The sequence below is a fragment of the Motacilla alba genome, chromosome 1 (genome assembly GCF_015832195.1).
Source record: "Motacilla alba alba isolate MOTALB_02 chromosome 1, Motacilla_alba_V1.0_pri, whole genome shotgun sequence".
Classification (NCBI taxonomy): Eukaryota; Metazoa; Chordata; class Aves; order Passeriformes; family Motacillidae; genus Motacilla; species Motacilla alba.
Window position 1 is genome coordinate 50,264,917 of NC_052016.1, and position 144,179 is coordinate 50,409,095.

At 36.4% G+C, this 144,179-nt stretch overlaps 2 long non-coding RNA genes across 3 annotated transcripts; both read left to right on the forward strand.

Moving 5' to 3' along the window:
* Positions 1–6,655: 6,655 nt before the first annotated feature.
* On the forward strand, positions 6,656–71,902 carry LOC119706972. 2 transcript variants are annotated; one of them, XR_005258640.1, is made up of 6 exons: positions 6,656–6,794; positions 7,632–7,732; positions 18,467–18,556; positions 30,618–30,772; positions 61,097–61,171; positions 71,410–71,902. It is a non-coding gene; the product is annotated as an uncharacterized LOC119706972 (long non-coding RNA). The 2 variants fall into 2 exon arrangements; XR_005258639.1 differs by lacking the exons at positions 61,097–61,171; positions 71,410–71,902 and adding an exon at positions 31,591–34,710.
* Positions 71,903–98,750: 26,848 nt separating this feature from the next.
* Positions 98,751–114,177, forward strand: LOC119706978. The gene is made up of 4 exons (XR_005258641.1): positions 98,751–98,796; positions 107,705–107,806; positions 109,973–110,142; positions 113,318–114,177. It is a non-coding gene; the product is annotated as an uncharacterized LOC119706978 (long non-coding RNA).
* Positions 114,178–144,179: the final 30,002 nt, after the last annotated feature.

Genomic DNA, 144,179 nt, shown 5'->3' on the forward strand with positions numbered 1-144,179 from the left:
TTTTCCTTTTGGAACTCCTTTCTGATGAGTTAGAAAAAAAAAGCCTTATCTCTGCAGTATGTTTTACTTTCTGAAGTGCTTTTTCTCTGACAACCCCAGCTGTAGCACTCATACCACTTTTCTCCTTACTCAGTTTTTAAAAGAGAGAATTTTTTTTTTTGTGTGAAGTCAGCTTGGCAGCAGTGCTTATTTGCTCCTTCTTCATTTGCGGGCCATTTCTCATTACCTGCCCCTTTCTACACTTTGGTGAAAGCATACACAGTACCCTATTTTAGTCAAGACACTGCAGAACTAATAAAAAAATACATCACTAGGCTGGAAAAACTCTCATACTAGCTTTCATTAACAAGCAAATGAGACAAGTCACAGGATTCATGAATAAAAAGCAAGAGGCAATATAAAAAAAAATAACAAGCCAGAATCATTACCTATAGTCCCCCAACCTCATAAACAGGAATTTGCTTATTTCTGTTTGCAAACAGCCTGAGAATATAGCAAGAATATTAATTTTCATCCCTTTTTTTTTTCATGTTTCAATAACCATTGATATTGCATCTGTATGTTACCAGATAATTCAAAATACAAATTTTATCCAGACTGAGGACAGGGAAGGGCAGGTAGGAAGGCTTGCTGGCATTTCTTCAAATGAGCACTGAAGCATACAATACAGTGTTTAAGCTCTTTTATTTTCAGGTATGTAAGAAAAGAAATAATGCATTGAAACTTATTCCTGGAGAAAGCCTGAGACTTCAAAGTCAGCACAGCAACATCTTTTGAGCAAACTGACCATACAGAATGAGTTTAAATTGGCTTCTTTGCTTCATGGGATTTTCTTTTGATCTAATACCAGAAGACCTAAAGACAGATTTATTCTATGATCACACTGGAGCCTAAATCCATTGATTGAATGGTAAAGAGTTTGCAGGGATGCTCCCTGTTCCAAGTAAGCCCAAATCTCTTGAGAATAACATAAAGAATTAATTTTCTGGATTTTTTCTCAGGGGAGAACTCTTGCAAATTATCCCTGAGAGATTGCCTTCTGTGTGCGCTGAGATATTCCTCATACTAACAATTTAGTATTTTTTTTTTCTTCAGTATATCTTGCTTCCTTTTAGCCCCAACAAGTACCCAGGGACCAGCAGAATGTTCAGTAGAAACCTTTGTCTTGTTATTTTTTTTTTAATTTTATTTTACTTAATGAAAAGATTATTGACAAGTCACCTTCATTTGAAGAGAAATTTCTATAAAGTATTGAAAGCAGCCTGCTTGCCAGCAGAAGAATAGTAAACCGTGAAAGAGTTGCAGCATTGTTTTTGCTAAAGAATATTTTTTCCTCTGACTGTCAAAAAGAAAGGTTGCAAAGACAGCCTTTTCTTAGACACACAGATTTTGTTGATGTTAGCCAAAGAAATGTTTATGCCTTTCCAGGAAGGCTGCCTGATCACTGCTGAAGATACAGGGAGAAGTCAGGATGAAAATTGGAAACAAAAATGAACCTTTTTACACCAATCATTTTTTCCAGAAAAACAAGATTTTTTTCTCCCTGAGGTTGAACAAGTACATTTTAAAGTCTCGGAAATTGTCACAGGAGCTGTCATATTCCAGTAATTTCTAACAATAGCTCCATTTACTAGGTAATAATGCAGTTTAGGCTCAATATCAAAAACAGAGGCCAAAAGAAGATCCTGCTGTTGCAAATTGTCATGGGAACATTCAGTAGTGTCTTCAGCAAAACTCTAAGGGGCACATTTTTAGTGGAAGTCTGCAAATGACAGTCTGTTAGACAAAAAAAAAAAACAACTGTAGTCAAAGACAATAAGTTTGTAAGGAGATTACAGAGTTTAGCAAATTAATAAATGTATGATTTGATTTAGAGGTTTAAACCTTTAATTTTGATTTAGAGGTTTTAACCTTCAAATTTCCTTTTTAAAAAAGACATTTTTGGTATAGTATTCCAAAGGCTTAGTGAGAAAAAGGAAAAAAATCCTGGCTCAATTATAACAAAAAGGAAAAAAATACCAAATATTTTAATTTCTGTTAATTTAAAATTTTATTTTGCTGTTTGGGAAAGTAGCTCAGAGAAAGCTGATGAACAGAAGTACTCTTGAACTCTTATTGCTGTAAGCATCTTCCTGTTCTCAGTTTGGTCTTTAATATGTTTCAGGCACAAGAGATCATCTTTCTTGCAGAGGAGATCTTCAGGGAGAGTTTCTCAGCATGTTTTTATTTTTCACCTAAGAGTAGCCAGACACTGTTTAAGCAGTAAAGGACCATCAACCGGACAGTACATACTTTTGACATTACTCTGTGTATGAAGTGCAGAAATTGCATGCCTTATAAATGCCACACAGTTTTTGGTAAAGTGAAGGTAGGTTCTTTCCTTGAGTAGTAATTAATAAGGTCTTGAGGTTTTCCATCAGATTTTTTTTATCTTGAAAGCTGTTTTAGTTGGTAAAAGGTTGCTGTCTATTCCACCCAGAGAACCTCTCTTCTTTTGTCTTTCTTTGTTCAGCTTTTCTACTTCTACCACCTTTCCTTTTGAAAACCTTTATTTCTGACTGTAGTTTTTCTTACTCACGTGCTTTCTCGCTTTAGATTGAGCACCCATCTTTTCATTCCGGTGATGTTCCCGGCTGAAACAACTACAACTACAAAAGGAGGAGGGATTTTATTATGGGAACTTAAAATACTTCCATCATGTTCAGAATAGAGATTCCCACCTCATCTGTTAAAACATAATTACCTCATTGCAGACAATATGCCTCATTTTGTCTAGCTTGATATCTATGCCTTTTAAAATTTCATTAGAATGCCCCTGATTAGGTTATTTTATTATCTTGCACTTTTTTTTTTCTTTATTTATTCAAGCATCTCTGAGCATGTTATTTTTACTACCTTGCAGATTCTTTTTGCTTCATGGATTTTAAATTCTCATTTCAAGCACTAAGTTGTATCACAGTTCAGAAGCATACCTTGTCACAGGCATGCACAAGTTTGTTGACAGCAGCCAGTTCAGGATCAGTGTTGTTCTCATCTTGATTTGTCAGGGCAAGTTCCTTTTATTATATTAATGATATTACAAAAAATAATATTTTCTCAGCTTATTATGAAACTCACTCAATGGCTTAGAGACAAGAAAGGAGCTCAACAAAAACGTCCCTCAATACTCTAAGTCTCTGACCGCCAGTCTTTTTTGGGATACTTATTGGTGTCTCTGCTCTGATGAATTTGTGTGGCCTCACAATAGTGACGTCAGCAATCTCTAAGGTGAGGAATTTCGGTAATACCAAGGCACTTCAGAGAATTGAGGGAAAAAAGAAACAAAACAGTATCTGCAATGGTGTTGTTCACATAAAAATATGTGACATTCATTTGATAACTGATATTTTCTTTCTTTACTTCAGGCTGCATGGTGCACAGAAACAAATGAAGTACTTCTCCACGAGAGCTGGACGCAAATACCTGTAGCCTTTTACAAAAATTACCATGCTACAAGCCTACCCCAAGTACTTTTAGTCACAGTTGTGCAATGTCCTCTCCACAGAAGGTCAGCTCCAGCTCCTACTCCTAGGGGAGGTATTCTTGTCACATGAATGCTTATGCTGTGCTAACTTCTGTACTGACTGTTGAAAGGCAATTGCAGGCAATGCAAAACAAAGCTCTGATTAACATAGTTGTTATGATTCGAGCCAAGAAGCCCTGCTGGAAATTTTCCCCTTTCATTTTTGTTCACTCTTGGACAGTGTTCTTGGAAAAACAATCACCATTTCCAGTGAGTTTAGATGATACCTATATTTAACACTTCTGCCAAACTGCTATATTGAGATTTTGACTCACTGTAACTGCTTATGTAAGACAAATTATTGGACGCTAAGCTGCAAGATAATGGGTCCTTTAAACAGACTAAAGCAATGCCCTCTAATTTTACTAAATAAAAACTCTGTAAAGCAGTGTTAATTAACTAGCTCTAAATGTCTTGTGACTAATCTTGCCATGCACAACCACATCTGTAATATGCTTCATAAAAAATTATGAGGTTCAAAAGAAACTGATGAAAATTATTAAAAATCCAGTTAGTTTATTTATAAGAATTTTTCCTAAAAAAATGCCATTTATCTCCTTTCCAGAAATAGAAAGTCAAAATACTAGCCCCAGTCATCAGTAAGGTTATCAATCCAGCTCACTTGACACTTTCTCAATTTTGTATGTGGTGAAAAGAGAATATAGCAGAGTAACAAAGAATGATTTATTTCATGTGAATAGGCCCAAAATATTATATAGAAGTCTCAGTATCAATGCGTTATTGCTATCATGTAGAACACTGGACTAACAGGTTCAGTCTAAATAGACTGGGTCAGCAGTGTGCTTCCAAAGTGAGATTAATGTTCTTCTCTGGATTCTCAAGGAGTGGTCTTTGGAGATCTTGAACTGTACCACCTTAGAGGAAGCTACACTAGAAGAGGAGCTCCAGAAGAATGGCTGGTGCACTCTATCAACCAATGGTAACTCAATCTATCAGGCCAAAATAGAATTAGCCTGAAGTAAAGAAAGAAAAAACAACAAAAAGCCCAAACAAACAACAACAACAACAACAACAAAACCCTCCAGAACTTCATTGCCAATTATTTTCCTTGCAGATGGTGCATTCCAGCTGGTCTGTCACTGTGTGCTAACATAGGCATGGCCCTGTGCTTCTCCTCTTGGAGTAGCAAGGTGCAGTTCCTTCACAGGAGCCTGAAGGTACTTAGTACATCACTACATATCTACATGGCATACATTTTAATCCATACCTCAATATTACACAAACATTTTATTTCATCGTGCATGATGCCACAATTGAGTTCATAAAGAAATTAATAAAAATGGAAAACAGTTCTAAGCGTAAATAAAAAAGTTTGACTGCCCAAGATGACCATGAAACAATGAGACTTCTGCACACCCTCTGCCTGTACGTTATTCAGGTAAGCACTATGCCTGAGCATCAGAAAAAGGGGTTTGGGTTTTTGTGGGTTTTCTTAGCTTTGACCTGGTAAAATTTAGTCATTATAGTAAGAAATAAATGCATAAAAATAATCAGAAATGTTGTATAAAGCTGCATATATACTTGCCCACTGATGGCCAATAGTTGAAACATGTTCTATACCTCAGGAATAAAGAAGAAAATCCCCCTCAATATTTTATACCCCAGGCAGCTTTTATTTTCAACTTTTGAACTCCTTTTTCATTGATACCTCTGAGGAAAACCTTGCCTCATAGCAATGTAAGGTAAAAAGAGAATGGCAGCTTGAAACAGGAGATGATTGCTGCTTTTCATCATAAGTCTGCCAAGCTGACAGCCAGAAAACATTGCCACCTAGAAAAATTGTTCATGGAGAGGTGTTTTGGTCTCCTTCACCGTGAGCAAGCATGCACACTCTGTATTAAAATGTGTTTATTTATTTTGATTTTTAAATGTGTTGTATTTGTTTGAGTTCAAGTGATATCCATGGATTCAGCGTACATCTTAAGAAATATTATTTGTCTCTTCTGTCCTCCAGTCATTTTTATGAGTGACCTGCTCATGTCACAGACATTCTTAAAAAGCATGAAATTTTCCAGATTAAACCTCAAGTGAACTGTTCCCATTATGGTTCGGTAAATGCCTCCCAGATTCTTCTACACAGAAGAAACCTAATTTCCTCCATTGGAGTTTATTTCATAGTTTGTTTGCCAATGTTTTTTCCTTTACCTACCACTCAAATCTTATTCTGCAGGTATAATTCTCAAGCCAAGTAACTTCCTTAAAAATAATGAAAAAATACTTAAGGAAAATTTTCATTTTTTCAAGGGCATCTAGAGAAAAGTTGTGTCTTTATCACACCAACAGGAAAATTCTGCAGGCATGTACAGTACAGCAAAGGAATAAAAGCAGCCAAATGCAAAACCAAACAAAAATTAACAAAAACAAACAAACAAGTCAGAAGGTAAGCAGCATTTTGTCAGGAGTTTGATATAATTAGGTTCCTTGGAGGAACACGTGCCTGAATAGTTGTCTGAGTAAGGGGAACAGTCTCTCTCATACAGTCAGCATTTTCAGATTCCACAGTGACCTGACTCACATGAAGTTTTGGGCCTGGCAAATCAGACTCAAAGTTTTATGTTTCAAGGTTGTATAAAAAAATAATATTTCTCTATTATTTTCTCTTCTTGCGAAACTTGCCTCTTAATGAAATTCATGAATCAAGAGAAATTGTTGCCCCTTTCCTATAAAAAGTTAAACTTTGGCGGTTAAACTTTGGTGATAAATTTCGGTATATATTAGCCATATGCAATACTAATTCCTCCCACATCACTGTCCTTAATCTCAGCAAAGATAAAATCCTCAACACAGAGCTTTCTGTGGCATCACAGAAGATAAGCTATCTAGCAAATATTACAGAGGGCTTCATGCAATATACGCTTTGAGGAAGCACATTCAAAAAAAGAAAAAAAAGGCTGATTTTTCCTCTTAGTTTCATTTGAATAATCAAACTCTGAATTGGAACACTTAAATGGAAGTCAAGGAACTTGGAGTGTGATGGAGGAAGCAGCAATCAGTTTGAAAAGATGTTGAATCTGTGATGAGCGTTGAATATGTCAGATTAAGTTATGTCCTAGAAAGGGAGGTTCCCTGAACAACTGCTAGTCACTTTAAATTATTCTGCATTTCAAACAGGAAATCATCCAATTAGACTAACAGCTGCAGAGATTGGAATAAGCCTTGCATATTACAAAATTAAAGAAAATGCAGCTGAGTACTATGGAAAGGAGTTAAGGTAAGTAATTTTCCCTCTTCTTTTCTGTAATAAAACTTAATTTCAAGGACTTTTAGAATGAGGAAATTACTGCAAATTCATTACATGTGATTAAAACAGGAAAAAAAAAATTACCATTAATTATGCTGGATTTTTTTTCGTATGTATGTTCTGTTTGTATTGAAATATCTGCTGTTTCTTTCAAGGTGGATGAAGACTTGTGTATTTATTTCTTCTTGTCACTGGTCCCTTCCAATACCATCACAATTAAGTCCAAATGTTTTAAAGAAGATAAGCAAAAGTATTATATTTGAACTACTCTTTGGCTAAGAGTCATCTCCCTTTGAAACTTTGTTCACAAAGACAGTCCCAGATTACAAAGTATAAACTGTATGCGGAAAAAGGAAAACAGAGGTAAGGTTGGGAAAAACAGTAACACAGAAGATGGAAATGGAATTCTATTTAGTGAAAAAACTCAACGTCAGTAACAGACAGAATTCTGATACCAGGGGAAATAGCATGATGAAAGAAAATAATATTGAAAATACAGCATATTATTAAAACACCTTGAGCATTCTACTTTATCTGAGAAAATATATAAAACTAATATAATTTTACCTGTATGTCAAAATGATCTTTAATTTTTAATAGCTGGACTAATATTAGAAATCAGTCTAAAAAGCAAAATGGATAGAGTCACGAAGTGTCAGCTACAAATGATAAATTCTTTTTTGTTTGATTTTTCTCTGTGAAGATTTGTGTTTTAAGCAAATAAAAAAAAAAGAAAAAAATCATATTGTAAAGATTTTATTTCCATAAAAATTCCATAAAATTATTCTTTTTCCATGATCATCTCAGATGCCTACAGATACTCTACAGCAGCTTTTGGCAGTGTACATCCCATGTCCATGAAGAGACAGGACTCATTTCTGAAGAGGCTGTTCCTGCAGGAATGTCAGGTGAGATAAGGAAAAGGATTTTTTCAAACTGGCTGTGCACTGAATGTCAGGACACATACCCATGCTACATACACAATTCCTCCCCCAGGATTTCCACCAAAGTATTTTGCCTGGGGTCTCTGTCCCTTTGGTATGTTTGCAAGGTCTTCTAACTTACCACAAGAGTTCACTGAAATCACAACTAAATCTCTAACAGGCAGAAATACAGCCTTTAAATGCTGTAATTCCTCTCAGCCTATTTAAAATGCTTCATTCCCCTGATGCTTGTTAAATGAGCTTCAAACCATAATTAGGAAAAAAGTCTAATAATTTTCCTTTATATGTAATTTCAGATTGCTTTCTTCTGAAGATCTTTAACTAATGTTAAAGCTTGGAAAGTCTTAATAGGATCAAAGACAAATTCGTCAGGAAGAATATTGAGGAAAGTGACTAATTTTTTATACCAGTATACATTCACCTCACATCAAGATTTCACCAGCTCTGGAAAAATTAGATCTGAATTGGCACTGAAAGGATTGTTTTTAGTTAAAATGTATAATTTCAGTAAGGAATTGGAATTAAAGAAAAGCCAGGAGACACTCTCCTGCTTACAGATAGGCAGAGGATTCAAAGATACAGCTGCCCATAAGGAATGAATTTTCCTGTCTTGACAATGCAATCAGGGAAAAAAAAACCAACCTTTTAAGCCATAAATATGTTCAAAAAGTATCATTTAACTTTAAAAATGGATTAAAGAGTATGTTTAAATTGTTGGTGGAATCAAAGTTTCAGATTATTTGAGCAGAAAGCCTGTTGCTTTTCGGTTACACAGTACACAGAAGATGCTTGTTATTGGGAAAAATTAAATTTGCATTAAAATTATAGGTCTAATATTCACCAATGTAATAGAGCAATTGTCTAATTTATTGGGACCAAACAGTAGCACAGCACTGCATTGGAATGCATCAGATGGGCAAATGCATGAAAATCACTGAGCATTAGTGAAATGCAAAAGTATGTGGAAAAAAAACCTCTATGACTTTATCACTACAAAACCATTGTGGCCAAATGTTCCAGCCCCAAACATTGGAAAGTGTCATTGGAATACAGCTGCCAAAGCACAACTGGTCAGGACACACAAGTCCTTGCAGCTTGTGCCAGTCTGGTGCTTGCCTTGACTCACACTGATGAGTAAAACTGGCAGAGCCCAGAGCAGTCCAGCTGCCTGCAACACTGCTGCTCTCAACCAGAAATTAAAAAAATAGGTTTTCAATCACACCCTGAGAGTTGAATTTAGCCAGGAGATCTGTAAAAAGCTGTACTTACCTACTACCTTATTTTAAGCCTGTATTCAGCATATCCTGCAATTGGAAAATCTGAAGAAGGGGTTATGGCACATCACTTTTCACCTCCTCTCAAAGTTTCCTGTACTGCTTAACAAGCATCATTTAATTTTACTGTAACACATTTAATGTATGAAAACACATTTAATGTATGGTAAAATCATGATACAAGACCTATTGAAAATCAGCTAGGATTATTTTTTTTTAAAGCTTCTCTGTTACCTGAAAGAATCTTTTTCCTGTGATCACTGGCTATTGTTTTGAACAAGTAGTGGTAGTTTGTATGCTCAGTGTCTCCTGGTGTGGGGGCATTTTACTATCTACTCAGAAATTTTGAAACTATTTCATAGATTCTTCCATCTAAGCAGTTCTTTTAACCTGATTCTTTTAAGCCAATGGAAAGTAACTGCAATCATGTAATCTAACCTCACATATACCAGCAGCAAAGATTTCCAAACATGAACTCCCAACTGCTGTTTAGTCATTGAATTTGAAAATAGTAATGATCGTTCTGCTGCTTCAGAACTTGAGCATCTCTAGCTCTTAATAATATGTTAATAAAATGAATGTTACTTCCACCATAGTTTTGAGAAATAGGTATTTCAAAACACTTTCACTTCACTTTTATGTGAAAATAGTTTATCTGGCAGATGCACAAGTGATAATGCATTAGAATTTTGTAATACTTTTACATCACACCTTAGGGTTAAGAAACTTGAGCAACACAAAATTAGTGTGCTGCTTACCTTACAGTTTAAACACTAATTAAACAGCATATTAAAAAAGAATGGATCTGTATGCCAAAATATTTTTTAGCTGTTAATAACTCATCAATTAGGTGATTAGTGGAGAGTCTAGGAAGGAAAAAAGTAATCAGACTATAATTTAAAGATTTTGCCAGCTGTTGTTGAAAAAACAAAATTGTTGTCAGTTAAAAAAAGGGGATTTTGCCATCCACAAATAACATCAAAAAGGAATGTTTGGCTAGGAGGAATTCAGATTCAAATAACCAAAAAAAAAAAACCCTAATCAACTTAATGTACACATATACATATTTGTAGGCTTGAGTTTCAATGTGACCAAATATTGGAATATCTCTCAGAGCAGCACACAGAAGATTTTCATGGGAAAGCAGTGACACTTGAAAAGACATAAAATACTGGTGAATGATGTTCTGAAAGTTCTGTGTCCACTCTGGTGGCACAGCCTAAACATTTAATGTGATCCCTGCATGTATTAATTCTGCTGTTGATGATGGCTGAGAGAATGACATTTCTCAGAAACTGGTGGGACGGAGGACTCAGAGAAATGCAAGAAGGCTTATTGAAGGGTTGAACAAAGCCTTAAAAGGAAAAACCTGAGATCAGTTCATCAAGAACAACATAAATGGATAATTAGATCACATTCTCTATGGGAAGAGACCCATAACAGTGGGCTTTCCACTCTGGCAGAAAATGTGATGCTGGAAGTGTAAAAGCTGAAGATGGAAGAAATTAGATTGGAGTACAAGGATATTAGGAAAGTGAAAAATTGAGTGTTTTGATTGGAATATATGTACAGATGTTCATTCTCTGCAAATAATTGTAAATAATATACACGACTTTAGACAGCTGTGTATTTTAGGGAGCTGGTAAGTCTTCTTAAGTAGTTCCCAATAATTATTCACATTTTTCTATTTAGTTTCTATTTACCAGTTGACTAAGCCTATAATTATCTGTATGCCTGTGAAACTAGCTCCTGGTATGCACCAGAGAATGTGTTATTGGTTTCCACAGAAGCATAGTAAAATCACGAAGGCTCACAATAATCATCATTAATTTTAGACTTGAATCAGTTCTTCAGTACCTTTAAAACCCCCCAAAAACAAGAGAAGACTACTCTAGAATTTGCTCACGTGCAATGTTATATTTTAAAGTAAAGAAAACAGGTAATATTTTGGAGAAATTATCTTTCTGTTAATATTAAAAGAGAAAACAACTCCAATATGTTTACATTTGCAGCTCCAACGTATTTTTAATTTTAAGTTTCTAGACCTGCTGGACCATTTATCTCCTTTCTGTTCTTCTTTGACTTTCTTTGGCTGACATCAGACTACTCCATCTTCTCTTTTAATAGTTAGAAGACTAATTCCAAGGTCAGAAAGACCATTTACTTCCACCTTCGCCTGGATTCAGAAAAAAAGATAACAATGCATTGATGTTCTGGTATGTTTCACCCCTATTAAATGTATTTAAACCTAGTGATTTTAACACTCCAAGGAAATCCTCCAATCAGATTTCAGAAATCTCAGCCAAAGTTTCATACACACAGCAGCATTTCTAGCTTTTATCAATGATTCTGAAGCCAATATACAGGCAAATAAAATTTTTTTCTCCACGATTTTATTACTATAGATATTATTGTTCTGACATGTTAATTTTCTGCTGAATTAATGGTCTTCATCTGCTCCATTTTTCTCCATTTTCCATTTTTATGTGAACATATTTTTTTATAAAAACTAGATGATAAAATTAGTAAGATATAACCAATACAATTTATTTTTACATTGTTATCTGTTTACATGTATTTGTCTACTTTGTTCATTATTTTCCTCTGTTGCCAGCATTTTAGAGAAATGAAAACTTTTGCGTGTATTATACATTTCACTGTATTACAGTATTTCTTGGTGAGATAATATTTACGCATACTTTTGCTTGAGAGACATTCAGTGGAGCTTTATGCCACTATTAAAACTTTGTGTTGATTTCTTAAACAATTAAAAAAAATCAACTAATTTAATGTGAAGATTTATTTTTTTATAATCAGTTCTCACATTCTTAACCAGAACTGACAAAATCCTGAAATTAATTGTTAAAATGAAAAGCTGAAAAATGCTGTTTTAAAAAGATCAAGATCAAAATATGAGCTTTTCAAAACAATCTTTATTAAAAAGTCATTTCATGAAATAGTGACATTTCAATGACCTCAACACTGCACTTTTTAGTGAACTAACTATTCATTTCATTATTCATCTTTGTTTCCAGAGTCTATCCAGATAAATTGCTCATTCCTCTTGCATGGAAAAGAAATGACTTACTCATTTTTCCTGGCTGATGTTGCAATACATCTTTCCCTAAAAATGGTTGCAGGACTGACAGGAGCAAAAAAGGGAAAGATTAAGTGTTGTGAAGCTATACATTAATGCTTGGGATACATGAGAAGAAAAATTAATGTTTCCCTCTTCCCTGTGGGTCTTAAAGTGGTTAGTATTAAACAAGGTTGCTCATAACAGTAATAACTTTTCTTCCCTTGTTATAAATTATTTCTGTTTTGAAGAGGAACACACAAGGCACAGAACCTTGCTGTTTCATAAGGCATGGTCTTGCACAGAACAAATTTTCACTGGGTCAGCTAAGAGAAACCGCTGAAAATAGGATACTATCCTCCGGAATTGGAATTGTATTTTTTACCCTTCAACTTAGTAGTCATTGGTGTTCCTTTCCACAGTTAGTAATGTGAATTTAGTGGCTCTGTTTCTCAGTGGCTCTGTTTATCAAAGAATATTGTGTTCCATGTATTTTCTATCCAGATATAGTCTGAAGACCTTAATGTCGCTTGGTTGATTGGGTAACTGCAGTCCTTAAAGAAAGTATTACTTTGTGGAAGCCAAGAATATGATCAAGTAGATGCACACAAATCTAGTTGTATCCCACAGACTAGTTTGAAGGGACTCTCTAGTGGTCCAATATACCTGATAGAATGGTTAATTAGTAGAAAAGAGATGGGAAACTGGTCATAGGAAAAGGAACAGAGAGAATTTCACAGAGAAAAAGCATGATAAAAGACAAAAATAACTATAGAGACAAAAATAGTAATAGTTATTTTTAGCATCTCATACTCCTAATATTGTAACATTAACATTAAAATTAAAATTGATGGGGAAAATTTAATAATAAATATATTATGATCATATTCACTATCAAAAATCCCAATGAAAAATATCTGCTGCAAAACAGAATAATGTGGAAGAGACAGGGGTTGACCCTGGCTGGCTGCTGAGTGCACACCAACCTTCTCCATCACCCCTTTTCCTTAACAGGACAGGGGGAGAAAATACATTCAAAAGTTCATGGGGACAACTTAAGTATAGACAGGTCACTCAGCAGTTACAGTCACAAACTAAACAGACTTGAATAAGGAAAGTTAATTAAACATTGCCAGTAAATTAGATTTAGATAATGAGAAAAAATAGAACAAAATTTAAAACCCCTTTTCTCCACACTCCCATCTTCCCAAGCTCAACTTCCTTTATTGCTGACTGTTCTACCTCTTACCATAATCTGTGCAAGGAGATAGGGGATGGGGCTCACAGCCAGTTCATAACACTTTGTATCTGCTGCTGCTTCCACCTCACACTCTTCCTCTGCTCCAGCATAGGATCCTTCCCACATGAGACAGTCCTCCATGCATTTCTCCAGTGTGATTCCTTTCCACAGGCTGCAGTTCTTCACAAACTGCTTCAGCATGGGGACTCCCATGCAGCGCAGTCCCCCAGGAAAACCTTCTCTAGAATGGGTCCCCACCATGGGATCCCGGAATCTGCCAGAAAACCTGCTCCAGAATGCGCTCTTCTCTGCTTGGGTCCACCTGTCCTGCTCTGGCCTGCTTCAGTATGAGCTTCCCACAGGGCCACACCACCTGCTCCAGTGTGGAGTCCTCCAGAGTCTGCAGGTGGATCTGTGCTCCCTCATGAGCTGCAGGGGCACAGCTGCCTCTCCATGATCTGCACCCAGTGCTGCAGGAAAAACTCTGTTCCAGTGCCTGGAGCACCTACTCCCCCTCCCTCAGTGACACTGGTGTCTGCAGGGCTGTTTCTCTCATACATTCTCTCAGCTCTCTCCCACCTGCTGTTGTGCAGTATTTTTTCCTTTCTTAAATCTATTACCCCAGTGTCGCTCCCGCCATCGCCAATGGGCTCAGCCTTGGCCAGTGGAGGATCTGTCTTGGAGCCATCTGGCATTGGCTCTGTTGGACACAGGAACAGCTTCTCCCAGAAGGTACTTCTACTGATCCCCTGCTACAAGAACCTGTCCACACAAACCCAATACTACTATGCAGACATTTACAGTTATATTTAAATAGGTACATTTATTTTGAACTGAATCATGTATTATTATCATGTATTATTATTAATACAAGGTTGTCTAAAGCATTTCTCAAATGTTATTGAAGGTGAAGTTGAAAATTTCAGCTACAGGGCAAAAAGACATTCATTTCATGTCTCACAAAAAGATATTAGTGGAAGATGTAATTCCCATAGGTCTGGGGCTGTGAGAAGGGTTAATACAGGAGCAAATCAAGCATGTGGGAAGAATCACAAGTAGTGTGAGTCGATGCCTGTGTGACACTGTCTGATCATCTGGACCACACAGTTCATCAGGAGTTCTGAGGGCATATGGATGTATGAAAAAAAGCTTTCCACTAGCTAAGTCTTTATTAGCTACTCTGAGGCCTTCATTTCATTACCAATAAACAAGGCATTTGCCTTCCAAAAATGCACTTCAACTGATCAAATACATATTTTGATTATGAATGAGTTGCATGAAGATATGTTTGAAGATATATCTACAAGCATGCAGATATAATAGCTTAGTGGCACCTGGGTAATATTGAATATAAATTATTATTTACATAATTACAGCATCCATGATTGTAGTCCCTCATTACTGAAGAGAACTTGGTGCCAAAAGAAATTCATTTTCTTTTGGCACTGAAATGCTGGGTATGCAAATAACATGTTGTCAGTAGTGTGGATGTCATGCAGTTAATGCTGTGGGGGAAAAAACAAATTTCAGTTGTTGAAAACAAACTTTAACTGTCATTTTCTCCTTTGAGATGGAGGGAGACATGTGATTTAAAAAGTCATCAAACTCTACCTGACAGAATCACATGATTGAAAAATTTTTGTTTATTCATTCTCCAAGTCTTCTAAAAAACTAATTTTGAAGCTGAAACATTCAACTAATTTAAAATTAACAAAGATTTTTCACGGTCCTGTTCTTGGTTTTTGTACTCCTTTGTTCTTTCTTCTTTAGCTCATGTTTTGCATAGTAATATTATATCAATCTACTGAAAGTAAACAATGCAACTAGTACCATTAGCATTCAAGGTATCTGCAGTCTGGATCCCTTTGTACTCAGCTGAATTTTCTTCAAAGGATTTAAAAGCTGCAAGGAAAAGATGTTCCTTGCCTTTCACAGAGATGGGATATATTATTACAAAGATTAAGATCCAGAGGGAAGGCTTTAGCTCAGCAAATGGGATGAGCGTAAAATGTAGGACCTTAAATCCAGGGTAGTAATTGTTAAAATATCTCTACTTTGGATGCAGCTTTGTGACAATGATGTCTGCACTCTGTCCAGCTTCTTGATCAGGAGCTTATGGTGCCTCCTCACTGCATTCTTCTGGTTAGCAACAATTACAGTGGAAATATATAATAGAAATATTACAAATATTAGTGTGTGAAAAAAAAAACAAAAAAACAAAACAAAACACTATTGAGAGCAACTGAGAGCATGATCAAGGAGCTGTATCTGCCCTTTTACAGACCAGCAGCACATCTACTGGCCCATATAAACTTTCTCCCAATTCCTGTTTTTCTGATTCTGATTATGTGCTGCTGTCCCCATAGCAGCACAGCTACCACAGGGTGAATGATGCCATCACACATGGCACTCCACAGCCTGGTCCCACGATACTCTGTTGGTGTTAGGAATTAAACTTAAAATCAAAACATTCCTGTGTTGCTTTTCCTGTCAGAATTTAAAAGATTATGTATTGACACTTGCACCATTAGAAAAGCCTAAAAACATGGGATTGTGGCCCAAACAGAGACATCTGAACTTCACCTCATGGGAGGATTCTTGACAAACAGCCTCTCCACTGGCTTTGCCTTGGGAAGCATATTAAGTTGAAGAAATATAGACTTGTATACCTTTACTCATTGTTGCAAATGTATTATACTAGGAAGCCACTAGATTTTGCTAGATATTTTCCAAAAAACATGGGTTGATGTGTAAAAATTAAAATTAAAATATTATGTTTAATCATAGAAAAAAAAAAAGGGTGATTATTCTTTCCCCAACAGCTATAAATCTATTCTTGTAGTAGACATTGTGAGAATGCACAATAACAAGGGACTCAAAAAAAGTATTTTTGCCAGTAAGACTAGTCTCAATATTTTTTCTCCTCCCATACTAATTTTCTAATCTTTATTTATATTTTCCTTTTAAATTTTATTAGCACTGTTAATATTTTTTCTTGATTATTGAATAATAATTTTCAATGCTTTGGTGTATACAGAGAGGAACAATATTTTGTTCCCATTATTTCTGTACTAGTTTGCATAATAATAGTTTACACAATAAATATACAACTAAAGAGATGTAAAAATCAAAAGATGCTTCACTGGATGGTCCTGGAAAGATGGAATTTTTAGAAGTTTGTATTTAGCTTATTAGATAATGTTCCTATAAATTAAAAATTCTAGAGTGGATGCTTTAATAAGCTTCACTTTTCTTGACTTACACATACAAAAGAATTTGAATCTGTGAGAGATTTCAGAGGTTTTTGTACTAAATGTTAATTTATTTTAATTTCTTACTTATTTCAGTCATTATGATTTTGTTAAATTTAGTTAACAAGTTTTTCCTGTTTCTCTGGTGTAACCCAGATCCAAACCACAACAGAATACAGTGATGAAGTTTGATGGGGGGTACGTTGACAGAAGACATGGGATTTATCAAGATCTGTAAATCAATCCCTGTATTTGATCATGAAGTTCCTGTCTGACGGGAACTTTGTTGGAGAAAAGATAACACAAAATCCTGAATCCATTCAAGATATTATTTTATAATCATTATTTTAATCAATATCTTTGATTATGTGTCTTAATCAATCTTTCATCTTATTAATGGCAGTCAATCTCAAAGTCTTATCATTTTCTAACTATTTTTTTTAGATATTTTAAAATACCATTGCATATCAGATCTTGTTCTGCAAAAATGATCCACAGCTAAGTGCTACTGGCCTGCTAAATAATTTCATCACTGCTCCTCTATAAGAATTTATATTTATTATATGTCTTGCTTGAATAGACAGATGAGAGGAAGAAATTTATAAATTGTCAGACACTTGCATGATATTTAAATGCGTATGTAACTCAATACATCAATCTTGAACATTTTGGCTATTACTATTATGGAAAATGCTAGAAAATCTGAAGGGGGAAGGAAGATCAGAAAAGCTTACACAGGCCATATAAATGTGTGTTTCAGAATGGCAGCAATTTGACCTGATTGTACTGTTTATCAATGAAAAGCAAGACTAAAGACCTCTTTCCTCATTAATTTGTAATTTTAAACCTCAAAACACTTGAAGAGCTGTTGGCAAAAATGTGTAAGACTTTAACAAGAGCCAGAATTGCCATCACGAGGCATGAGGAGACAACAGGTTAATGTCCTTCTACATGTACATTACCACATGCTTGAGTGAAGTTTTGTAGAACTTTGTCTTTTTAGAGTCTTATGTTCAAATAATTTAGTTGGATGAACTTATGCCTGCTCACATTATGTAGCTGACTGACTCATAACTGCTGCTTATATTAGCTGATAGCAAAATGGGGAAATCATGGCCTAATTTCAATTAAAAGGCAGAGGATGTTCTTTGAGAAAATGCATTTTAGTCTCTTTTAAAAATGCATTATGCCTTCTGTCTCATTTATAGCTGAATGGTCATTTTATTACCAGACAGCTTTAGCACTGTATCACTGATATGTAAATAAGGAATTCAAGTCTGTGAGACTGGTGTTTCTTACAGGGAATTTTTGATTTTACTCTTTAGTAACAAGTTTATAACTTTATTTCTTAAATCCAGGTATTTCACCTTATAAAGACTGGAACTGCTTGAAAGCACTAGAAAGTAGTCATTCAAATGCCACAGTGTTATTTCAAATCACCAAGACCTTTAGTTGCCAATTCTCTGCAGAATGTGCAACTGCAATACTGCTCAAAGCAGAGATCAAACTCCTCTTTTTATTGAATTCAATGCTGAAAAGCCAGTTGATCTCAGCAGCAGGAGGTTAGGTATCATCTTTTCCCAGACAACTGGAGAAAGCTGCATAGCTGGAAAGTCAATATCATGCTCTCACATTTAAGAATTTTCTTATTACTTTAGTATTGCAACCAAAAAAATTTTGTATGTTAAGATGTCTATTAGCATATATACAATTACATCTTTAATCTAGTATGGCATGATTTCATTTCTGCTTCTTGGCTTCAAGATTTACTGCTTTGATGTAGCTGAAAGATGTACTTATTGCAGTACAGTGAAAACTGAAAAGCATGTCTTTTCACATTATGCTGTCTCATTTCAGGTTTGTCTCCTAGTTTGAACTGATGCACCTCTGCAAACAGGAGAGCATCAGTGCTCTTACCAAAAACATTTTTGTTCTGAGAGGTAAAAGGTAGGTACTGTAGGTATTCATAAGGAAGTATCTAATTCTGCTATAGTTTTACTTAGTTGTACCTAAAGGACCAAAATTTTACTGTCTAGGATTCTAGAAAATGAGACCATCAATGTCAATTGTATTAATCAAAGGTATTAAACATGACAGCTAAATACAATTAAAATTCTTTGTTCCCAAACAAACTTGATTTCCAAGAAACTGAAGATTAAAATATCTGCAATTAACTGAACATTCACATCAAACCCTGTTTTTATGAGTCCAGGATGTAAACTTTGAGCAACTAAATTATTTGCAGTTCACCTTATTAGAGAATGAATGCCACTAGTTATTCACACACGCTGTAAACAACTATGTCCCTTCATTAATCTATAAAAATCTCCAAACTGTGACACTTATATCTTCTTTTCTAAATTTCTTCTAGTTTTTTAGGTACATGTTTGCATTTCATCTGTATCATTGTGTTTTAAATTATATCTTTCACTTCCTGTCTTAAGCTCCAGTGGAGTCAGTCCTGAGGGATATGAGTCAGGTGTAGAATAAAGCAAGGACCCTGAATTTTAGGAAAGCAGAACTCCAGTTCTTTGCAAAGTTGGTCAAGAGGACCCTCTGGGAAGCTGCCCTCAGGGACAAGGGAGCAGAATAGAGTAGGAGATATTTAAGGTCATCTTCCAAACAGGCTAAGATCTTGTGACCTCCAGATCTCCTGATTGCTAGTAAATCAGGAAAGGAAGATAAGACTGGCACGATGAGGCAGTTTGAGCATCCTTCTGGTCAAACTAAAAGGAGACAAAGAAATGCACAGGCAGAGGAAACAGGGACAGGTATCTTAGGAAGAGTATAGGGACACAGTAGTTGTGTAGGAATGGGATCAGGAAGGTCAAGGTAAGACTGGAACTGACCTTGGCAAGGGACACAAGGAATAATATGAATGGCTTCTATACATATGTCAGGCAAGATTTGCCTTGTGGAACCATGTTGCCTTGAATTGCCTGCCTACCCTCCTTGTGCCTTAGCACATCTTCTAGGAGAAAACGTTCCATGATGTTTCCATGCACAAGGAGGGTAGTTCACAGCGTCCTCCTTCCTGTCCTTTGAGAAAATGGGTGCAGTGTGTCCTATTTTCCAGTTCCTGCTGATTTCACTTAATTGCTGTGATGTTTCACTCATTCAGTATAAGTGCACACTGTAAATTTGTAGATGACACCAAGCTGAATGATGTGGTTGACATGGCCAAAGGATGGGGTGCCATTCAAGAGAGACTTGCATAAACTCAAAAGGTGGGCTTATGAGGATCTCATGATGTTCAACAAATCCAAGTGCAAGGTCTTGCATGTAGGTTGGGGTGATCCCCGGTATTCATACAAAATGGGAGAGAGATAAAGGGATTGAGAGCAGCCCTGACAAGGAGGGCCTGGGGTTCTGGACATGAACTGGGGATGTGTATTGGTGCCAAGAAAGCCAGATGTACCCTGGACTGCACCAAAGGAAGAGTGGCCAGCTGGTCAAGAGAGCAGACTTCCTGGAGCAAGTCCTGAGAAGGTCCACAAAGATGACCAGGACACTGGGACACCCCTTCCAAGGCAAAAGGCTGGAAGAGCTGGGGCTGTTCAATCTGGAGAAGACAATTGGGGGGGAGCCCTTCCAACAACCTTTCAGTACCTAAATGGGGCTACAAGATAGGGACAGGATTTTAGGAGAGCCTGCTGTGACAGGACATGGGGTAATGGCTTCAAACCAAAAGAGGGTAGATTCAGACTAGATATAGCAAGATATTTTTTACAACAAAGTAGGTGAGACACTGGAAAACGTTACCCTGAGAAGTAATGGATACTCTGTCCCTGAAAATATTCAAGGTCAGATTGGATGGAGCTTTGTGATCAACCTGATCCCACTGATGGTGGAGGGGTAGGACTATATGATTTTAAAGATCCCTTCCAACCCAAACTATTCTATGATTTACTTGAAAACTTTGAAGTACTGCTGGGTTTTATTAATACTTAGACTCATATATTTTAAAACTTGCTACCCTCAGATATGACAGGGCCTCAATACCCTATCAAATCTTTTGAAAAAAGACTTTGTTGTAGTTCAAAGCATATTATCTATTAAGTATAAATGCAGTGAACTGAAAAGAAAGAACAAATATTTTCAATTAATTTAATATCATTATGTAGACGGGCTTAAAAAAATCTCATCCTACTGAAAGACTGGGTTTAAATTAAATCACTTCTGCATTTTTCCACCAGCATTACTATTCCTGTCTTGAAATGTCGTTATCATTGATGCCAAGTTATTACAGTTCAGGAGTTATGTTTCTACAGATATCACTCCATTCAGTTTTAATGCTATGAGAATTCTTGGTACTCTCATAACTCACATCAACATTAGGAAGGTTCAATCAGCTCTATAGAAATCTATTATTGAAGTATATTTGGCAAGCAAATAATCTGAAGTTCGGATCTTCATTGGTTGAGTTGCATTTTGTTTTTCCATAAATAATGCAGATTTGAATTCAGCTGTGATCAGCACTCAGTGTCTTGCAAGTTTTTATTTCAGATGGCTTACCATGTCCTACTAAATGAAAATATAAGCAAGCCAACATGGCCCTTTCTCACATCACTTTCTCTGTAAAATACTTTTTAGCTGAATATTCACACCAATAACTTTAACCTGTTCATTGTCTTTCATAAGCTCCTTTCCAAAAATGAAAAAAGGAGTAAGAAATAAAGAGAAAGATCAGAATGATTATGATGAATATCCAACAAAACTGTTGATTCCTGTAAACACATTTTCAGAGTTATTTGAATGTGTCATACCTGCTATTTGAACACATCAATCCACTGCACAAAGATTGGTCTAAGGGCACTTCAAATTCTTACTTCCCTGTAATATCAGAGGAAACACTTAAGGAATACTACTGGAAACCATCTGGCAGTAAATAACTAGGAAAAAATAAAAAGCCTATTTTTGGTCCTGAGTCCCCTTTTAATGTCTGCTCTCTGTTCATGTTGTTCACCCAGCTGCCAAGTGGAACAAAATGTACTGGTGCTATTCTGGGGTTCCAAACAGCATGTTTAGGAGGACTGAAAACATAATTCAAGATTCTGCAGCTGAAGGTTTTTGAAAATTTTAAGGCACATAACTTTATGTGCACATAACACTTTAACCTTGTAATAATCTCTCACAGTTTGGTCAAAAAAAAAATATTGTTGGGCAAGCCAACATTTTTCTGTTTCTGAACAGAGTTCTGAACAGTTTAAAGTGATTTCAAGGTTGAAAATGAAAGGTTTAATCAGGAAGTCCAAAAGAAAAGACCTTGATAACCCATTACAGCATTAGATAGGATTTAAATCAGCAATGAGATTTGTTACAGAATTGGCATCAGTTATTTTATAAGACATCAAGCTTACAGTGTGAGAATATTTAGGAAAAGTGTGTTTTAGGGAAAGAGGTATCTCAGAAGCAGCCAGTGTACTTCAATTTGAAATACTGCAAGTTTGGAAATACCCAGTCATCTTTTAGATAATGAGCTATTATGAGATGTATTTTGAGCTATACATCTTTGCAAGACTCAAACTTCTCTTGTTCACCATACATCTCTTGTACTAATCATCCCAAGAAATACCAAATGCCAGTAAAACTCAGCCCTTCTGTCTGCATTGCAAAATTCTCAGTGAAGAGAAACTAATGAGTGTGGATCTTGTTGAACGCTTCTGAGTTCTAAGTGAATTATATTAGAACTATATTTATGTTAGTAAAGAGAATGGGCTGGGACCATTCTGAAGGCAAGTAGAACAAGACAGAAGTTTTCATGATTAAAGTCTTTCCTGTCCTCTGAGTAAGTTGGCCTTGTACTTACTGCCCATCAGGAGCAGACTATGGCTAGCGTTATCCAAAGCGTTATCCTGGGCGGTGGCCCAGGCCAACGCCACACCAATGTGTTAAAACAACAGCGTCACTGTAGATAACTGCAGTGCTTCGTCTGGTTTAGTTTCCAAAGTATGGGCTGTGAGTTCACCTGGCTTCAAGACAATGGGAGAGCTCACAAAAGGGAAAAGCCTAACCATACAACAGCTGGCAAGAAGCCTGCCCAGATCTGTAACACTTGTCTGAACTGACTAAGCTGCTTTCAGATGCAAGTGCTACTTCAGTATAAGTCAAGTAAAAAGGCAAGGAAACATTACCATGTTCTGAAACTTGATCATTCACCTAGTGAAATCATTCACATGGCCCCTGGAAGGCTGTTTTTGACCTAGTCCGGTGTCTTCCACAGAATCATAGAGCAGTTCTCAAGCACAGCACAGAGCCTACAATGAGTAAGGTATCATTCTCAACTGGCAGATTAAGGGGATTTTAGGTGGTTACAGAGTGTTCTGTTCTGATTGACCTTGACATCCAAGAGCAAACCAGCATATGATTAGCTAGTTTAGATAGGACGAGGTTGTCACTAGAAATAATATTCATAGAATCTTAGAATGGTTAAAACTATAAAGGACTGCTATAGATCACCTAATCCAGTTTTGCTCAGAGTAGATCCAGTGCATCAGATTTCTTGTGGACTTATTTAGTGAAGGTTTTAATATCTCCAGAGAAATATACCTATACTGTTAAACAAAAAAGGGTCAGTGGCTGAATTGAAACAACAGATTCTCATCAGCCAGTTAAACTGCTAGGTCACTCTAGATTTGGATGATTAAGCTTTTACTGCTTCAAAACTAGGGTCTTATTTTTATGGACACAAGCCGGGCACCACACTTGGCCATTGCAGTCATCAGTCCCCAGCTGCCTTTCTTGAGCACCACAGGCGCAGTCAAGATGGGCACAACTGCACAGAGTATTTCTCAATCTAATCAGGACTCCCAGACCTGAACTACGTGGAGCCTCCTGCAGTGTGTGTGCACCTGTGGCGTTGCAAAGCTGTTACCTCAATAAATCACCGGTAAATTAGTAATGGTACTGATTATGTTTTTTATTCATTTCAGTTTAATATAATAAAGGCTTTATACAAGGCTCTAGGTGGTCTAATATTTAATTATACACTAAATATGACTACATTACACCTCATCATCATTTAAATCAGTTCCCAAATCAGACAAACACCTATTCTCTCTGTGTACCTCCTAACCATATTCAGTTTTCTCCAGAGTAAAAATGAGACTGTTGCAGAAAGAAATCTGAGCATGCAGGAAATGCTGCAGACAGTGTTCAGATGAGTGCATACTTTTCCTTTGTAAAAAGTGGAAAACAGGTAAAACATTGCTGCCACACACATCAGTGGTAGTGAGAAAGCGATAATCTCTCAAGTGGCTTGGTTCCAAGTCATGTAAAGTTTTATAGGCTATAGATAGTACCTTAAATTTCAGCAGGTCATCTAATGCATCAGATTTCCACAGATATCCTGCTGTATGAAAGTATCCAAATCCTGAATTTCAGTGTCTCTCATGCAAAGGATATTGTGCAATTCTGTTATGAAATCACTGAAGTAGGGCTAAAGGAAAATTGATTTTCCTCTGAAATTAAAATTCAGGAGAAAAAGCTATACAAAAGAAAAGGACTTAATAGCAATTCAACTAGTAAGGGATACAGAATATTTTAATGACATCTCAATTTAGATGGGGTCGGGTTCTCTAGCACTTGATTTTGTCCTCTAGAAAATTTCACCGTCAAAATGGAAGCATCAGACTAAATGATAGTACTTTTGCTTACAGATTAAATGACTTAGAGCATTACATAGTGTGTATATTTGATATTTTGGTTGTCTGATATTGGTTATAACTGATGCTGTCTTTAGATATCCAATGAGAATGAGATTATTCTCATTAATGTACAGTAAGTAGAAAAAATTTATAAAAAGTGAAAATTTCTAGAAAATATTGGGAGAAATTTTCTCAGAAGGAAAGTAGTCAAATACTGGAATAACCTGCCCAGAGAAACTACAAATTTTCTTTTAGAGCATTCCCATGAGGAACTTTGTCTCACATGGCCTTACTCTGGGAAAAGAAAAAGATCAAGTGGCCTCTGGAGGTCCATTCACACTTAAAGTGGTCTATGAATTCATAATTTAATTTTTTTAGATATTGCTATTATTTTCTATGTGATATGCTTTATTATTTGTATGACTTATGCAGAAATTAAATATAAGTGGAAAATCACAATAAATCAGTAGAGGAAGACTAGCTGTAGATACATATTTTTTACTTGTAAAACTTTCTAATGACTTTAAACTGTGTTGTAGTCACAGCTAGCTATGGGACTATGTTAGACTGACTGGATCATTTGGCAAAGTGGAATCATGAATTGTATGAAAGGACATGAATATAAAAGTAACAAATGTAACTCCCATAGGTTAATGAGGGTAGTGCTCTGGGATTCAGTTTTTCTGGAAAGGACCCATGATAGCTCCACATGTGGTAAATAATGAGGTAATAATGAATTGACAGGAAAATGATACTCAGACATATAAACAATGAATTACTGAATGTAAGCAGAGTTGCAGAAATGTAATTACTAATGAGATATTAATGCAATATAGAAGACATTTTTCAAGTAGGATTTGGACAAACTGTAGAGAACTTCAAGCATGATTAAAAGCATGAGTAAACGAAAAGTTTCAATGATTATTGTGGGAAAGCTGAAAAAAAAATTAATAATTTTCCTCCAAAGAATTATTTTAATCAGTTTTGCATCTAAAAATGGTTCTGCCTTACAGAACAACATGGTGGAGTCTTTTATGCTAGGATCTGTCATACTGCAATTGTCTGATTTTATACAGTTTAAAGGTACAGAAATTCCAGTCCTTATACACTTCTCTGCAAAGGAACAAGGTCTGATTTTTTACATGAAGATCTACCAAACTGCAGTAAGGACTTCTTTTTCATTTACATGACTCATTGTCTTCTACTTGGTCAAGTTTTAGATCAGTGTTCTGTGCTTTGGCAAAGTTCTTTACATTTTAAAGTACATGATCAATTTGAGCAAAACAGAACAAAGCAAACATTTCTGTAAGAGAAGACAATAATTTTGGTGTAACAATAACTTCTGTTTTCTCTGTTTATAGACACTGCTAAAATGGTTGCTCCTTATTCAGACACTGGGCTGCAGAATCTTTGAATTAAACATCTTTTAATGGGGGCAGCACATGTAAGAACAGCAATCAGGAGCAGAAAGTTTCTGTAAACACCTTCAGCACTTAGCTCACACCTGATTTTAACTTCACTGTAGGATGGCAGAGCTGCAATGGTTTCATTAGTCAGGACTTTGAAATCAGAGCCCATATTTATTTTATTTTCTCGGTTTTCTCCACCTTCAGTCAGCATGTCATAAGTACTTCATAAGCCCTCCTAGTTTGTGGCAATCCTTGAGACTCACATGACTGTCTCTATTACTATCCATAAATGCACTGTCTGCCTGGACTTGAATTCATTAAACGCACACTTGCAGCTAACCTGTGAGCCTTGCACTGATCTTATTGATATTTAAACAACACTACGTGCCTTTACTTTTTCCCCTGGTGCTAGTAGAAGGTTTTGATTTCAGGTACTATGGCAGGTAAAGTGAAAGCAGTAATTCCAGAGAATCTAAAGGTACTAGAAAATATTTCAATCCCTAATAGATTTCAAAGCAATATTTTTCTTAAGTTTCAGCAAATCACTGGAAATTCTCAATGGTGGGTAAATATATTTTAATCTCAATTGTTGTTATAAAAATAAGCATGTTTACTCAAATCATTGTACAGATATTCTTAAATGCCTTTTTAAGGCAAAAGTTCTTAGGCTCAGGGCATTTTGCTTTTTTGGTTGACAACCAGTACAAATCTCCCATAGCTGATTTTGCATAAAGTAAAAGAGCAAAAACTCTTGCCCTGTACTCCCTCTTCCCCACCCCAACTTCCCTTTCTTTTCCACGCTGAGGAGGTGATGGGCAGCACAGGTGTCTGAGTGCATGCAGTGGTTTTGGCTGTCCATACACAACAGTTTCCTGTTACTCTGTTTGTAACAGGGTTTGCTGCTTTATCCCTTTGTGTATAGTATATTTTTCTCTACTATATTGCACTATATTACACTGAATCTGCACAAGCACTCAACTCAACTTAATCTTGTGACTGTCTGCTGACTGACAGTCTGCACACGCGCTTGGCCCTGATAGGCCAAGGAAACAAAACACTATCACTTTTGGTAAACAATCTCCATATTGCATTCTACTTTTGCACAAACATAGGCGCAGCAAATGAGATAACAACTGTTTCTTCTTTCTCTGAGGTTCCTTCCTGCAATTTCCAGAAATATCTTTAAGAAATTGTGCCTTGATTTTCTTTGTGAAGAGAAAGGCGGCCACATTCGTGTCTTTAACACAGTGGGTCACCTATGGCCACAGTCCCTTGGGGGCTGTTCCCACCTCTTTCAGCATGAAGTGGTCCCCTAAAAGTGTGTCTCTAGTCACATGTGCTCTTCTGACCAACTAGGATTTTGGTTCCCAATGGTTCAGTTTCCTCCACTGTTGTTTCATTTGCTGCACAATGATGCCGATGTCCACCAAGAAACCGACAACCCACCTGCAGACAGTATCACTCCATCTTTACCTGAAAAGAGTGACCATGGGTTTTGAAACAAATGCGTCTGGCAAACCGACATCTGGCAACTGCTAGCAGGAAATAGAGATGAGCAATTTCCAGACAAGTCGTTGCCGTCCTCAAAGTTTTTTGGTGCTGAGGACATGGCAGTCCTAACTGTATTGGGAAAAGTATGGCAAGCCACAGCTACTCAGGTAGCTTCAGTTCATTAGTCCTGTTTCCAATGAAACATTTAATTGCTTCATATTGAAGTTAGGAAATTCTTGTTACTTTTAGCAATTTTCAAAACTATATATTTAGTTGTTATAACAACAGAAACCCTTTATGGAAAAATATGAATACACTATGCAAAGTTTTGAGCTTTTTCTTCATTGCCCAAGTTATGGATCCTTTAATTCTGCCATGGATTCCTCAGAAACCAATCCATTATGTTAATAATTTCATCCCTTTGTTGTTGACAGCTGTTAGCCAGATGCTGAGAAGCATCATCTGATGTAGGAGGATATTTCCTCCTACCAGTGTCATCATATAAGTGATATGTTTGTCAATGAAATGAAGTCAGATTCCTTATCCTTAAATCCCTTATAATGCATTTTCCATTAAAAAAAAAAATGTTCAGAATGGTGTCATTGACATGAAAGCCCAGAACAACAAAATCTATCCTGGTGTCCAGGTACATTTCATTTGGTCAGATTTCAGGCAGTGGACCATGTTATTTCTTAAATCTTGAGGAAGTTATGTTCAGAAGAATAAATCAGATAGAAAGCTGCTTCTTTATTATGAGTAGAAAAATGAGATGTACAGAATAAATGGTCCAAAAGACATCTAAGACAGGAATCTCATGTCCTGTAATACATCCGCCGAAAGATCTGTAAATGTCTCAACAAATCAAACCCGATTGTGTATATGAAAAGAAAGCCACTGATCAGCATTTTGAACAAACTGGAGGGATTTTTTTTCTCTAAAGGGGATAACTAAAAATGAACAGTGGGGACAGTCTTGACTCATGAAACCTGCTCTTTGGAAAGAGAATATGACTGAAATGATTAGAGATAAATCCAGTTATAAAACTGAAGATGTAATCTAGGTATTTATCTTCAGCTTTTAGACCTGATGACTGTTGCTTACACTCCCCTTTCCTTAGGCTCTGATACATCAGTGTTATGCCTAGGGATTGTTTTCACCATTTGGAAATGTGAAAACTTCCAGCAATTGAGAGGGTTACCTACCTTGCTCAGAAAATGGTAATACACAAAACCTAGTCACCTCTGCATCCTCACCAACTTTTACCATTTAGAACTTCTCATTTAAGAAGGATCCAAACAGTAATCCCAAATCTATTGTATTTATTGTGCCCATTTGGTATAAAAGATTTGTAGCCCATTATGATTGCATCCCATAAGGAAAGTAGGAGGCCTGTGTTGCATGGTCCTATGCTCTGTGTTGCACAGTTCTATGTTTGCACACAACAGCAGGAATTTGGGCTCTCCATCTTTCTTCTGGGATTAACCTTCAAATAGCCTTCCCTAATTGTATTATTCTTGTACCACAGATATTCAAACATAGGATTTTCTTTCCATAAATGTTCTCTAAAGTATATTCAGATGTCTTTGTTCTGCTAGTAATCAATAATCACACTAGTATTGTGAAAAGAGTTAAAAAAAGGTTGCAAATAGACATTATTAACCTGCTTATGTATGGAATATGGACTGTGGACTGGAACTTGAAGAGATCATACAGAATACATCTCCCATGGAAGTAAGGTTATCCATTTAAACAAGTCATCTAGTTTCCACTTCACTGAAATTCCTATTTCACCTGACTTTGCATGCCTATAATGTAGTTATCTCAACTGTGTAGAGCACCATAACCTTCCAGTGTGGAAAGAAAAATTCATTCACCTTACTTGCATCTCTACTTCAGTGTTTGATGAATCGCTTGAAGAAACACCCATTTATCCCTTTTGACTACACAGAAAGAATAACAGAAATGTAGACATGTATATATAACAGCAGGATTTGCATTAGGAGTGATGAATCCTGTTTCTAATCTCCCTCCAAGTTCAGTGAAGGGAATTACGTGCATCCGGAAGGCGATTAATATGGATACATTTTTTCCCATAATAGGGTGTATTCTCTTTACTCTCTGTCTTTCTCCATTGCCTTTAAAAAGGATGTGAAAGTGGAGACAAAAACATATGGTTAAAGTTAGATGAGATGAAAAACACTTATGCAGTTATTTTCTAGTTCTTCTGGAACATATACTCATCATATCCATGAGTGTGATGAACTTCAATCCATACGCTTCCATATCAATTTGAAATCCTTTTCTTAAAGTACCATCAGAAAGAGACTGAAGAAAATGCAATCCTTTTTCCAGACTGTGACTAAATGGGTGTAAACTAGGAAGGACTAGAGTTTGACTTGATTGTATGTACATGTCATCACTCCAAGTAGAGACTAGAGGTAAATTTGCACAGAAGAAGAATCCAGCACACCGTGTTATGTCTTAGAGGGTCATAATAGCTAGATTATAAGTTATACCTCTAAGTCATGGTGGATTTATCTATTTGGACACAGTGTTCATAGCTTTTTTTTTTTTCATTTTTTAGTAAAATTTCAGAGTGGTGACCACTGTAAAATTGACAAATCTTGAGAACAAGTCCATTTTCTTTCACTGCCATCACAACTAGTAAGAAAGATCATACAGGCCAATTTTAGTTCTTGATGACAGCTGTGAAATCTTACTGAATGCTCAGAAGTGTAACTATGGAAATCATTTGGCATGTAGGATCTTATTTTTTATTTTTAAACTTTTTTACACCTCCCTCTGAAATTGCCATCTCCAGGCTCCTGTTAGGCAGAGGATATGCAACTTTTCCAACCTATCATTTCATACCAGTAGTAATGATGATTGATATGAAAACAGCACAGCTTGTCTATCAGCACCAAAATGAACTTGCAAAGATGTCAGTAAGATTATATAGTTATGCATCCACATGTATTCAAGGGAATACATATATGTTCAAAATAACATCTCTAATATAAATCAGTGAACTTCAGGTTCCTGTGCAATGTCAGTAAAAGCTCAGGATCAGAGGAGTGAATTTTGAAGCAGAAGTATTTTTTTCTATAAAGATCTCTCCTAACACCAGGCAGCAGATTTATCATTATATCAAAATCACGGAATCATGGAATCATAGAACGCTCTGGGTTGGAAGGGACCTAAAAGAACATCCAGTTCCAATCCCCTACCGTGGACAGGAATATCTTCTACTAAACCAGGCTGCTCAAAGTCCCATCCAGCCTGGCTTTGAACACTCTCAGGGTTGGGGCATCCACAGGTTCTGTTCCAGTGCTTCATCACCCTTACAGAAAAGAATTTTTTCTGACTATCTAATCTAACCTACTCTCAGATTGAAACCATTTCCCTTTGTCCTGGCACTACATGCTTTTGTAAACAGTCTTGTCTTCCTTTTTCTTTTTGCAGGCAGTGGAAGGCTGCAATTAGTTCCCCTGAACAGACTTGCTAGCCCCTGTTAGCACTACTTGTCTGCAGCAAGCATGGACAAGAGCACAGAAGAGGCTATAACTCAGTGGTTCTTTCTACCTGGGACCATTTACAGTGGAAGCTTTGAGTCAGAGGTAAAATATTTTCTTAGTACTAGTATCTCAAAGACCTCAGCCTTGATACTGTGCAAAAAAATCAAAATGCAAATCGCTAAACTCAGGATTTTTTGACAACAATGTTAATTAAACAATTCAGGTTTGTGCTTACATTTCAGATTTATTTTACATTACAGATGCTGTCTTTGATCCCCAGAAAGACTAGAGGTATGTAGGAGTCCAGTGAAACAGACTTGGGAGACATTCATTCTAGTAAAGTTTTAATCTTAAAGGGGCTTAAATCATAGGGCTTAAATATGTATTTTTATTGAGGTTGGGGGGGAGGAAAGTGTTTAAGAGGGTGAATATTAAAAAGCAACATTTATAAACTGCTAAAATAACCACAGACTGTTGTCTTGCCGACCTCATTTTCTGCAATGGCAGAAGCTCTGTTGCTAAGTAATTAACAGAGCCAAAGAAAGAAAGAGGAAAAAAAAAAGAGAATCCTATTTCTAAATTCTCTTTAAGTAGCACTTATATGGATATTAGATGGCAGCAGAAACAGTTATAATTGCTCTAATATAATGTCACTCAGTCACACTGAAGGGAGCACCATGAAAGCATTCTATTGTGAATTTCAGTCCATATGGCTTTATCTCACAAGACACATCTCCATTTTCCCCAGACTTTGTCTAAGATTCACATTTTTCTAAAGGAGAAAATTACTTCCATGCTCCATGGTGACATGGTATTTAGACTTGACCTCTGGTTAGGCCTGCGAACTCCTGAGTACCAGATTTCCTGCTCAGGTCAGTGGAGGACCTCCTTTTAGCATCACCTCACTGCTTTCTCTACAGTTGCAGGGCAATTCAGTGATGAACTCTGGGATGAAATTCAGCCACTTCTTTCCCATTTGGATGCTCTGAGCAGTTTCTCCTAACAAACTGCTTTAATTTGTAAGCAGAGACAAAACAGAAGCAAATAGCCAGTCTTTGTGGCTGCCTGAATTCAGAGATATATATAAAAAATCCTACTAGGAAAACCAGCATTTACTATTGCAAAGGAATAAGATATACTCTTCAGCATACAAAGGATATTTTGCTTCCAGCCTTGTTCAAGTCCTGCATTGAAAGGCACCCATCCATCCTACTGTAAAATTGAATACATTATTTATTATTACTGTGATGAAACTGTGGGATCTTTAATTTAATCAGAATTACTAGATGGCAGATATCTGACTACTTAATGACCTTGTATTTACTAAGAAAAAAACTCTGTTGCATAAATGACAGAGATGTAATGGCAAGAATTCATTGTGGATAACAGAGCTATAGAAGAGCTTACCATATAATGTATGACTCAGATTTCACTGCTTTTTGGCATTCAACAGTAACATTGCTAAAATATCACTTAAATAAATGTCAGCAGTTAATCACAATGGATGTAATGTTATTAAGGGAGGGGGAAATCACCCTTTTCTGTATGTTTTCCTCCAAGCCTGCACAGGAAATAAGGAACAGAAAAGATGTCAGTTAAATTGTGTTTATCTGTTCCATCTAACTCAAAAGTAGAGAGATATTAGTCAATAATAAAGCATAATGGAGAAGAAGAAGGAGGAGGAGAAGAAGAAGAAGAAGAAGAAGAAGAAGAAGAAGAAGAAGAAGAAGAAGAAGAAGAAGAAGAAGGAGAAGGAGAAGAAGAAGAGGAGGAGGAGGAAGATCAAGAAGAAGAAGGAGGATGAGTGGAAATGAATTTGCAATCAGAGTACCTTACTTCTCCAGCCTCCCTTGACTCCCTTAAGTAGTTTACCTGGTGGCGTTATAATAATCAGTTATATTAATTTATTTTAAATATAAAATATTCATAAATTTTCTATTTTAGGAGCAGATGACCTCCAAAATATTGGCTGTGCCAAACCTTACAAATTCTGAAAATCTCTTTATGTCTAATAAAGACTATGCAACATCAAATCTGGAAAATCAGAGCTTTACTGATTAATCCTCTATTTTCTTTTGAGAGGAACAAAAGTCCCATGTTCATTTATGCTTGTACAGGTCTTCCCCTTGAAGAACAAAGCACATTAAAATTCAGTGCTGTAATGCTTCTTGTGCTCTAAGTAAATGTCCTTAAACATCCTGAGTGATGGGGAACAATGGGGTTTCAAAAGATGTTCAGAGGTGCCATGGAAATCTATGGGGAATCCAGGGAGGAAATTCAGATCTACCCACATTATATTTTGCTTGAAAGACATAATTTATGTCCATTCATACTTTCCTGCTCATCTAGTTTGCTCTTCCCTTCAGAAGCCACAAACAAAGAGTAAAAATTGAGGCAGTCCTGCTGTCTAATCTCTCAACCATCCTTCAGTAACTGACCATGAATGTCAACAGTTAAAGAAGCCTGTTCCAGGAGCAATTATTCATAAATCCCATTATCCTGAACAGAAATCTGACATAGAGAAATAAAAAAAAAAAAAAAAAATCTAGCTACTGAGTTTAGCACTAGCCCAGACAAGAAAGCTGCCCAGTACTTCCAGACAAGAAAGCTGTCCAGTATTTCCAGTTTTAAAGACAGTTTGTGGTACAGACAATACTTTTAAATACAGTTTTGTGTGAAAAAATTATGCTTGTATTTTATATGAGAAAAAGGATGAAGGAACCAAGGAGGAAGGATAAACTGTGAGACCCAAACAAGGGAATGAAGGAAATTTTAGGGGGGAAGGTGTAAGCAATATGCAAAGTTCAGGTTTTATACTTGATACTGAGAAAATAAACATCAGTAAAGAAAGGGACAGTTGTTTGGGGAACACATAGTATTTCTTTTTCGGTACAAAATCCAAAAATTTGACCTCATCAGCAATTATCAAAGGTACCAAATTCAAAGCTGGAAGATATAGAAACATTTTTTCTTTCCAACCCCAAACCAAAATTCATTGAAGTGAGTCCCTGCAAGCTGCTTCATCTGTGGGCAAATGTTACTTTTTTAATAGTAACACCTTCAGACAGAAAAAGAACAGATTTATAAACCATGCAATATATGGGTAGTATCCTACAGAAATAACTGAAGGACCAAATATGTTTTCTTTATATCATCTGGAGTGTTTTTATTTACAAATGCTTTTTGTTCAGTGTTGTTACAATAGATTCTCTTATACCACTGGTTCTTGGGCATTCAATCAGCTGCACTCTGTATGCTTTGAGCTTACTATCTTTCAATCTTGCAACCTGTTGAAAACATATTTAAGATCTATATTTTATTGTCTCAGAGAAAGATTGCCAGTACTCATTTGAAACCATCTCTGAGAACATTATCAAGTACTGCTTTTCTTGATACTGTGGGACGTATCTCTAGGTGTCAATCTGGCCCTGTCTGCTGCCTGTTGATAAGCCAGATACCACATACACCTTGTCACTATGCCAGTATTTGCCACAAGCAAACTGAAGCTCATCTTCTGGCTCTTACAGATTGCAGTGTGAAGTGCAGAGCAGAGATAATAGTGGAAGGCATTCTACAAAGTGTTTAGGTCATTGAGTCTGAATAAATATTAGCTCAGGCCCATTGGAATTTCATTTAATGTTTTTATAATTTCTTTCATTTCTTTTGGGATTTCAGATGTTCATAAACACGTGAAATATGAAATGTCAACTGAAAATAAAACTTACATTCTTACAGGTTACAGACACAGAAATATATGACAAACTGGAAATACAAGCAAGTATTTAAGGGTGTAAATTATCAGGTTTTATCAATTTATTTAAAGCACCATACTTGACATTACAGCTATGCTGATACAGAATGATATCTTGAACAACTTTGCCCTCTTTTGCTCTCCTATGGAGAACAGTATTTTCCAGCAGAAGGTCAGGAAGGAAAATGCATCCTTTAGCTTCCATCTGGTTTTCAATAAAGTGGAAATGGCATCTGTCCTAAATATGAAGTATATTCCAAAAGATATTCTTAACAAAGTAAAAGGCTGACTAGTTTCTTCTTCCTTTAGGTTAAGAGAGGGATCTGGTGATTAAAAGAAATGTTGCAGGCTGAAGATGGGAGAGAGAAACAAAAACTCAGAAACAAATGACAGTAGAAGCATGTATTTGATGTTTTGTTTTGGTATTGAAGTTTGATGCAAGAGACATTTCCTGCCCTTTACCCTACATTCCTCATCACAGAAACGTCTGGAACAAGTTGGAAAGAGATAAGAGATAAGAGATAAGTGTTTGGGCCTCTTAGGGACGTGGTTGTGATCATTACACACATTCCCTCTCCCCACTAATCTGTTTCCAACCTAGGCAGTCATCCTTAACTGCTTGATCCGTGAGAGGAAATGTCTGAGAGAGAGTTACAGACAGCTACACACAATTGATGCCAGTCAGCAGTGACTCCATTTCCCCCAGATATCTTTCTTTATTTCATAGCCTGTTATGCATTAACCAGCATGTGCTAACTGGGTTATCTCACCTCCACCAGGCCTGGAATTAACACCTTCCTGTCGAAATTTCCTCCTTTCTGTGCTTATCTCAAGTTCCTGCTGTGATGGCTTCTCTTACAGCAAATTCCTTCTGTTGCCTTGACACAGTTTGAGATGGGCAATGGGCTCTTTAAGTCCTTACAACAGCTGCAGCCATGAGAAGAAGCAAAGGTGATTCCAGGACATCATGCCTTTGTCACTGGCCCTCAAATGCACAGACAGGCAAACACATAACATCATGAAACAAATGGATATTTATGTGGAATAAAAGCTAGCCCAATAAAAAGTGCAGTGGATAAATCAGAGCACTATAACAACATACTAATTCTGAGGATGAAAGTTATGATAAGACACTGAGATCTATAGCAAAAAAAAGAAGACTAAAGAAACAGCTATAATTCCTTTAAAATTTAGTAGTGAACCCTTAACATTACTACCTGTCCTGCAATAATAAAAATGTTTTTAAATTAAATAGAAAATATATTTGTTTTTCCTCAGCCAGGAAAATGAAATATTTTTTAAAAAAATAGAAAAGTGTTCAATTGAGAAGAAAGTTGATGACCTCATAACCTCATTTGCTCCTCTAGGATTGCTGATTTGGAGTCTTCATTTAGAGTCAAAAGGAGCATGTCCAGACAATTGCATTTTCTATCTACCATTGCCTCTTTTCCCACCATTCTAAAAAAGTCCTATTCAAGGATGGAAAATGTTTTAGCCTTGGCCCTCATCCAAAATAAAATACTTCCTCTTTCTAGGAAAAATAAAAATCCTAAGCAGCAATCTGAACATTTTCACCTCCCCCCTACAAGACAAATTTCTACAAGTGTAATGCAGCTTGGGGCAGAAGATGTTCTAGCAGCTTGTCAGGATTTTCTAGTATGAGGCAGGGACAGTCTGTGCATCTGATGGGAACTGTGATAAATATATATGAGACTGAAGAAAGGGTAGAAGGGGGTAAGAAGATAAATCTCTTCCAGAGCACAAGACATTGAATTTTCAGGTTCTGTTGTACTTTTCACCTGCCACTGCTGATGGAGACAATCCCTCCTTTCCTGGCCAATTGAAGCTGATTTTCTACTCCTTAATCCAGTTTATTCAGATTTTTACATCATTTATATCCAGCTGTCTACAGCAGAGATAGACTTTATCATAACTTGCAAAGGATGGACACCAGAGCTTCCTTTTCTGGGTTCTATCTCCTTTTCAGTTTCTCTAAATCTACCTCTTGGCAACCACTGAAGCTTTCTCTAAATCTACCTCTTGGCAACCACAGAAGCTCTTCTCTACCCTACCTCACACCTCTTGCATGTACATAACCCAGGAACACTGACAGTCTTTACTTGCTCTGAAATGAGACAGCTCTTCAATTTCCCCCAGCTGGTCCTTCCTCCATCTGAACATGGAGACTCAGAGCAGACCCCTGCCAGGCACGCTGGTGCTGGGGCCTGAAACCCTCTTTCTCACTGTGGGAAGGAAATCTTCTGTCCTACCATCAATACATCTCCCAAGGCAGAACTTAGTCTGTAATGGCATGGATACATATAGTGTGTCTCCAGTGTGTGTCCAGAAATTCCCCTGCAATCAATAAAAGGAATCAATGAAATTATGGAATCAATAAAGGGAAGATTGGAAGCAGTTTGCCAGATCTGCACATTAGGTTTTAATAATCCTCAGATCTTATAGATTTTATTTAGTATTTTTTTATTTACAGCTATAAAACTTGTTTCTGGAGGCTGGCAAAATAAAGTGCTGTTCCACAGACTTCTCTGTCTCTCACATTAAGAGGACTGTGATCCAAACAAACATCTGCTGTGACAGGGCGACACATTTCTCTGTCTTAACCACAACCTTGTCTGTAACTATGGTGTCTCAAACATAAGCAGATTGAGGTAAAATTACTGCTCCAGAGTCCAAAAGAGAAAAATCTTTAAAGGTGAAGTTTTGCATGCAATTTTACTTATAACTTTATTTCTGCAGTCGTGTAGACATGTTAAAATGTAGATAGCACTGCCCAGCTTTGGGCAGATATTTTATGCCCAAAACCTTTTGGTTTGCAACTACATCAAATTTCAGTTTTTCACAGAAGATCATGCGTTATTTGGAAAAAAAAAGATTGAACTGGTGATAAGAAACTATTCACTTTATTTACAAATCCATAAATATGTGGTCTTTTCTTCCTTCTGACCATATTTCAACTGGCAAGATGGAATAACAGTGTACCCTTTGGAGCCTTTCTTCACTCAAGTACATATAATCATTACTGTCAGCCCATCAAGCTCCAGGTGAAAATAGATTCTATATAAACTCTTTTAAGTCACATTTGATTAGACCCTTTTCTGTATGAGTTTGACATGTTTTATTATTTCTTATCATGGCTTCTGTGGTGGACTTCCGCAGAATAACTCTTGTACCATAACTGACAAACGAAATCTGACTTACATTACAGAGAATGCAATGCTGAAAGTCTCCAAGTGTGAACAGTACAATTCTCTTATTTGAATAGAAGTTTTATTTTGAGCAACATCAGCCAAAACCAGGAACACTTGCCAGGCAGGAGGGGGTAGAAAGTAACCTGTATCCTGGGTGGAGGTGGGATAGAGAATCTATCTCAAGGTGGGTTAGAGAATCTATGACAAGACAGAGGAATGTGATAACAGAAAGGAACATAGTCAGTAATAGATAAGGAGAAATGTATATTGATTTCACCAGCTTTACAGTGCAGACTTTAATTAAAAGAAAAAATTAATTATAAAAAAATTAAACCAATTATAAAACCATGGCTGAAACTTGTAAATGTTTATTTAAGAATGTCAGTAATTGTAAAGCTTGTGAGACACAGCTGGAAGCTTTATAGGCCTTCTCTGTTGGAAATGGTTTTTGGAAAATTAATTGCATGACAGATTTTGCCTATTTCCATGGATTTCTTGCCATCTTTCCCTCTCCTCCCAAAATATATAAATATAGAGAGGTAAAAGATCTCTTGTAATGCATAATTAAAGCACTATTTTTGAGCAGCAAACTTATTTGTGACTTCTCTTTTACACTGTAAAATGACCAGAAAAAAGTGTCTTTTTTATTTCGTTTTCCTCCTTCAGTGGCCTGAATAATCTTACTATGTCTATCAACAGATAAGTCAAAGGCAGATTCTGCTGGCATGTGATCAAACACTGCTTCTTCTCATTGCCACACAGGGAGTTGTTCATAGGAAATTTTAGAAGTTTCTTCTGTTTCTGTTCATTTACCAAAATTTCAATAAAAAGCTATTTTAAACATATAAAACAACTTGAGTTGAAATGGGGAACAATACAAGGGAAATGAAGATTTTGCGCTCTTCTCTGAGCCATATGAAGGAGTCCAGAGCAGAAATTCAATGTCTAATTAGTCCAATAGCTCCCACACATTATGCACATCTCTTGCCCTTGGAAATGTTTCAAGCTCACCAGTTTGTACATAAGTGTAACAAACAGGTCTGTGCACTGCAAAACCTCTGCATTTGATGGGGTCCTTCAAAAATCTGTCATTCACAACACCACCCTTGTATATGCTGGCCTGGTCACACTACCAAAAGCTTACACAAAGGGCTGTCAACCAGACCAAAGGGGAGTTCTGTAGTATCCTCCTTCTCTGGAAGGATTACACGTGCAAGCATGAACATACCCAGATCTGAAAATACTAATTGCTAGGATGGACCGGCAGACATGTAAATGTGACTGGAAGCAGTAGGACATGATTGCTATTAAACACTTGTCTTGAAAAGTCGCATTTCAAAAACCCCTTTGCAGGGAGCTCATGTCTGATACTGGACTAGAAAATGATGTGTCTCCTCAGGGATCCTGAAAAACTCCTCACCCACCAGAAAGTGATCAGTCTTTCACCCACAAGGATCTGACTGATGAGCCTGGAAGAGCAGCAATGAGGCTTTATTTCAAACTATCAATAAGCCATTCCACTATTCATAAGCCAGACCTTTCTGAGACAATTTATGGGACTTCGAAACAAAAGAAACATTAGGTATGAAGAAAAAAACAGGATACAGAGAGGGCAGCTGCTTCCTAAGGGACAGGGAATCAGGAGCCAAGCACAACAGAAGCCATATCTGACAGGATAGGGGCTGGGAACTGGCAGCTGGAGACAGCCTGCAACCTAGATCATCAGCTAAGTCCTTGAAGGCAAGCTGGAAAGTCACAATCAGGATCAGGCCTGGTGATTTTAATTAGGATCAGACATAGCTCAGCAGTACCCAGGCAAATCCATGGTGACAAGGCAGATTTGAGCTGAAGTTGGCAAATTGATCTGTGGGTCAGGGTTAGGGTCTGCATCAGCAAGTGCATGTCCAGGAACCTGAATTCATCTCAGGCAGGAGCCTAGGGCTAGAGTCTTAGCTTAAAACCAGCTCCTGTGGGAAGGAGGATCATCCACACTAAGGCTTCTCTTTTTCTTCACAAACCAGTTTCGCATCCAGAACCAGCTGTTGTGCTTTCTGAGGCTATACATGAGCTCAAGTATTGTTCATTAAATTGTGAGAGGAAATATTTTTTACATACTCTGCAACTGCTGGTAATGGAATGCTTGCTTATAAAATTGCAAGAGAAAATTCCTGCATCAGTCATAAAAATCTTCAAAAGAAACTGAACATCATAGAATAAGGGGGAAAGAACAGACATGGAGGGGAACTGCCAAGAATAGGAAGGAGAATGTGCTCCTCAACCTTCTCTAACAAGCAGTGAAAGCCTTGCTGGAGACTTAAAATTGGGGGCAGGCTTAGCTGCAGGGACCACGAGATTGTGAAGTTCAATATTGTGTGAGGAGGAAGCATGGCAGCAAGATACAATCACAGGCTTCAGAAAAACTAACTTTAGCTTCTTCCAGGGTCTTCTTGGAAGAATCCCATGGGGAAAGGTTCTGCAGGGTAGAGGAGTCTGAGAGATGGTTGATAAGAATCACTTTATCCAAGTCTGAGAGCTGGTTAATAAGAATCACTTTATCCAATCTCAAAAAAAATTCTCTTGAGCAAGAAATAAACAAAGGGGGAAAGAGACTCACGTGGGTGAATAAAGAACTCCTATCAATACTCAAGAATAAGCAGGAAATATACAGGAAGCAGGATCAGGCCACTTGAAATGAATACAGAGAGAGAGGTAGTCAGAGTAAGTAGAAATGAGTCGAGGAAAGCCAAGGTCTATCTGTGATGAAATCTGGCCAAGGATGAGAAGGACAAGAAGAAGGGCTTTTTCAGATATGTCAACAGCAAAAGGAAGACAAAGGGTAATGTAGGCCCATTACTAAATGAAGGGGGATCCTGGTAACAGAGAGCACAGAGAAGTCAGATTTACTGAATGTCTTCTTTGTGTTGGTCTTCACTGACAAGACCAGGCCGCAGAGATCTCTTACCCAGGAGTGCAGGGTGAAGGAATGTGGGAAGGAAGACCTTCCCTTGAACAGTGAAAAAGAGGATGAGGGGTCTGGAGGATCTCTCTCATGAGTACAGGCTGAGGGAGCTGGGCCGGTTCAGTCTTGAGAAGACATGGCTGAGAGAGACCATATCTATGTAAACCCAAAGGGGTGGGTGCCAAGAGGCAAGAGCCAGGCTCTGCTTGGTGGTGTCAAGCAAAAGGACAAGATGAAATGGGCAACAGTGGTGTACAGGAAGATCCACCTGAATACGAGGGATATCACCCTCCTAGCAATAGCGTCTCATCCACAAAACTTAGGAGAGAAAATGGTAGCTGGTGAACTTTTGCACTTTAGCTCTATTGTTAGTCTTTTATTCCTGACTTCTCAACCTAGTCAATTGACCTATTTAGATATGCTATTTAGGGTTAGATAAACTTCTTTCCCCTTTATCAAAGAGGGCACTTAGGTGACTAGTTTAGTTGTCCACTCCACTGCCAATCAAAGGGCTAGACTGATTTTAACAAAGTTTCAGTATCCATATATTTTCTAAATATTTACTGTACATTTTTATCCATTTTAACCAAAACACCATAAACAACCAGCTTCACAGAAGGAGGTATGTAGTATTTCTTTACCTTGAATTGAGGTTATTTACCTTAGTAATTTAGGTACCTAAGTAATGAAATACTGCATCCCAGGTACATAATAGGTGTATCTTTGAATTATTTGCACTGCACTTTTTTTGCCCCTTGGAACTGTTATTTTTTTGTATAATTAAAGAAATTAATAATCATGACACAAAACAACTGAAAATGTTTGTGTACTTTCAGTCACACAGCAGATTGTGTGAACTGGATTAATTAGCCCAAGAATACTTGACAGAATGTGATAAGTCAGTATAGTCATGTCACATGATGTCACTGGCCTGAAGTGAAGAAATAGTAGACTACTATATTCGAACCAACTGACTGGAGATGGTTTAGTGCCAGATCATTATTCTAAACAAGACATATGATGCATACAGAATAGTGTAAAGGCTCAGCAGGAACACAATGCATTCAGATATTACCAGTCTCAAAAGGCATGAACTATGACTTTCAGTGCACAGGAAAGGGGAGTGAGGGATTAAAGAAATAACCTCTGTACCATGAGTACTGTGTTTTTACATCATTAGCAAAAGCAAAATGACTGTTCTATTTGTAGAAGCCTACAAAATAAATGTTCTATTTGTATAAGCCTACAAATATTGAAAGAAACAGTGATGATATCATATCTGTTTGACTTGAACTGAGTTGAATAATTTTATCTGATTTGAGAGCTGTCTACATTGGATTTTCTGTTGCTAAAGCAACAGCTAATGTAGCTGTGAAATGAATGGACAAAATAATCCACAGGCACTTCAAAGCATTATGTACATGTTCATTTATACTGTATGCCATACCCACAAACATATATTGAGTTGAGTATGCAAAAATATATGTGCATAAATATGTTGAGTATGCTTTGCCAAACTAACAGCAAGTGCTTATGCTGTGAATGCATATGTACAGTAATCATGACTCTGAAATATCTTTTTGCGAAATATATATTAAGTAATTAAATTTGTAGAATTAGAAGCTACTTTGAAACAATTGTGCTAACTGAATATAATTGTTAAAGATGTGATCCTGAGGAGTAACCAAGGATTGAGCAATCCCATATTGTATCAGGAGAATGTTTTTCAATCTAGACAATGCACAGGTGTTTTATCCTCACATAACAGTTCCATCTGAGATAACAGACAGGTTATGATAGATGTTGTACTTCAGGAGCAGGACTGTTCCTCCCCCAGATCCATGCAGTCCAACTGGATAAAACAGGTGAGATTTGAGAGGAAAGCTGGGAATGCCCATCCAGTAGAGTAACATGTCAACGACTGAAACAGAAAAGAATACTGAATTAGTGGATGCCAGAAGTGTTTTTTACTAGAACCAAACACTTGAAGCTCTTTCACAATATGGAAAAACAGCTATCTATCACTGTGAAGCAGTACAGTGCTGGGTATCAGGTCACCTTGTGGATTTAAGTAGATTTCCAGCCCTAAAGAAGGGAAGAGGTTAGACAGGCACTGCTTGTAAAGGGAGTGTGGCATCAGAGGGAGCAGAGATGGAAGTGAAAAAGGCTGACAAAGTAAAGGGAGCAAATTTCTTTGGAGGGCTAGAAACTACAACTTCCATAGTCTCCAGAAGTTCAGTTTTCTGTTGCTTTTTGGTTGGATGGAATTGTCTTGACCTTCTGTTGGACTGCAAATAAAGTCTGAGATTTTGCATGACAAGGACATTGTTACTGACTCTCTTAAATAGCAGGAGGAAAGAGCAATCAAATGCTAACTCTGGTGTTATCATATACTTCCCAGAACTTCATGTCTGGTCAGAGGAATTAATTTTCATTCTCAGTTTTCATTTACAGCTAATAAAGACAAGAAAACCTTTGCCTTACTACCGAAGAGTAGTAAGGTGTTAGGTAGCAATCGACTTTTTGATTTCCAGTACTTTTGGATGAGATCTAATTCTATTGCCTAATACTGACAAATTACTACCATTAGTGAGACAATTTCAGTGAAGATATATAAACAACCAATTATAATTTATAAGTTGCATACTACTTATATATATAAAATTTACAAACTGTGAAAAATAAAGCACATATGAAATACAATACATAATGAATCAAGCAGATAGAAGGTGATTTAAGCTAATTAAAAATTGCCCATGTTACCCTCATTATGGTCCATAATGTATGCATCTCTGTTAGAATCTTTCATCTCTCAGGTCTGCTGAAACAAAGGAAATAAAACTAATTAGGGTTATTTAATACTTTTTTGTTTATGTATGCAGGCTTTTTTCCTTTAAAAAATAGACCTTAATAGAAATAAACTAGGATACTTCACTTCTTGTCCACGAATTGTTACCTATGTTGCAACAGTAAATCTCTAGCATTTGTTGTTGTTTCATTTAAAAGACTATTCCAGCTGCAAGATCAGCCAGAATTTCATCAGTGAATGACAAAAACTCTTCTACATTCTTGAAATCCTTGGCATGTGCCTTAAGCAGGGCTCAAACTATTTCAATTTTTTGACTTAAATCGAATTAATTCATAACAGTGCCAGTTTCTTTCCACAGTCTGTAAAGACAGCTTAGATTGCCTGGCATAGGTGAATCCCTTCTTGATTCCTGTCTCCTGCCTATTGTCTCAATAGGTGGTTGGGATATGGAAACATTTTTTCCTAGTGTGATAATCACCAATGAGAAAAACAGGAAGAAGCATTATATGCTGAGAGTGGCAGAAACAGTTTATTTCAATTCTACTGAGTTTCCTGCTTCAGCACATAGTGATGGTATCCAGTGTAACTTTAGGCCATTCTCTTAGAATCCAAGTCTAGTCTTTTTGGATGTCCAGTTTTACAAAACTGTAGAATCATTTAGGTTGGAAAAGACTCCAAGATCATTGAGTCCAAATTTGATCCATCACCACCTTGGCAACTAAACCACAGCACTGAGAGCAGCCCCTCAATGTCTTCCTTGCAGTGGTGGACCCAAAACTGAACACAGCATTCGAAGTTTGGTCTCACCAGTGCCAAGTACAGGGGTATGGTCTCTGCACTGGTCCTGCTGGACACAGTATTCTTGATAAAATATTTTGATATTTTGGTATCCTACAAAATATTCCTAGAGAAACTTACACAGGAGAAACTAATTTTAAAAGTAATTTATAACTCCATCATAGAAAAAGAAGCAGAGTATTTCTTTACCCTGGCAGCTTTCTTCCTAGGGTCTCCTGTACACAGTGGAAGCTGAAATTTCCGTGACACACATGTATATCTCTATCAATTTAGTACTTATCATGTTTCTTAAGACAGGAATTTAAAGACTGTTAGACAAATTTGACTTTTTAAGAAAATTACCACAAAGGAATTATTATTGTTTTTTATATTTCTACATATTTGTGGAAAAACAAAACAAAATGAAAAAACACACACAAACATACACAACAAAAATCCCCCAGCAATGACTGGTGGCTTGATAAAAAATGTATCAACTTTCAGTCTTAAAGGTGAAATGATCATGGTGTTAATAAAAATTTTTTAAAGTCTCTTTAGAAAGAAGGGTACAAACTACATTCAGAATAAAACCGGTTTGATACTTTATAATCTAATGCAGTTATTTAACATTAACAGGATAAATTTGGAGTCAGAGATTTGTGCTACCTTGCCCTTACAAAAAAATACAAGTGGTCACTTAAAAGTGAATGTGGCATATAAGAAACCAAACTATCAATAGCAGTGGTATTATAATGGAGCCCAAAGCCCAGAAAAATCAATATTAAAGTCAGTAGTTGGAAGAGTTTTCATCCAGAACTGAAAGCCCAGACTCCTCTGTAGAAATGAACACATCTGAAATACAGCTGGAGTGTGGGAGAATCACAGCAATACAGAGCAGCTAAGCTGGGGATGTACCTCTGGGGATCGTTAGTCAAACTTGTGCTGCAGGCAGGATCACTAACAGCAGGTTCCCTAGGATCATCTCCAGTCAGACTTTCAATACCTCCAAAGTTTTTCTATACCAACCTCTAGTGTTTGACCATCCTCACAGGAAAAAAATATTTCTTATATTCAAATAGCATGTCTTGTACTTTATCTTGTGCCCGAAAAACAGCCTACAGATCTTCTCTAGCAGCTTCATTCCCTTTTCTAACTTGGTGGGGGAAGAAAGTGGGATTTTTGTTGGCAGTCAGTTCACTAAATTCACAAAAATACCAAAAGGAGGATGGTACTGTCATGAAGTTGTATTAAAAAGACATATGAAGTTGAATAATATGTCAGTGAGAGGTACTGTCTTTTACAACCTAAGTTAAAAGCTGGCAAGTGGCTGCTGTATGTGTACAGATGGGTCTCCCTCCCTTCTCTAGCCATTCCCAAGATAAAAGCAGAAGATTGCAATGACCATGAAAACCCCAGGAAAGACAGGGAGAAACCAGCTCTGCACAGTCTTGGTGCTGGAAAAGGAAAACAAGGAGCTAAATGAAGGCTATTCACCTGAATTTTTTGAGTACTGGACTTGTGGGAAGATCCAGAGATGGGGACATCCCTCCTTTGAATTACGGATGTACCTGATGGAGAAGTCTGTAGTGAGCTCTCAATCTGATCATTTCTCCAGCCATCAATCTATCATTTCATGTCTATATTTGCCTCTATCTATATTTGCAAAAGAAAATACGCCTCTGTTCTTATAAAATGTAAATGTCTCTGAAGAAAGTAAAATTGATATGGGAAAAAATTCTGAACATGTGGAAACAATTTTTTGCTGTGAGGGTGACCAAGTGACATGGGTTGCTGGAGAGATGGCGGACTCTTCATCCTTGTAGATATTCAAAAGGCATCTGACATGGTCCTGAAAAGCCTGCTTTAGATGGCACTGCTTGAACAGGGGAGGTGGACCAAATGACATCCAGAGGTTACTGCCAACCTCAAACATCTTGTGGTTCTAAATTTTTGTGAAAATAGTTAGTTATTCTCTCTATTCTAGAGAAGAATACTGTACTGACCCTCTTTCAAGGTTCCACACCTTACTTAGGAATGAGTTTCAGGCAATTCGGAGTTTGAAGTCAACATTTTGAGAAGAAAAGACTCAATTCATGACTTGAAAGTTAACTCTTTTTGAAAGCCTGCAGGCCTTTTTTTGCTGCGTCCAACAGCCCACGGTTTTAATAGGACCATGCTCAAGGGCTGCACCAGGCCCAGTGTTTTGCCTGTGTCCCCAGTAAACTTGTATCTTTCCCAAGGTGCTTGAAAACATGTGCTGGCTGAGGGGAGTGGATATATCTCTGGGATTTTTTTTTTTTTTCTCTGCACAGAAAGTTTCAAACTTCTCCTCTTTAAGTACTGCTGCTTTAACTCATATTTTTGCTTCTTGGTGGATTTGCACATCTGAGGGTTGGTTGCTTTGTGAAGACTCACATACCATATGCGAGCTGTGGCAGGGGAGAGAAGAAGGCATTTAGTGATGTTTGCTGCTTTCAGAGATTGTACAGTAGAACATCTCTAATTTCAAGGACCCCCGTTCTCTGTCTCTGTACAACAGTGCCTGGCTATGGTTATGGAGAAGTGCTTTGCAGCAGAAACACAATAAATATGGTAATGAGTCAGATTGAGCTCAAATGACCATAGTGGCATAACAAATTGGGAGAAGATATCAAGACAGAACTGAGGAAACCCAAGAAAAATACTTATAAGAGGTTTTATGGTTGCATGTTTGCAACCACCCACTTCCAAAGACAAATGCCATCCATTTCAGGCAGTGGGGATAGTGCCACTCATTTGAACTGCTGTCACTGAGTGGCAGGAGCTGAAGATTTCCCCTACCACATTTGACTTATAGGCTGCAGACAGCAGAGGAAGAAGGGGAAGAAGAAAATTATAAAAGTCTAAAGAAGGACAGAACTTCTAAGCTACTGCTAGAATTTTAAGTAATTTAACACTAAAGGCAGCACTAATAATTTAAGATAGACCCTGTTCTCCCCAGTTTCCCAATGTTTTTTAATACAATAGAGGCACTGTTTAGATTGCCTCCCTATAATTATTAGTAAACATCTTATTTGCTATGTCTCTTATTAGAAGCAGAGCCTAAATACCTCGGTCTAATTATTACTTATTCATGAATGCCTGCTTTATTGTTCTAAATGAAAACATGCTCTTAGAGAGGTAATAAAATTATAACTAGAATATATTCAAAATTTAAGAGTGGATGCTCAAAGCAGTCAACACTGAAGTCATACAGAGCATGTGTGAGTATGAAAGAACTGTTATATACAGTTCTGTATATACTATTTAATTGTTAGAGTTTTATTTGACTTAGGAAAATGACTTCTTGATCTATATGGTTTTGAACTTGCAAGGCTCTTGCACCACTGCTTAAATTGCACAGATTCATAGACAGCAGAGAAGCAGCATTGTTCAGTGCCAGATCTGGATCACAAAATTCAGCTGTATTTCAGCTAAGTAGCACCACAAGAAACATAGCATTAAGACACAATCACCATGCTCAAGCACAGTCACTATCTATCATGCAGACAAACTCCATTTCTCACAGCAAAACATTTACTAACCTTCTGTCTGAGAAGAAAATTGTACTGTACATTTCAAAACAGTTTTCCTAAAGTGCATAAAATGAGTAATAGTCAAAACAGGTATAGTCATGTATGGTGTCAAAACAAGCAAAATCAATTACAACTCTTTTGAGTACTCTTTTCCCTTTATTCTAGTTATATCCCATATTGTAATGAACATGTATTTCTAACCTATTAGCTGGCAAAAGAATCCACATTGAACTTAACCAAGAAAGTGCTGTCCAAGATTCCAGACTTTGTCTGTAGGAAGCAATGTTTCATCACAAATGCAAGACAGACAGCTGGATATGAAAAAGCCAACCGAGCTGCTAAGACAGACAGATGCAAGTTCTGCTCTGCCTATTCAGCACTCCACAGGGAGCCACTGTAGTGAATGGAGGATGGACTGTGCTTACTGTTGTACGGAGATGTGTTTTTGAGGTCTCTCCTAACAGCAATTTGCTCATTCTTATGGATTCATACCCCTACAGAGTTCATTGCTCCAGTTCTCTGTGTGTTAAACAGGAATCCAAGTCCATGTTTCAAATGCAGAAAGCTCTAACAGTTTCAAGAGCATCTTGTCATCTGGGACACATGGCTCAATGGACACCAGGAAAAAAATCATCTGAGGTAAACCTAATCTTGCCAAAATCTTGTGTATAAATATTGAAAATATAAAAGTTTCATATAGACAAATGTCTATATGCAATACGAATACAACTTCTGATTAACAGTCACCTAACCTATGGCAGATGGAGTTTTTTCCACAGCAGGACTCTAATGATTCTGCTGTCATTAACAGTTGTATTTTGCTCGGGTTCTGGCTCAACAGGACTATTTCATTCTTCTGACACATTATGACTGACCTTATCAAAAAGCATAAGAATAGGATTTTTCTTCTGGTAGAAAACTAGACCACAGGAATGGGTCTGCATTATATAAACATGCCTGTGATTGATACAAAATAACCCCTGTTCAATGTGTGTAACCCCAAAATTACAGTAGAAGAACAGTCAATTTGATATCCTGCTTTTAATTCCCTGTGATAAGCCATTCCATTACTCCGCAGCCATACTTGACATACATAACATAATTCTGCTTAAAATTTCTACTATTAACACTATGGTAAGGAATACTAGCAAACTATAAACATATTTGGAACATAAAAGAAAGCTTTATGATTTACATAAGCTCTACAGTACAAATTTCATCTCAGATCATAATGATTATTTCAGCACTTACTGTGCTTGCTGAGGGTAATTTTAGGGTAGCTGATCTCTGCTGAAAGGATATATCCTTCAAATAAGAAAGGATAGATTAATGTCAGCAAAATAATATTGATTTAATGTGTGGAATACTTTTGTGTATCCTGGTAGATATAATCTCGTTTTTACAAGCATTTTAAAAGCTAGTCTGGTTTCTGTGTTGTAATGCACTAGCTTGTCTCCCACTGGAATGGAGGATTTGTTACAGACTACTGACCTGAAACTTAATTCACAGAAGGAAGGAGAGCACGCTAGCTGAATCCTACACTTCCTTAAGTATATATTTCCACTTTCAGCTGCATCTTCATTTTCTGTCCTGCATTCTGAGAAGATTAAAAAAAAAAAAAAAGTAAAAAGAGCAATAGTATTCTGGGGACATATCTTTAGTACTTCCAGGACATAATATCAATAGCGTAATGTAGCCATTTGCTTTCTACATTCCAGTACAGTAGAAGGCCCTAAGGCACGTCTTGACCTTTTCCACTGGTGACTACACAAAGGCTTCCAGTTTTGATTTGCCAATTGCTAATCTTAGTTGACTAAAAGCACAGCCAAATTCTCCTGAGAAACAGTTAGATTGCATTACTCAGTACATTACTCATAGTTTATCTGGCATTCACATACTATGCTGAACTGCAGCTAAGCATTGCACCTGATATATTTTAAGGGATTTAAATGATGCTGGTTGGCAGTCATGTAACTTCATCAGCTGTGACACAGCTGCTATACACCTTTATGACCTCTTGGTACTTTATAATTTTTAATGTGTTCAGAACTAGTCAACAGAAATGCAGTAATGTCATAATGCCATCTACAGGCCCTAAACAGTCCCAGTTTCTCTCGGTGACCCTGCCTTCCATATTCCACCACACAACTAAAAGAAAGGGTTGGTAGCAAAAGAAATCATGATAAACCCTTCCAATTGAGAGTCAAATCATAAGTAATTCAAACAAATTTCTACACTATGGTTATTAATAATGAGTTTTCTCACCATCCTAGTAATTTCTGCCAGGAACAATGCAGAGATAGCTTTTCATGTAGTATTTATTTACTCAAGCCTTGGCCCCAGTTAAGAAGTAAAACATTGTAAAAAAATTGAGCAGTCCTGAATGTTGCATTGAAGTTGCATTATTTTCAGTCCTTAAAATCACTGGGAAGCTATTGGTCTACGGTGGTTGGTATTCCTATAATATAGAGATATCCAGCCTTTCTGATGTCCAACACCAGCCAGCAGACCTTCAAACACCCAAGAGTCACAGGGTAGACATCACATATCCTAGAGAGCTGAGGGAGGAAGAGAGCTTCATCTGTGGTTCACAAAAGGTGACAGCAGCTCCCAAGGGGTCCCACTGCTTCACCAGGGTATTGCCAGCCTTAACACAGCCTACTGAATTGCTCCCTCGAGCTCGGAGATTCAGATTACTCACAAGTTCCCACGCTAGCTCAGCTTTCTTGTTAGTCGTGTGGCACAATCTCACATACGTCTTGAACTGCTGAAGGTCCGCACTCATCCTAAGACCCATCTTTGCCTTTCTGTTAGGTTTGCCAGCAGATATAATTTTGTGCAGCCAGAGACATCAATAAAGTTGACGGGTGTTTTTGTTCTGTCAGGTTAAATGGGAAATAAACAGAAAAAACCTCACCAAAACACATACACCAAACAAAAGAAAGAAAAGAAAAAAAAAAGGCTGAAGAACAGAAAACACAGGGTCAGAAACCGAAGGGATGGGTCATCTGGCATGGAGTAACCCAGATTACAAAGAAAACTTCTGCCCTTGCAAATGTTGCTTTTTTCATGTTTTGGAGGTGAAGAATCAGAAATGGAGAGAAAACCTCTGGCACTGTCTACATTTCAGCTACTTGTCTTTCTTTGAGAATCTGTGAGCAGAGAATTCAACATTGCTAATGAAATATACGCAAAGAAATTCAAGACTCAAACAGCTCATTCAGATATTGAACCCAACATGCTTTTCAGTGCCTTGCTTCTTCTGTCATGAGAATAATAAAAATCTGTTACACATTCTCCTGGTGAGCAGATGTCCATCTCAGTCTGTGGGTCCTTCCCACCAGCTTTTGTTTGTCTCCTCAAAATTTTTTTGGTGTTCCTAAGAGAGGCCAGGAGCCACTGAAATTACCTGAGTGCTATATTTACAGCATACATACACGTGACCACTTGTAGCAACAACTGAAAATGTTTCTTTCTTAGGTGAGTCTCAACATAGAAGTTGAAATACCTCTTCTATTATCTGTACAGAATCATCGCATTTAAGAGAGGTCTATGTACAAGTAGTAATTAACAATCACAATTGTTGACTCTCTTCTAATTCAAACCTGCAGACTACAGGAAGAAAGATGAGCTGCATCCATAAGAAAAACAGTGCCTGAAAATTTTATGAGGCATCATTTTTTCAGTTAATATTTTCAATTCCAGGGCTTTCTGTGCTGTTTAAATAAAAAAACACTTTTATTTTAAAATCATATTTTCAATGCTTTCATACAAAAAATTAGAATAATGTCTCAGAAGAAGAGTCAGACTATCAGCTACACAATAGACATCACAGTAGATTTAATTTTGCATGCATTCTTACTGCAGCCCTTGTCAGGCAGCAAAAAAAAGATGTGCTATCTGAAGCTCTTGTACTTCACATTTGTTGCATGCAGCTATTATTTTACTTGGCTTTGATGTTTCACACAACTTTTAGAAGCAAAGAATCTGCTTTGACAACATGACATTTCCCATATGTCCCCTTAGTTGTATGAATGAGAAAACCTTGGCTAACCTTAATTAGCATTGGCACTGTTGTTTGTAATCCTTGCACTGTTTTCTTTACAACATTGTTTTAGTAACTTAGAGTTATGAAAAGGTTCTGTTTATTGTGCAGAGGACCAAGAGCACCATGCTGCTGAGGACACTTGACTTTAAATTTTTGGGCAGAGGTAGTGGTTGAGTCCCACACCTTGGCTGCCTGTCCACCTTGTAACTAGGTGGAGGTTATGGCAGGTAATGGTTTGGTTGTAGGCAGATGGGCATCGCCTCCAGGTGAATTTCTCAATTCCACATGCTTTGCTTTATGTGCCGAAGGAGATTTTCAAAAAAGCTGCTCAATCAACAGATGGAGAAGAAGAGACTTACCTGAACTGGTTCACATTTTGCCTCTAGTCATAGAAGCTTCTTTTCTGTTTTGGCTTAAAAGTCACTGCCAGTGACTAAAAGGAACCAAGTCTCCTACAGATCAAATGCAGTTAGTCCTAGCTTTTGTAAGTATTACCTCTTCCCACTGAATGGCATATACCTAACCTCTGCATATAATCTAGCATGTCAGAGAGCATGTCTCACACATTGTGTGAGAATAATCTGCTTCAGAGCTAGCCACGGGAGAGTGTTGCACAGGGTGCTACCTGTCACCTCAGGTGCTTTCAGCTCCCTGAGATTCATAGTCTGGCAGGATGTCAGAATACAGCTCCCTGCTTTGGTTACTGGAGAAACAACACACCAGAGAGTTGTGCTGCCTCTCAGAGGGACCTGGTCAGGCCAGAGAAAAGAGCTGACAGAACCTCACGATGTCTAACAAAGGGAAGTGCAAAGTCCTGCACATGAAAAGGAACAACTCCCAACACCAAGATATGCTGGGGGCAGGATGCCATTTCCCTTCTTTACAGCAAGGACACATTGCTGGATCATGTTCAACTTGTCTACCATGACCCCTGGGTCCTTCACTGAAGAGCTAATTTCTAGCCAGCTGCCCCTAGCCTCTCCTGGAGCCTAAGTTTATTCCTCCCTAAGGGCAGGACTTGGCATCTCCCTGTATTGAATTTCATGGTGCTCCTGCCTGTCCATTTATCCAGCTTCTTCATGGTCCTTTGAATGGCAGCACACCCAAGTGGTGTATTAGCCAGACATATTCCCTTCTGATAATGCTTCTTTTTCCTTTTTTTTTACTTTCCAACCTATTTTCATTTTGTTTATTGAAAAAAAAAATCAGTCTCTCCTGCTTTAAGCATTTTGAAATCAAGTTACAACTTGCATGTTCTGGCATACACTTTCTTCTTTATTGTTTTAAACCATGGATAAGATATGCACTGCTTCCAAATACCTTAAGGTTTGAAATTCTCCAAGATTCTGGACAAGTACTGAGTAACTAAGCCTATTATTGCACATGTGGGGTTTGAGCCAAGTGCTTTATCATTAGAATTCAGAACTGCTTCAGTAATACAAAAACAGACCCACAAAATACATGGAGAAAAAGATAAAATGAGAACAGCAACAGAAAGAGCTCTTGCTGATATTTTTTTTCCCTCTGTTGTCTTTATTCTTCAAATTTAACTTTAAAAATAGCAAATGACAGAATGGCTAAAAGAAAAAATAATTTAATAATAATAAATAAAGGTCAAAAATTTAGGCAAAAGCATTTATTGATGGAATTGATAACTGTTATTTCCTGAATATCCAACCCTTTGTTCCTCTTTATCCACTTTTTGACTTCTGGTTCACACATCTCTCCTCAGTTGAACATACCTTTCTTTACTTTTTTTACTATATATTACCTTTCTAAAGATCATGTTAGCATGTTAAGCGATATCTTTTCCCTTATCTATAAGGAATGCAGTTGGAGCAAGGTCAGTGTTATAAATTTTTTCTTCCTTTCCCTGGATGTAAAGCTTGTTCATCAAAGATCTCCTTCTTCATCCCATATTTGCACAAAAGAAATATTTAACAGACCATTAGTTTCATAACATTTATTTCTAATCCGTGGTACAATTTTTTTATTAGAAATGGAGATTTGGAACATATCCTGTGAACATTCCTTTTTCAGTCAATTGGTCATTTGGTCATCAGTTCATTCTTTTATAGATTCTTGTTTCCCTGTGTAGAAGAAAATGCACTTCTCACTTCTCTGTTTAGAAACACAAGCATAACAACCACAGCAACTGCAGAAAGGTTTTTAAGGCCTTTTGTAACCATCTATTTTTAAAAGCAAAAATATAGAACAAGTTAATATCTCTGACATTAAGGCTGATAAACATCCTTTAGTTTATTACTCCTTATTCACTAAGAGTAGTACAGCAAGGCATCTCTGCTACTAGGGTCCATACATGTATTTCAAGAGATCTCAACAATCCTTCTGGCTGTGTCATTATTTTGACCAATTTGTGAATCAATTAATCCCCTCCAATTATTTTTCTCTTAAAGTCCTCCTCTAGAGTCTCTTTCAAATGATTGTTTGAAACTTCTATTTTCTTTTTTTTTTTTTCAAATTTATCTTCCATTCAGGATCAGTTAAGAAAATCTCCCTATTATTTCATGTGTATATGCTACATAGAGTATCTGAGGGAGTTTCAGGTGTGAAACGCCCTTCAGCCAAATTGAACTTAGTTGGTAAAGGCCTGAAATTGTAGTCATGCCTTCTAGCTCTAGATATAGAAGTAAAGTTAGTCTCCTTCAAGCAGTAATTCTTTGTTTTCTCCCATTTTCTATGTTCCTAAAAAAGGTTTGACTAGCATGAAGCAGCTGTGTTCCAATTAAAGGCAATAGAAGCCAATATATTTGCAATGAGAAATATGTCTTACTGAACAAGCAATCATTTTGGAGTCACATTCTTCTACCACTTTTGCTATTATACCTTGTGCTAACAATTCAAGACATGGTTCCATCCCACTATAACAGAGCTTAACATTTACTGCACATATATGGAGAAAAAAAAGAATCTGAAATTAAATATTCTTTGTTTCTGGAAACAGAAATTAAGGGTTGGCATTTTAAAAGGTTTCTACTTCCCAGATAGATTTAGGTTCCTTACACATGTTATATTCTGGTAACAGTGCGTCCTACTCTTTGTCTTCCTCCAAGTTTCCAACATACTTTTTTTCCATCCAGAGCAATACTCCCATTTTTCTATTTAGGCTTCCAGCTTCCATGCAGAAAGTTGTGTATCAACCCTTGAATTTCTTTCTAACCCTATTTGTATATGGAACTTCATTTATTCCATATATTGAACATTGCCTTTTAGCAATGACATCTGTCCTATTTTTTCCTTTGTGATTGTAGAATTTTAGTGATTTTATCCACAGTGGATGGGTTCTGGAAAACTCAGTATTATTTTACACCTGTTTGCTTTCCTCTTTCTTGAAAGGTGACTCTTGACCTTGACTTAGCAGCAGCTTGGTCCCCTTCTAGCAAAGCCACAAAGGTAGTGCTCGGGAGATTATTACAAACTGGATTCTCAGTCCCTCTTCCAGCACATGAACACATCAGATGCAATTAAAAAAAAAAAATTAAAAATACAAGAGTATGTAATGTACGTATGGTACATATGGTGAATGCCTTGTCACCAGATATTACTCCTGCTAAGAGTATACCTGTGCTCAGGAGGTGTTTGGACAAATTCATGAAATATTAACCTTCTGAGGTTTCCTATGCACATGGAAAACATGTCCAGCTCAGGAATTCCCTGAATTACAAATATCAGGGGCTAGTATCCTACATATTATGCTGGTAATAGTGTGATAGGAAGTAAACCTTTTTACAAGCAGTAGGAGAACTTTTTTTGAATGTGACAGAGTGCTTTATTTGCCACTTTTAACCTAGGAGACTAATCTGTATCACTCTCAGCATTTCATAGATAACTTCTGAAGTAGGGAAACAAGGAATGTCAAGGAGAATGAGCAAAAGGAATGAACTCTTTTGTTCAGTTGTGGTTGTGTGAGCAGAAGATAGGCACTCAAATTTGTAGAATCAATGGTAGCCCTTGCCCTTAGGGGAGATTATTTTCCAACAGTACACAGAGTGAGGGGATCCTCTTGACTTCTCTTCCCCTGTACTCACAATTCTTCAACTCCTTTGTACATCTTATACAGTAAGGGTTCAGGAGGAAACAATGTCTGTGGGTTAGTAGCTGTAACACCATACTTAAGGAAAAAAAAAAAACTAACAAAAAACTGCTATTGAGGTTTGTATCATGTCAGATACACGAAGTCATTCATTCTGTCTGGAGGCAGACCTCAGCTATATTTAATTCAAGATATTGCCCTCCAGTATGGTCGAGAGAAGAGAGATAAGTCAGAACACAGGGATACAGAATATGGTCTTATGTACAGCATGAACAAACTGAATCAGTCTAAGGAAAAAATAACAACCTTCAGCCATGACCTCCATGACCCGTCAGTCCTTCACTGCAGAACTGATTTCTAGCCAGCAGCCCCTAGCCTGTCCTGGAGAATGGGTTTCTTCCTTCCTAAGGGCAGGACTTGGCGTCTCCTTGTATTGAATTCCATGGTGCTTCAACTACATAAATGGTTGGCACAAAGAGGAACAAATGTTTCTTCTATAATCACAAGAGACAAGACATGAAAAAGTAAATTTGTATTGCCATCATCACTTTAGGAAGTAAGAAATAACTTTTAAATCTAAATGCAGTTAAAATGTTGAATCAATTGCATAGGAAGGATAAGGAAGATCCACCAGAAAGTTTTAATACAAACATGTCAGAAGTAACACATTCTTTGCAATAGAATACTTTAAATGACCTTTTAAGACCTCTTTTAAACCTTTACTTTTCCTTTTATTGTTCTACTATATGCTGAAGACAGTGAAGCATTCAGATACAATGATAGGAATGTTATGTAAAATAAGTGGAGACTGCTTTTGAGAATATCACAACAGTCTCACAATTATATCATGATCATTCTACCAAAAGACCTATGTACTGGAAACCAGTGGTTTGAATGAAAACCAATCAAAACACAGGATTAATTTTTGGCTACTCATATTCTGATTGTTTAAAAAAGGATAAATTATTCTGTCATTTATATTAAATGTCACAGGACTGTGGTATATAGAATTAAAGATGAAGTTTGGATGAGATTATGCTGATATTTTATTTTATAATGTGTCCACACTTCATAGTTGAACAAAGACTTCATCATACCTGTAGTCCAACTCATGCAATAGAAGCTCAGATACTTATCAGTTCATATTAAAGTGTAATCATCATCATCATTATAATCATCGTCATCATCAATGAGTTTTCTTTTTAAATTGCAGCAAACTCTGACAGAAATTACCATGCCTAAAAATGATTTTCAGTCCTGTTTTTGTGTTACTAAAATTGGTTCCTTAGTTACCGCAACACCATCCTACAGTATCTTTTGTGGTAAAATTCTTTACAGTTTTTGCCGTGAAGGAGATGTGCCTAGGCTTGAAGACCAATGCTTCCAGAAAGCACTACAATAATAATCCCCTGTAGTGATTTTTCAATAAGTGCAAAATTTGAAAATTTTAACTGTGCTTAATCCAGGTTTTTTCCTTTGTATGTTTCCCTTCTCTGATAAGGCTCTTCCCATAAGTAAACCCATGTAAGTTAAAAATTAATATTGAAATAAGAGTATAGCTGAAATAGAAAGAGTACCATTAAAACTAAAATATATGCTTTGTTCCAGGAAAATGCTAACACTTCTGATTTTATTGTATATGCCACTGGAGCTCTATTGACTCACAAAGCAAGTAGCTATGCATAAATAAACTTTATAATTTGCTGGTGTTCCATGTAGCAACAATTGCAACAGAAGCTTTTCAAATATGTATGCTGCATGCACTTGAATAATTTGTATCTCTTAATTCTGTCTGCGTGTATAAGCAACAAAGAGAGACAAAGAACAAAACAGGAATCTTAATTTTGCTCAACATAAAGATGCTGAGCAAACCAATGCAAGAGGTAGACAATTTTGACTATGTCAAGGAGAGGAACCAAGTTCTACTTAAACTTACACACTTTACTCACTTCTAAAAGTAAAGCACTTTTATGTAGAGGGAAAATAAGCTTCTTTGGTAGCTATTCAGTTCTCTTTAAAAAATATCCATCCTTCTTTAAGAAAGAATGATTCTATGTCAGTAGTATCAACAACAATACTATGGAAAAGGAAGTAAATGTTTTTTCAGTATCAGAGATAAAGAAAACATCTATGAAGCCTAAATTTTCTCAGTAAGTGTTATGTATAAAATGTTGTTTAGCACTAGGAAGTATTGAAGACATGGGACTGAGATTCAAATATACCATGCCTTGTCAGCCTCCACTGTGCCTCCCACATTCAGTGGAAGGGTACATGCTGATCATTCTTCAGTAAACTTAGCAGCTGCATGACTTTATTCTTCAAAATATTTACATTTTACAGGTGAAGGTAGTCTTTGGATCTGCCCCTTACTGGAATATCTTGTGATATTTTATTGTGTCTGAGCATGTTTTTGGAGGCTGAGTTTTACTGATTAACATTAATGATGATTGGCCAGATTGCCTTGCTCTGTGCCCCCCATTACTTACAATCAACTTGTTGGCTTAGCATGATTGAGGTTTACTTTATTTCATGTCTAGCGGTCATGATGACAAAACCAATGGTATTCAGACAGGTACCTGAGCCCAAACCATCTGCTGTCAGCTCTTTGAAGTGAGTTAGAGCTGTAATTGACTTGGGTATTATAGCAGATACAAGCTTTGGCTTTTAAAATCACTCCATTCTAGCTCTGTGCAAACCAGGAGCAAAGTCATTTACAAAAAGCCCTTATCACAAAAATCCACAGCGGGTATTTATTCCTGCTTGAACATATCTGCTGAGGCAGAGATTTTCAATTCCTCATCATTCTGGAGGCAGTCACTCACTTCATTTTGCTTGACTTTATCTTCCTGAGGTGTATGTCCTTGGCTCAGGACACAGGAGCACAGGTTGAGCTGCATGCCTTCACACTTCATCCATCTAATGATGACACTGTCTGGTCTTGTTCCACCCCACCTTATTGGTCACATGCAGGCACAGACTCAGCTTTCCACTTCAAACTGATAATAAGGTGTGGTCATAATTAGCATGGCAGCAAGTTTTTAAGTGTATGCATTAAGTGTAGCAAAACAGTTTATGATCTTCTCAGAATGCAAGCAGGTTGGGCATGTATTTGTCAGCCTAATGTTAGAGGGGTCGGCTGTAGATCTGTGCACCTGTATCTCATTATACTTCTTGAGAATTAAACTTATTTGAGAACTGTACATCTACCCTGGTAATCAAAGGGAGATGTTTATCTCTCGCCCTTTCCTGTGTGTGATGCAGTATTGCCTGTAATTGTATGCTCTCAAGAAAGTGGAGCAAACATACAGCAATTATTTTCTTTAATAAAGCAGGGATTGAAACCCAGGAGTGATTTTACATCTCTAAGCGCATTACTATAGCTCCTGTTTGCAACCTCAATGTGACGTTGTTGTCTCTCAGTTCAAGGGCAGTATGCTAGAAGGATTCTGGGCTTTTATTGATTGCTGTCATAACTAGCCACTGTAATGGAATTAAGTGGGACCGTGTCTTGTTTGGACTTGTACATAGGGAAAATATAAGGACAAAACCTAAACAAAAATATCACAGTCAAAGGTTGAATGAGGATTTTGGGTTGTTTTGAGCCCTTTGAGGGAAGGGAGGGAAACAAAGGTAGAAAAGATGCTATTGCAATGTTGAGTTGGGGTCCTTGGACATTTGTGAAAAGTGCATTGCTGGGGGTGGATTTGGATATGAGTGTTTATGATTGGTGTCTCAAGAGACTGCATCTATATTATGAAAAAGATACATTTTAAATAATTTAATTTATATGGCTGGATCAGTCAGTAACACAAGCATCAAAAATAATGTTAAAAGTTCAGTTTCATGAAAATGTGCTCTCATAAGTCTTATGCATCTTTTTGAGACTTTCACCAGGGGACTTCCAGTAATTTGAAAGCTGTGTGCATTTCTAGCCAAGTACCCTTCTGCTGACAGGAAGAGTATGGAATATTTAGTGTGGTCATTACGAATATTCTTGATATGAACCTCAAAGCAAACTAGAGATTAATTCACTGGGATTATCCACTTAGTTTTCATAATTAGCAATTTTTAAGACAGTGTATGATGAAGGAGTTCCATCATAACTCCTGATATTTCATTATGAGGAGTTGAAGAAAGTAAAGAAAGTTACTGATCACAAGTACTAGCTTCAAAGATACACAGAGATTTTTTCTGACTATTCATGTAAAATTTGTTTCCTTTAAAATTATTAGTAGTCTGACAGGTCCCATTATAATTATCTGCCCTATTTTTGTTTAGGTTTTTTTTTAGGTTAGTCTTCCTTTGCATATTAAGAGCATCTTTAAAGCATTTATAGCTTAAAGCATGCTGAACTTCAATTACATGGACTCATGTGGTGAAATTTTTGTTTAAAATAGCAAGATCCTTTTTCTCGTGGGAATATACTGCTCTTTCTTTCTTTCTTTCTTTCTTTCTTTCTTTCTTTCTTTCTTTCTCAAGAACTGGGTGTTATAAACTTAAACAATGCACTTTAAAGGAATTCAAGTAAAAATGAACTGTTGACATGGATCTTGTTTACAGCAAGGTCTGACTGGTTGAATGTAAAGCTGTAAAGCTGTATTTTATTGACATACATATTGACATATATTTATAATATGTCCACCAATATTACATATATTTATAATATTACACCAATATTGACATATTGGTGTAAGGAGAACAGCAGGTACATCCATTGATTTTATACCTATAAAATAAATTGGGCATTATTGTATGTATTGTAACTTTTTGTCTTAAATCTAGCAATGTAACCTTTTCTTACCAAGAAAAGTTATTATGTAAAGAACCTAAATGGTTAATGTTTGAAATATATCCATTTGAACTCTGTGAAATCAGCCCAAACCTCCTTCAAGAGTTTGAAGGAGCAATAAAATGTTATCTACATAGAGAATGCTTTTCCACATTTCTAGCCTTGGCAAATATTACAAGCAAAAGTGGCATACATGTGTGGGAATGTGTGTGTTTGAAGACTAGGAGGTTTTTGTGGGCTGCTCTGTCCCTCTAATTTTAAGAAGCTGGCAAAAAATAAGAATAAAATGTCACAAAGTCAGTTTTATAAGGCTTTTTATGATTCACTGCATCTACTCCACATACAGTGGGCTGGAACCTGAGCAAAGGAAAAACATAAAGAATATTATTTTGCAGGTGTTGTATCTGTATGCTTAGATATATTAGAATGATCCTTTCTTGTTTTTCTTCTCTCTTTTTTTTTTTTTTTTTTCCTAGTGGCTACCTAGCTACTCTGAGAGAGGACATGTCATTCAGAGAAAATGAGTAAACAACTGCAGAAATGCCAAGCAGGTATCTTTTGTAAAAATCAGTAGTGGGCCAAGAAAACAAGCAGTGGAGATATTATGACAAAATTATGATTTTTTCCCCTCACCCACCACATCACCACATGCTGTGGAAGACAAGCACTAGTTTTGCGTCTTAATGTTAGCGCTCTGTCTGGAGGCACACACAGAGCAACATTTTTGCAATCACTTCTGGATGCATGTTACCTTAGTCACTCACTTCTAAACCTACTCATTACTTTTAATGTTGCTGAATCTTTTCTCTAAAGCAGTGTGACATGCGCAGTTGAATAAAGGCCATAATTTCTCTTGAAAACTCACTGGCATGAATGAAGCTAATGATTTTAGTCTGGCACTTAAGCTGCAAGGTAAATGAAAATGAAGTTTTTTATCCAATATTTGATGGCTTTGCATTTCAGATATTAATCTATTTTATGCTAATGAATTGGACAGTTTTTTGGTGTAATGGAAAATTTCAAGGGTCATCTAAAAATTTCTAAAATAACTATGCACAGTTTGTTTAAATCTCATATATAATCATACTGACTGTGCAACTCACATAACTGGCATCACATCACACCAGCTCCTGGGTCTGGATCTTCCAGCCTTAGGAATCAGAAAACTTAGAAACTTTCTTATTTCTCATAAAAGTTGTAATATGTGTCAGTTTTAAAAGTTATGCCCAAAAATATTCTCTTCTTCAGAGGAGGCATAAAGAGTATGGTGTTCCAGTTCTTCTCTTCCCCTGGATCCTTGGGTCATGACATCTCTATTTCACTAGTATCTCTATTAAAGTTGCTTTAGTTTGCCTCCTGCAGTATTGTTAGTAGACCTTGACATTATCACAATGAGTATCATCCCCCAGTCTCCTTCCATGGGCTTCACTCCTGAGGTGAGCAACTTTTCCCTTCATGTTTCAGCTGTGTTTATATAAGTCATTGTCTTGTTGTCAACCTTGGGTTTTGGTCAGGCTTTGAAGATGTGTGTGAAATACAAACCAGGAGAAAGCATCAGTGAAGGAACAGCTACAATAAGAGCAAGGATGTCTATTGAGGCATGAAGGGAGAGTCTTTGCCAAAAATAATTCTTTTCACCAGGTGTAAGGGCCCAAAAAAGTAACTTCTTCCTACTGTGTTACTCAGACAGCTGCTATTTGGAAGTTGATTCTCCAGATCTAGAAATTCCTTGGAAGAAGCAGAAAGCAGGCTGAGGAGCAGCACTGAGGAGTCAGGAGCTGTGGCCAAATCAACATACAGAAAAAAATAAACTTCTGAGATTAATCTGGAATGAGGAGCGTATCCTCACTGTACTAATCCTGGTCTTGATGATGAATCTCCTCAGCAGAAAGCTGAGAAGCATATTAAGAACACTTATCCCTTTGTCCTCCTTTTTTTCCCCACCTGGCCATAAGGTATTTCTAAGATGGCCTGCTCCCTTCCAAGCTTATCCCTCTCTGAAAGAAGATTGAAGAAATCCTGACTGGTTTTTGGGAACAGCCTTTGGCATCATCAGTTAGAAGACAGTACAACTCAGCCAATTTTACAGTCAGAAGGTGTTGAAAAATGGGTAGAATGAAAGAACTGGCAGCTTTCATGAAATTCTTCTGAAAACACAAATCAGTCCCTTCTGTTCACTGTGAGCAGTTAAATCCATTGCACTATACAAAGAAAGATGAAGCCATGCTCTGGTGGGCAAAGAAAAATCTGTTGTGTAGACACTTTGCCTCCACCTCCTTTTATTCAGAAGCAGATGCGTTCCAGAGTGGTCTCTCCTCCCCTGAGCTAGCACTGTATTCACCTATGCTCTTGAAGCATCCCAAAACAATCTCGTTCCTGCTCCCACAGTTTGAGCAAGGGTGTAAGTCCCAGACCACCACTGTAAGAGCAAACTGAAGGCAGTGAGCTGAAGCCTATTTGAAGGGGACCTGCCCCTGCTGCTCACATGTATGTCAGGCAGCAAAGGGTGCAGGTGAACTTTTCCCCTGCTGGGACAACTTTCCTGACAACCATCAGAGTAGGAACATCAGCGAATCTGGATCTCAAACCATACGTAATGGTTGTACAGACAAAACAGCCCAACAGGCAGATCTATAGAGAACCCCCATGCAATTCTTCTACCCAGGAAGTCACATAATTTGGTACAAAACTGCAGCCCTGAGATAGGGTTCTTTCACTCATAGAACCATAGAATCATTCAGGTTGGAAAGCATCTTCAAGATCAAGTCCAACTATTAACCCAGCACTGCCAAGTCTGATACTAAAACATGTCCCTGAATGCGGTATCCACATGCCTTTTAAATACCTCTACTGATAATGAGTCCATCACTTCCCTGTACAGCCTGCTCCAATGCCTGATCACTGTTTCTGTGAAAAAATTTTTCCTAATATCCAATCTAAACATTCCCTGGCACAACTTGAGGCCATTTCCGCTTCTATCGCTTGCTGCTTGGGAGAAGAGACCTATGCTAAGTCAAAGCTAGTTAGGCTCAAAACAGTTCAACTCTTTTCAAACTTTTTTTTTTTTTTTTTTTTTTTAATATAAGGTGGTAGATCAAAGCAGACTTAAGAACTTAGCCAAAAAAAATCATTTTTGGGTGCAAAAACCCCAGACAAATACATATGACCAAAGACTGGATGGAAGGCTGTAAGTCTTAAATGGGTTTCCACAACAAAATGGAAGCATGAAAATATTGCAACCCTCTAGAAAAAGTTATAGTTTTTGACTTTTCATAATTCAGGATCAGAATTTAGTCTGGTGAAGACAGAACTGTCTTGCAAAAGGTCTTCTTTCTTCAAACCATTTTTGTGAGTTACATAATGTCAAACAGAAGGAGAAAAAAAGGCCCACTTTTTAATGGATTAATGCTTAATTTATGCTGTTACCTTAACACATATCATCCAGGTGAAACACTGTCAGCTGCAATGATGTGTCCATATAAAATAACAGTCTGAACCTTTCGTGAGTGAGTCAGTTGCTCTGCTTGGCTACAATGTGGGGGGGAAAATGCAGATCATTAAATCATTATTTTCAAAAGGCTCTTAATTACATTTAGTGCTGCAGAGAGGACAGTTTTTTTTTTAAATGGATAGTAAGGCTGCATGGTAAGACAAAGAAAAAAAGGTGACTCTCAGCTCTCTGTTCTGAGGCAGGAACTTCTGAATGTCCCACATTTACTGTGAAGATCATATATAATTTAATAATTCATTCATTTTGCTCATCTCTATAATTTTTATGGCATGAGAGGTAGTGGCATGTTTCCAGCATCTTCCTAAACAAATCCTCAAAATATAGGTCTGCAAATGAATATGCCAAGTAGAGATTTTAGAGGCACAAACACAGCAGATGTTAAATTCTCAATAGTTTTTTCTTTTATATTTCACAATTAGTTCCTTTAGCAGTGTTAGAATTTACAAGTAGATAATTTTATTTTTATGGAAGTTTGCTAAGCAGATTTAATTGCAATAATTGCAAAAGAGATGAAACTGGAACAGGTTACCCAAAGAGGTTGTAGATGCCTCATCCCTGGAAGCATTCAAGGCCGTGTTGGATGGGGCCCTAAGCAACGGGATCTAGTCAAAAATGTCCTTATGCATTGCAGGGACTGTTGGGGTAGATGTCCCTTAAAGTTCCCTTCCAACTCAAACTAGTCTATTATTTTATGATTCTATGAAATTTCTGAGGGTATAATTCTTGTCCCTGCTGTGGTGTGTTAAACATCAGTGGAAATACTTTTCTGATAGTCTGTACTGTAAAAACAGAATACAACCTTGCAAGCAGAAGGAAAGATATGCAAGCTGGTTTACACATTGTGCATATTAATATCATAGTTATCTTCAGGCAAGAATTTAGGTCTAGCACTATTGGAAGAGAGTGTTAAAAGTGGGAAGACATATATTGAGAACCACAGGAAAAATACCTGTAAAAGTTTTCAATCTTTCAAGCATGTAAACTTATTAAAGTAGGCAAATTCTTATTACCAAATTAGCTTATATCATGACAGCAGCATATGTCCTGACTTGTGATTTTTATTTATGTAATTTTAAAGATTTTTAATCAAAACATGCTTACCAATGTACTTATATTTATAGGCTGCAAAAAAATATATGTTTTTTCCAAAAATTCTTCCTGAGATACGGAACTATGTTCCACATAAAGCACTATGTCAGGTAGCCTGAAATATCTGTGTTGAAATGCAGCTTATATAAACCAAGATGAAAGCACATTAAGTGTTTTATATTTTGCGCATGACAGCACAGTTTTCAACTGCATTTTCCAGACAAAAAGGAGTCACAAGAGCCACATGCGCCAGTCTGCCGTTTCTGCTCACACAGTGGGTGGCGATCTCTCTGCTACATTACAGCATGGTGTCCAAATGAATATGAGCCTAATAGGAGCTGGTAATTAAACATGATTAATCAGGCACATGACTCTCCACTCTGGCCTCTGTGAAACTATAAACATACTGATGTTCTGTGTTATAGCTGGGCGCTTGTGAAAATTCTGCTGTTTGAGTTTTGTTGGCGTGGCAGTTCCAACAGCCAAAAACTGGCATTTGGCTTGTGCCTGTCGTTCTTTTCTCTGTGCTGCCCAGATATTGAAGCACCCCAAGGTGGATCCCCAAAAGAAGAAATCCCACAGATTTACAACAATTCACACTGTGGTCACACAGATGCTTGCAGTTCTTTAAGTACAATGTACACAGCACATCATATCTTTGACAAGGAAAAGATTCTTTCACTTGACATGTTACAGGATATAGATATATATGATGCAGATATCACCAGAATAATGGAAGGCAAAGTCAGGACTTAGATAGCCCAAGGAGCTAGAATGGAGAATGGGACGGGTCAAACCTCAGAGAGGTTTCAGCAGAATGAAGTAGTGAGTCACCAACAAGAGAAAAATGTTGTCACAGTGACTCCTAAAATGATTAGCGCTGCCACAGAAAAAAAGCTTCACTAGAATTAAGCCTCACAAAGAATGTTCTCTGCCGCTATACCGTATTGCTTTTATTATAGCAAATCACTTGTTACAATAGTTATTTTTCTGCATGGAACACCATTAGGCTACACTGCAAATATATATTTGTCTATATATACATGAAAATATAAAGAAATAAATTTTCTTTCCTTGAGAGGATTATTCTCTTGAAATCTGATGACTGAAGTCCTGTAAAACAGATACTCAAACCAGACTGCACACTGAACAGCAACTCTGAAAATTCCCATCGTGGTCAACCCTGTGCAACAACATGGAAGCCAGGGCTGCATCATGTTTCTGGGTGGGGGATTTTATTAAATATTTCAATAGTATTTCTCCTATATCTTTACCATTTTTAAGCTTACAGTCCTCAGCCCAACATGCATGTATCTGGAAAGGTTACACCTCAGTTTGTTGAGAACGAGATCTGAGTGTGCTTCAGGACCTAAAGAATGTACATTGGGATAATTTTGCCCTGAAGCTGACTTGGGGACTACTCTTGCACCCCAGTATTGATACAGCTAATGAAATGAGCCTTACTGAGCCACTGGCCTCTTATTCATCAAAACCTGAAAGGGCAAGTTTTGACAAATCTGCAAACAATATAATAATAAACAAAAGCAAGGAATGAGGAAAAAGAAATCCTGATCTGCAGGCCAAAGGATTATGGAAGTAAATTTGGCAAGGGAAATATGAGCAACATTAAGCTCTGTCACATATATTGCCTTATATTAATATTATATTAAGATTTTTTTTGCATTATATATTTTATATATATATCAAGCCAGACACAATTTTGTCTTCCTTGTTTTAATTATTTACTCTTAGAGAAGTGGAGGGATTTTGGTGTGTGGAGAGAAAGAAAGGTGCCAATTTTTACATAGCATAAAAAATTTTTTCAGAAACTTCGCATCTTGTATTATAGTCATATACATAAGGCTGTTGCAGACTTGGAGACAGTTTAAACTTTTTATATGTATAAGTATCTGTATCTATATGGATACAAATTTGTATATATATAAAGTTGTAAATGATATGTAAAGAAATATATCTCAATATTTAATTTTACATTTAAATATCATAATTTCCTTGCATACAGATCTATAGAGAGATAGATGATAGTTGAGAGAAAGAGAGAGATACAGAGATACATACTTCTCTTGTTTAAAATTCCATACTCATAGTCTTTAAAATACCTTGTAAAATTAAGGCAGGTTGCTTTTAAGATAGTTATAGGACCAGTGTACAGACAAAAGCAACACTTCCTTCCTAAAGCTTTTAAAAATTCGTCGTCAAAACATCTTGCATCAATCACACTTAGAAGAAAATCTTAACACATATCAAAACATAAAGTAACTAAAAGATTTTATGTTTATATTTTATATTTAAGGGTCTTGCTTTCTAGGTGCAGTGTGCTTTCAAGCCAAAAGAATATTTCCACTAGCATAAGCCAGAAGGCATTCTTTGATCCTTAGTCCAGGGTACTCTGCACTATCTATGGAACAGCATCTATATCTCACTGAAGGGATTACTAACATTAATATAATCCAGATGCTTCTATTTGCTTTCCTTGCAGTGTCATGAATTTTAACTGAATACCTTCAGCATATGTAGAACCAATTTATTTTGTCATTTTCCTTGAATACTATGCATTCTTATTTTTCAAAAGGGGAAAAAATCCTCAACAGGAAAAAACTGATGGTTTGTTTGACTACAGATATGAGTTTTCTACTTTTAGCTAGACATGGAGAGCAACACCTAATCATAGGGTTATTTTCATCTCTGTTTTCCCTTTATGCACATCTGCAAGACAGATTCAAGTCTTCTCAAAATTCCCGAGAGCACTATGAAAATTTGAACTAGAGAAGTAAAATAGGAAACACTCTTACTATTTCCTTTTTTTTTCCCCCTTAAATTCCAAGTTGTCCAGAAGTTATTCTTTATGATAAAACAGGATGTACGAAAGCACTATTTTGGGGTGGTGGGAAAGGGTTGTTAAGCAATGCCAGAAATATCTTTAAGGAGAAGCTTTTGGTAGATAATCAGACTGTTTATTTGTTTCATTTGTTGCGTTAGTACTGGGCAGCTTCTGGACAGTCTGATTTGAGTGAGTTTGCAAGTTAAAAAACAAACGTGTCAGCGTTTGATGTCCTTCTGTGTCTTCAGATTTTATAGGACTCCCAGTGGAGTCTGATCTTGAAGACATAATTTAATTAATTGGACATGCTTCTATCCTGCTTTGAAAGAAGGACGTAGGCCTGCTCATCAATTAGTTATGCATTATCTAAGAATAAAATTGTCTGTTGTGTCACATCAAGCTCAAGAAATTCCAGTCTGTTATTAACCACAGTTGCTTTGTAAAAGGGACCAATGTGAAAATAAAGATATGATGATGCAAAGAAGCCAGTGATGCAAACAGGAAGCTGCAAAGGTCCATAGCTTTTTGTAGTTTCATGCCTCCAGTGAATTTACCTCTCAGGGAAGGGCCTTCTTACCAGCAGGAAATTCTGTGAACTCTAGCATTGTCAAATTTTTTATTCCTATTCTCACCCTGTGTGTGCAAGTGCCCTTCTTACCTTTGCTCTCATAACATAACCTAAAGGACGTTTCTTTCATAATTGCCTATTCTGATAAAAGCTGGAGGAACACATCTCCTCAGTTTAGTGGAAACTTTCTAGGTTTTTCAAAAGGATAACACAATTATTGAGGCAGAGTGATCACGTACTAAAGGGTTAGTTAGAATTGTAGACTCACTAAATTTAGAACAAACTTCCAAGGTCACCAAGGTGATTCCACCTTTTCCCTGGGCAGTGTATTCCAATGCCTGACCCTCTCGTTGGTGAAGGAATTTTTCTTAATATATGATCTAAACCTCCTCTGGTGTAACTTGAGGCCATCCCTTCAACTTGAGGTTAACAACTCTGTGACAAATGTCAAAAGCAGCAGCCCCTGGGACAAGGAAATGCACTTTTCATGCATGCAGGACAGCACCCCATCAAAGGAGAGGCCCTAAATACAAACCAAGTGCGGTAAAAATCTGTGAGTGATGAAAGCATGAGCAGAGCTTCTGTAAGGAAGGAACAATCACTGTGCACAGTCTGTTGTCATCCAGCCCGTTGGGCAAAACACATTTCAATACTGTTGCAGCAGAGAATGCAGGTCCTGTCAGCTGGAAGGACTACTGTCTTATGAAAAATAATAACTTAAAAAAGGAGTTATTATGAGCAGCATAATGAAGTGGTAATATGGTTAAATGCAATCCTGGGATTTATAAATTCAAACACATTAAAGTGCTTTATAGAATGAGGGACAAAGAACAGCAGGAAACAATTGCTATAAATTAGAACAGAACTAGATAAAGTCAAAGCAGAAATTAGTAGTATATTTTTATAGTGAGGTTGATTAACAACTGGAATAAAGTAGTTGAGTCTTATGTTGACAAAATTTCTATAGCTGCAGGGAGATCTTTTTCTGGGATTAAGTTGTAATTCAATCAAGATTAATTATTAGATGGAATTGGTAATAAACGTCTTTGGCAATGGCTGCATTTCTGTGTGAGCTGTAAAGATGATTCTACTCTTGCTGCAGCTCATTTCAAGGTGTTTTCGTGATTTTTTGAGTAGGAATGCAATTTGTCTGCTTCTCTCCACAAAGTAAATCACTGAGATGAAGAATGCAGTGGCAGAGCTCTGGTCTTATTAAATAAACATGGAACTCAGAGGGTGTTTCCAAGAAAATGCCATAGAAAAATGGGATCTTTAATGAACTCAGTAATGTGCAGGGCTGTCATAAAGGAAAGAAATGCTGCTGAAAAAGGCAAAATGGCAGCAGACTACAGTGTGTGAAGTAAACCAAAGATTGGGTATGAGCCAGAGAGCTCCTGTTTCTCAAATATTATGAGGGTGTCCTCAGGATTAAGAGGGATGACAGGGCACCAACTTCGCACACTAAGAGGTACCATTTATTGAATTCCAGAGAATGGAAAGAAAATTACGCCATGATTTTGAGGAAGACTCTGCTAAAATACATCTAAGTACACTCAGAAAACCAAAACTGAGCAGACCTTAAACTAAAGAGCCTATATTCCTACAGGTCTAAATTCTCTTCGTCATGGCAAAGAGTCCACACTTAGGTATATGCGACTCAAAATGTCATTCTTTAATATCTCACTTGCAAATATTTTCATTTCTAGGAAACCCATAATTTTCCCTGCCTTAACTGGAAACTTCTGGGGTTTTAAAATTTTTCTTTTTCTTTTTTCTTCCCTTGGGAAAACATTGAAGTCTTAGAGTTGAATACCAATATACTTCAGACATTCCCTTATGGACTTTTTTCTTGACTTGTCCCATTATGCTTGATAAAGATATCACACAAATCAATAAATACACCTGAGAAATAAGTTTAATTAATGTAATAAAAGGGTAACCACAGAAAAGAAAGTAAAGCTGAAAAGAAAAGGGAGATCTAATAATGATGAAGGACTTCAGTACCTTGTATGATGGGCCTATAGTTTATGTACAAACTTAATGAACTTCATGCACTAACTTAATGAACATCTGAAAGCAGAGCTTTACTTAAGCCCCAGAATCTCTGAAATATGCACACATCAATATGTAGCTTTTGCAATCCAAGAGATTCTTCAGCTTGAGGTTTTTAGCAACATCTGACTAATCCAAACTTTTCTCTTCTCCTCTTGGGATTTCAAAAGAGTCATTAGGAGAAAATTGCAGTAGCTCTACATTGTAAGGGAATCATCTCATCAGTCCAGACTCTTCAAAACATCTTCTACTAAGCTCATTTGTTTGGGTAATAAACTGCAGAAAGAGGATATCTGACCACGTCAATAGAAATTAGTTTAAATTGAACTATCTCTTCAATCCCTTGGCTGTCCTTAGGAGAATTGCAAGAAATGATGGTACAACAATTATATTCTGTTACTTTTCTAGATGTCTCCATTTCTCTGAAATACTGTTTTGCTCAGTTTCATAACCTGTGGTTCACTAAATAAACCAGGAAGAACCAGTGTGGCTAGCCACTCTTATTTTTATTTTATTATTGAAAGAATTATTCCCATGTCACACTCTATATCAGCTACTGTACTTCTTGTGGCAAATTGTTTCTTTTATGCAGTAATGATAATAATTTTATTCAACTGGAAAAGATTTGACCGTAACTGCAAAAATATTATTTGGCACAGTACATATAAAGAAGCTTGAAAGCAGGTGATTTGCAGTAATATGCATGCTTTTTTTTGCTCCTACTTAGGGAGGCTGATGGAAGAGTACTGAGTATCTTTGAACTAAAGCCAGTATCAGGACTGCCGCTGTGACCCGGTCCATGTCATCACTTCAGTCATTTCCCATAGATCTTTAAGTGATACAAGCAGTGGAAACACACCTCCCATTACAGATCAGAGAATGGACACATTACTCACAAGTCAAAATCAGCGTTAGCAGATGAAATGACACCGGTGTAAAAACATCACACGGGAAAAACTATTTTGAACATTCTTAATGTGGCATAGTCTGACTTAGGCAAAGAAGCTTTGAAGTAATCAAGAAAGATGGGGGAAGAAAGGTAGTAAAGGGTCCTCTGATGTCTTCGTTTTCCTTTCCCCTGAATCAATGACAATTTTATGAGCTGATTTTGAGAGACTGTATGCCAAGAATATTCATCCTCATACAATAACATTTCAGAGTACACAATAAGGGAGAAGTGCTGCAGTGCACCCTCCTTTGGATCCCTTTTCTTTCTTCTAATAAATGAACCATGGCATAGTACTGGAAGTTGTGTGTGAGATTTTATTTCATGGGCTTGGGGGTTTTTTCCTCCCCTTCTTTTTCTTTTTCTTTTTCTTTTTCTTTTTCTTTTTCTTTTTCTTTTTCTTTTTCTTTTTCTTTTTCTTTTTCTTTTTCTTTTTCTTTTAGAAACTCTCTGTGCTTGCTTAGCAGAATTTTTGAAAGCAAGTTTTTTGCTTAAATAGCCAGTAATTAAATGGTCTCAGAGAAGCCTCAAAAATTCGTTTTGACAAACGAAAACTTCTGGGGGTAGAGGCCAGATGCTATCAAACTTTTCCATATTATGAGCCTAAAATCATTGTTTCCATGAAGACTTTAAACAGTGAAGAGATATCCAGCTTCTCGGATATCAGACATGAGCTCTTTCACAGATATGATGAAGTTAAGTCTGCTTTATTTTCTATGCTCAGGAAATAGAATCACTTCCCCAAAAATTCCTTCATTTCTGAATGGCTGAATTTGTTCAAACATGTAGCAATTAACCTACATGTTTATAAACCTAGGAACGTAAGAAAGAGCATAACAAAAATTATTTCTGCACTTACCTCTACCTATTAACCTTTTGAATATTGTTAGGAAAACAAACAGGCTGTTCCCAATAGTACATGGAACTTGCTGCTACTGTTAATACCTCCTGCTTGTATGCTTTGGTAAAAGATCAGTACAACCTACAATCTCCTACAATCAGTATGGAAGTGTAGGGGAATATTTATGTAATAAACTGCCAATGGCTTCCACATTTCACTGCAGCCACAGTGAAGTGTCATTTTCTATGGAGTTGAAATTAGTTGCCAGTAAAGTTAGTTTTTTACTATGCAATTTAAATTCTGGAAAATTATTTTGATTCTGAGATTGGTAACTTGAATAGTTATTTTCTACAAAATTCTTTACAATCAGAAGAAGTTGTGGTTATATAAAGTGTCTGACCATACAAAGATTGAACCATGCAGGAAGTTTTATGAACATCTCTATTTGAAGAATACAATGTGAAGACCTTGCCTTAAAAATCCCATTACTTTAATAGGTTAAGCAAAGGGGAGGGGAGGGGAGGGGAGGGGAGGGGAGGGGAGGGGAGGAAAGGAAAGGAAAGGGAAAGGGAAAGATAAAGAAAAGAAAAGAAAAGAAAAGAAAAGAAAAGAAAAGAAAAGAAAAGAAAAGAAAAGAAAAGAAAAGAAAAGAAAAGAAAAGAAAAGAAAAGAAAAGAAAAGAAAAGAAAAGAAAAGAAAAGAAAAGAAAAGAAAAGAAAAGAAAAGAAAAGAAAAGAAAAGAAAAGAAAAGAAAAGAAAAGAAAAGAAAAGAAAAGAAAAGGAGTCATGCCTTCAGTACAACTGGAAAGAGTAGCCTGACTGCTCTGGAGGCCATAATGAAAGACTAAATAGACTTTCACTGGCTAAAAAAGAAAGTATACAAGAGAAAGCATTTCATATATACAGTCAAAGTTTTCCAAAGACAAAGATCCTGGCCAGTAGAAAAAGATATTACCAGTTCTTTTTTGGTACTACCTACTTCGGCACCAGACCCTTGATGTGTGAGAAGGAGCTCGCAGCAGCCTTGGAGTCTGTTTTGTTAAATTCCACAAACAAAGTAAAAGGTAGTCTGGAGAGCCACAGCATTCTTTGATAGATATTTATGTGCTCAACAGATAGATGACGCTAAATCATCCTAGAGGGGTGACTTATCTCTGCAGCTTTAAACCTTGACATTTAACAGGACTGAACAAATGGCACATGTACCTCAAGTACACAGGATTTATTGTTTTCATCTACCTAGGTGACTGTTTTATGTGAGTCCTTATTAAAATATTACTGCAAACATCTAAAGCTTCAGTCCAAATTCCAGTGATATCATCTAAGGGTTTGAATATTTTCTAGCTAGAGTTATCTTTTCTCTAGAGTTTTGCAATTCTAACTTGTCTTTTATTTGTCTTGTGATGCACTTACCTTCTGTCTCCAGAAAGGTAATGCCACATAGAAGAGTAAGTCATTATTTCTATTTCAAAGGCAAAGCCATGTATTTATAACATATTCAGACTCACCAGGGATACCTGAGGAGACTGCAAAAGCCTGTTGATTGCTTCTGAAATATGGACCGGTGGTATATTTCCCCAATAAAAAGATTGAGTACCAAGTGCATCATCATTGTGGAGCAGAAAGACAGAAGGATGTCTTTTCCAGGTTAAGCCAAAGGTCTGATCATCTAACAGGGGCTCTACTTTCCAGAGATAGCAAGTGAGCAGTGACCAGCAGCTCTTTGGTCTTGAGTTGAGCACTTAGACTCTATTTTTTCTGAATTCATTTAGAAATATTATTCACACTTCATGATTTTTTAATTAGTTTTCCCCATTCTCTTTGGTTCTCAGCTTTTTCTTTAAGGCATTCCTTTTCATGATGGGCTTGTCCTTTCCATGACATTGAGTAGGGATCAAGGAGGTTTGACGAAAAATGATGACTGGATATGGCACCCAGTGTTGTGGTCTAGGTGACTGGGTGGTTATCAAAGATTGGACCTGACTTTAGAGGTTTTATTCAATGATTCTGTGAATCTGTGACATGGGAGATCAAAGCAACAGTGGTACTACTACCTCTGAATGTTCTCCTCTATCCTCTAGCAGAAAAACTTCCTATCCCAGAGACAGTACCACTGCATTTAACCCAGGGCAAGATTTTGTCAACTGAGCATAGCCTGGGGAGAATCACCATCTATGGTGTCTGGGGAAAGGGTGGGAAAAGGTAATGAAAAAATTAGAAGTTGTCATGAAACTGGGACAGAGATTCAGATCTGTTGTTAGTCACTCCCAAACCAATATTTATGAATCTCATCCATACATTCTAATTACAATAATTACAATTAGAATTCTTACATTCTTACATTCCAATTACAATTTTTAGCTATAAACCTGAACTTCCAGAGTTTTGAAAGTGACAAGGCAAAGAAAATGTAATCAATTTTTCTTTCCAGTGACATATACCAATAAAATGGGATTGAATAGAAGCGCTCTGATAAAATTGTTCTCTTCATAATCCAGTGATACAAGGAGCCAAAACTGCTGGACTTAATTTGAAAAAAAAAAAAAAAAACCAAAAAAAAAAAAATAAACAACCAAAAAACAAAAAACAAAAACAAAAAAAAACAAAAAAAAAAAAAAACCAAAAAAAAACCCAAAAAAACAAAAAAAAAACCAAAAAAAAAACCAAGAAAAAAACATAAATTATTTGGTAATTAAACTCTCAAACATGAAGTTTTTGCACAAGAAAAATTCATTTAAATTCAAGAAAACATACTAGCACAATTTGTTGTACTTAAGCCAGTATGTTGCTTTTTAAGTCTAAAAAGAGGTGGAAAAATCACCAAGGCTTGTAATGACTGACTCTCTTTGTGTTACACCTGTAAATGAAATTAGGTCCTTCTTGCTGCAGTCAGTTGCCATTATGCCTTCCATTGCAGTAAAGTGAAAAGATCAGCAGAAAACACAAGAACTACATGTTTTTATGTGTTCTTCTCTTCCTGAGAAACAAGAACTTTTTCTTGTTGTAGAAGAATATAAAGTAGAAGTGGAGGAACTACTATCACTATTTGATTACTTTTGTACTGATGTTCATGTGAATGGCACACATGGGACCTGGTACACTGCATAGAATTGGCATTATTAAACTATAAATATCTACACTGCTCTTGGCTACATCTGAGCTTGTCACCCTAAACTTTATTACTAATATAAAGAACCAGAAACACTTGACCTATTTCAGATACCTACATTAGACTGAGCTGTATTAAGTTTCAGAGGGATTACAAATCTTCTCCAAACTGTGGAAAATGAATTTCTTAAGAGCTAACAGGCCATAAGAATTTCAGTGATGAATTTCCTATTCTTTGAAAGAATATAGGAAAGTGAAAAAACCAACAAAATCAAAAACCAGCATTTGTGAGAATAACTGGAAAATATTTTTTCAGAATCAGTATCTTTGTATATAGCAGGTAGGTTTCTGGAAAATATTTTTTTATTATTATTAAGAAATACTGGGTGAATTGAACAAAAAATATCTGTACATAGACACTAGCATATACATACATGCATAACCCCAGGACACCTCACTGATCCAGTGAAAAAAACTAGGTGTCTATTTTGATGGTTCTGAAAAAAATGATGTTAAACCAGAACCACCTTTTTTGCTCTATTGGACACAACGACCCACAACCTCCTATTTTAACTTCTTTGGAACCATTTCAGTTCCTTCCTTTAGGGTTTTGCTGGCACAGAAACACATCCCTGGCTTAATAATTGATCCTGAGGCTTGTCTTCAGTGTGGATTAAACCTAGTGAGGTAATTTCTGTGAAATAGGTTTGAAACATGATGTCTTTTTCATGTTCTGTTCATGTTTTGTCTCATTTGAAACTCACATTTCAAATCCAAAGTTATCCTGCCAGAAGGCCCTTTTCTGGAATCTCAGATACTTGAGACCATAAGCGTCCTTGTGCGATTTGCTTTTAAACACCCTCTTCTCAATATCAAATCACCAGTTTCCCTCTGGACCCTTCTCACAGTGCAATCTTCTTTGCAGGATCCTCTGTAAGGGGCTTGGTGGATTGTGTGGAAACAATGCAGGAAAACTGCTTCCATAGCTTTGCTTTTTCTTCAGGAAAACCGTCCCTAAGAAATACAGGATTTGGAATGTTTTCAGGAGTGACTACAGAAAATAAATGCTGTTTCAAGCCATGGGGGTAGAAAACTTGGGCAATTGAGTGTGTGAGGAATATGTGTCTACCCAGCCTCAGGCATCCAGGCACTTAGTGCTGTGAAAATGCCACACACCTCAGTGAAACAACCCCATATCTGTCATTTAATGAGTATTGCCACTGTTTTTTATACTTAAAAGGAGTTTGCTTACCTTCCCACTTATTCTGTCTTTGCTGAAATCAACAAGAACAGTGGAGGTATTCTAAAGAGTTAAAGCAAAATTGCCTAAGTTAGACAAAAAAATAAAAATTTAATGTTTTGAATTTCGTTTTTCATTTTTTCTTTAAATTGATGAAAAGGGACTCCTGAGACCACTTCTGAAATCAGAACTCTGAGTTTAAGTCTACCTGTTTGATGTCAGAACTGGTGTCGAGCCTGACATCAGTAGATTCTCATACAGTATAAGTTTAAATTTTACAGCATTCAGATGCAGGTTTCCCATCCCACTCTAAAATTTGCAATGAGTTCAGCATTTCAAGAATATCAGGCTGACAGCCTTGGAGGTTGCAGTCCAATTCATAGTGCAGCAATTGTTCTCAATGAAGTGATGGAAGATCCAGCCATTAAAACTTCTGCTTCCGCAGCCTCACAAGCTTTACCGCAGTCTGCCTTTGATGTAGCTCAGCCCTGTGTTGGAGGCAGGCATCGGCCCTTCTGCCAATCCCAATGTCCACACCGATGGTTCCGTGATGTGAACTCCTGTCCCTTTGCAAGCCAATATGCAATATCCAATTCATTTCACTGGATGACCTACAGGCACTACTAAACACAGCCGGATGCAAGCAGTGATCCAGAAATGAAAGGTTTGCTATCCTCTTACCAATAGCCTGAGGTGCCCTGCCCTTTCTGGTGATGTTTGTGTAAGTTAAGGTTGTGTATTCAGTATCACAGCTCTTTCACCCCCTACCTCAGACCAGCTCACTGTGCAAAGTACGTTGCAGAATTTTACCTGCCGCAATATGACATCACTTTTAAGAAGCTTGGTGTATCAAATCTACTGTGCACTCCAGTCACCCGAAAAGTAAAAGTTTCCTCTGAAAACCAAGCAGAGTATAGTCTTCTTCTGGTTCATTTTATAGTAAATTTAGTGTTGTGTTTTTGTTTCTAATAAAACCTTGAGAAGATATAAAAATCTAAATATAAAGTTTTATAGAACTTTCATACTGACCACTTACAGCTAAAACAGTGTATGGTTTATGGGTTTTTCTTTCTTGCATTCTGGATCACTGCAAATAGAAAAAGCAGAACACAAACCAGAAGAATTTTAATGGCAAAAAGTCTTAACTCTGAAATTTCCTTGGTAATTATTCACTGGTAAATTTATGTCTGTGAGGTGAACAATGATACTGAACCTTCATCTTCCAGAAAAGCATGCAGCAGAGGGATCAAGAGGGTCTTCCACTTCTGAAGGCACGAAAGTTCCTTCACGTGACACTTCAGGACTCCAAGAAGATACTGTGTAGCAGGGAATTCTAGGTGCAGAAAAGAGATTTTTTAAGATTGTATTTGGCATCTAACCCTAAAGGCTTTTTCACAGATTTCCTCCTTAATATTTCAGGATTATTTTGATAAAGCAAGTGCTGCACTGGTTTATGAGGAGATGCTGTAAGAATTCCTGAGGTCTGTTCCAGGAATGAATTATTTCAAATGAATTTTTCATTGACATTGATTTTCTAGATTAAGTATAGATAGACCATTTCATTCACAGCTTTCTCCGTGGCATATCACTCTTTATTCAGTGTAGAGAAACACAAAGAATCGGGATTCTGATTTCCTTTAAGCAGAAAGATTCCTCTAAGTGAAGCATTGTAGTCATACGACATTTAGAAATTGCTTTCATCTACACCTAGTATTTTACATTTAACAAAGATCCGTGCACGGAGTCTTCAAAACAGAAATAACTGAATTTGCTAATCATAATGATTAGGTGAATCACAGACACAAGCTGAGCTGAGTAGCAAAATAAACTAAAATTAGCAACAGCATGCCCCTGGCCTAGGGCAACATCCAGCTGATGAACAGAGACAGCAGGGACCTCATCCTTGCTCTACATTCTGCTACTAAACAAATTTGTTGTGTCACTCGTATAATAGCCAGGACAACATCCACCTTCTGGAGCACCTGCACAGCAATTTCTATGTGTTTTTGCTCCTTTGTTGCCACAGTCCACCTGCCTCGATGCATTTCTTGGGAGATAATACAAATATTGTGAGAAAGACAGTGGTGGAATAGCTGTTATTACATCTGTCTCTGATAATCCACCTAAAGCCCTTGCATTTGCTCTTCACAAGATCTATAAAGGCATTTCAAAAGATCTATATACCCATGTTTTGATTCATCAGTTCCACATCAGCTTTTCATGCTTTTCTTGCTTGCCACAGATTAACACTCTCCCCCACTTGGCTGTAAATGCTGCAACATAGCTTTTTATAAACTAATCAATATTTAATCATTGTAATACTTTGGAGGTTAAGAGAGGTTCAGACATGAAAATTATATTGCACTTCCCCAATATTGAAAAGATCTCACTTCGACTCTGTGGGATTAATAAATCATAATATTCCCATTATAACAAGGAGTCCAAATTATGCATAGGCTATGTGCATTACCCAAGATTATACAATGCATCAGTGGCAGAGCAAGGAATCAAACTAGTGAAAACCTCTCCCACAGTGAATTAGAACAGTTCTGTCTGTGTGCGTGTTTTAAGAGATATAATATCAGCTAGAAACTGTTACTGTGAGCTGGATATTCCTTTGCAGTCCACACTCACAACCATCTGCATTTTTCTCCATTCAATATGACCTAGTTCATCATATCAATTAAGATAAAGGACTGGAAGCACTCAGAGAAGTATGTTAATCTTGCTGTGTATGAACTAATCAAGTAATGCTGAGCAGCTGGTCAAATGACCAGAATTTGACTGACGCTACTGTCACCAAGTGTCTAATGATGAAGAAGCAGCATGGAGTCCTTAGAAGTAAAAATGAACATGTCAGTAGCAGAAAAACCCACCAGCCTGACCATTGGAAAATTCGTGCATTCCATGAAAATTATTGTCTTAGAGATTTTATGTGCAGGTCATCCCTTTGACCTTGGAATGGTAGTTATAAACTAAGACCTTTCAAGTATGTTGGCTACAAGGCACAGATGGAAATTTTACTTCTGCCTCGACTTTTCCTTGAGTCCATGAAGGACCTCTATGGCAGATGAAAAGTAGAAGCCTAAACAGATATTAAGTACCTTTCTTTGTGGATCTCAGCCAAACCCCTGAAAGCTGTTTAACTGATTCTTTCCGCGGCTTGGCTACAGCAGCATCAATCACCTGTTGACTTGAATTTCCAGAACAGAAAACCAAATGTCATTACAAACCCAAAAACTTTTTATTAAAGGCTAAGTGAGATCTCATGCGTTGCAGTTCATGGTTTTCAATAAATGAGGCACAGATTTAGCGTGCATCTGCTATTCCTCTTCTTTTGAGTTGTTCTAAGACTAGTTTTATCTTGTGAGCACCTTACAAAAGAGATATCAAGAGATTCCTTGAGTCTTTTAGAGACATATATTTCTTTTTCAAAGCTTGTCTGAAAACAAAAGTAAATAATTGCCAGATAAATGAGCAAATCTGTTTATATTTCTCCTTTTCATCTTGCCAAGAGTTCATGAAGAAATAGAAAAAAGAATTTCTAGGAAATGCTTAAATAATTGATTTTTAAAATTTATATGCAAAAGCTGTAGCTGAAGCAGCAGCAAAGTGGGAGCTATACAGCTGTGGAGGTTCATTCAGGAATAAACTCTTTGTGAAAGCTTTCCTGAACAGCTATGAAACATAAAATGCACATTCAGGAGGGAAAATACCCCAAAACATTAAGACACAAATTCTCTTCAAGAATTTATTTCAGTAGGTTTCTCTGCATCCTCCTCATTAGAAAATGTTGTACTATCTGAAATCTGCTGCTTCCCTCAAGCAACAGAATTTCAAAGTGATTATGCTGCAGGATGAAAGTATGTAACATGCTGGTTAGAGCACTCTGTTCCCAGCATTGATTTGAAATGGTGTATGAATGCTACTACAAAACAGATTACCTGGGGTTATTTAGGATTAAGGGTACACTGTCTCTGAGGACAATAATTAACTAACTAGGCAAAAAAACCCCACCACTTTTTTTGTCTTCTTTGCCAAGTCTCATCTTTTTTTAATGAGACCCCTTATCCTCTTTCTACTATCTGTGCACACAGTTTGCCATCACTGCATAGGTTTTCTAACACATTCAGCACTTTGCTCACTCTGTTTTCTCTCCAGCTTTTTTAACACTATGGAACCTATATTGAAGGTGGTGAGGAACCCTTTATGTCCATTATTTGGACTTTTACAAAAGCACCATCAGCAACTTTATTGATCTTTTATTTCTCACAGAAATGTGTTTAACAGCTCAAAAGCAATCCAAATGTCCTACCAACTCCCTTAGTTTCCAAACTAAGGGTAACTCCCTTAGTTTCCAAAAAATTCAGAAAGTTTATTGCATTTTTATTATACCTGCACAATGCAGAAACCTTCCTTGATAATTTTCTTTAAATCTTCCATGGGGGTTTCATTTGAGCATTTTAGAACAGTTTGTTCTATGTGAAAAGTTCACTGAGTAAGAATTAAGAGGAATATGAAATTCAGTGGAAGTAAAAACCATCACTGAAAATTAAATGAGATGAAGTATTGTTGATTTCTATTTTGCTCATGCCTTTGCAGCACAGTTGCAACCGTCCCACCATTTTACAGAATTATTTTGTCCAGGAAAAGGAAAGTGTTCAATGTACTGCATTTTGTGGATGCACCATCACTGAAAATGTTCAAACTCAATGTCAGTTTCGGCCCAACATTAGAAGCTGAACAGGTTGGATGGGGCTTTGAGCAACCTGACCTAGTGAAAAATATCCTGTCCACGGCAGGGGAGTTGGACTATCTGATCTTTAAAGGTGCCTTCCAACCCAAACCATTCAATGTTTCTATGATTTTATAGTCCAAAACAAGACCTACAATATTCACATAGTGATAATCCTGATCATTTTTTGTTGTCGCACCTTTTCCCAGCATGAACAAAAACAAGCTGAAGAGTAAAAAACCAAAAATACATCTACTAAAAAAAAAAAAAAATTTAATCTCCTAAATGCTTTTAATTACTTGGGCATTTATATTCCCTCTCCTTTGTGTCTTATTTTTCCTGAGGCAAGGGGTTGACTTTCCTCTGGTAACAGTGCCAATCTATTTTAAAATTGATAGGGTTGTTCTCAAATCACAGATGCTGAAAATAATCTCTATATAGTTCCCCATCTAGGAAGCAACAAAAAAAAAAAAAAAAAAAAAAAAAGAAAAAAAAAACACACAAAAAAAACCAAAAAACAACAAAAAAAAACCCCAAACAAACAAAAAACACCCTAACCAAAAAAAAAAACCAAAAAAAGAAACAAAAAACCAAAAAAAACCCCAGTTTTCTGAAAAGCTCCAGCATCTTCGCATCTCCCATGTAATGCTTTGCTATCCACATTGCTGTAGTCCACCACAGACAAAAGTTTTTTGAAAAATACTGAATTATATGGTTGCCTAGGCAGCAGGGACTGTATTGATTGATCTGGGAGGTCTTATTCAGTTTAATATCGCCCATTCCAATGAGAAAGGAATACTAGTAATTGAACGTTGAGGCTTCATTGTTTGAGATTCAGAAGTGCTATTGGATCTCAGAAAAGCAAGACAGCAAACAACTTACTGAAGCTTCCTGAGTTACAAAAAATACTGTAGCAGTTCATGCTTTTCCTTTAAACCTAAACTAGATGTTTATTAGGCTGAATGTCCTTGGGAAAAAAATGAAATGACCCTTGGGAAAATGTGGCAAACTGAACTAAACTGCTGACTTTCTATTTCCAACTGTTTAGGAGAAGTTAATTAGTTCATGTTATCTTAAGTTCAGCAAGCTCAAAAAGGAGGTTATTCATCCAGAGTAATAAATCCATGAGATTTGTCAAGATATTCAGTTTCAAGCAGATACATATTTTCCTCACAGGGAAGAATAGGTGAGAAGACAGGCAGGATAAACTGAAAACTCATCTACATGCACCATACAGACATACCAGCATTTTGTCTATTCAAAAAGTGTAGGCAGAAAACACGAGAAATATTTATAACGAGTCTCAAACATGAATATTCATTCCAGAGCAACTTCCTTTTTCGTTATAATTGCAACTTCCTTTACAGCTAATTATTCAAATCCCAGCTTTCCAGACTTTCATAGTATGAATGCAAGTTTTCATCATTCAGTTACATTCAGAAGAACGGTAAAAAAATTAATATAGCCAAAACGAAGTCATTTGTTTTGAACTAAATAATTTAGACCATGTTTACAGAGTAAAGTAACCAACACAAAAATTGTTCTGAAAGAGATGAGAGGATCATAGTTGATAGTCAAAAAATAGTGAGCCCTTTCACTGATGCACCAGCAAGAAAATCAATGAAATAAATCACTAAAAAAATTAAACAGGGTAGCGGTGAAAAGACATAGAGTGATAATTTCTTGTCTCCTCTCGTCAATACTGAGACCATGCTAGGATGTTATCTTAAGTCTTACTCTTTTCAAAATGAACAATTGGAGGGAATGTCTATGAAACTTATTTGAGGGCTAGTGGAAATTAATTCCTGAACAAGGTATCAAATTCAATTAATTCATCTTATAAATAACAAGATATTACTGGTTTGAATAATTAATATATTTGTGGAAATTTCACATTAGTACAGGATTCGTTACATCCTTCTCATCTGATCTGTATTGTTCATATGATGGTGCAGAACAGGTCAAGTCAGAATTATACAGATAGACAGGTTTATCATTTCACTGTTCTCTGAACATCAGTTTAAATTCTATATTTATTCCCCAGTACAAGTCATAGATTCATAGCACAAGCCTTTCCTTTTAACTTTTAATGGCATCAAAGATAAGTATGGTCATCTACTGATTTATTTTATATAATTTAATAAAGAAATATCTGGAGTTCTGACATCTGCTCCAGGGACTATTCATGTATTTTATATTGTAGATTGTCCCTGGAAAAAAACAGAGATAAACCTACAACAAGAATGAAAAAAATAAGAAATGTCTCTCACTGCTAAGGGGCCCTCTTTACACTCCTTAGTTCAGTCTTTCTCTCTCATCATACAGCTCATGCTTTTCCAGGTTTACAGCAGTCCAGCTTCAACAAGAATTGTTAAGTGCCCTCATAACACCTTGCAATTCATGGGAGGAAAAGGCTGATGTGTGAGAGCTGTCATAAGAGAGCCCTCCAGGCTAAAGGAGATTTTCCACTTCCTGAGTGAGTACTCTTCTAATCACTAAACCACCATGTATCCTAAAATAATGTTTCTCAGACACTTTTATTGTTGTTGATGATGTTGAACATAGCTGTGATTTGGCTTATAACAATCTTCAATTTGCTCCACTGTTTCTTGTTGCATTTAAAGACATTCCTTGTGGTACATAAAGGAAGGCAGCCGCCAACGGAAAAGTTTTGAACTCTCTTCAGTTGTATGCAAAAGCCAAAATAATGAAGCCAAACACAGATAAATGGTTGCTTGCATACAGCTATACTCTGCTGAATTCTATTCCTAAGAATAATTACATTGTTTTAGAATCGTTTTGCTCAAATTACAAAGTGTCTTTGTCTCACAACAAGAAGAAAAATACACAATATATGTTTGAAATAAGATTGGCTGCACTGACTCTGTGCACAGACCCCTCATCTGAAAGATGCTCTTCAAGTCTGCAAATTCTTAAGCTTGGTAGCAAAAAATTTCGAAATGCTCCAGATGCTGGAGTGTACTGCAGAGTGTACCAGCAATGTTATTGGCAAAATATGGAGTCCGAGTTACTTCAGTCATATTTGTCTCTGCCACCATTGATAGTAATCTAGTATCAGATATCACAATTTTTGTTCTTTTTTAAATTTTGAAGATAGTTCAAATCAAGAACCTGTCCTGGAAGAGGAAGGTTGATATACAGAGACAATTCCCAGACCAGGCCAATTCACAGAACTAATCATAACGTCTAGAGAATCCAGCCCTGACCAAAACTTTCATTACAGCAACTGTGAAATTGGTTCTGTCAGACATTTTAGGAGATTTTACAGAATTTTTAAAAAAATATTTTCAGCTTTGAAAGAGAAAATAACAACATTATTAATCCATTTTAATTTACATACACAGGTTGTGCATTATGTCCAGAACTCAGCTTTCCCGGTAGAACGTGGAAAGTTAGAAAGGAAAAATAATACAGCTGATACAACAGTTACCAAAAAAAGTTCCATCAAGCTGTCGAGGACAAGGTAACATCATTCTTGCCCTGGTGACATTGTTTTAGGCAAAAGCAGTTGTGTTTTATTTCAGAATTTTGCATAGAATTTTTACTTGTGGTAATACGAGGAAATTTTCCCAAATCCCTCCTTTGCAAAGATATTTAATGACTAAAATATAATTTAGATTTCTTTGAACAAAAATGAACATTACCATGAAGTTCAAGTCTAACTAAACTAGACTAAAATTACCATATGAGTTTCAGGATCTGGGACAATAGATTCTGAATCACTAGTAAGGGAAAAATTCTGATTTACTTAAATTTTGTTCTCCACAGACTGCTCTGTGCTTCACGTCTTTTCTCATAACCTTATGTTGCCAGGGGACTGACAGCACAGTAACTATAAATATTGCCTAGAGGAGTGTTCCAAGGAATAAAGTATTTAATACTTATCGCTCTTACATGTTTGGATTTTTTACAAAGCATTTCCTAATAAACTCGGATAATGCAATGTGTGTAGACCAGATTTTGGTGAAACATAAATGCCTACAGCATGTACATATACATCCCAGCTAAACCCTCATCTCTCTAGTGAGAGATGATGGAATTTTGGGGCACAGTTCACACTGTCTCAAAGCAGAAATTTGAAATAGGTCAGCTGTATATCAAGGAATACCTTGATATACAAGGTAATATCAAGTTTTCCTCTTTTGAAGAGTCTAAGGATGACCAATTTGAAGACAGACATGAACATTTTAGAGCTCTGAAATTAGATGAGACAAAGCCCACCCTTGGCACCTAATTTCTACAGGCTATACAAGTCTCTCCATTATATGTGTTATGTTCACATTAGCAGTTGCTATGTAATTACTATGGTGATACTATCATTAAAACTTCAGCATGAAGCTAGTATAACAAAACGCCCTGTATCAAAACAATTCCGGGTTCCCAACCTTCATGTTTCAGCTAAACAAGAAATGATGCCCCTGGTTACCTATGATTTTTTTGAGCAAGGATGTACTGATGAATTAGTCATTTTTGCCAAGAAGCAAATCTTATAATTAATTAGGCTCTTTGGGAGTTTAAATTTTCCTTTGTGGATTTCTGCCAAAATAAAAAAATCTATGTATGAGCCATTGACTAAGCTTCATCGGTGTATCTTAGTACAACCTGAGATAAATACTGGAATTCCTCAGGAGGAACAGAATTTCAGGTGTGCTTTAACTTTTATCACACCTATTCTTACTTAATATTCTGATTTATACCATAGCTTTGAATCCCATTTTCAATTCCTAAATCCTACTCATCTGCTGTATGGTGAGAAGTGTGTCCCTAAATTTTCCCTGACTTAGTTTTTTCTTGCTGTTTTGTTTTATGGTATTTAATTTTTGGGTTTGGTTTTTTTGTTTAAATTCTAAAGAACAGTGTTTAAATTTAGGTTATACAGTTGCCTATTGTGTGCTTTATGGTACTATTACTTCCACTTTCCTTTTGTTGTTTCTTTTTTTGAGATATTTTGATGTTAAACATAATGAAGACTCTAAAGTGGTAGGCCCAAACCGATACTTTACAAAATATAAAGTTGACTAGAAATAGATGCAGGCATGGCACAGATGTGTGCTGAGAGTTTACTCAGGGTGGAGAGTCTAAAACCTAGCCAAGAGGGAATGATGTCTGTTGTGTTTTGGACCAGTGAACAATCCTTTTTAATTGTGTTGCTCACAGTGTCAGTTTACCTTTGGCATTACCTACTGCTTTGTGCCTGGGCCATTCTTTTGCCACCCTTGAGGCACAGACATGGGCTGAAGTCTGCAACAGAGCAAGACAGTTTTTTCTCGTTGTTTGCGACAGCATCGTTCTGCGAGTAAAGGTGGGATCTAACTCATCCTGACAGTGCATTGCCAGACATGTCAGGCAATATTTCCAAAATCTATAATGACATGATGTTTGTTCCTGCACAGGCATTTGCTACATATCAAATTTTATATTCATGAATATACCGATGGTATTTCCTCCAATGTTGTCACAACAGAATCTCTTATATCAACACTAATAGCTGAGTTTATGTGTAATTTGCTGCACTTCATGGTTCTGAAACACAAGAATTTAAAGTAAAAATTATAGATAATGCATTCCTCTTTTTCCCATGCTGTCCTTTTGAAACATGCTTTCCTCTCTGCCCTTTCAATCCTACGCACCTCTAACTACACTGCAGCAGATGTGGTGTCATTTTTTTGTTAAACACCCTCTGAGATGCCTAAGCATGAAAGATGCTATATTAAATCAAGCATCACATCCAAAAATACTGAAAGAAATGAAGGTAAGGATATTCCATCCATCAGCCTAAGAAAAAAGAAAAATAAATAAGATTCCATATCTTTATTTGCTACATTTTTCATTGTAAATTTGGGACAATTAGTAAAAAACCAGAGTAGAATGTTATAAAAATTAGGTCAACAACAATGGGTAGATGTTTCACATTAACTTAGTATATAGTAAAAGAAGGTAACATTTAATTTCTTTCTGTTATTTTTAAGTGTGTTACAGAACCATCCCAGGAAAAGCCAGATCTGAGTTCTCCTGCTTTTGGGAAAACCTTTGCATATGCCTATCGAGAATTGGCACATTTGTGATGAATGGCTTTTTCACAAGCCTGAGCTCACAATGTATTGATGCTTAATGTGCTGCCTATAAAGTCAGTACAGTGACATTTCCCAATTCATCAGGGCATTACAGGGATAAAACCGTACAAGACTGCGATCCACAGTTAACAGCATGAAGTGCTCAAAATGAAAAATGCAAGTGAAGGTACAGGCATGGAAATGGTGAACATAGATGGATACCTTCTATCCATGAATAAAAAGAATTCTCCAGAGACAAATATTCTCTGCTATTGTCTACTAGAAAGAGCAGAAAGTAGAAGTTTCCATTCATGGGCACTTTTCTTTCCCCAACAGCAATCAAATTACACTCTGAGAGGTCTTTGGAGGATATATAAAATATAAACCAGCAGAGTGATGGGTAATGAAAAAAATAAAAACAAAACCAAAAAAAAAATCCAAGAAACAACAAAAAAATCCAACCAAAACAAAACCAAAACCAAAACCAAACAAAAACAAATATGACAACAAAACAAAAAACAACAACAAAACCAAAATCAAAAACAAAAACAAAAACAAGGACAGGAAAACTGTTCTGGTTATGGGAACAAGTGCATGATTAGCAAAGCCTCCTCAATGACCATCTCCACTGAGAACTTTGTAACCAACAGCACCACAAATGACCTTGTAGTATCATTTTCTTTACTGATATTGTAGAGCACTGGAAGAAAAGCGAGTGGCCCTAGGAAAAGAAATGTCCAAGAGAGCTGGAGTAATTGTAGTTGGGTGAAATGATGGAAACTTATGGCTGGGACTATCAATGTTTCACCTTAGAGCCTGAGATGACCCTGCCTTTGTATGTCCATATAAATTCAGGTGTTGCCTGCTGATGTGTACTGGGAGTAGAGCACAGTGGGAAGAAAATAGAAGTGTTAAGTGATGTTTATTGGGCAGAGACAGAGGAAGCTAGGGAACTGACTTAAAGATTGGTACCGAGCAAGCAGCATGAGCTGGAGGGGTTTATTAGTTGCTCATTTCTGTAGGCAATAGATGTGTTTTACAGATTTCCAGCAAAATTCTCCTGACTCACAGCATATTCCCTCCTTGTTTGGAGTGAAACCCTATTACAAATAATCTAGGAGGTTTTCTATTTAACTTGTGTCTTCAGGATACACATAGTTTTTACATATGCATAGATAGTGCCTCAGGCTGAAGCTTTTTGTTAATTTGCAGTAATTCATTTGATCTACACAACATGGAAAATGCGTATGATTTGTATTGCAGTAACATATCAGTGTTAAGATGGTCTATAAAGTATTTTTTAATTCATATTTACTTCTCAGCTTTATCATGCATTATTTGGGGGGGGCTTGGGGGAAGGCTTGCTCTGAACTTCCCTCTCTCTTTCCTCTTTCTGGATTTTTTTCTATCCCTTCTCATACATGATGCAATAAGCTTCTAGCATGCAGAGGATATATAGATGCTTCCTGGCTTTCACAGATGGTGTTTGTGTGCTAACTTTATTGCTGCCACCTTTCTTTCCTACCAGAAATTTCAAAGCATACACTCATCTCACAGGAAATATGGCAGAAACATCCACCTTCTTGTAATCATTGGGTGTGTCTCAGGTACCTTTAATTGCCAGATACTACTGGTAAGATCAGTACTCCTATGTGCATATCTGTCTCCTCTCTATTTGACATCCCTTTCCTATCCCAGCATGCCTACAACAGCCAGTGCTGCAGTGATATGGCAGAAGACAGCTGGTGTGGGAAGAGTCTTCCAAAAAGCAGACTTTTAGTGTACAGTGTAAAAGACAAAAATTGACTCAAATTTTTTGAGAAATCATGAAATCTGAGATCTGAAAGTTGCGTTACTGAAATAACTGGCTTCATCTCCTTGCTGTCAGAAATGAGATCTGCTTTGAAGTGACAATGGTTTTTGCAGTGTCTGTTTAGCACAACAGGTATATTTTGGGTCTGCAACACAGCACAAGCCACAATAAAAGACCTTGTGCAGCATATCTGCAAAGGCTGGCTCACACAAGAACTTAGCAGATCTTGACAGGATGTTGAAAGCATGTCATAACCTGAGTTTTACTCAGAGAGAGGAAGAGAAGTACCTAGTGCTGGTAGCACACACCTTTCACTGCAGCTTATGCTCTTTTGTAAACTTTGCATGTGTGCCTTTGTCTCTGATGAGGTAAAAGAGGATTGACTCTTCTTGGAGTTGCATGTGAAACTCAGCCAACCAGCTCTTCTTTGCTTTATCCTTTCACTTCGTGTAGTATGATAGTGCCACTGCAAAGCTGAAATAAAGGGTAATAAAGAAATCAGAGCTCACAGGTAAAGGACAGATGATTGCAGGTGTCCAGAAATCAAGCATTAGTCATGGACTTATGTAGCCAGGTAAATCATAATAATAAGATTTAGATTGCATGATGCTATTTACTTCAACTATTCTAAAACCAGCATTTTAAATTTTTCTCCAAGTAATAAATTAAATGAAAGTGAGAAACATGAACGTTGTATTTGAGTTATATACTGTATCCATTTTATTTCAATGTTAAATGTACCCTTCAGATGCTGTGCATCAGCAATTTGCAGCTTTGGTTTTTTGGGCACATTAATATTGGATCCCTCAGGCAAAAAACACTGTCTGTTTAGAGTTTAATAATGTATCTGTACTGTGCCCAAAATTTAATATTTACTTGGATATCTAGAACCTGTATTTTTATAAAAAATGTTTTTGGTTAAATATAAGATATAAAATAAAATCAAACAAAGATTATGGAAATGGGAGATATACTAGGATATAACTCCATCAATGTTGAAAGACAACGGAACAACCACTGAGATAATGCAGAAATTATTAGCGCCACCTATTGGTGGGCAATGCAAACTTTGCAAGCTATAAAGCAGGAAAATAATACAAAAATAATATGCTAATTGGTTTCCAAAAGTGAAACTGCTTTAAAAAAAAAAACAAAAAAAAAACCAAAAAAAACCAAACATTGCCTTTTTCTTTTTTTTCCTGGCATTCTCACATGTTTTATCTTCCTCCATGCAATTTGAAAAACATTTATAGGAGCACCGACTTTTAAGTAGATAATGAAGATGGAAATGAAAAACAACATTTCAAATTATGAATGCTACCAATTAAAGCGTTATTCTAAAGATTCTCACTTTATTCTGAAGATTTTTGCTTCTTCATTCAGGAAGGAAAATGAACAATATTTTTCACATATCTAGCCAAATAGTATGGAGTAGAAAAGATGAAAAATAGTCTATTCATAGTCTTTTTGAGTATAACACTGTTCATTATCAAAACCCACTGAAATATTAATACTTTTGTTACTTTTCAAAAATGTTCAAATTATTACAGCTTTTTAAATTTTTTTAATTAGGATCTAAGACAGTTTTTAAAGAGAACTTTTAAAACAAGACAAATTTTTAATGAAAAATACGATCAATATGAAAGTAACAAACATTTCACAGGAAACACAACATGGTTTTGTGACCCTGTGCATTTAACACAGCCAAAGTGTGAGTGTACCTGTTTCTATGCTTAATATATACAAGGAAACAGTTCTCTGAACTAGAGATAAATATATGAGTAGGAATACAAATGCCACAGATCTGGGAAGGTCAACCAATTTGTGGTACCCTATGATTTTTCCATCAGGTTCAGTATGTCAATTACTTCTCCCCAGTCTTGAAGGAAAATAAAAGAGCCCGAACCGTACACTACTTCACAGAATCATTCCAATTTGACAGTGAACCATTGGCAAGTGATTTATCAGGAAAGTGATTCAAGTCTTTCTCTGCATACTTTCTATAGTTTTGTTTGGAGCAGATTTACATGGCTTAATTATGAGAATATTACAAGGCAGTGTTAAAAGCTATGTGTGACATCTGCTGTTTCTTTTCTCTCCACTGTTAGTCTCTCACAGAAGGAAATTAGATTATTCTGATACAATTTTGTTTTGACAAATCCATAACGACAGTGACTAATTTCCTTGGGGCTTTTTTAGATGCTTACAAATAGTTTATTCTAGTATTCTTCCAGGAGCTAAAGTACATCTAAAATTGTTAAAGTATATCTAAAATTCCTAAAATTGTTTCACATTCCTTTCAAAGATCACAAATGCACTCATTTTTTTATCATTACCTCTTGTCTTTGACTTTTTAGAACTGCTTCTATATTCTTTGATATTTCATCAGCTTATTCTTCAAGTATCACAGCATCACAGCTAATTGAAGACATCTAACTTAGTAATAGGTATTTCACCTGTTCCTTGCCACTTAGAGCTTTGGTCTTAAATTTTCTCCATTGTTACTTATTGATGTAATATTGAAATATCTCTCGCCCTTATAAATAAGAGTAATTTGGAAAAAGTATTTAAAAACATGTCAATCATCTCTAGAGTTGTTTTCTTTTCTTTTTTAACTGCTATTTATTTTGGTTTTGTCCTTTTTTATGTGACAAAAGAAGGATTTTTATCATCATCATGGCCTTTGAGACTGGAATCTATTGTGTGCCTCCATAATTTTTATTTCTGTGACATCACATTTATGCAATGCTTCCCTACTCTAAGGAAGTGACCCAGCTTCACCTTTTCAGATGCTGCCTGAAAAGGTCAAAATTTAGCAAATCTTATACTATCTGTTCTGGGTTAGTTTGGGTTTATACCCTTAATATTGCTCCCTTAAGTAATTCCTAGGTTTCTTGAGTTCTTGAATTTTTTTACAGAACAGTTCTTGTTTTCTGAAGCCTACCTTCCTGAAATCTGACACCTTTCTTTAGCAGTTCTATTCTTTGCCTTTCATATGTCTCATGAACTAATATTGCATGGCTTTCTCACTCACTCATGCCTTTTACCTTTATGTTCTTGACCAATTCTTCCCTAGTCATAACAACAAAGAAAGAAGTCTCTCTTTCAGTTGAGCTGTTTGCCATCTACATTTGTGATTGTCACTAGGTCATTGCAAGGACTTTGTGGCCAGTTCACATCTTTTCCCAAAGGAAGTACACAAAGCTAAAATGCCTTCTTATCCTCAAATCCTGACATCAGTATAATTTTGCTATTTGATCACCAATTGTTTGAATATTTATGGTGATAGTCTGTGGTTTGCCTGTCTCTTTTGACAATGCTCGTTTTAAAGTGTTTTCTAAAATTACTTTAAAGAGTCATATAAGTGTAGCAAAAATTCAGATAAGAATTCATAACACAGACTACATCTCCCAGCAATCAGACTAGGCCCAGCCAGCACTGGAATAACTTGCTGAGAGCATTGAAAATAGACACATCTCTCTAAACTCTGAGTCAGAAACACTTGCCAAAAGATTCTTCCCAAGCACTGCCCATTGCAACATTCTAGGTAGGATTTTTCTGTTTGCTGCTGTGAAAGTTGAGTTACTTACCTGGTTATTTGCAAGAAGATTATATTTTTGTTTTTAAAAGCAACTTTTCCACGGTACAATTAAAAAAAATCATAGGTAGTTATTGCCAGAAAATAAAAAAAGGACTCTCAAAGACTTCATATCAGTAAATACAAGAAATTAAGTAAAAATCAATAGAATCTCTTCTCTAGTTATGTTTGTGGGAGAGATATAGATTTCCATTTAATAAAAAATAATTCCTTACCTTTTAGCTGTTCTTCAGCTTAATAACTGTCGTTAAATGGTTTTATTTCTTGCTGTCTGCAGTCAGAGGGAATTTTGCTGCTAACTTCAATGGAGAAAGATTTCACCTGAAGTAGTTCAGTCTAATGATTTCTTAATAAAATACTGGAGATTAGTTTGAGCTTTATTACGTCAGACATCTGCATTCACATCTCTCTATTCCAAGGATATTCTATTTATAAATGGATACTACTGAAGGGCTGCTGATTATCATGGTGATGAAATCTATACTAGAGCAGACCTTTTCCTTTTAAAGTATTTATGACTAGAGTTCCACGGGCTTTGTGGTTTTGTGACGGGGAATTTTCAGCTGTACATCTTTCACTGCTGCTGGCAGATGTAATGTAGGGGACTGAAGTTCAGCAATCAGCTAATTGATTACAGCCTCTGGCTCAGTGCTTGCCACAATCTCCCTTTTTGCCTCTCTGATTTTCACAGTATCACTAGCTTCTTTATTCTTTCCCTTCAGCTACTTTGTGTTAGAACTAAACAAATACTATAAACTACAAAATGCAGGTCCTTCACTTCTTTGTTTTCTCTTTCAGCATTTCAATAGAAAAGGAGACCCTTAGGTGCTGTTGAGTAGTAGCATTATTTTGTTAGGGAACTAACAGTCAGCCTAGGGGGACTTTTCAGAAGTCATTGCAATGTCATATGGCTCCCCAGTGACACTGGACTGCATCACTTACCTCACATACAGCCGTCTAAAGCTGAGAAGCAACCATAAACATTGCAGTTATGGTGACCATTATCTTTCTCCTGAGGGATTTCACTCTTCCTTGAGAATCTCCAGAGTGATAGCACACCAACACTGCAGCACACCAGATAATGATCTCAGACACAGAGGTAGACAGGTAGGATGGGGGAGGATAAAAATAATTTCCAGCTGCTTTTATGTGGCATGGCATTTATTTGGGTTGATAGAAGCACAATTCTCTGTGCTCATCTGGTAAGTGCAAACTAAAGAGTCTTCTTTGATAAAAAAAAACAACAACTACAAGTCCCCCGGCAAGTGGAACACCCCTGTGTTTTGGGCCAAACCAAGACACCTCAGGACTCAACACCTTAAAGAATAAATGTATCCTTCTACTGTCTTTGTCTCTCTTATGATTTTGGTTCTCTTTAAAAGACAATATAAAAAAATAACTTTCTTGGTTCCAAAACTGGTAAAGCTCTTGACTACTGCAAGCTGGAGAAAATGTCATTGAGCTTGCCTTCTTCATATAAACTTTGCTTTCATTTCCTGTGTGGAATGGTTTTACACAGCAGACTGGATTTGAACTGACCTGGTGTGGAAGATCATACATTTTTATCTTGCTGCCAAGTTATTGACCAAAATATTGAATTTTGTTCTGCATGACATGCAGTGAGGCAGATTTCGCCCAATTTTTTTTAAAGATAACTCCATTGGGTAAACATTTTTGCTGAAAACCTTGAGCAGTTTGCTGAAACTGTAGATTAAAGTATTATCAGGATTTTCTCAGACTACTGCAAGGAAGTGTCATTTCATTTTTGAGGAATGACACATTAATGAATTAATCAGAAAATGTGGTAAAGTAATAGCCATAGCAAACCCAACTCTCTCCCACTTTAGTACATATTGCTCTTTCTAAATGCTGAAATAACTTCTGCTTACATCTATAGAAGAAATCTCTAAGAGCACTCAATAAACTGTCAGTTTAGCCACATATCTTAGCATTAAGACTGAATGTGTGGAATTTTATTTAAGAATATATTTTTCAGGTTGATACAAGAATAATTTCTTTTTCATTGCAACACACAAAAGCCTTGTAAACATGCAAATCCATGCATCTATTCCTACTGCCCAAACAAGAAAAAAATTCCACATATTTGTTTTCTTAAACAGGATGTCCATGGTAGTGATATAAATGCTACTTGTAAGCAGAAGGGTGTGCATGACAGTTTCTTTATAGGTTAAACACTGCTCACAGAAATAAAATATAAGTTTCATGAAAAGCCACTTATCCAAGGACCTTTATTTTAGTAATAATCAAAACACCCTTTTTAAGGTGAACATTGTATTATGAAAGAAAGTATTTAAGGAAAACTAAGAATAAGATTGACTTCATGACACAGAGAGATATGGTGGTATGAGGGCAAGTAACAACCCACAAAAGACTCATAAAGGACCTCTCAAGGGGTTCTTTGGAAGCTTTTCTCTATTTAATGGAAAGCAAATACTAAACCAGATTCACGACAGAAGGTCAGCTCTAGTATGCAATACCCAATTCAGTGCAGGTTACAAGTAAATCAATCTGCTGCCTCAGTTCCAGGAATTCTCTCAAAAAATAAAAAGGTTTTATTGCTTAAAGGAGCATTGTGTTATTAATTGAACTCCTCAGTGTGTTGAGAATTGTGTAGTACAGCTCTGGCATAGCACCCCTTAAAAGCTTCCTCTAAACAGAGCTTTGTTGAGCTTTGCATTTATTTTCTAAGGAAGAACTAGAGGGGGATTGGAGGAAAGACATTCTTCATTTTAACTCTGGGCCATAGAAGAGTCTGCTAATGCAGACTCCTGTGTGATGGAGGTCCAAGGGGAGCTTTGAGGAACCAGTAGGTAAGTGATGGTTTAGATCTCAGCAGCTCATGGCCCATAGAGTGCCTGAGCGCCACAGAGCTGGTGCTAAGCTGCTGCAGTGCTCAGCATCCCCATAGGAACAGAGTTAAGCAGCAGATTAACTCCAGCCTCACTCAGTTACAGAGCACCACAGGACTGGTTCCTGAAGATAAGCTCAGCAGTTGTGAAGCTTCCCTCATAGCAAATCTGGGACCTGTCACCAATGGGATGATGATAAAGGTGTAATGTTCATGAATATCAACAAAAGCCTGATCTTTGTTTTTTCGCCAATTGTCTGACACAGGACAGAGTTGTGAAAAGCTAATCAGAGAACTACTCAGGAAATTGGAATTTCACTCATGGACACTTTTGTGAAGAAACAGAAAAATCTTTTAAGTTTTCCCTGGTGGATAGTTCACACCATTAAATGTACAACAAATTACTTCCTCACATCCCTTGACTGCCTTCCAGCTTAACTGTGTTAAAACAGTAGAGTGCTAAAATTGTTCTTTGGAGATGAAGTAGCATGGTCATGCTTTGAAGTGAATAAACATGTAATAGCAAAAGTGCTGCTTACCAACAAGAAACAAATTACTTTTAAAAGGTAAGACGTTAGACCTTCTTTTCTTGTTTTTAAATTTAAATTTCCCAAAGGATAACAAAAAAGGAAGTGGAGAAGTTGTCTATTTTTCTATAATGTCCACTTCAAAACCTGAAATTACATTTCAGTGAAGTCTTCTTTCCTAAGATAATGTTAACTAGAAATTAGATTGTTTTGTACAAAAGTATAATTTCGAAAGAAGAACAAATTGTTGCTTGTTGTGTTTTGACTGGATGGACACTATCTGTAGTTAAGGGCATTGCTACCATTGACTGACTATAAAAACCAACCAAAAGAGAGAAAGCATAGAGGAGAAACCTTTTGAAGCTTTAGACCAGGAGTGTACTATACTTAAATTATAATGAGCAGAATAGAAGGGTAATGGTCAGATAGTACAACATGGAAAATCTAGCTTTTGTCTGCAAGCTACAGTCTTATGTTTTTTTAAAGCCTTGTCTTGATCTACAGAATGACCAGAGTATACTGGATTTATGAGAGCAGTTCCTCAGTACTTTTCTAGTTTTATAAAGATTAAGGGAAAACTACTAGTATTTGTGAAGGATACAATTTCATAGTCAGTCTTGTCTCTGGACTCACACATCAGTGACAAATCTTGGCAGAAAAGCAGCATTGCAAGTCCCCATTCAGAAAAATTAGAAAATTATTAAGGAAAAAAAATTCAGAAAAATTTTTGTCTGGTTAGTCAAAACTTGTCACTGTAATGGGTAAATTAAAAATCCACAAAAATGTGGTAGAATTTAAAATAGAACAAAATACTATTAATTTAGAGATATTTGGAAATGTTTGTGAGGTGTGTATGTAAGTCTTGATATTTTTCTCTATTTCATGGCTTACACTCAGAAAAGCATTTTTCTGAACTGTTTTCAGACCAATACAGCCAAAAGTTCAGTTGAATGACAAATTTTAATTTCCATCTGGTCACTGGTGCCTCACAAGAAATAACTGTGTGCTGCTAGTGTATTTTAGAATAATATTTGCTGAAAGCAAGGATCAAATTGGATGTATGAACATTTCCCTGAGTATACCTGTGGGATGGAGATTGCAATGGAATCACATTGATAAGACACGTGCAGGAGAGGAGATCACACTGCTGCTGCACACGCTCGTTCTCTCTGCCCCACAAGCATGCAGATCACTTCTAAGCACAGAAATGTTAGTTTCAGAAGGTCTGAAAAGCTTCAATTACCTTCATAAGCTCTGCAGGCAACATTTAGAAAAACAGAGGAATTTGTCATTTTTATAGCCCAGCTGACTCCCCAAAACAGGTTCTGCACTACCTGGTGGCCTTCTTATCTTCTGATCACTGGCATTTCTTTTAGCAGACAATGACAGAAGAGCACCTGAAAGGGCTGTAGTCCAAGACCTGAAACAGTGCTCTGAGAGGGAGCAGCAGTGGACACTGGATGCTTAAGGAAGTTACATAAGAACAAGACAAATTTGAATGCTATAAGTATCTGATAATAACTGGTTTAAGAATTTCTTAAATCAAGCATGACTTCAGATACTTGTATTTAACAGCCCCTGAGGGATTTTTTTAGTCTTCCTGTAAATTTGTCTGAATGCATTTCTACCTTTGTTCTTCGTAATATCCTGTGGCAATAAGTTCCATATTTTAATTGCAATCATATTAAAAAAGTTCTTCACTTGTTTTAAACCTGCTGCTTGAAAAGTATCACTTGACAACTTTTTGCTCTCTTTGAGAGCTAATGAATGATCATCACTCCTGATTTTAAGAACTTTTATCATATCACAGCTTTTCTAAATTGGAAGTCTTATTCTGTTTAATCTCCCTTAAAAACAGAGCTGTTCTGCGCTGTTGCTCATCCTTGTCACATTTGTTTCTGCTTTTCTATTTCTGCCTAACACTTTTCAGAGGAGACTATTAGAATGCACTGTATTACTAAAAAATATGAATGTCGTAGTGATTTATATGTTGCCTTAATGATGTTTTCTGTTTCATTCTACCTTCCTTCCCTAACAACTTCTAGTATCACATTTTGCCTTTCTGAGCTTACCTGGCATTAAGCTCTTTTCAAAGAACTATCATAGTAGTTTTGTGATTCCTTTGATCATAACAAATTTTGCAATCACATTTTTATCTGCATAGATATGATTACTTTTCCCATTGAGGTATTTCATTGACCATTTTATTGTCAGTCAATTACCAAGTGACGCTATCAATCCCAGAATTCCTCTGGTTCTCTTTACAGGCAGGCTCCACAGACTCTTTTACAAGGCAGTGAGGATTATTCCTTAATACCGCCATCCTGAAGATGCAATACCAATTATATGTAAGGGACAAACAGGTAAGGGACAAAGAGGCTAAAATTTCACGTCCTAAGATTGCCTAGAAAGCAGTGTCAGTAGTAGGCATGGGCAAACAGACAGCTGGCAATGGTAATAAACTGCACAGATATTTTTGCTGTTTCTTCCCACTTTTTTTCTCCCCTTTCCCACCAAGTTCCAACAGGAAGCACAGTTCAGTTTCATTCCTTCATCCTTAGAATGAAAAACATCTGTTTTGTTGACTGTGACAAGGAGCCATGGGTGTAAAATAGGTACATGGAGCTACTAGTTTACCATCAGTGACTGGAGCAACCTCTGTTTTTCCAAAGTCAGTCACAATAAATCCTCTGAGAATGCAGCCTTGAGCTTTCAAGGAAGAGAGGAGGCAACTCAATATTAGCTTGCTAGTTTACCATACCTCATAAATCAATATTTTGTACTCCCTTCACACCACTTCTTGCAAAACATTTAAGAGGTGTACAAGGTCAGAAACAGAGACCCAGCTGTAATCTACAGTTAGAGTGCAGTATGAATCCATATAGTTGGTGTAAAGAATTTGTGAGAAGTAGTTAGGGAAGTACCACACACAACAAAAGTATCCTGAAGGGGAACAAGCCCAGCAGATGACCTTACTGTTTTCTATGTCAAATTTCTATTTCCATAGCTTTTATAATTGGTTGATAGTCTATCTCAGAAGCCTACTTGGCATCTGAAAGTCTAATGTTTTTGAACCATGATCATATGCTGATTAATGATGAGGGAAATTTCAAAATGTGTTTATCTATATATTTCTCCGTGGTGAAACACAATGCTAATACATATATATATGTATATATATATAGCATCTCATGAAAGCCTTGATTTTTCTCTCTGTATATATAAATACATATATATATATATATATATACATATATATATATATATATATATATATATATATATATATATATATATATATATATAACAACAAATACTAATCTCCCTTATCCCAATTTTGTGACCCTAATTATTTGAACAAATACATGTGACTTCCATGTTATCACAGGACTCCTTCAGTGAAGGATCCCATGGGTTTCGGGCTGTAAATCCCCCCGGCTAGCTTGGGATTTATGCCCGCATGGATCCTACATGGACGAAGTAAAGGACAAGAAGCCCTCTTTCTCCACGTGGTTCTGATGTCCTGTTTATTAGCTGGAAGGGGACATCTGCATCGTAGGGTTTCCAGGTGAAGAAGGAGAGGACGAGCTCCAAACCCAAGGAACATTTATACCCACGGAATGGGAGGCGGGGACAGAAGGCCACAGCCAAGGGGACACAGTGAGGAGGGGCGAAGGGAGGGGCTTCACGGGACAAACCACCTGACCAGGGGGTACCATGGGAAAAGTTCACCCAGTGCAGAACATCTAAATACCTATATAGTGCATCACAACACTTCAGTATTGGTTAGAAAGATTTTTTTTGGCATATAGTTTATAGCTTAGATGGCATTTGCTTTACTCCTCCCTGTGGAATTATAAGTCTGTGAAAATAGAAGTTGTACTAAACGGTCCTGAAGGAAATCAAGCAGAAAATACTCACTTAAAATGAAAAGACCAGAGAAATTTGTGTAAATTCAAAAAAAAAAAAAAAAGGAGGCCAGGGGAAACACATATGCAAAATAGTTTTTAAAACAACAATAAGTCAATAGGTTCCTTTTATGATTATCAATTAAAAAGTGGCCTGGCTTCTGTATTTTTACAAATAAAGGAGTTTTAGTCTCAACAATGTCCTGCCTGAAGAAGATGCTGTCTTGGTTTGAAACCAAGTGCCGCCTCACTCACAAAGCATTTGCAAAGAAGCAGATTTCTCCAAAGTATGGCCAGTTGTATTGCACATTAGTGAAAAAAGAAAAAAAAAATGTATAAAATCAGTACTGTGGAAAATAATGGTCCAGAGATAGCAACAATCCATGCCTCTCCCCCTAAATGGTGTCAATTCAGGACAGAATTGACTATAGTGACATAGTGAAATAGGTTTCTTCACTGACTCTGTGTGTGTGTATTTGTAATACATTACAGGAGATGAATCCTGTGAAATTTAATTATGACAGCACTTCTGCAGTATGTCTAAAGGAAAGTCAACATTTTGCAGCTAACAGTGATACCCTATTTTGTAAGTTATTTATAAATTTCATTTTTACTTATTTTCAGTGCTAATTTGTTCCACTAAATGCTGTATTAATTATCCAGAAAAAAAGTGTATTCATCTCCATTGACAATACACAAGGCCTAGAGCCTAATTAGGTAGCCTAATTAGGGCTGCTACTTTTGCCCTCTAGCCAAAGCTAGTTTGAAAAAAAAAAAAGTTTTAAAAAATAAGCATATATTTCTCTATTATGAGTCTGCACAACTTTTGTTGTATTACAATGACACAAAGATCTGATTTTGGAATGAACATGATGAGGGATGGCTGTTTGATGGAGCCAGTAAAGTGACACAGAGGACTCCAGAAGTAGATTAGCTGCTGCAAGGTGGATTATAATCTTTCTCTCCACATAAGAGATATGCTTTGGGAGGATGCCAGCCCTTGATGCTCATTACCTTCTGGGCTAGAACCATCCTTCCCACAGCCACTCTAAACCTGCAACACCTCTGTGGGGCCACAGTCTGCGAGCAGAAACCTCCAGTTAGAGATCTGGGACATGTGGCTGTGCTGAGGATGGAAATGAAGTATGTCAGGGAGGTTGAAGGAGCTCCTCAAAACACTAATAAAAATACAAAAATTCAGATTATTTGGATGTTTTAAAGGGAGCAAACTGGAAATTATCTATTCAAAAGTGTATCTAAGTGATGGAAATAAATTCAAAGAAGCTTTATTATGAAAAAAAGCTCTGTGATGTTCCAGGCTCACTTCACAAAATATATACGGTTTTGATATCTTTGCACTAGAAATGTTGCTCTTTAACTTTAGCCAGCATGAATCAACGGAGTCTTCAGCACAGTCACACTGATTTACATGAGCTGCAGACATGACCCATTGTATTTAATTTTAGGCATCTTATTAGAAGGATATTCATATATTGGAGAAAGATCTGAAGAACGCTGCAAAAAATGATTAGACTTCTGAAATGATTGATGTATGAGGATTGATTGCAAGTGCTAAATATGCATAGTTTGTCTAAGAAATGACTAAAGGGGGACATGGTAACAATCTATAAATACTTGAAGAGTCTAAATGTCAAGGAGGGAAAGGCATTTTCAGGATACAGAAGAGATGCAGCAGGACAAAATTAGCAAAAGAAAACAGAGAATGAATTTCAAAAGAGCCCCCAGAGGAAAACCTTAGAGAGTGGAAAGGTGTTGTCTTTCCAAAATAAAAAAATAATATACATAGATACAGTTACAAATGCATGTGGGATTCCAGTTTATTCCAAATGGCATTGAAACAGAAGTTTTAAGGCCAGTTTTCTAAAAGTGATCAGACCACAATCTCTATTCACATTGAAGCGTGGACTAATTTTTTTAAAGGTTTAGAAAACTATGACTCTACAAGGAACCCCAAAATTTGAAAAAAAATGTGACTAAGTCCACTGTAACTGCAACTGATTTAAATTTAGAATACCAATTTCAGCCAAGCAGTACCGCATCCATTTTGATGAAAATAAGGAGAGACAGAAGATCTGTATTTTCCCTGGGTTTATTGTCTCTGGAGCCAATGGTATGATTTAGGAAACAACAAAGGAAAAGATTGCTTCTGGACATACCTTCCACATTTTTCTGTTCAACACAGAATATTTTCAGAAATTAGGGTGACTTTTGAAGCTCTCTGTATATAGCACTGATATGATCATTACAGTTATAGATTTATACCTGACTATTAATTTCATTAAGACCTAATTTCACAATTCCAAGAAGTGACAAAAATCAAATACCTTCAATACACCGACAACAAGAAAGGACATTCAGAGAAGTGGGCCTGAAACTCATAGAATAAATTATTGTTTATCAAGAAAAACTGTTATGCTCCCAATTCCCAATGTGAGCGTGATGATGAGAAGACCGATTTTGGGATTAGAAAGAGATGACAAAAGAACTGGACATAGGGAAGAACAGTTCCAAATTCAAAACAGGAATTCCTGAGACATTATTTGTCTAAAGTTGTAAATTATGTCCAAAAGTAAAAAAAAAAATAAAAAATTGATAGAATTCATAAGTAAAATACATGTGGTTATCTGATTGTATTTCATTACATCATAGATTTTACAGATACTAAAACCAAAAGAAATCCCAATATCACTCTTTTTTATGGCATAACACCTGGCATAACACTGATTAGAAAAAAAAAAAAAACATCAATTTTTGTCAAGTTGAACTAAAAAGTATCTTTTAGAAAGATTTCCAGCCTAGATTTAAAAGCTGTAAATGATGGAGAATTCATATCATCCTTTTGTAATTCACTGTAGTGTATGGCACTAGTCTATTAAAATAAATGTGTTTTATTTCTACCTTGCGAGTTACTGATTTCCTTTTCTAGCTACTGGCACCCTCTCTGAATAATTCTTACCATATTTATTTGTCAGAAATCCATTTATGACCCCAACAAATGCTATTTTCATCTTTGGTTGGAGTTTACCCAGAATTTTTCCTTGACATCACATTTCAGAGACTTAGAAAATATATATTTTAAAAATAGTTTTCCTATATGCATAATTTAATATCTTAATATAGAGTCACAATTATTTACTGAGATAAAATGTTTATCTATAATGGCCTAAGAGACCACAATGGCATAGAAAAGATTTTGCAGAAGCTTAACATAGACTGAATTGTTCTGACAGGAAAAAACCTCAGCTCACCACCACTCATCATTGCAAATTACATCTAGGTAAACATCAACATCTGCTTCCTGTGCAAACAGAGTCTGTCATCACAGGAGCCATTATATTATTATGAGGAGATGAGATGGTATAATATTCATTACAGATATACAAGGTGCAAAAAACTGTCTCATACACGTGCTAATGAGCAGTAAATGTATGAAATTAATTGTACAGTCTCCACAGGTAACTACAGCTTTGAAACTTTACCTCATCTAATGTGAAGAATTCCAGTAACATCAAAAACAGATTCAGCAGTAATATGTGTGCTTAGTGAAAATAGGTTGTAAAAATTCAGAATGACTGGCCCATAAGGAAAAACTAGCAAGTGTGCTCTAGAGACCAGCAATACCCAGGTTACTACTTTTTTCCATTTGATAATAGTTTGTGTTACATTTTTTGAAAAAATTAGAATTCAGCTATAAATACTAGCACAGTGAGATGGTTAAAGCCAAAATCCTACCTTGTGAAATTCCTAGGCACTTTTGCTGGATTTGTAGACTTGGGACATGGGAAAGAATAGTGGCATTATTGTTCTGCTAAGTTTACACTTTTTCTGCATGTATAAATTCATCAAGGAAGAGGCAGAACAGATAGTAAGTAGGGCTTTTTTGTCACTTTTTACCCATAGTACTCACTGACAGAGCTGCATCACCATGCAAATTTAGAAACAAAACCATAAAAATATAACATTTCCTTTAATTCTTACCTTGTGGAATTCACTGAATTTTGCTGTTCTCCTTTAGATTTGGCTTAGTTTCTTCCTGTCAAGAGAAGTCTAGTTCTGAACTATAGCCTTAGCTTGGATCAAGTGCTGCTTTTCCAATGGAAGTAATCTGTGACTGTCAAAATGTTTTCGTGACATTATAAGGGTGCCCATGTGGTGTAACAGCAGAAGTCTGCATTTCATTTGCTTGCTTTATACAGAAGGACTTTTGCTAGACAAAGCATATAATGGACCTATAAAGAAGAAAAAATTGTAGTTTTCTGATTCATATTCTTGTGAGCTTCTTAAATCCAGGTCTGAAGGATTAACGGGGGGGTCTGTAAAAATCATATTACAGTATTAGAGCTATTACTAGTCAAGAACAAACCGAAATAGAAATTTTGTCCCATCATGTCATAGGTTAACCTAAAGACTTTTAGAATTTATAAGAAAATATGAGTGGTTATGCCCAGTCAAATCAGAGTTTCACCTAGTCCAGAAGCCTGTGTGATGTGGGCTAAAAAAAAACCTTGATAAATAAAATAAGCATGAGGCAACCATAAGTCATAGTTCTCAGATAAACTCACAGTTTATGAATTAGGTCATTGCAGACTCAGAAGCACTTTCTTTAATAGGTTTTAATGGGATTTTATTTTCTGAATTTCTTTTATTATTTTTTGAACTAATCAATGCCTCTGACATTACTAGTACCACGTGGCAGTAGGTTGGACAACTTAATTGTGAATACCGCACAAAATTAACTTGTTTTGTTTGCTTGAAGCCTGCTACCCCATAATTTAATTTCGTGTCTGTTAGTTCCTGTGCTGTGAAAAAAAGTGAATAGTTGTTTCCTATTCTCCTTTACAGTGTCAGTCATGACACTGGTTCTCTGGATTTTCCAAAACTATATGTACTTGAAGAATCTCTCCCAAGACAGGATAACTACTGGCGGACTTTCTCTGAAAGGGAAAGATGTAAAAATCCTGACCTAGCGCTTGTATTTAAACACCAATTAACTATGCTCACTATTTCTACCACTACCCCTTACTCCAACTGTAGACTCATAGAACTGCTGAAGGCTATAATTTACTAATAAAAGGAGTTATTTTCCTTATCTTGCAATCTACTATTTTTGAGCAAGCTCTTATAAGCATCATATCTTAAATCATCTCAAATAATTGTGACTCTATAAACAGGAGCTGCATTTTTTAATATGCTACTTCTTATTTCTTTTTCTGCTCAGAATGGCACTAAATACATTCTACACATCACGCTAGTGCTTAGCAACCAACATCAAGATACTAAAATAGTATAGATTTCCTACCCCCTCACTTTTACCTGCTGCTCTCCACTGTTGTAACATTGCCATTGATTCATTATCTATACCATCAGAAGTGGCCAATTAAGCGACACTTCTGAAAGTTGGAATAAACCTGTATGAAACAAAATACTCTCATTTCAGCTCTGACCTTCACTATGCTTAGCAGCAATCTATTCTCCAGGCCTGAAGGCAAGTATAATAGTCTTATATCATCATGGGTATTTCTCATTCATAGCATATTAGAAAATGGTCTCACATATTTCAACCTATTCAAAAGAAAATACGTAATGTGAGGGTTTGGGAGACTCAGAAACCTTTGCAACTTCAATTTCTATAGTAAATATAGCATACACCATTTATAGAATTATTTTTAAAACATACACTCTCACACATACACAGATAAATACATACCAGCTATTTGGACAGAAAACACACCCTAAAGATACTCAGATGTTTCAGTCAAGCGTTGGAACAGCAAATTCCAAAGCCAGAGACCCTTCTTCAAGGAAACTAAATGCTTCTTTTTACAACTTTCACCCAGGTTGGTGGTTTCCCCACTTATCTAAAGCAAGGTGCTGCCTTGGAGTGAAAATGAGTTAAGTCTTCATCACTGAGAAAGCTCGAAGCTCAGAAGATCAGGCCCTGGTTATACCATGGACAGATTCTAATGCTCAGTGGGGCAACACCTACAATGTGCAGGGATTTCACTCTGAAGTTGACACTAATTCAACACAGAATACATAATGATGTCCCAGCACGTATAGTAACCCTAGAGGAGAAAAGCTGTGAATTTTCTGCATGTACAGAATTTAATAACTTTGAAATCTTGTAAAATGCTGAGGTTTTAGCAATTTTCATTGGAGGGTAAGGGGGCTGCAGCATTACAGCCTCTGTTTTTTGTGACTGAGAAATCCTGTAAGCACAGGTAGCACTTAGAAGGAGTAAAACATCCATGTGCCATGAAGAGCCTTTATTCTCAAAATGGGACAAAATGGGAGCTAATTTTCTGTGGAAGCAACCATTCAGAAGCTCTATCCATATCATGAAAAATAATATTTTGATACTCCAAAAGCAGGTTCTGGTCAGTCCTTCTTGTTAAAAATTACAAATAGCTAGTTTGTTACCACAAAGTTTTAAGCAGAGGATAAAGATGTCTGCTGATTCTTTCCAAGCCATTTAGCAGAACTGATTAATATCTACTAAAAAAAATCCAAACCATTCAAAATTTATAATGCACAACTTGTGAAGTACATGTGCAAATTTCAGAATAAACTGTTTACAAATAATATTAAACTATTAACAAATTCAAGTGTCTTGTTTTCATCTGAACATAAAAATTCCTCTTTTTAATTGAAATTGACTTGGCAGCAGTTTGATCGCACATTTCTGTAACATACTTTGATATGCTATTTTTAAATGGATGATTAAAGAACCTAAGGAAGATAGAAAACAGAAGAACACTATGCATTAAAAGAGAAATTGATACATAATTGCCTCTATCCTGTGTGCTTATAGGCAAAACAATTGCACATGTTGCCTTAAACACATTCATTACCATATGCTTGTTTCACTTGGCTACCATAAGACTACTTGATGGGATTGAGACCAGGCACATGTTTAAGTGCTTTGCTGGATCAAAGCCTAGAAAAGTGAGCAGAAGAAGACCCACAACAAATTTTAATTAAAAGACATATCCAATATTTTAAAAACCATTTGGCATGTCCTTCATATCTGTGTAGCTAACAGAAGACACACTTTAATAACAAACCAACTCTTTTATAACTTGGTCCTAATTCTGCTAACCTCATACAGACCAAACTTTCGAAATATAAATGGAATAGCTCTGTGAATATGAACAAGCTCAAGTTTCTTTCTGTGTTTTCCAAGAAACGGACTGATTTGTGTTTATAGTATATTGCACAAATGACTCACTCAGGCAGCATCTGTGCTATGTACTGAGTGGGACAACATTTTATATCAAGTAAGATGACACATTTTGCTCTTTTTTGTTTGCAAATTTTGACCAGATTTCTGATCTCCACCCAGGCTGAATATTTTTCTCGGACTTTGGATCAGCTTTGACCTAGCTGTCACTGAGGCAGAAGCTAATGAGTGTCTCCCAAGATAAAAGGAATAAAGTGACTAAAGGTGAGGATTCTTATCAAGTCTAGTGCGTTTGTGTCAGTGAAAAAACTTCAGCTGTAACAATTTGCCTTTTTTCTCTGAAGAAGCTGCTTGTAAAAGCACAGCAAATAACAGACCACAGAAAGGTTTTGTAATCTGCATTCTCATGAATACACATGGAAACAATCTCTAACTTTTTCTTTCTTTAGATCTGTCAGGGTTTTGTTGCACATCAGACAGTGGGCACTGTCAAAATAAAAACAAAAGCGCTCTGTAAAAGTGATATTCTTGTATGAAACCATCATGGTAAGAATAGTAAGCTCTGTTGGCTTTCACTAGTGAACAGTAATTTGGGCCAAAAATAGGGTTTTTCCCAATAACTCTTAATTAAATAATTCAAATAAGTATTTCCAACAGCCCAGTTCTGTCATGGCAAAGAGTAGGCTCCATTTTAAAAGTCAGTTTTTTATATGGAAATTATTGCTGAAACAGCTGGACTAACTATATCTCCCATAAATATAAATTCTTAAAATTCCTTCGTTCATAAATATTTTTTTCAAAGTATTTTCCAGTAGTAATATACAAAATTAAAATATGGAATTAGGTGTAATTCAGTGCAAAATTTAACAAAAAAGTCTGTTGCAAATGTTGGACACTGAAGGCATACTGAAAATATTAATTTTCCCCCAGTTTGTTGGCTACACCTTCCCAAGATCAGTTTAGTTTAGAATAGAGCTGGATATTTGTTGTGCCTAGCTGGTATCTCCTCATTCCAGTATGCTTTTAATGAATGCTGAAGTCCATCTCTTGCCTGTTGAGCAAGAAAATATTGAAAACTTTTATTTCAAATTACTGTTCTAAGTGCCATGATAGGCCTTATATTACCAAATCTAAGAAGGAAATGGGGCAAAATTACTTCACAATGGCCATTGTGACCAATTTTCCTATTAATTCAGTTTGGTAAGTCAAATAAGGAACTTGAAATTTTTCTGTGTTGTCAGGTGTAAACTCAGAGTACCGAAGCAAACAAATGTTTGGAGGCACTGTAGAGAGTTCTCTGACAAATTTTCATCACACAGGCTGAATTGAGATAAATTAAGCTGTTGCCATGACAAAACCCAGGAGGTTTGGAAAGTCTGTGGGAGACAACTAGAAATACAGAAGATGTATGAACAAATAAGTCTGTTAAATACTGGTATAACACATTGGAGACTGACTATATGACCAGGAATTTAATCATATAAGCATTTCTTGTTTGGATCCTTCCAGTAATACAGCAGCAGTATTTCCTGTCTGATCATAACTCACATAAAAGTCAATTTGACAAATCCGAAGTGCTTTTCTTTCTTCATGTTCATAAAGAATAATTTATAATATTAACCACTAACTGGTGGTTTATAAGCACAGAAACTGTGAAAGATATTCAAATACATGTCGCGTGTAGTATAAAAGCTCCTACCAGTTGTCAGTACTTGTCTTCTTTCTCTCTTTTTGCTTTCTTAATATGTCTAAAATATTTACTAAGGCCGTTTACACTGTTTGATCTTCTAGCATTTAAATATGAATCAACACCTCACTTCATATCTTAAATTTGTAAGCGACATTTAAAAATGGCAAAATATCTTGTGTAAACTAGTCAACAAGCTGCTACATGTGATTTTAAGAGAGTCATTTCAGGTTAACATAGAGCTTCAATGATAAATTAACACATCATGTATAGGACTCCAAAAAGCAAATCTTAGCTTTGGATTCCATATATTTTAGTGAACAGGACAGGGCTTTGTATGTTTCATGGTCAACATGGTATATGTGGGCATTACTAGTACACAATTCATTAGTGTGTAGTACTGGCATGAAAAAGCATGCAAACTGGATAACTAATTTTCAAGTGAGAAACATCTTGAAGTTGTGAATTGCTTCGAATGCAAATCACAGAATCAAGGAATCATGGAATAAATTAGTTTGGAAAATACCTGTTAGATCACTAAGACCAACTGTTAACCAATCACTGTCAAGCCCACTACTAAACCATGTCCCTGAGTCCATATCTACATGTATTTTAAGTACCTCCAGGAAGGGAGACTCTGCCGTTTCCATGGACAGCCTGTTTCAATGTGTGACAACCGTTTTGGGGAAGAAATATTTCCTAACATTCAATCTATTTTCCTAACATTCAATTCAATTTCATAGAATCAAAAGAAGCATGACCATCAGCAGTTCAAGGAAGGAGATTCTGCCTCTCTATTCTGCTCTCATGAGACTCTACCTTGAGTACTGGATCCAGTTCTGAGGTCCCCAACATGGGAAGGATACTTACCTGTTGAAGCAAATCCAAAGAAAGGCTACCAAGTTGATGAGAGGTATGGAGCACCTCTCCTATGAGGAAAGGCTGAGAGAATTGGAATTGTTCAGCCTGGAAAAGAGAAGGCTTCAGGGTGACTGAACTGTGGCCTTCATTGAAAGGCCCAAAACTGAACTCAGGATTTGAAGTGTGGCCTCACCAGTGCTGAGTACAGGGGGATGGTCACTGCCCTGGTCTTGCTGGCCACACCATTGCTGATCCGGGCCAGGATGCCATTGGCCTTCTTGGCCATCTGGGCACATGCTGGAACATGTTCAGCCACTATCAACCAGCACACCCAGGTCCTTTTCCACCAAGCAGGTTTCAGCCAATCTGCCCCCATCCTGTGGCTCTGCCTGGGGTTGTTGTGATCCCGGGGCAGGACTTGGCACTTGGCCTTGTGGAACCTCTTGCAGCTGGATTTGTCCCATCAATACAGCCTGTCCAGATTCCCCTGCAGAGCCTTCCTGCCCTGCAGCAGATTGACACTCCTAGTGTTGTCTGAACACTTGCTGAAGATGCATTTGATCCCAGTTATCAATAAAGGTATTAAACAGATCTGGACCCAAAACTGAGCCCTGGGGAGTCCCACTCGTTACCCAACTGGATGTAACTCCATTCAGCACCACTCTCTGGGCTCAGAAATCCTGCCAGTTTTTTTACCCAGCAAACAGTGCACCTGTCCAAGCCATGAGCAAGGAGTTTCTCCAGGAGACTGCTATAGGAAAACATGCCAAAGACTTCACTAAAGTTCAGGCAGACAATATCCACTGCCTTTTTCTTGTCTACCAAGTGGGTCAACTTGTCATAAAAAAAGATAAAGTTGCTTAAACAGGACCTGCCTTTCATCAGCCCATGCTGGCTGGGCCTGATCACCTGGTTGTCCTGCACATACCATGTGAAGTCAATTGGGATGATCTGCTCCATGACATTCCTCAGCCCCGAGGTCAGGCTGACAGGCCTGTAGCTCCCTGGATCAGCTCTCCAGCCCTACTAGTAGGTGGGCATTACGTTTCCTAACTTTCAGTTGCCTGGGGCCTCCCTGGTGAGCCAGGACTGCTGATAAATGAAGGAAAGTGTCAAATGAACACTTCTGCCATTCTCTCAGTACCCTTGGGTGGATCCAATATCATCAAATTACAGTGTGCAGCAAAACAACAAAAAGCATTGGGTTTTTGCATTGAGGAGAAAGGAAAGAATAGGAGTTCATTAATGTTGCCAAGGCACTTGCTCCAGCTACTTGGGAAACAGTGGGAGAAATGAGGGCACTATGAAGGCCTCCTATGAATGTGCACCAGGATAAGGCCTGGTGAGGGAAATCAACGTCAAACAGCCCTAGGATGTTCACCATGGGGATGGGATGTCAGCTTGTGGGTCAGCAGGGCTGTGGCCAGGCCTAGGCAGGGCTGCCTTGCAGCAGAACCATCACCACAGATATAGGTTGGACCTGGCCATAGCTTCCCGAAGTATAGTAATGAGCTCTTCTTTGGGACACAGACAGGGCCTCCTGGATGAGGGGGACCTTTCAGGAATGAAGAACCAGGGCTTGCCATATGTCTGTATAACTGGGAAAAGAGAATTTTCCTCAGAACAAGTGAGAAGTGTATATGCATACCTGTTAGCCCCTTCTGGGAGCTGTTGCAGCAGGTTGCAATAGTGGGTTGAAATCTGGTAATTGGCATTCGGGTTCCATGCCTCTCATCTGGGAAAGGGCTGACCACTCAGCTGCGTGCATGGGGGCTGTCAAATCCCACTTCCAGCTGCACAGCAGGCACAATTATCTTGTCCAGTGCCTAGCTGTACATAAAGCTCAGGGACTCGGAAACAGCTTGTGCACATCTGAGCCTGCTGCTCTTCACTTTGGACTTCATTACGCACACCGTCACACATCCCAGGCGGGTCCATTGATCTCCTGTTCACTTGGCTTGCCCCTGAACTTGTGCTGTTACAAACCATTGCGGCCTTGATAAAATTTCATGTGAAAATTCAACATCCAGCAGCAAAGTGCTTTCAAATATTATTTTAAGTGATTTTTTGGTTTATTATGGATTCACAGAAAAATCTGGTAATGATTTTTTTTTGTATTTATGCAGTTTCTTTTAATAATTTTTCCAAGAAAACTGTTTTCCTTTTAGGAAAAATATATATGGTCAGATCAACCAGAATGAGAAAAGTTAGGCATGTTTTGAAATTAATGGAATTATTTTATTTTGTAGTCTGCATTAACTTCAGCCTGGATTTGCTGCTGCAGGACCTCAAAGAGGTTATAACTCAAGCACATCCCTTCTTCACTCTCTCAAACAGAAATAGCTCTGTGAATGGATTACATTTCCCAGGACATGTCATCAATTTTTCATATTTGAAATTGCAACACATGATGAAAATCATATGATTATTATCTTGAAAACAGACAATATGCAACAAAACGTATCCAGGAATAGTCATATGTCATCAGAATGATATTACAGGGCCTTGGAGACATATATTAATCTCAGCCCAAGCTGCTCTAATATCCAAATATCCAAGTATTTTAGTATAATTGCAAACATCATGATTTTTCTGAATTTTCTGTTTTATCAAAATGTAAAAAAAAAAATCCCAACAAACTTCTGCAAAAAAAAAAGTGTCAAACTTGCTATCCCAATCAGAAAAAAAAACTCCACGTGTGAAAGGATTAGCAATTTTCACAAGAGAGATATTTCAATATTTAAACACTTTTCTCAGAGACAAAAAACTAGTTATACCCATAAACCTTAACCTGTCAGAATTTTTTCAATTGTTTTTGTAGTAACTATTTTGCTCAAGAGACCTGGGGACTACCATACTAAATTTGGAGCAGCTACAGATTAGAAGGAGATAGATACTTTTCATTTTCATAGATAGAATTACTAAATTGGAAAACATGCCAAGACATTATGACTTTTATATTATGTGTGTATATGTATATATGTGTATATGTATATATATGTCTCTTCATACACAAATGTTTATACATCTAAATATTGTCCCAGGAAATTCTACCAGAAGAAAGTATATTGTGAGTTGAAATTCAAGATGAAATAGTGGTTCTCATTTGGAATTCAGCAGCTCATTTGTGACTGTATTAGACAATTTGCAAAAATCATAGAAGTCATCAAGTCTGAATACATGTCCTAAACTGCACTAATACTGAATATTTCTATATGTTGTTTCAGGAAATGCAAGCTGATTTCACAGCAGTGGCAAAAGACACATTTCTTAATATCTGGAAAATACTTGGCAGTGTGATATGATCCGTGTTTTCAAGGACAGATCTTAAACTACACTTTCAAAAGGCAAAGACATAAATCAATGGAAAGATGTTCTTGTAAACTGGATACAGCAGGTTTTCTGTCTCTTCCTTCTCTTCTAATTTTATATGCTTTTCAAGTACCAAATGGAAATGCTGATGTGAGTAAAGTTTTCTAAAGCATAACTTTCAAGGCAATAGAAAGAATAATAGCACACCTGGCTGACTTTCTATTAACATATTGATGAAACTATAAACCATCAGAAATTTTTCTTCAACAAACTTTTATTTAATGCAAATATAGTTGTATTCCTATGAAAATATTCTTTCATAATCCAAATTCATTGCTAATGAGCTAATAAGGAAACACTACACGTTTTCATTTTGTCATTGCTGTTTTACTAATATAGAAAATGTTTATGTCATTCCAGGGAATTCTTATCTTTGTTTGTGAACACCAGATCTTCTGCCTGTATATGTGTATATGTGTTCATGAAATTGTCTGCAGGTTTGAAATGTTCTCACTGAAGAGGGCAAAGGAAAGTTTTGTTAGACAACACACTTGAACAAGTCAAAATTCTTTTTTTGAAATTATCCTCCCCTCCTTCTGCACTCCCCTAATCTTGTTTCCATTATATCATCCAGCATATGGGAAATTTTATGCAGATTATGCATATAGCTAATTTTCCGATAGTGTCATATTTTCATATAACTTCTGGAAAATCCTGAGATTAAAAACCCCCATATTTTGTTTTTTGAGCATCACCATATTAGGGCACTGTTTCTGGTATCACATCAGAAATTCAATTCAGCAGATAATACCCTATTAAAATAATACAGTAAAATATCCACCATTTTGCCATAACCATAGTTTTTAAAACTGATGTACAGTCTTGCAATTGCAAACTATCATCTAGCCCTGGGTTTGGGAGTAAATGCAGAAGATAGAGATGGATATTTAAGCATGATCTACCTTCTGTGTTCCTGTACAGAAATTTACAGATCCAACCTTAACAGGTTTTTACATCCTCAAGAATTTCTTATGCCATTTATCTCATCTGGATATGTAACTGCCCGATTACACTTAAAGGTAAATATTGAGTCTTTGCAATACCATGTTGCACTTACATAGTACTAGAATAATTCTCTGATGAATCAGTGAATCCATTACTCTACATAAATGGTCTCCAGAATTACTTGTTCTTATATTACTGCAGGTGTAAAATGGAAATTTAAATAAGGTCATCAGAGCTAGTGAGTTTTTAATCTATATACAAATCTTGACTTGGATTTTACAAGTCTGTATCTTCCCATTTCTAAAGACCAAAATATTACCATATATTCAAAACCTCTATTTTGTGAGATGATTTATTGTAGTTCGAGGGATTCTTTTGGGTATTTGGGTTTTTGTTTTGTTTTGATTGGATTTTTTAAATAACAAGATTCCTGGTATAGTTAAAGTTTCTAAATGACTTATGAAACCTTAACCTGGGAAAACAATTGGATATCAAAGACCTTGCAACTTATTTTAGCAATCAGGTCCATCAATCTAACAGAAATAGAATCAAACAAAATATGTCTGACCATTTGTAAGTATCTCTTTATTGGAACAATTTTGAGCTGTGTCATTTTATTTGTGCATATAGATGAGGAATTAAACAATTTCAAATTTGGTTCACAGCAATTGTAGCGGTATTATATATTTTACTATTGCAGTTTGCATACTTTAATTATATCCACTGTGAGATATGAGCACTGCTTTTGTAGTTTCAGAAAAGCACACTATAAAATAGTCATCAGCTATTAGTACTTTCTACTTCTTTCTTTAATACTTCTTGTTACATGATACCGTCATTTCAATCCGGGTCAGTTGGCTCAGTATCAAATCTTGGAGCAAGTATAAAAAGTCAGAAAGCATTACATGAGCTTTTCTCAGTAATATGTGAAGAGATTCAGATCAGGGAGGTCCTAATTCTCATGCCTGTCTTATGTCCAGTGAAAATAGTGAAGAGGTACCAGCTGCTGTTTCACTCTAATTCCATTTGGATCTCTGCAGTTTTACGCTACAGTGAGTGTTAAACTGAAGACAGAATTATCTAATGTAGGAAACATGACCTGAAGTTCATAGGAAACATGACCTGAAGTTCATAGAGGCCGGGTCCTCATTTCTGACAGTGGTTGATACCAGGTGCATGACAGGAAGCTATAAAAATCCTGTGGCAGTAAGGTAGATGACAACATGGATACCTGGGTTATCATGGATGCACACAACTGATTTGAAAGGACTTTCTGTGTCCATTGGTCTCTGTTTGCAGAGAAGTAATAACAGCTCATACTGCAGATTGGTTTAATGTAACTGGCAATTAATTAGGAGACATTATGTATGCTTATTTATTTTTAAGCTTTATAAATTCCATAATATTAAATTTTAATTTATTACACTCTAATGATTATTGTGTGCATCCCATTAATCATCAGAAATGTGCAGATTGTAATACAAAGCACAATATGAGACACATGGCTCTATATTGCTGAAGATAGGGCTTCCTGGGAGGGCAGTAGAGGAGCTAAAAAGTTCAGAGGAAGATTTGGCTTTGTATAAAGAAATGCAAATCAGGTTTTTGCAGCCATAATCAGAGTTACTTTGTTTTATTCTAATAGAGCACATTAACTCTGTGTTCATTTAAAATACAAAAAAATGTAGTCCATGAGATCATTCCATTCAAATCATGACTGTAGGTAGCATTTCAGACTGATGAAGGTTTTTCTTGTTAATGACATTTTAATTCTTTAGAAAAGGCACTGAAAGCATCAAAGCAGTAAAACAAAACCAGGGACTGAAAATTTCTCTGGGGATTTGATCAGAAAGGTTTTTCTTTCTCAAAGGCAAATACCAGGTTCATTTTTTAAGAAAAGATAATAGCTGCACTATCTTTAAAAATATTTTATACATACAAATGAATACATGCAACATCTTTGTGAAATGAGAAAATATTGCAGTCTTTATGGACCAGTAGGCTCACTAAAATATGAAATGGTAGTTATTTGCACAGAATTGTAGAGGTAAATCAATCTGAGAGAATGTTGAAGCATCTGACTTTAATTCTCATGCTTCAATGAAATGCGCTGCCTTTTCCCTCTCGCTGTTTCATTTCTCAAATGGCAAATACAGGAGTGTATATATTTGCAGTATGGAGCAGATAACAAAGCAATAGGAACTGGAAAATTCCATGAATATCAGCTTGTTCATATCTGAATTGCATTCTCTGAATGTTAAGGCATTACTGTCCTTTCCAGCTCCTTGTTGATTTTTGTAAACAAATGGAGCTCTGAAATGCTTACCAGTTTCCACAATTACTTCAGCATGTGCTATCTTTTGATTTTCTCTATTATTTTATGCTAAACTTTGCTCATTATTTTAATCTCATAATAAAACTGCGCATCATGTTCAGAGATCATCTCAGTTATTAATGAAAAGATAGCAGATTATCAATACAAATTTGTTTGGGATAGGTGATCAGTTCCTCTTCATTTCTATAACCTCACCTATCCCTAGTGCTCATTCCCACCACAATTGGCTTCCATTTTAGTAATTCATTATGAGAAAACTGTAGCATTTCATTGTCAGGGAGATCTGAAAAATACGTCTCTTGGAAGCATTGTCTGATAAAGCACAAGTTTCCCTGATACAAACCTAAAATCCTACAACCTCATTTACTCTGATTCATAATTTCTGCATAAATACTTAACAGTATTATAAGTGACATAAAACTGCATGTGATTTGGCATTAATATGTGTTGAGAATGAGAGTCTATTAAGAAATATGTTGTGAGCCTAGATCTATTTCTGTAAAACAAACTGTTCAAACAAAAAAAGGCAGACATGTTAGCAACAAGATGAAGCCTGTATGTTGCTAGCAGTGAGAGCTTCAAAGCATTAAAAAGAAATAATCACCACTTTGTACTCACTTTTTTCTTTCAGTGCCTACATGACAAACACCCACGTTTATAAGGAGCTTCTCTATCTATGGTAAAGACAGAGATGGATGATTTTTAAATCCTTTTCAAAATCATGTTTTGGTCTTTTCCTCTAAATTCTAAAATTGCATCAGACAAAAAGATGAATTTTAACAGGTCTATAATGTATTCAAGCATCCATGGAGGTATTTAATTAAAAAGGAGTGAAACAAACACTAACAATATTGGGACATTCCATATCAGAAGCAACTGACACCTTCTCTCATTTTGATCACTGTAAATAAGATTTTGGAATCAGTGAATTTTTTATAGATGTAAAAACTACAAAGAGTAACAGCAAGAAGAAGCCCAATTGAAGAGTTCTATTCCTGCTTTCTGCAGCAGCATAGCCTCTCTTCATTCTGCAGCAATACGCATTAAATAACTTAGGCCTTTTCCACTCAAACATAAAAGTACACATTGCACATTTCATTGAGCAGCCTTACCTGAGGCACTAGAAACCTGGAGGCCTAGATTCAGAATATAAGAGCATTTCTTAACTATAGAAGACCTATGTGCAAACTCTATATATGACCATGCATTATCTGCATGATATACATGCCAAACTATTCTGCTAAGGCATATGCACGGAAAGAGTGTCTTTAGAATGTCATACTTTTTAAATTTATTGGCCACCTTGATTCTCCCATTCTAACTCGTGACATTGCTCTGCACTGGAAAACAGTTAGGATTGTTCAGCCATGGGGTCATTCATCATCACTGAACCATGAATGTCCTGCAACAGGAAGAAATTATTATCAGCAGATATCCATCAGAACACTGCTTCGGCACTGAATGAAAATTGTCCATGCAAATTCTTTATAGATGCTCCTGAAAATATAAGGCTGGTTTATCTAAACTAAAGTTATTCAGAGGAGCACTGTGGTTTCAGATAGTTTTTGGTCAATTTGTTGTCAGCCACACTGCAATATTGTTGCTACATGCCATTTCAGTACTTTTGAAGGTTTTCTTTTCCTTAAAAAACACATTTTCATCCTGATGAGACCAAAATAACAAAAAACAAAAAGTTAAAAATCAAGGTCAAGGTTTAGAATAAAACAAGTCCTTTTATGGAAATCTCTGGTGGATTATTGTTTCCAGAGGGACTGTGAGAAAAGAATGACATCCCAAAAAGATTACAGAACAAGAAAAATACTAGGCTTTGACCAATGCCCTTAACAGCTGTTCATTTTCTTGCCTCGTTGTATATTGAAAATGGAGATATTCAAATCTCTTAATTTTGGTGCCTTGTGCCCTTGTACATGGGACATCCACATAGTGCTGGAAATTATGCCCCAAGACCACAAAAGTCCCGTTAGCTTTTCCTGGTATGGTTGGTGAGTGGTTAAGCTACATAAGCATAGGTGTCCTCTGACACTGTAGATACCCTAGGGTATTGTCCAGCCCTAAAATGGGTGTGCTGGCCAGCAGTAGCTGAATGTGACCCAGCAGTGTGTCTGTGTAGCCATCTGAGCTTATACCAGCAACGGTGTGGCCAGCAGGACCAGGGCAGTGACCATCCCCCTGTACCCAGCACTGGTGGGGCCACAGCTCCAATCCTGTGCTCAGTTCTGGGCCCCTCACTGCAAGAAAGACGTTGAGGGGCTGGAGCGTGTCCAGAGAAGGGCAACGGAGCTGGAGAAGGATCTGGAGCACAAGTCTGGTATTTAAAAGTGGTTTAGTGTGGACTTGGCAGTGCTGGCTTAGTGGTTGGACTTCTTGGTCTTAGATCTAAATAATTCTTGGACTATATGATGTTTAACAGCTTCCTGCTGTGAAGAACTGACTTAAAATCCCATGCTTTAATCTGAAAAAGGGATGTTTTTTATTTCCAGTTTTATGTTATTTATTATTGGCATACACAAATTGCCAATCTGTTTATACCTTCTCGTTACTGGCTGCATTTGTCTAAAATCCATATATTTACATATATAGATATATATATATATATATATATATATATATATATATATATATATATAGTCTGATCCTGCACTATTTTGAATGAACTCTGTCTTTTTGAAGTATTTGGAAACATACAGCTTTCCATTGAAGGCAAATAACTAAGGAGATCTGTTATCTGTCTCAGAGAGCTTGTGACCTCTTTTCACAAATGTTGGTTCTAAAGGAAATCACTGTTAATAGCATAAATGGAATACAGATCTATAGAAATAAATGCAGTGGATAATTTGGCAGCATCTAGAGGACAGCATCCCATTGAAAAAGAGAAGAACATGAACAAATACTCCATTTTACACCTACCTACCAGCTATCTAAGGATCTACAAACCAGTAGATAAAGATGTGGTTTAGAATCTGTTGGTTAACTGTAGAACAACTGGTGTAGGAAGGATGGGATAGGTTCCTTAAAATAAAAGATGTTCTTCCTCCTGGAAAGATAAACCCCATAGTGAAGTGCTGAGAATAAACAGAACTGAAGACCCTTCAATGCACTCTAATATTTAATAACACATTTTATCTGAAACACAAAAATATTGGGTTGGACTCTGCTTGCCTTTCATGAATTAACAGTTTACTTGCTCTTGCTTGATGATGGTAGAGTTTTGTCAATTAGTATCAATTACAAGGCTGGTGGAAGAAGTCAAACTATTCTTTTTGTAAAAAATTAAGAACTCTACAAAACATGTGCATGCCCTTCATTTGAGAGCTGTTTTCAACTTTATTGTTTTGAAGGGTGATATACTTTTTGCTGCAGATGATAATAACACAAATCTGTGTTAAAAATTTTTATTCCAGTTTTTTAATTTTTCCTTTTGCATTTTTTGAGAATCTATTTCTCTCCTTCTGTATAGGAGATGTGAATTTGGATTATCAGCTATTTTCTGAATATTGAAAATTTTAATTTGAACTTAATTTCAAAAAGAAATTAGTTCAGTGCCACAGAGGCAATGAAGGAAATCCAATACAAGAGATTTCTGACATGTTACTTTTGCCTCAGAGTTTTTAGGATCTCTTACTACACGGTTCTTGGATCATCTTCTAGCTGCCTAAAAACTCCTCTAAAATATTAAGGATATGAAAATAAAATTACCTATTCATAATGTATGCAAGTGGGTTTGGTCACTAACATGGAATATGTTAGTTTGTGTACTCAGCCATTGTTCTAAAAAGATATAAAGAACTGTTTGAAAGAAAGGCAATCCATTCTGTTGAGAAGCCTCTGATGGATGTACTAGTAGTAATAATTATTTGAGTGATTTAGTGCTTTCCATCATCCATATCTCATTAAGTCACTGTGGTGAAAGCTCTTCTGAGGTAAGTAAACATTTCAGCAAATGTAGTCACAAGATTAAACAAATTAACCACACGTGTTAAATTCCTTTAGAAATTGCAGGGTTTGCATCTACTCTTTGTCTTCCTTTGAAGACTGCTCTGGATCTATATTTCCTCATTTGTTAGCATGGGTAGGCTCACTGACTATTGGCATCAGTCATAATGTATGAGGACAAGGATATACAAAAAGAAAAGTGAGGAGTCATTAAGAAATATTTAATATAATGACTGCAAAAAAGCCATATGGATTTCACAATTATCAGCATCACAGACAACAATTATCTGCAAACTATAGCAATAATTTAAGTTTTGGTTACTTTGCATTGTTTATTCACTTTTAGTGAATACGACTGTCAACAAAGTAGATTATGAACCTGGTTTATTCATATTACAGCTGTATGTAGAAGTTCAACTGAGAAACAGGAGACTCCACAGAAGAAGAAAAGTACTGGGTACTGTAGCCTGTTCCACAGAAAGTATCTCAGTTTGAAAGACAGTTCATGAGCCAATGTGACATGCATGAGAAAGGATAAAGGAGACTACACAGTCAGTTATGGCTCTTTTGATTTTTGCCTTAGAAATCTCGCTACTCACACTCTTAAGGTTTAGTGTTGTTTTCTAGATTCTTTACCTTAGGAATCCTTGGATTTTTTTTTATTGCTTTCTAGGCTCCCAGTAAAGAAGCAACAACTCCTTTGCTCACTTCATAAGGCTTCAAATCACTAAAAGTGATACAAATTTGTTGTTTTGGTTTCTAATCATACATACACACAAAGACATGGTAAACTCTTTACCCTCCAGACACTGAGCAAGTCTGAGACTGGCAGCATATTTACTGGGTGCAACTACTGTTTCTTTCCCTGAATACCTCTGTATCTAATGCTTAGAAGTTTGTTGCTAACATGCTAGCCTTCCTTGCTGTATTCATGAATATCTTCTGGTAAAATGTGTTTTATAAGGTTGACTCAAAACATACTAAATGATACTTTCAAAATCCCTTCACTGGGCTTTGTTTCTGGGCTTATCTATGAGATTAGAAAGTCCACACTGAAAATTAGATATGAACATTTAAGAGAAAACCATCATCTAATTTTAAGATGGTCTGCTTTCATAGAAAGGTACTAACTTAGCTTCTCAGTAATATACTCTATTCAAGTGCTGCTGAGGGAGAAAAAACGGAATGTCTCATTATGTAAAAATGTCTAATTATGTTTGTTTTCTTTAAGTACATTCACCAGAGCTGAGGAAATTATCTGAGCATTAGGTCATTTCCCTCACATTCTGACACTGGAAAGAAAAAAGGCGTAAAAACCTTGCCAGAATGACTTTGTCAAGTGTGTAACAAGGGCAGAAGGACAGCTGAACTTCTGCAACTTTCTTTTCAGCAAGAGAAGTCTGTATTTCAAGTGTCACACATATTGAAGTTGCAAGGGCTGTGCCTTGCAAAATTAAAAGTGAAAACTGATCTAATGATCAGTTTCCCAAACACGCTCTGCTTTGCTCCACCAACCTTCACTGAAGTAAAGGACTACTGACACATGGTTTCCAGACTCTATACTACCAAGAGCATTGCTGACCTTTTAGACACATACTATGAGGTATTGTGGGCCTCTAGAGCTAGTTTCATAATACCAATAGAGAAGGGGAATCACCGTGGCAACACAGTCAGCAATTAGGTACCAATTTCTAGATGTGTGACTTGAACATTTTGTGAATCCCAAGGAACGTTTGAGTTGGAGTTCAGGACTCACAGCATTTTATTTGCATGAAGTAACTTTGTTTTCTCCCAGGGAACAACAACATGATACTATAAGAGGCTATTTTCAAATTATGCCTTTGTGGCATTGGCCTTCACCAAGACCAACCCTCAGGAATCTCTTACCCAGGAGATAGGTAAAGAGCATTGGAAGAAAGACTTTTGCTTGGCCATGGCACATTGGGTCAGAGACTAAACATCAGCAAGTCCATGGGCCCTGAAAAGATACATCCATGAGTGCTGAGAGAGTTTATAGATACCATAAACAGGGCACCCACAATCATCTTTGAAAGGCTGTGGTGATCTTGAGAGATACCTGAGGACTGGAAGAGAACAAAAATCATCCCAGCCTTCCAAAAGAGCAAGAATATACCCAGAGATAAATTCAGGAGGTGTGAACAGGATAGGCAGAAAGTGAGGTGGATTGAGAACTGGCTGAACAGCAGATCCCAGAGGCTCACAATCAGCGGCACAGGGTCTAACTGGAGCCCTTCTGCCAGTACTATCCCTCAAAGTTCAGTACTGTTTAACTGAAATAATTTTGCATCAGGCAGTGGTTTTCATTAGGGCAAACTCTAGTTCAATATAAAACAGGCAACGTGTTTGTCTGAACAATAGAAACACGACAGAATAACTGAAGATGGCATAAGTATCTGTGACATATGGTCCTTTATAAGATTTGCATCTCACTGAACTTCAGTCTTTCATGTTTATTGCTGAGCTGCACTCAAGACTCACTTCATATTAATTAGAAAAAAAAACCAAAAAAACAACCACCTTGTAAGATATAAAACCATTTGATCCTAAATCTGTGTCTGAAGCAGGTCAAATGCATGATCCGTAAAAGCACCTGTTTCCCTGTAGTGGTTAAACAGGAAGCTGACTTCAGAAGGTGAGAAATTTACATCATATGTAGCAAAAAGAGATTATCAGATTCTCCCCTCTGACAACAGTTTGGCCCATTTTGTTGTGGTTAACCAATACTTCTAACAGATGCATAATGCAATAAATTCAAGTTCAGTAGCACAACCCACAGAAATGAACATTTGTTCAATGCTAGGTCATACAAGATGAGATCTACTGAAATGTTTTGTAAAAAAAACCATCTTCAGAATTTATCATTTGATTGTCAAAGGCCTACAGATCTGAGTTGTTTTGGCACCTTATGCATCACTGGACAGTAAATCATCACACATGAGGGGTACCTCAACAGTGAACTGCATGGGATTTGAGTTGGAGTTCAGCTTTGGGGAAGGACTTTGTTTCAATGTGAACTCAAAACTCTTTTGCACTCTTTTTGTCCTTGGATGACACAGTGGGGCAAAGTAACCTTCCATTTAGCACAGACCAGCCTAATCCACTGAGCCTTGCACTGGACCTGTCCTAGAGTCACTTCAACATCTCCAAATGGTGGATTGAAACACAATTCATAGTTTTCATGACAGATCTTTTTAAAGTTTTTATTGCACTCCTTCTAACTTACGCCAGTATCTTCTCAACACTTTGAGTGTCATGAGGGTGTCATATTAAGTGTCAAACAGGAGTATTATGCAGTTCATTCTATGCGTTGACATTTCTCAGAGAGTTGTCGCTTGAAGAATTAGATAGCACCACAGGTGAACACCACAGATGTTAAATCCCAAATGAATTTAGGGCTCTGAGTCTCCTTTAGACATTAGCCTCCTCCTGTACTTTAGTTGCTTCATATTACTTGGTTAGTAATCTCATTGACTCAAATAATAACAAAATGTATTGTACATAGGCACCAATCCACTAGATTCCACTAAAATGAATTTAGATTCCTGTGACTGCTCTCACGTCATATTCTAATGTGGAGGTATATCTGAATCATTGAAACTTGCTTATATACTTGGCTAAGCTGAGATTCTAACATGATTTGGAGAAGGAACGAAGATATAATCAAGATAGCAGTATTGTCATATTTTCATTGATTTGTATTTATAGATTTCTGCAAATTGGAGGATTTTTAAATAAAATCCTTATAATGAAGTATTGGAAAAACTCTTTAGTAAAGTCTTTCCTGGGTTTGATGCAAAATATAAAAATATTTCAATCAAAAAAAAAATTAATAGGAAAATATTTTTCTTTATGTGACTCCATAGAGAATTCTATGGCTAATAGATATTTTGTAGAAGAAAATAGGAAAAAAAGTGATATGCTTTCCTTCGATGTTGAAAATTCTTAGATTGGGTGCAGAACATCCCAGCTGTGCTCTTCAAAACAAATAGCTCCATCATGAAATCTGCACAGAGCCCGTGTGCCACAGGCTGAACTCTGCCTCCTGCCTAATCTGACTGATCCAAGGACATGGCTGTTGGTCACACCTCATGTTCTCATACTGCTCTGAAATGGCCTGGATTTTGTGATTTGAAAGTGTCACACCAGAAGCCTCTAAATTTCTCTCCATTTCCTTTCTATAAGGAAGACAAGACATGCATACATATATATACATGTAATTTTATATACTAATATCTACAGATATCTATATTTTTACCTGTAAATATACATAAAGATCTTCAATACAATGAGGACAATAAGAAATAGGCCCAGGTTATTTCCCCCATAAGACCATAAAAAACAAAAGAACCAGCCAATTGTTCACAAATCAGAAAATTTAATTTCCAGGTCATTTTGAGACAGATGAGGCAGGTGATGGCGAGCTTCCTTTGTCCACAACTGCAAGAAGCCTTCAGCTGCTTGTGGGAAAATGGCACAGTACAGTGTGTGTGCTTCTTCATCCTTATATTGGTGGCACTGATGAAGGTCGATGCAGTATCTCAGGTGCACAGAATGGTCTCACAGCACTCTCAGGTCTCACCGAATGGAAATGCTAATTTATTTTAAAATACCATAGATTCAGCTCCTAATGCTCATATTTTAGCACACATAAGAATGCATGCAATTAGTCTGGCAAGTATCCGGGGAGGCTGTCCAGGATGGCCTGCAATGACAACCAGCCCCAGTTTTCCACTCTATCCGCCCACTTGCAGGCTTCTTATTAGGAGGGTGTTGGTCATGAATGACGGTCAGGGATGTAGCAGGAGCCAACCATCCTGCCTCTGAGAGTCATCAGGATGTACTCACCATCTCTGATCCTGCTTGTCCTGAAGAACTGAAGCAGGCATATGGCAGGCTCTTGATGGCCTGCTCCTATAGGTGTCAGCCATTTGTATAGTTCTCATTCTCTTCCTATTTACTACATTGTGTTTATATTTCCTATCAATTGATACTGGTAGAAACATTTTTATTGCAATTTTCCACATCACTAGAAGATTCCTGGACATATGTTTTCTAATATATTACAGGCACTTTTGTATGGGCTAGTTAAAAATAAAGAAAGAAAAATGTCAAAAAAAAAGTAAAAAAAATTGTTAAAAAAGCCAGCCGTATTTTTGATTCAGGAGTTTTCTTCTCAACAGTCTTCTAAGTTTCTAGTGTTGACCTTTAGTATTTCAATGACAATGAATAATCACAAAATATTTCACTTTCCTGCCATAGAATTAGAAATTAATTTCTAATTAGAAATTAAAACTAGATTACCATTTAGTTTCTTCTGTGCAGTCATTTAATCTCTGAATTCTAATCTGATCCAACCTTTAGATTCTGTTTATTTTACAAGATAAGGATAAGATGGTGTGCTGTCAGCACAATGAGCCAGGACTAGGCAATAAGTTACATAGACTCCATGCATTTACAGAAGGCTGATCATTATTTGTATTAAGAAACCCATCGTTTTTTTTATAACCTACTTCCCTACAGGTGGACTTGATTGGTCTTTTACTTAAAACACCACCACCATTGGCTAATTAAGAAACAACTCTTTGGTAAACAAATCTCCACAACACATTCCACATATTCACAATACCAGGTGCAGCAAGTTAAGAATTGTTTCACATTTATTTTCTCTGATCATATCACAGCCTTTCCTAGAACGATGCCTAAGAAAATTTTCTGTTTCTCTCTGTGGCCAGAGAGCTGCTGCCACAGTGTACTTTTTCAATTTCTTATTTTTTGTTACTCCCTTTACATCATCTTTTTTTAATCAAAGGGAACTCTTCAACCAAACTGGGAAAAGGTGTGATAGAAAGGGAAAGAGAGACTTGCCACTGACAGGACAGAGAGAAAGAACTCTGCCAAGTAGTGGACAAAGTATCTCTTTTACTTTTACATAATTTTTTAAATGCTGTTCTGGGGATTGTCATGCAGCATTTATGCATCAGAGTGGCAGCTGCATCTCTCCTGAGAGTAGTGACACGGTGAGAATTAGTGAGAAGTTTAGTTCCACATATCCTCTTTATGAGAACTCTTTATGAGAAAATCAGGTTGTTTAATATAAAACTGAGCTGTGTAAAAATAAGATAGGCATTTTTACAGAGTTCATAGGAAGTTAATAGGAAGACACATTTTCTGCACAATTACATCAGACAGCATTTTCCATACAATGTTAAGTGCTGAAATGTACAAAAACCAGACAAGACTTCTAGTTTTTAGAACTTCAAGTTCTACGCTTTTACCAAGAGCAGGAGAAAAAATACTGCATGACAGGAAGAAAAAAATCCTATTAAAATATTTTATTATTAGACTATTAAGATAATCTGAAAAGTTGTTTCAGAACCATCACAACAATCATGAAAACCTGTCAATACATATAAGAATGTTAGCTTTCAGAGACAGAATAAATCATGAGGCACCTCTTCAAGATTTTCTATTGGTTTGATTATTATCTTCTGCAGAAGCCCTAACATGACATCCTGTTCCAAATCCTATGGTTCACACAAAACAAAGAATATTATTTTAACAAGCACTATTAATGATTCCACAATAAAGTGCCTGTCACAAGAATTTTCCAGAATAAGGATTCAGTTGACCTAAACTGGTATATTTCAAATGCACCACCCCATCCTGCTACAACAACGTGTACATTAACCAGGTAACATCTGTCTCTGAAATGAAGACTTGAAAGAATTTTAAAAAGTTATATAATAGATCAACTCATATTTTTGTATGGAACAAACCTATTCAGCTGGCAACACCAGCAGGTATAAATCTTCACACAATGAACTAAATTACTCCCTGGAGACCTCGTTCTCTCTTACATTCTGTTTGCAAATGACCTGTCACCCAAACTGCTGATTCTCTGCATTTGTAAGCATTATAGTATCATTTTGCAGCTTCCATATCACAACTCCTTTACAGCAGGATCTCAGCATATTTTGCAGTTGTTAAGTAATTTAGCTTTGCAAAAGTGATTTACTGCAAAGTGGAGAAGCTTTAAGAGTCTTCATTTTTTAAAGGTGAGACCTGAGGTGCAAACAGGCTAACCATAGCCTTTTCATGGAAAAGCTGAACATCTGCACCTTTGAAAACAAGAACAATCTAAGCTCAGCAAATGGTCAGGGCAATGATGAAGGAATGAAGAAGAGAGACAGCCATTGTTAGAAGATTTGGAGAATATTGGGTGGGTGTTTTTGGAGCATTCAATTCCCATGTTACTCTAGAATAATGTTGCTTTAACAGTTATGAAATATGTAACAAAAGACGTTCGGAGCAAAACCTGAAACATGTGAAAAAGACTGCTCTGATGTGGACTTAGACTTGTTAAGAAACAAAGTAAATACTACTCACGTTATAATTTGCATTTTGCTACTTATATCATTAAGATGCTCATTACCAGAGTAATTAAGTGCATGCCTGTTCTTTTCCTGTTTGAGTTAAGCCCTGACAAGTGAGTGAAGTTTTGTGTGCCCTGGGTAGCATCTCCTTAGCATTCTAAAGAGAGAAATTCAGACTGGTTGAGTGATTTGTAGAAGGCTAAATATTTCATATGGGTCTCTTCACAAACAGAAGTACATATTGCCCCATTGAAAACTTTTTCAAGTGAAAATTTTCTAGTGACCTCTATGGCAAAGTAGGATTTCACCCAAAGTGGTTTGGATGACTTACTGAGAATGATAACCAACAAAGCAGCAGTGTGGATACACACCAAGAGAGCAGAATGCAACTTCAGAACATACCGTGGGTCATGGAAAGAGGCATCCTTGCTCTTAAGGAAAGAAACAAAACAGTTTCATTGGTAGGAGAACAAATGAAGGTGAAGGGCATAATGAAAAGCTGGAAAAAATAGTATTTCAAGCAGAGACCTAGTACATAATATTCTCATGTTAGAATGAGGAATAGTTAAGTACATCAAGGACTGCAATTAAAAGAGAAAAAAATGATGATAAAATAAGCTGCTCCTATTTTTTATTAAGTGCATAGTTGTGTTTTATCGAGAATAATTATGTTAATAATATCATGCTTATGTGTTAGTCTTGCAATGAACTGTGAGTGTTTGTGGAAATGGAGCTACTGTAATGATTGCATCTATTTTTATCTGGAAATGAAGAATGAGATTCATTTCATTTAGCTTTATAAGAGTTGGGCATCAAGTCTAAGTTCATTATCTGGACTCCCTTTGGAGTCAGTTGTCAGAGAAGTGTTTCCCAATGCAAAGTGTCTAATGCAGTCAAGACTAATAGCCTTAGGACTTGCCTGTCCATGCCATTGATTAAAAAAACAGACTATCTTACTAGATACAGAACATTGACATGACTGAAGTTAGGTGATACTAATTTTACTTTAATAATATTTTCTCACATTAAATCTTCTTGAGATTGTTTTTGAAATTTCTAACCACTCTTACATTTACTTAAAAATATACACATCAAGGATTTTCAAATCTCAACTAAGCATTTACCCAGAAGATAGTTTGAGCAGAGAGTTACCATTTCCTTGTTCCTTCAAGAATGATAATTTGTAAATAGTTCATTTTTTTTTAGTAGCAATAAGCAAAGCATTTTAACTACCTAACATTGTCAGAGTAAACCTTTAATTAAACTGGAAAAAGAGATTTTGTCAGCCAAGTAGAGTTTTTCTAGAGAAGAGTAATGGGTACCGCCGGCATCTAGAACAAATGTTGCATTCCTGACTGATGTACCACATGGCAAAACTTTTATGAAATAACTGAATGTCATCTGCATAGCCTTTACAGAAAATAGAAATTTAATCAAAAAGCTTTCCTTTTCAACAATACACCTAGATATTGTCAGTTCCAGTGGTCCTTAAATCTATGTCAGTCCCAGAACGCAAGGTCGCATGGATTCATTGTTCCATGACAAGATTTTTCTTTAGCTGCATAATAATAGTTGCTGCAGTATCCAGAATGTGAACAGAAACATCTGTAGAAACAGAGATGATAAATTGTGCTAAATGCACCACAACTTTGCTGCAGTTGAGGTTTCCTTTGGTCAAGATGCTGAAGAGTAAACATGATGCACTAAATCCATTTGCAAAGCTTTGGAAATAAAAAATAAATGCTAAGAGTATCCAGCTGCTGGACTTCCTACATCCATCAGGGAAAGGTTCATAATTTTGTTATAATTTGTATTTCCCCTCTAATCCACTCTGGGTCTGCTACCTTTTGTCAAGAAAGTTATATATATGCCCATGTTCTTCATCACTTATGGTTTTTTACCTCCACCATCACAGTGGGAGAAGCAGTTGGGTATTTATATTTTTTGTTGATGTGCAGAACTGAGATGGTCCTGACTTCCAGAATTTTCACATAAATGCTGTCAGAGCCTGAAAAGTAGGAGACACAGATTCTTTGCTTAATCTCTGGTCAGCCCTCTCCCCTTTTTGTGTCCCGATTTCTTTTTATGATGAAGGAAAAATGCAAGTAAAAGGACATTACCTTTAAGAAATAAGGTCACAATTTATCATCTTCTTAGGAGGTGAGGAGCAGGACCTATCTGTAATGTTTCTCTGATTCTTAGAAACATGGATGTGAAGTTAGCGTCATTTACTTATTTGAGTCCAAGTAAGGTGTAAGGGCTAGCTGTGAGAGCTAGATTTAACATTTTGTCTTCACTGCTGTTAGATATGCCACGGTCCAAGAGACCCCTACTCTAATAGAGGAACCAGCAGCCAACACATTGCTATAAGAAAGAGATGATAACTTTTTATAAAGGAGATTTTTTTGTTGTTGTTGTTGTGACCTGCTTCCAAGAAATGTATGCCAGTGAGAATATTTTGGCTGTTTGAACAGCAGCAAACACAGGGAAAAGACTGCCTGCCTGGGCCAACATTTGCTCTGAAAAATAAAAATAATTGACAATATTTCTTGGATAATATAATCCAACAACAGTGAAAAAAAAAAATCCTCATTTTTTTCCCCTGATTCACTTTCTCCCCAGGAGACCAGAATAGCTGACCACTTACCAATGTGTGCCAGAAGGGTTGCTTGACACTTTATTGCTTGTGCCCAGAAAACAGTTTGGCAAGTTGCTGTGCCATTCTACAGCTTTGTTGGCCCTGCTCTTTCAGAGCACTATGGATGCTTTGACACACAGATGATGTGTGCAGGAAAAAAGACATGGTGTAGGGTTTACTGCCTTTTACTGCTTCTTTTTCCTCCTTTTAAGGCAAATGGTTATCATGGCAGCAGCCACTTTCTCTCCTCAGCTCAGCATCCAAGAAACCATCACCCTGAACAAGCATAAAGTACAGCAGCAATGACAAGATTGTGTTTGTGGGAATCTCTCCTGGGTGGATCTGGTCTGCATGACGATTTCTTTTTACCCAGCTGCTTCGGCTGGTCTCTGTGTTAAGAGATGAGCTCAGGTGCTTTTCTTGACTGGTCTCAGTATGTTCTGTTTTGCAATAACCTCCTTCATTCTTTCTCCATTTTCCTCATTTCTGAAATTGTGCATTTGCCATTTTGCTTGTTCTGCTGCTTTGCAGATTTGTAAACTTTTTTTCCAAATTTAACTCACAGCTTTTAGCAGATGCTCATGTACCTTCCCATTACTTCAGGTCACCTCCAAGTACGTGATCCCATGAACCACAGAAAATGAAACTTTTATGTTTCTTCAAGGAAAAAAAAATCAAGTTTTCTTCAAACTCCAGTTTTTAGAATTAATTAATCTGGATTTTTATTTTAAAGTAAGACAATTAAACATAAAATCAATATCAAATCTCTAGTCCAGGGCACTTCTGTACTAATTTGATATACAAAAATAAAGGGGAAAAGAGGGAAAAATGCAGACCCTTGGCTGCTGACTTAAACTTTCATATTCTCTATCATTACTCTTCATAAGATGGTACAGGGTGAAGGAAAAACTGTGAGAGCTTTAGATGCTCTGATTCTTTGGCATGGTGCTCTGGGGTACGGAGTTGGGATCAAACTACCAGATGCAAGGGTGTAAAAAGTAGGAGGAGTCACTTCTTTCCAAAAGTTTCCAAGCAAGGACTTGCTTCTTTTAAGCAACAGAAATGAATAACTTTATTGTTCTGGGTCTTGTCTTTCTGCTCTTTATCAAGAAGCCACAGAAGCAGAGGCAGACCCTAAACAGACAGTTATTTAAAATAAATAAAAAAGCAAATCCTAGGAACACACACATGATGTTGCTGCAGAAGTTTTATGGCAGTTATGAAAATGTGAAAAACACTGAGTCTCTTAAGATTAGACTATATTTGGGAATGCTGTTTTATAAGCTGTGGAACACAAAGCCCATATAATTTTATGGTTAATTTGAACAATGTGATATGTTTGTTTTACTTGTGTTATACTTACTAATGAAATCTCTCCAATAAATAAGTCTGAGTGACTTGATTGCTTAATATTTTTATATATTTGGCTAACAGTGTGATAATTCTGGTCTACCAATTTTTTGCATAGTATTTTGCTGATTTTGTTACTTTCTTAATACAAAATCAATGCAGTGAGTTCTCAGGAGTTATGATTTTTTTTCTCTTCCTCAGGGAAGCATATAAAGATTAAAATTACTGTTTGAGAGAAGACTAAAGCTAGTAAAATTATTTTGGTTAATTTTTTTAATAGCAAAGAAAGAAACAAGTTTGATCTAGAGGCCACAATTATTCTCATACGTACGGTACAGTATCTATTTAGTACTGTAATCGTGGTAGATGATGTTAGATAATAAAAATTCCCATGCATTTTTAAATAGCCATAAGAAAAATAAAACAGAAAAGTATTTAGGTACAGTCTGTTGCTCTAAAATACTGAAGATTTTTAGAAAACTTTGAGGTTTCTTAATTAATTTAAATATGAGCACTCAAAAAATTAAACACATAATTAGATAAAAGTCATTTGAGGAGTTATTAATCTCTTTTTTTTAAGACAAGAGTTTGAAATAGTGTTATTAAACAAAAATTATCATAATTTTATACAGTTTTGGGCTCTCAGTCCTGAAGCTTCAGTTTAAGGCAACACAATCAGCTCCATGTAAGTTTTCTTGAAATGTCATTTGACTAGAATTCTTTGGGATGCTTTTCAGGGATCATTATTTCTAGGGAAAATCCATATTTGATTTCCAGAACAGCTGTAATTCTTTTTAAACATAGCTCTGAAAAATATTAAAATATTTTCTTGGTTTTGCAATGAAAAATTATTTCAATAAAATTAAGTGGAAGAAATTATTTGAATATTTAAACAGATACATGGGAACAATCCATAGTGTAAATGTTCATAAGCATGCAATGATTAAATCTATACATGAGTAAAGTTATTGAGGAAATGTGAAGTTTTTGTCATAAAAATGTAAATGCAAAGACACATTTCTGATCATAAAGAGATATCCGTTTTATAATGATCAATATTACGAGATGACATAGAGTAATTGTCTTTCTTTTCCAATAAATATGACTAGTTCATGTGTAGATATCATCATATGACCAGATGAATTTTGGACTTTAGTAAAAGACAAATTAGTACAAGAAAAAATTAAATTCCTTTTAAGAATTTATACCTTTACAATGTTTGAGAATTTCAGAAGAGAAATTTATATGACCAAAGTATGTCAGTATAGATTTGACATTACATGTAATCTTAAAAACTATCCACAGTCATAATTGTTCCATTCATATTTTTTGACCAAAACTTTACAATTTACATTTTCATCTTGGAGATATGACTGAAATTCTCCGTCACTAAATAACCACATGATCATTAATAAAGTTAACTGCATTTGAATTAAACAGAATCATGCATATATGTGTATTTCTGTTTATTTACGTGTCCACATATTTTTCAGTGTGCACTACTTGAATGAACTCTCATTCTTCAACTCTTTTCTTCTCAAAAGGAAGAGACTATACTCTACTGCTTCTAACTTTGAACAACTTTCAAATTTAGCACTTCTGCTAAATGGTTGAATTCAGCTCATATCACATGTTTGTCATTTCCAATTCATTTTAACACATTTCTGGAAAGAAGTATTCAACACATTCCTCAGCTTGAAAACTTCTGTTTTGACAGATTCAATGTCAATGAACTGTTTTAAAGATGCTTGCTATTGTTAATGTTTCAGAGAACATAATCTAAAAAATAAAAAAAAAAACCAAAACCACATCTTTATTTGACTAAAAAGCCTTTTTTTTTTTTTTTTTTGTTCAAACATTTTATTATCCATAACTCTGTGCTCAGGGGTTTTTCAAAGATTCTGTGCTGGTTACTCAAGGACAAGTTATACATCTTAAAATTGGCAGATAAATAGGTATGCCCCTGAGTATTCCCTCTAAAATTAATTAGAAAATTAGAATGCAATTAAAGCTGAGAAAAACATCATAAATTAGATAGTAAATAACTTAAGACATATTTGCATTTCTTCTTAAGTAACAGTGCTTTTGAGAGGTATTATTCTTTAATTCATCATTACAAAGTGCTTAATAGTGTAGCTTGGCCATCCTTAAATTTCTTGTATCTTTTGCCTACTGAATTCAATTAAGCTGCTACTCAATAATAAGAAGAATAACAGAACATGGGATTTAATATTTACATGCTGCAAATCAAGATAAATAATGCATCATATGTATTTTATATATGATGATGTTGTGCTCTGTCTGTGTATACCCAAAGCTATTTAAATAAGGCAGAGGTTATTAAGTTTCACAAGTGTATCTGATTTAAATGGAAGGACCATGGCTCACTGAATATCTCATTTTATATGATACCACAATCTAATGAGTGACCTTCAGCACCACTGTTTTTTATAAACCTTGGACATGTTCAGCATTTCCTGGGTTTGCCAGCTCTTTGCAAGATGGAGCCAGGAGTAAAAGCTCATAAAAGACAAGTAAATAATTGTTAGCAGTTTCACAGACCCAGTTTCTGAGAACAATTCAAGGAGGTCACCACTCCTCTAGGGTGCTGGAAATCCCTTTGCGTACCATGAAAGCAAAGAATTAAATTACAAATCCAATAGCAGACAAGCACATGAAAAACCAAATCCAACTCCATCCTACAGCAAGCTGAAGATACACTTAATAACAGTTTCTTGCGCTTTTGCCAAAATGACAGGAAATTTAGCAAGGCGTTGAACTCCTCAAATTAAGACAATCAAAGGCTGAAATTGCAAGGCAGCTCCTACAGACAGTGATTTCAGTGGAGCAGTATCAAAAGCTACAATTTTTAAGACAGAAAACTTGGCAGTATCTACACTGGTCAAGACACAGGCTGAAGGGCCAGATCCCTTTCATCCATATCCTATCACTGCTTGGCTTGGTTTTTGATGTTGATACCTTCTGTAAAAACACATTTCATTTATACTGAGATGTTAACAACTTCGCCTTTCCTTTACCAGCCACATAATTAACCTATTAGTTGTGTAAAATGACCAATAAAGCAAGTGCAGGAGGAAATTTGCTTGTTTCTCAAATTAATTGCTATATGTTATAATGTTATATCACACTTCTAAAACCTGCAAAATTGGCAGCTGTCATTAATTTACAGTTAGTTGGTTGGTTACACTTACAGTGAAGCCTGAAACAATGATTGCTTTTGTAAACTCTCAACTCATATGTTTATGCTTGTTTCAGTAGAGTTTAACACTGCTAAATGTTGGCACTATGTTTCAAAAAATACAAAAATAAGCTTCAGCTCTTACTGACTTTTAATATTTAGGGATCAGCATCTTTACTCAGCAAAATGAGGGGAGTTTTTTAGAGAAAAAGGATAAATTGCCAAAATACAACAAACCTAGGATATATTATGAGAGGTAGGTTTGTTTATACAATATCTGAGGCATTGACATATGATTTTAATGCATGGAGTAAGACGTTATCTTTAGAAATCTTTTTGCTAGTTTGCCACATTCACAAATTCATCACTCTAGTAATGCCCAAAAAGATAAGTGATATCATTATACTAAATGTCACATTCATTATATGCAGGAAGGAGGGTACTGAAAAAGGTCAATTTGTCTGCAGGGTTCCACTTTTACTGTATATACCCAATTGACATAATGTATAACGACTGCCTTTTTTACAAATTGTCAAACAACTTTTGTTCCCATCACACATTAAACATGAACTATGTTCAGGATGTATGTTCTATATATAAAACACTGTTTTCACTGTTAAGATGTGATTAAGAAGGTACAAAACCTCTCAGCCTTATCGAAACAGCCAAAGTTGTGTGCATACTGCTTTTTCAATACTTTTACAATAACAACTGCATGCAATCATATGAAAGAGAGGGGTGTACCTTTTTAGTTACACTAGCACCACTTATATTCTTTACCAAAAGATTTTCTCCTAAGTTAAATTTCTGTTAGCCCAGCAATATAATTGTTTCTGAAACCCTTTCACTCTGAAAAAATGACATTCTGAATTCAGTCAATGGTGTGAGTTTTTTTCATGGAGATTGTTTAAAATATGCTACTAACTAGTTGATACTTATGGTATATGCATATTCAGCAGTGCTATACAATTCTATTTTGGCTCCCTGATTGGAGGACTAGAATTTTTATAAATAAAGGATGGGGAAATCAGAGAGTTCTGAAGATAGCACATAGAATGGCATTTGTTAAATCACAAATATAGACATCAGCGGTACAGATATTTTCATGTTAGCTAGTTGTCAAGACTTTTTCACAGTGAGTGGAGTAAAATTGGCACTTTCAAAGCATGAGTCATCTCATCCTAAAATAGATGATTAAAATAGGTCAGATGAATCACTATGTATTGCTCTCTATTGACCTTGAAGAGAGCATTGGGTTACTAGCTAGTATGTACACATATAAACTGCAGAACACGCTAAGCTGGGTGAGAGGGAAACAACCCAGGATATCTCTGGAAACAATATTTTCACTACCAGATTTATGAGCAGGTATGAGAATAGTAGACTAATATTTCCTAAGGGAAAAAAAAAAAGAAGAAAGATTGTTTGCATCTTTATGGTAAATAAGCTAAAAGAGAATACATGTGATTTAAAGGCATGCCTTATATCTCTGTGTAAAGCATTTGGATATAAAAGTATTTTCCTGGTTCTAGAAGGTACATAAATTCTTTGAAATATTATCACAGTGTTTCAGTACCTCATAACCATATATATTGAAATCAAATTTCCTTTGAGCTTCAACACCAAGACATAGTACAGTAAATGGTTCATTTGAGAAAACGCAACTACAAGATTTGAAATAAATTAATTTTGAAAATTGTAATTAGGTGATAATTAGCTTTGCAGTAATCTGCAAATTCTTCCAATGAAATTAAAACATAAGCTGTATACATGTACTGAGGTTTTGACTGAGGAATGTCATAACTGACCCTTAAATTGTAGCTACATAATTCTTATATAGAATGCCTTAGCCTCTTCAAGAATCTCTTTCCATTAATTCACTCTTGTGCAGACTCCCACAAGGGCACTTTCTTGAAATCAAAATCCAAAAATCAGTCATCCTGACATATCTGCACGGCTTTATCCCCAGACTATCAGAATAGAAACAGAAAGAGTAAAGGCAGCATTATATGTCTGTGCTGTGCCTTTTTTCATCTTCTCTCTATATGACCTTCAGGTAGACTTGAAGCCTGCATTCAATATAGATTGAGCTTTTTCTTGCTTTACTTCAATTTACTTGTCATGATGTACTACATTGTTAACAGTATTTGCTGCTTTGCTACAAATGAAGACCAAACTATTTCAAATCTGCCTGACTATTCCTCAACTCAGATTTAAACAAAACTATACTAAATCTGATTTTCCCAAGACAAACAATCCTGCTGTCAGTTTTTTAAGTCAAAAGGTGTTAAATCCACTCATTACCTTTGAAATATATTCCTAAAGAGTCTATAATGGATTGAGACAAGCAGTGTTATTAATTTTTCAATGGCTCTTTACTTCCAGGAATTGTATAACTATGGCAAATTCTACAAGTTTTCTGAGCTTGTGTATACATTAAAAAGATAAGTAGTGTAACTTTGTAACTACTCAGGAAAAACACTTGTCAGAAAAATGGAATTTCTAGGTGTTCTGGTTTTGTCTGTGTTAAAGTAATTTTCTTTCTAATACCTGGTACAGGACTGTGGATGTGGGATTTATTACTAGAATAATGTTGATAACACCCTCATGTTTTAGTTGTTGGCGAGTAGTGTTTAGTCTAAGTGAGGACTTTTCAGTTTCCCATGATATGCAAGTGAGGAGGGCAGAAGAAGCAGGGAGGTAGCATGGCCAGGCCAGCTGACCCGAACTGGCCAGAGGGATATTCCGTACCACAGAGCATCTTGCTCAGTGTATGAACTGGGAGGAGCTGGTCGGGAGGCACCGATCGCTGCTGGGGGACAGGCTGGGCATCAGTCAGTGGGTGGTGGATAACTGCACTGCGCATCTCTGGTCTCCCTGGGTTTTGTTCCTCCCTCTGTCTTTTTGTTGTCTCTCTTTTCATCATCATCACAGCACATCCCATCATTATTATTGTATTTTATTTCAATTGCTAAACTGTTTTTATTTCAATCCATTAGATTCACCTTTTTTTTCCCAGATTCTTCTCACCATCCTGCTGTGAAGAGGGGAGTAAGCAAGGTGCTGCAAGGTACTTAGTTTCCAGCTGGGTTTAAACCATGACATTAGGTCACAAAAGTGTTTACAAATTGGAATACAATTTTCCAAATTCCTGTGAAGTTGAGAGAAAGTGAAAATATTTTATCACCATATTTTCAGCTATTTTTTAGCTGAAAAGGAAAAGAAAGAAAAAAGGAACATGTCATCAGAAATGGTATTTCAGTTCTTATAGTTTCTGAAATCAGTTTTTTAAAAGGAGTTAGAATTAAAAAAAAAATTAAAAAACCCCTCTTGTTACAATAATTATTATCCTTGGTCCATCCTAATTAGCTGTTTTGGTAATACAGGCCTAAAAAAGCCAAGCATAGGAGCTAGACATAGGAATCCAGACACATATTTCATCATTAGAACCTGAGTTAAAGATTTACCCTATGTTCAGCATATCATCTTTCCCATGCATAACTTAAATGCAATTTGAATAGTATTGTTGGATGCTGAAAGTTTCTAGAGCATAGGGTATCAAATACTAGTTCCTTATGTTAAACCATGTTGTTTGCTGATAGTTTTGGAATCAACGGTTGATAAGAAAATAAATGTGTCAAAACAAGGGAGTATTCTATAAAAAGGAAAAATGAAGAATTTTCATTTAATTTGTTTTTGACAACCAAACTGAAAAAAAGAATATCTTTCAAGGGTCTGGATATCTTTATCATAGAAATTCAAAGTCCAGTAAGATCAAAGGCACTTTTTCCACAAGCTCACCAAGCTTTTGATTGAAATGTTGTTGTGCCATTCTAAGGCATTTTGATAACAGGAGGGATTTGAGCAATCTAGAAGTGAAATTAAAGAAAGAATGAAAATAATGATTTATCTAAGGAAACAGACAAAACATCTTTGACAGAAAAAAATTCTGACATACCCTCAAAGATTTATATCCCAGTGGGAAAAGTGGGCAATTTGAAATTAAAGAGACAAATATAATTTTTTTGGTCAAAAAAACTACAAGAAGTACATGAAATACATAATTCTGCACACTATACCTGTCAATTAAAAATAACAATAGTATTTTCTATTGCAGAAGTATTTTATAGCAAAAGAAATTCAAACCTGAATAGTTTCATGTATCCTTCTTAACTAACTGCTATGCAAACAATAGCAATTAATTTCTTTTTTTGTTTGTTTTTTTGGGTTTGGTTTTTTTTGGTAGCAAAGAAGCTAGTGTTTTGAAAGGAAGGCAAAAAAGTAGATCCAGCTCAGAAGTGTTCGCATAATAATATTTAAAAAACAGCTGCACTTTAGTATTCATCTGGAAGCAATAATCACTTGTTAAATGTCAATGAAAATTACAAGGTGGTATAAGCTTCATCATAGTTTCTGTGTTTAATGTTTTAAACAGCAGATAATTTGAACTAAGTAACAGTTTATCTATGCATATTTCATTACAGAAGGAATGTAAAACACAGACCTAAAAAGCCTTAGTTTTGACCTTGTGCCAAATCGTTTCAGAGCTCGTTGGAAATGCTGGCATTGCGATATGGACACCAAAAATGAGGTCAGTAAGGAGTCCCTACACCCCCACAGGTTATATTGTCAGAGAAATGCAAAGAAACACTAAGGAGAAGAAATAATTGCATACAGTTAGCACTTTCCAAAGCTTTCCATTCCTAGAACTAACTTTGCATGATTTGACTCATCATCACATGTCTGCCATTGAAGGAAACAATACCCACAGAACTACAGGAGGCATTAGGTGATTCAAAGGCAATAGTAATATCCATGTAAAATTTCCAGTTTTTAAAGCCATACGAGAGTGTTTTTCTTTGCAGTGGTTTTTTAGCTCCTTCCACAAAGCAATTAAGTCTGACATCAAAGAATATTTTTATTTCAGAAATACACAGTATTAGCCAGGGGAGCAAGTAGATTCAGCCACAGCACTGTTCTGTCTGGATGAGTAGACATTTTTCTCTATAACAACAAAGTCTATTCCAGAAAAATATATTCTTATGATGGAAATAAATTCTCCCTCTCTGGCTTCTTTTCACCTGATCTCTCACTAAATCTCTCCTTCTCTCTGTAGCTCACCAGCTCCCTAATTTACCTCTCATTGTGCCATAGTTGATTGAGAAAAACACTTAAACTGATGCATTTCAACCATAGTCCTGCTTCTACACCCGTCAGCATGCTCAGTAAATCAGTCAGCCTGCCCTCATCTTCTGGAACCACCTCAGTTCAGCTCCATACAAAATAGTTATTCCTCAGCTCCTACCACTTTCCCCTGCCATCTCTTCAGAGAACCTAAAGAATTCTTTTTATGTAATAAATTCAGAGAAGAAACAAACAAATCACTTCATGGCATCAAATAGTTTTTATCCTTTCTACCTAGGTAAGCAATTCACACCTCAGAAGATTTCCCCCCTCTATTTCTAAAATCTATTTCTACCTTTGGATCCACAGGGCTTGACAAAGACAGCAGACAGAGCTTTCCCAGATGGAGTACAATTGGTTTTACAGGCAATACCTAGTGAGTTTTTACTCTTTGGAACACATAAATTTAAGATTTCTACTATCATCTGTTCTAAGATAGTAACATCCTGGTTTTGGCCTGTCAGGTATGCACACTGGAGGGACGGAATAATGAAGTTATCATTGAGCATTTCATGCTGTCTTAATACAAAAAATTTTGAAATTATTTGGCCAGACTAATTCCTGTTATTATGGCCGTTAATCCCAGCTCAATGAAAAAAATTTCTAAGAGAATTTCACTTTGCAGTTATTTAATCATCCAAAACACAGCTTTTCCAAGGACCTTGATGCACTGTTGTGTAAATATGCGATAATATTGATCCTGCTCCAGGCAGGGAAATGCACAGTGGGAAAGGAAGGCTTAGAACCAGGTGTTTTGGATTCCCCTCACATCCTGTCTTCTCCCTCTCTATACAAATGCATTCATCTGTGAGAGTGGCAGCAAGCCTTTCCCAAAAAAGGGATATATAATTTATTTTAATATGCTTGGCTGGTGAGTAGAGTGTGTAAATAAGGAAGGTTGCATGCAGCTTTAAATATAGCAAAAGGTAGGAAGAAGCTGAGGTTCAGATCATTTTAGAGATTATAATAACACGTTAAGCTTGATATTTACAGTACTACAACGAAGTACTCTGGCTGGCTGGTGTGTAGTTCAACTGTGCAGCTTGTGTGACCAGACAAATTCTGGATCTTCAGAGCAATGGAGATTTACTTGGTTTATATAGCCCAAGATCTTTCCATGGAGGCTTCTTCCCACTCACAGACAATGAAGCTGCTTTGCCGTTTTTCATGCATTTCACATGTGGAGAAGGTAAATAGAGAAAGGGATATGAGGAATCATCAAGAGTAACTGCTTTGGAAACAGAGATAAATACAGCCTCTTAGAAGTGATGCAGGAGCAGGTATTGATAGTTGCACATGCATTCAGCATCAAAAGTGGTTGCTGAAGACTTTATATAAAATATTTGTTTTAGGCCTGAGAACATTGGTTCCCATAAGCTGGTTCAAGACTGATCTGTTTGTTTCTTATAGAAGTTTAAACTTCTCTGTTATATATAGAAAAATGAAAAAAATGTAATATGTACAATGTAAAATGTACAAAATCAGGTCCTAAAAAATCTGTCTAGATCTTTTGTAGTAAATACTCTACTGAAGAAGCAGATATATCAATTTTATAAATAATAGAAATATTAGGTTCCAATATTATGCAATGTGATGTGTATACAGGTCTTGTTGAAATTGCAGAAAATTATGTCACTAACTTCAGTTTCCAAACAACTGCATGCTGAAAATATCAAATATATGCTCTTAATTGAGCAGAGAGTAGTGAAGGAACACAAAAAACCTGAAATATATGTTTTTAAAAAATCAGTTGGCAAAGACGAGAGGACAAAATACCTCTCAAAACATACTGAAGAAGGAAAAGAGAATCCATTCACAACTTTAAATCAAGGCACAGTTTTTTAGATCATGAATTCCAAAGAAGTTCATAGAATTTCTTTGATTCTAATTCGTCTTTTGACATGCACTGATTTGGCAGTTATTATTTGATTTCAAAGGCTGATACTGTTTTCTCTTCCTAGAAAAATCATATTTTTTTTCCTTATACCAGAAAAGCATGTTCTTAACAAATTTCTTCCATGGTGGCATCTTTTTAAATGGTTGCACCATAAGTGTCCTATATGATCCATCACTTACTCAGACCTTGGAAGAGTAATAATTTATTCAACACTTATCTAGAGCCTTTTAATTATTTTGACTGTATAATATCATGAGATTAAGATGTATAAAATGTAAATGTTGCAAAAAAATTCTGAAAGAAGAGATACCTTTAATGTCTATATCCAAACTGTGTTATGCTAAGAAGGATTGCAGATATCTTTACTAATCAATTTTTTGCTAAAGCTTAGATTTTTATCATCACTGCCTTTTAAATATAAAAGGTTGTACTCTTATTTTTTTTAATTTAATGAATTTAATTTGAAGGTTTAAGTGAAATTTAGGAGTTATAGATATTTTATTATTCCCTTTTAAAAAATGAAAAATTGCCACTGAAAAATGGCAAATGTAATAAAAGAACATTTGCACTGTGTGGTGTCAGATGTTAGCTTGTCCTGAATCAAACTATACCACATGAACCACCCCACTGGCTCTCTGTCATTACCTTGTACTGAAGTCACCTGCAATCCAAGAATCATTTTTAAAGAAAATATGAGATTTGTCTCTCCTATTTTTACATACCCACAAGTCAGATGTTGGAGTGAGTCACTCCAAGACGAATAAAGAAAATGAGGGAAAAGGTAAATTATATACGTATGTTAAGGAGAGGTTCATCTGACCTATTTTAGACCTCTAGATATTTCTCCTTTCAGGCTACTTGCTGGAAAGTAAGTAAGCACACAGGAGAGGTGCAAAGAGTCTGGGAACTTAGACACTTCAGCAAGGAACATAAAAATATGGCAGAGGCTGCTGGTGTGTCTCTGAGCCCCAAAGCTGGGGAAGTTTCAAATACTTCCAAATTCAGGGAAGTTTCAAATAAGTGAAAAAGTAGGAAAAGTAAATCTCTCAAATGAATGGAAGCCCCTGAAGACATCGGAAAGTGTGAGCTAAACTGGCTGGTAAGTAGAGGTACCATGAGCTGTAACACCTCTCTTCTCCCAACCTTATCCAAGGGCCTCTGGGGCAGAAATCCTCCTCACTCTGTACTTCTTGCTGGTTTAAAACAGCAAACGTAGTCCATGACCAGTTTGAAAACAACTATGATAAATAACCCTAGTTTTAATCTTCCTAGAATTATTTTAGAATGTTTATACTTTTGATACAATTTTGGTTATAACTGAGGACTACATTAATACTGTTATTGTTCCATAGATGTATACATATGCTGCATTGGATAGGTCCCTCAGATGTAAGAAACTGGGAAGAGTGTTGGGATGAGACCCCATCACTAGAGCAAGATCTCATGTTATTTGCATGAGAGAAAGACATTTTTGGCTTAAATTTTTAAACATAACTGTAAAATAAAAGCTGTGAACTCAGCATCTTTCATACTCTCTAAGTTTAAAATTACTTGACTTTCCAAAAATGATATAAAGAAACTTGCACAATTCAGAACAGCTTTAAGGCAGTGATCAGTTTGATGTGCTTCCTACACCCTTGACCTTTGAAGTGGCTGGTTGCATACTTTGTAACATTTGTTAGTGTTGCACACCTTATGACATTACAATTATATTTGCTAGATTTAATTAAACGTCTTTGTGAAAAAAAGGGGCAAGCAAAACTTCTACTTTTCTATTTTTCAGAAACCTCCATCGAAAAAACAGACCACCATCAGCTCTAC